At 30.5% G+C, this 122,566-nt stretch overlaps 13 protein-coding genes and 1 long non-coding RNA gene across 23 annotated transcripts; 11 read left to right on the top strand and 3 right to left on the bottom strand.

Moving 5' to 3' along the window:
• The first annotated feature begins 1,467 nt into the window (after window positions 1-1,467).
• Window positions 1,468-3,059, top strand: LOC121172623 (lon protease 2). Its single transcript, XM_041009314.1, has 2 exons — window positions 1,468-2,317; window positions 2,495-3,059. Exons 1-2 carry the CDS (start codon window positions 1,932-1,934, stop codon window positions 2,925-2,927), a joined length of 819 nt encoding a protein of 272 aa, XP_040865248.1. The 5' UTR covers window positions 1,468-1,931; the 3' UTR covers window positions 2,928-3,059.
• Window positions 3,060-4,239: 1,180 nt separating this feature from the next.
• Window positions 4,240-7,497, top strand: LOC100813665 (glucose-induced degradation protein 8 homolog). 3 transcript variants are annotated; one of them, XM_003544233.5, is made up of 7 exons: window positions 4,240-4,561; window positions 5,616-5,757; window positions 6,190-6,337; window positions 6,416-6,494; window positions 6,579-6,690; window positions 6,831-6,913; window positions 7,169-7,497. In XM_003544233.5, the coding sequence occupies exons 1-7, from the start codon at window positions 4,529-4,531 to the stop codon at window positions 7,217-7,219; spliced, it is 648 nt and encodes a 215-aa protein (XP_003544281.1). In that variant the 5' UTR covers window positions 4,240-4,528; the 3' UTR covers window positions 7,220-7,497. The 3 variants fall into 3 exon arrangements, with proteins under 3 accessions (XP_003544281.1, XP_040865266.1, XP_006595917.1); XM_041009332.1 differs by lacking the exon at window positions 6,831-6,913; XM_006595854.4 differs by having other exon boundaries at window positions 6,831-7,497.
• Window positions 7,498-10,546: 3,049 nt separating this feature from the next.
• LOC102664495 (uncharacterized) lies at window positions 10,547-13,835 on the bottom strand. Of its 2 annotated transcripts, none has more exons than XM_014766565.3 (7): window positions 13,578-13,835; window positions 13,419-13,475; window positions 13,108-13,233; window positions 11,973-12,054; window positions 11,485-11,577; window positions 11,249-11,362; window positions 10,547-10,914 (listed from the first exon to the last, which is right to left on the bottom strand). In XM_014766565.3, the coding sequence occupies exons 1-7, from the start codon at window positions 13,718-13,720 to the stop codon at window positions 10,861-10,863; spliced, it is 669 nt and encodes a 222-aa protein (XP_014622051.1). In that variant the 5' UTR covers window positions 13,721-13,835; the 3' UTR covers window positions 10,547-10,860. The 2 variants fall into 2 exon arrangements, with proteins under 2 accessions (XP_014622051.1, XP_014622052.1); XM_014766566.3 differs by having other exon boundaries at window positions 11,973-12,042; window positions 13,578-13,831.
• Window positions 13,836-16,281: 2,446 nt separating this feature from the next.
• On the bottom strand, window positions 16,282-20,501 carry LOC106794102 (uncharacterized). Of its 7 annotated transcripts, XR_005888485.1 has the most exons (11): window positions 20,327-20,501; window positions 20,064-20,218; window positions 19,540-19,635; window positions 19,327-19,422; window positions 18,991-19,069; window positions 18,648-18,763; window positions 18,386-18,578; window positions 18,093-18,145; window positions 16,710-16,778; window positions 16,419-16,619; window positions 16,282-16,328 (listed from the first exon to the last, which is right to left on the bottom strand). It is a non-coding gene; the product is annotated as an uncharacterized lncRNA (long non-coding RNA). The 7 variants fall into 7 exon arrangements; XR_005888484.1 differs by having other exon boundaries at window positions 16,710-18,578; XR_005888483.1 differs by having other exon boundaries at window positions 16,419-18,145.
• Window positions 20,502-21,722: 1,221 nt separating this feature from the next.
• LOC100804045 (probable GTP-binding protein OBGC2) lies at window positions 21,723-26,154 on the top strand. The gene is made up of 9 exons (XM_003544223.4): window positions 21,723-22,326; window positions 22,733-22,824; window positions 23,265-23,348; window positions 23,768-23,845; window positions 24,218-24,418; window positions 24,505-24,612; window positions 25,009-25,083; window positions 25,265-25,443; window positions 25,751-26,154. Exons 1-9 carry the CDS (start codon window positions 21,771-21,773, stop codon window positions 25,848-25,850), a joined length of 1,473 nt encoding a protein of 490 aa, XP_003544271.1. The 5' UTR covers window positions 21,723-21,770; the 3' UTR covers window positions 25,851-26,154.
• Window positions 26,155-27,946: 1,792 nt separating this feature from the next.
• Window positions 27,947-29,063, top strand: LOC100794497 (ethylene-responsive transcription factor ERF043). The gene has a single exon (XM_003545216.4). It carries the CDS (start codon window positions 28,065-28,067, stop codon window positions 28,914-28,916), a length of 852 nt encoding a protein of 283 aa, XP_003545264.1. The 5' UTR covers window positions 27,947-28,064; the 3' UTR covers window positions 28,917-29,063.
• Window positions 29,064-42,634: 13,571 nt separating this feature from the next.
• Window positions 42,635-43,570, top strand: LOC102665063 (uncharacterized). The gene has a single exon (XM_006596556.1). It carries the CDS (start codon window positions 42,635-42,637, stop codon window positions 43,568-43,570), a length of 936 nt encoding a protein of 311 aa, XP_006596619.1.
• A 9,942-nt stretch (window positions 43,571-53,512) lies between these two features.
• On the top strand, window positions 53,513-58,295 carry LOC100798730 (double-stranded RNA-binding protein 4). Its single transcript, XM_003544216.5, has 5 exons — window positions 53,513-53,702; window positions 54,422-54,675; window positions 54,943-55,159; window positions 55,246-55,648; window positions 57,647-58,295. The coding sequence occupies exons 1-5, from the start codon at window positions 53,636-53,638 to the stop codon at window positions 58,083-58,085; spliced, it is 1,380 nt and encodes a 459-aa protein (XP_003544264.2). The 5' UTR covers window positions 53,513-53,635; the 3' UTR covers window positions 58,086-58,295.
• A 9,193-nt stretch (window positions 58,296-67,488) lies between these two features.
• On the top strand, window positions 67,489-69,363 carry LOC106795957 (putative transcription factor bHLH086). Its single transcript, XM_014766892.3, has 5 exons — window positions 67,489-68,124; window positions 68,248-68,355; window positions 68,475-68,540; window positions 68,678-68,743; window positions 68,921-69,363. The coding sequence occupies exons 1-5, from the start codon at window positions 67,585-67,587 to the stop codon at window positions 69,020-69,022; spliced, it is 882 nt and encodes a 293-aa protein (XP_014622378.1). The 5' UTR covers window positions 67,489-67,584; the 3' UTR covers window positions 69,023-69,363.
• An 11,038-nt stretch (window positions 69,364-80,401) lies between these two features.
• LOC100793971 (U-box domain-containing protein 4) lies at window positions 80,402-85,064 on the top strand. Its single transcript, XM_003545215.4, has 2 exons — window positions 80,402-81,042; window positions 83,740-85,064. Exons 1-2 carry the CDS (start codon window positions 80,786-80,788, stop codon window positions 84,596-84,598), a joined length of 1,116 nt encoding a protein of 371 aa, XP_003545263.1. The 5' UTR covers window positions 80,402-80,785; the 3' UTR covers window positions 84,599-85,064.
• Window positions 85,065-87,696: 2,632 nt separating this feature from the next.
• Window positions 87,697-91,115, top strand: NIP4-2 (aquaporin NIP4-2). Its single transcript, XM_003544207.4, is given in 5 exon segments — window positions 87,697-87,831; window positions 88,117-88,338; window positions 89,443-89,640; window positions 89,765-89,826; window positions 90,911-91,115. Coding segments are annotated over 5 exon segments (822 nt in total).
• Window positions 91,116-91,757: 642 nt separating this feature from the next.
• LOC102664788 (glycine-rich protein DOT1-like) lies at window positions 91,758-92,141 on the top strand. Its single transcript, XM_006596555.1, has one exon. It carries the CDS (start codon window positions 91,758-91,760, stop codon window positions 92,139-92,141), a length of 384 nt encoding a protein of 127 aa, XP_006596618.1.
• Window positions 92,142-101,453: 9,312 nt separating this feature from the next.
• Window positions 101,454-102,306, top strand: LOC100306285 (uncharacterized). The gene has a single exon (NM_001249554.3). The coding sequence runs from the start codon at window positions 101,584-101,586 to the stop codon at window positions 101,983-101,985; it is 402 nt and encodes a 133-aa protein (NP_001236483.1). The 5' UTR covers window positions 101,454-101,583; the 3' UTR covers window positions 101,986-102,306.
• A 6,060-nt stretch (window positions 102,307-108,366) lies between these two features.
• LOC100783912 (uncharacterized protein At1g66480) lies at window positions 108,367-111,448 on the bottom strand. The gene is made up of 2 exons (XM_003544197.5): window positions 110,708-111,448; window positions 108,367-108,675 (listed from the first exon to the last, which is right to left on the bottom strand). Exons 1-2 carry the CDS (start codon window positions 111,287-111,289, stop codon window positions 108,613-108,615), a joined length of 645 nt encoding a protein of 214 aa, XP_003544245.1. The 5' UTR covers window positions 111,290-111,448; the 3' UTR covers window positions 108,367-108,612.
• Between the last annotated feature and the right edge of the window lie 11,118 nt (window positions 111,449-122,566).

Raw genomic sequence — 122,566 nt, 5'->3', positions numbered from 1 at the left:
AAAGGGTCTAAAAAGAGCGCCGCACGAGCGGAGATCCTACCCCACTGAGCGGATCCCGTAAGGTAGAGGCTTGGGATAGAATATTTTAGTTAATTTTTAATCTTTTTTATTAGTTAAAAAATTTGTTTGAATGTTCAGTAAATAATTTTTTTAGTAGTTTCTAATTTTTTTTTGAAACGAAATAACATATTTTTTAAATACTAACTTTTAGCTTTTAATTTTTTTTATTTTTATCTTTAATATTTTATCCAATTTTCTAGTTACTATTTTTTAAATAAATCATAATTATATTATTTTTATTTTATATTTTTCAATTGTTTTAATAGTTAATTTTATCATATATTTATAATTTAATAAGTTAATTTTTCTACTTTCAATTAACAACTAATTTTTTCAACTTCCATTTTAGTTGGTTTTAAGAAACATAAAGAATTGCATGTAGCATAGCAGGGTAGGTGTTGCTTCTGCATAACGTTTCCTCAATGGGTTTTTCCGTGCGGAAGTATATAGTTTATTTTATTGAAACAATTCTAAGTAGAGAAGAAGAAGCAACACTTCTCAAGCAAATGACTACTAAAAATTAAAGGAAAAAATTTCAAATCTTCTCAAATGCGTTTTGTAAGCTTCACACTCCAGGCTTCTGCAATAATGCTTCTCATGAACGATGAGGAAGAAGGTGAGCACAAAACATCCTCATGAAGAAGAACATGCTTCTACAACAACTACATTTTTGGTAAAGGAATAACGATCTGTTGGGGGAGAGAAAAAGTCGATGTCGTAGGCAGAGAAGAAGACTCTCCTTCTGGCATATGGCGTATTAGGGATACTCGTGAATTTGAATATTTATATAACTATAATCATAATTAATAAATAACTAGATTATAAGTGTATATTATAATTATAACTAACTAATTATTATTTTTAAAATATAGATATATAACTGATTATAAATGACAGAAACAGGCCATGGATGTAATCGTTAGTCGCCCCTACTAGAAACAGGCCATCATAGACATTGGGCCTTGAAGTGATTGGGGGGCTATTGCTTCTCGGACTTCCCAAATTGCTTTCTGCATTTTTTTTTTTACTTTTTGGATTCATCATTTCAAAAACATAAAAAGAAAACATATTCTGAAATGAAATTTTACATTGGGTTAATTAAGATTTTAGTTTTCAAATTATGGGGTTCTAACTTTTTGGTCCTAAAATTATTTTTTTTAAAAAAATTATACCATTATTAAAAATAATTTTTACCATTAATGTTCTCTATTAAGTAATGAGATGTCACGACACATTAAATGTTAAGTGTATGTCACGTACACATCACGTGTTGTTAATATGCAAAAGAAAAGAAAAAAAGAAGAATTATTGTGGAACCTGCTCCAAACACCCATAAATATATAATAATCATCCATGAGGAGATCTGGAATGTCAAACAGTAATGATGAGGAGATCTGGAATGTCAAACAGTAATTTTTAATAGTGACAACCATTTACGTAAATAATTTAATCCACCCTTAACAGAAATTATAAATAATAAAAACTATTTTTAATAACTATAAATTATTTAAAAATAATTTAAGAACCAAGAATTCAAATTCACATAAGGATTAAAAACTGAATTAATGATTTTACAGAAGCAGAGGAAGTAACCTAACAGCATGATTGGAGAGTCAGGTCTAGCAGTTGCCGAGTCCAACGTGGAATATCCTAAACCACTTAGTACTATATCCATCCACACAGTACCTCAAAACCACCAAAATTTCCACACTCTCTCTATCTAATCCAATTCTCAAACCAACAATAATGACAGGTGAAAGCCAGAGCCAAATGCCTAAGCCAGTCACATTCCCGACTCCAAACATTACCCTGCACCTTCCAAACACACTAGCTACTAATGCGTTTCCTGTCTCACTTATTCTACAAAAACAATGGCATCATTTCCAATCCCACAGCTCCTACCATCTCACACCAACCACTCCTTAACTTGTTTCAGTAGTAACACTAACACTCTGCCGTTGTCATCCTCACTGTTGCGCCGTCGCCGGACTCTCGACTCTCTCCGATGCTCGGCGTCGTCGGAGAAGCAGCCCCACGACGACGCGCTGGAGCTCCCTCTCTTCCCTCTCCCTTTGGTCCTCTTCCCCGGTGCGATCCTCCCCCTCCAGATCTTCGAGTTCCGCTACCGCATCATGATGCACACGCTCCTCCATACCGACCTCCGCTTCGGCGTCATCTACAACGACGCCGTCTCGGGCACCGCCGAGGTCGGCTGCGTGGGCGAGGTCGTCAAACACGAGCGCCTCGTCGACGACAGGTTCTTCTTCTTCTTCTTCTTCTTTTCTTTTTTATTTTTTATCGATCCAATGTTAGTTATTAATTTGTTAATTCACCACTTGTATTTCATTTTTTTATTTAATATAAAGTCAATCTTATAATTTTAATTTTTCTGATTCTTTTCCTCCTTCCCTTATTTCTTATATCTGCGCGACAGGTTCTTCTTAGTGTGCAAGGGGCAGGAGCGGTTCCGCGTGAACGACGTCGTGCGGACGAAGCCGTACCTGGTGGGGCGGGTGACGTGGCTGGAAGACAGGCCGTCCGAGATTAATGTCGGAGGCGATGACGTGGAGGGGCTGGCGCGTGAGGTGGAAGGGTACATGAAGGACGTGATAAGGTTGTCGAATAGGTTGGGAGGGAAGAAGGGGGAGAATAAGGAGATTGGGAACTTGCGACGGAATCTTTTTCCGACGCCGTTTTCGTTCTTTGTCGGAAGCACGTTCGAGGGTGCTCCGAGGGAGCAACAAGCGCTTCTGGAGTTGGAGGACACTGCCACCAGGTTGAAGAGGGAAAAGGACACGTTGAAGAACACGCTTAATTACCTCACTGCTGCTTCTGCTGTTAAAGATGCCTTTCCTTCTTCCTCTTAAGTCAAAACTGGTACGGGGATATACCAATAGTACAATACAAGTTGTAAATTTTGATTCGTAATTTCATCTGCTCGATATTTGTTAATAATTACTACTACTTTAAATCATAGTAAATATAATAATTTTGCTGCACGTAATAATATTTCTATATAACTGGAACATAATTATTATATTCTGTGTATGGTCTCAAGGGAAAAAAAAATGATAAAGGAGAAAACTTAGATACGTCTCTCAAGTGCGGTCTATACTGTCTCCCCTGATTAGAAAACAAGAACTAATACATATGTAGACTAACAAGGTACGTATTCATTGAAAAGGAGCACAAGAATTAGAAAACCATTCAAACAGCACCCAAAAAATCTAACTCTGTAATCCAAATCTGCATTCTTATATGGCTTTGGTCTTTATCTCTAGTTAGTTTACTTTAACTGAAACCTGGTAGTATTGTAGTAACGAGATTTTGGGACTTCTTTTAAGTTTAATTGTGTACTGAAGTATAATAGCGTGTCATTTTGGAGAGGTTGATCTTAAAGTTAAAGGTGGATTTTTTTTATGGAAAATGCTGTAGAGTGCGAATTTGTTTGGTACGAAAGTGTATATAAGGGAACCCACCATGAATGGTGTCAAATATCTTACTTTTTATTTTAAAATTAAAAAAAGAATGAGTATATTTTAGTAAAATCATCCCCCAACAAATATTATTATTTTGAAATACTTATTTTTTTTTAATTTGTAAAAAAAAAACATTAAACATAAGTCATTTTATAACGGAGAAAGTAATTTTTTATTATATGTTTCATCTCACATTTTAATTAGATTCTTTTTCATTCTATGATAAATAATTTAAAATATAATAAAAAGATATGATAAATAATCACACATAGAAACCTTTTAATAATAATAATAATAATAATAATAATGACAAACAAAATGACAGAGAATAAATATGTACAATAAAATTTAAAATTAATAACAATTTCATTATAGAACTTTTTAGTTAATACTTGTAGTTATTATTAACAGTTAGGTGTGTTTGGTAGAGAGAAAGTTTTTACTTTTTTAAAAACCTTAAAGTACAAAATTATAATTCATGATATATAATTAATAAAAAGATTATGAAATAACTATGATTTTGAAAAATTAATTTTAATTTATTTTTCTACAAGAAATTTTCGATAAAAGAGACAAGAAAACGTTCCCAAATAAAACGTTTTAGATATATATTTTATATAAATCTTTAATTTCAAGGGAAATATATAAATATTAATCAAACATACTCATTTCGCCGAAATCTAACCAAACTTATTTTACAAATTATGATTTTTCAGACGTTCACTTTTCCAAGAATTTCTCTCTGCCAAACACCCCCTTTAACAAAATCTTAGTTGAGTACTTGAGGTTGAGGGTGCGCTGCGGCATCTCGAGTTCCATATTTCCATTCCATTGGTACCCTTTCTTTCTGCAGTTGAGCTTAGACTCCTCGACTCCAGAAACATACATATACGCACACGTGACTTGTAGTAATAACAACTAATAACAATACCCTTTCTTCTTCTTCTTTCTCGCTTTCGTGTTTCGTCCCTTTCCTCAGTATCCCTCCCATGGACGTTGATCCTCGCCAATACGAACAAATTGTACGTTTCTTCTTCTTCTTCTCTTACTATCCATCCCCTCCTCAATTTCACTCTACTCTTCTTTCTTCGCTATATTTATGTTTATGTACGAAACATTAATTACTCTCTCACACTCTTATAACAATAGTCCATTTTGTTCTCTTTCAAAGTTTTCATTACTACTTCTGCTAGGATTGTATGCTTCTCAGTCATTTTATTTAGCGTGAGGTACGAACCCTAAAATGCAATTCAATGAAACTGCTTCACCATGACGACACTCATTCGTATTGACATTCACCAAATGGAAAAAATGTGCGATGAAAGTTGCTGCATACGTGTCGAGGTTCAGAGAAGATTGTCACTTTATTTATTTTTTAATAATTTTGGCTACTCATTTTGCAGCAATGTAAGTCTAAAATTATTTTCATCTGAAGCAGTGAGTTGAAAACCAAAACCTATCTATCCTTCCCAATCTTCGACCATGGAAAATGCAGTGCTTATTTTGAATTCTATTCAATCTCTAGTTTCGTGTTAGGAATGCTTAGTTTGTGATGCATTGATCTTGAAATTAAGGGAAATTATGAATTTATGATTTCATATGCACATCCAGTCTGCATTCTTGTCCTGTGTAACCTGTTTATGCGTTTTATATGTTGTGTATATTTTGGGCGTTGCCATGGTATTTTAGACTGAAATCTGATTCATGCTTAAATATCATATTTAAGTTGTCATTGTCAATAAATAAGCTGTTGATGTTTTGAGGATTTTTGAAAACTTGAGTTAGTTCGGATTTGTTGAGGCTTAATTCTTTGTTGTTTATGTGGATCCATTTTTCTACTTACTTCTGTGATGGAAAAGATTTCAACTTAAGCAGTTCCTTCTTAGTTGTGTTTTTTGAACTTGTTTTTCTGAGAGAAAAAGAAAACTGAATTTGAGCTCATGCAGCATTGCTACTTCTAACAGAACTGATGCATAAGGTGTTTTATTGGTTTCTGTGTGTGGACAATTATGAATTCCAGTTTATATACTTGTATTATTTCTCTTGTCATAACTTTTGGTACTAATTTCTGTACAGGCTATAAATGAAAACGATGTCAACAACATCATTCTGTCATACCTTATACATAATTGCTACAAAGAGTCGTCAGAGTCATTCATTTCTTGCACTGGGATGAAGCAGCCTGCAGATCATTTGGAGAACATGGAAAAAAGAAAAAGTAGGTTTATTGTTGTATTTCAGTGTAAAAGGTGGATTGAAGACCTTTGGTTGCTTGTGAATGTCATTTTTATTTGCTTGTGTACTTCAAACCCTGCTTAGTTGTCACTGTTGAGAGATTTGTATCATATAAACATGAACATTGGATTACTGGACCTCAATTTGAAAGTTGATGAATCAATTTTTGCTCTTAATGCCACTTGAAACATCTACTGGTTTTTGACAATGTTGTCTGAGTTTGTCAAATATACTGTTTTCTTGCATTCCTTTGAACTAACATATCTTGTTGCCTTCTCTTGACTTTTTAATATTTCTCCCCTCCTCTCCACTTGCAGAGGATGCTGGGGATTGCTTCTAAAATCTAAGTTGTTTGTAATTGGAGCATATTATAGGTAGTAAGGCCTCCTTGATGGTAAATTTCATTAATCTTTAGGAATCTTTCACCATGCATTGGAGGGAAATGTACTTAAGGCTATTGAGCTCACGGGGCAGCTGGCACAGGATATTCTGGAGAACAATAACGATTTGCTGTTTGATCTTCTAAGCCTTCATTTTGTAGACCTTGTCTGCTCTAAGAAATGGTAAGATGAGATTAATTTTACTTCCAAGAGAGCATGTTGCAAACTTCTTGCTTTCATAGAATCTCATGTTATTGGCAGGACAGAAGCTTTAGAGTTTGCTCAGACCAAGTTGAGTCCTTATAGTGTGAAGGAGCAGAAATATATGGACAAAATAGAAGTATGTTTTCCTTTTGCTAACAATTTATTGATACATGTGTGCGTTTTTAAGGTTGAAGTAAACATATAGCTGCCCTTGATTCAGGGTTTTATGTCCCTTCTTGCTTATGAGAATCCAGTGGAATGCCCAATGTTTCATCTGATCGGCTTAGACTATCGGCAACAAGTTGTGGATAGTTTAAATCAAACTATTCTCGGTTGGTTAACTTCACTATACTCCTTATACTTAATATATATTTTATTGCAAATCTCAATACTTTGTTCTATCCCTGCTAAATATGGTCTATAGTCTTTGGCTTTTTGTTTATTTTTTTCTGTTGATGTTGGTGATTGCCAGCACACTTTAACCTTCCCATCCACACTGCCATGGAGCGGCTTATACAACAGACCTCAGTAGTTAGACAATGCTTAAGCCAGGAGGTTAGGCAATTGATAATTTTCCTGTTTCAGTTTGTTTTCGGTGGCAGCATATGTTGGCTATTTTTCACGGAATAGCTTTTGCAATTTAAGTTTTGACACTAATTCTGTCCAACTGATAATACCATTTGTTTGCTCATCTATTTTTAAGAGCATGTAAGCACCCGTACACAAGTGCAACAAGAGGTGTAACTACTTTATTGTCCACAAATTAATTAGTCAGTGTTTCAAACTGATTCCTTCATTTGCTCATTGCAGGATGGGGGGCCTCCACCATTTTCCTTGAAGGATTTTCTTAAAAGTCGATGAAAGCAGTTAAATATCTATTGGGAAATTGGGGAATGAAGCATGTATACCTTGTTCCTTTTTTGCCACATAAGGGATTGGTGCATGCATGATTTGATCACTAGTGTAAAGTTGTCTTCATATACTCTTGAATAATTTTTTTGGTAGCAGGCTATCTTGATCTTTCTGGTCATACTGCATTCTTTAGGAATTAGTGTTCCATGAAAATGGAGAAAATTGCAATTCTACCGGATTAAGATTATATTTTCTTTCTGGGGAATTTGATATAATTGTGGCTTTAAGATGCTGTCATTCTTCCATAGTTTTCCACATTTTAGATTGTATGCAATCCCTTGTGAGGTTTAGCTGACAAAACCAAATACTTTTTTTTTTTCATGTCTAATTATGTATTTTATGAAGGTTTTGCTTTTACGTATGTGATGAGTAATTAATAGAAAAAATAATTAGAGATGGGTATATTTTTTTACATTGATTTTATGAGCACGTAGACGATAACACTGAATCTGATTTCTCTTTTGTTTTAAGGAGGAACCATGAATATAATTTCCAGCTTAAATGTAACCGAAGCATACCTTTTGAAAAACTTTTAAACCGTAAATTTATAATATCACTCATTTTTTTATTTCTTATAGATTTATAAAATTATTATGTAACTTATATCTATTTATAAAAAATATTTTTAATTAAAGATATTTTTATTAAATATTTGAGTTAAGATGGGTAAATATTATATTATTCGTTATATTTGATATTTTAAATTATTTTTTATTATATATCTTATCTTTTTATTTAGTACTTTTTAAAAAAAAGTTAAAAGTAGGATTAAAATAAAAAATCGATCTAATCCAAACTGCTTTAAATTAGATTGGATTGAATCGGATTGAATTAAAATTTAAATTAAATCAATTGAATGATAAATTGATAAAATCAAAATAATTGAATTGAATGATTTTTCTTTTCAAAATCTATCAAATCTAATATGTGAATACCCCTGTACCCTACCACGGAAAAAAATGAAGAAAAAAAATTATTGATTCTTGTTTCTTAGAATAATTTTGTGTTTCTATGAGGAATTTCAAAGTTTTAGGGGATTTGAAATGTCTAAAATTGAATTGCTTTGATTTTTTTTAAAATGCTTTGTTTGCATAAATAAATTCAAATTTTTTAAATTTGAAATTCTTTGTTTGAACAAGATAATTCAATTTTCTCCGTATGGAAAATTTTTTATATTTGAAATAGGAGCTGGAATAGAGGGGCTATGTTGGCTTTGCATGGTTGGTGTTGGTGATCCATAGAATCTATTGGAAAATGATGCACTCATGTTGTTGTGTTCTAGTGATATATAGTGATGTACAAAACTCTTGAGGATTGAAGCTCAAGACGCGCTGTTGCAATGCTGTGATTACATCACTTCTGTGAGTGATTACAGTAAATAGAATTGTGGGTATGCGTTGATACGACTTATGGAGTGGGTATATTATAAGTTTGTAACTCTTATTCCATGGGGACATGCTTGGCATTATACAAGACAGCCCATTCCTTTTTAAAGTTTTCTTATAATTTTGCTTTTACTTAGAACCACAGTACGTTGAGGATTACTAGATGGTTGTGTAAACCTCTCCTAATAATTACTATTTGGTTCCTAGTTTTTTTGTTCTTTTTAAATGATTCAGTTAAGTTTACTTTGGGTCATTGAGTTATATATATATATATAAAGATAGAGTATTATGTAACATTATCAATTATATTTTCTTGAATTTTTAATTATTCATCCTTATTTCAAAATTATTCTAATTACCTTTTTAATCAGTTTAATAGTTTTTAATCAATTTTAGAAGCTTATCCTGATTTTATAGTTTTTGATCAATTTTAACCAATAATATTAGGAGTTTGTTACACTTCTCGGCCAAGCTGTCTCCCATGGGTTGACCTGTAAATTTACATGAATATGAATTTGAGCTTAAAAAATTATGATCTGTTTAAACGAGTAGAACAGACTCAACCGAGCATTGAGCAACACCCAATGATAGCTCGAATGGCAGTTTGGTAATTAGAATGAAGATAATCGGCAAAGTCTACACAGTTCACTTAAGCACACAATTAAAATGAGACAACTCACAGAATCACATTTAAACAACTTTGTATTTTTTTTTTCCAGGTCTATATAACCCTACAGTTAACATATTAACTAGCAGTGAAATGTTAATTACATATCTAAAAACTTTTAATTACAAAAAATTCTTATTTTTGGGTTGACCTGCAAATCATTTGGGCCACCCCAAGGTAATTGTTTTTAAACTAACTTTTTTTTTAAAAAAAAAAAAAAAAAGAGTTTCATGATGCTGTTACTCCACTGTCTGAAACAGAAGCAGTTGATCTGGTCAAAACTGTTTTTGTATCTGCAACTGAGATAGATATATAGTTATATACACAGTAAGTTTGTGCTACATTACATGCATAATTACCATTTGACTGTAGGATAAACTTGTAACTTACTGTGGATGTTTTTACAGTGAGTGAAGCTTCAAATTGCCATCCTAAAATGCTTTACACAGAAGTTTATTGTTGGAGATACCAGACTTGGATTGAGAATGTATGAAATGCTTCTAGAATTTTAAATGACGTGGTGGGTTTTTCCCGTGAAGCGAAATTAAGCATGGTAATTTCAGTGAAATGGATTTGAACAAGTACTAATCTTTTCACGTTATAACTTGACTCTAATTTCACTTATATTTGTATTGGATATTTGTCGGAGTTTATTTCATAGCTTTAGAGTGCTTCTCTATCCTGTTCTAACCTTTTTTTTTTTTTATTGCATTATCTTTTTTCATGATGCTAAATCTGCTTGCATTTGTTGGACAAGGAAATTTCAATTAAAACTCAACTTCAACCTCATACGTCCAAAATCCACCAAATAAATTCTCAAAATTAAGCCAAACCACTATCTAGAAGCCAACAAAATTCGTCCTTGAGTTGCTAGCTTTGCATTCTTTGCTGTTGGACGAATTTTCTAGTTAGGATCAATGAGATTGAACAATTTCTGAACAACGTATGGAAGTGAATTGAGAAACAGAGTTACCAAAGTCAAAATGCACCCTATACTTAGTCTCCGCAATGCTCCTATTATAACCAGATTCCAAATGCTATATGCACCGACTTTTCTTGTAAAGACATCAAGGATATCAAAAAGCCTCTGAAAACATGACATAGGTACGTACATTTTGATGACAGAAAGGCCTAAAGCATCATCCAAATTGATCGCAAGGATAAGCTTTAATACATGAAGAAGCAAAGTCAAACTTACAACAAAAGTGAATCATGAAGAACACGTTTGAAACAAAACACAAATTAAATTTCTTGAAACAAGATTCATACATTATTAGATTGAACTCGGTGAAGGTGTAAATAAGTGGACCAATTAATGAACTTGAAGAAGATATGGCGCAAGGTCTTCATTTCATTCCTTCCCCGAGAGAGTTTGAAGTACTGTTCTCAATGATTTCTCTACAATTCCAAAAATCTAAGAAAAGTTTGCTTGCAATGATCCTGTGCGATTTGTATCTAATACAAAAGTATACAAGGTCCAAAGTATATGAAATAATATTTGCTTAGATGCTGATGCTAATTCAGCCTGAGTTTATTAATCATATGGTATCTTGAGATGTCCATCCTTTCTTCTCCAACTCTTGTCTCAGTGCCTGTCAGCAACCAAGATTTTTCATCACAAAAATATTTAGTAAGGGATTTGCATCCTCTGGAGTAAATACTCTCTTTATTGTACATAAAAAATATTCTTTATCTCTACCAATTAAAAAATATCAACGTATTTCTCATCATAGTCAACCAAATTTACCTTCCGTTAAAATAAGTGACTAATTTAGAATAAAGTTAAAACATTTGAGACTCAAATTTAGTGAATCTACTTAAGTATAAAATGTTTGACATGACATGAAGGAAGGGGAGTTTTACCCTGGAACCAAGAATTTCTTTATCTAACTATAGAGAAAGCACATATTAATTATGAAATCATACCTTTATTCTTTTTCTGTTCACATCAAAATCAAAGTTTCCCAACCGAGATGCAGATCGATACTCCACAGTAGAACCCTTACCGGGTGGAAACCAGAACTCAACATCATCCACAAACTGTTAGCACATGACAGAAAAAAGGGAGAAGGAAATTAGAGATGGTTCTTGATATCATCTCAAATGTATAAAATGATCATTTTTCTTCAAGATGAGTTTCCTTAGATGTAAGTTACACTTACCCCCAAGATTGAGCTTTGGTACTCCACACGAATATAGTCTTCTTTCCTTTCAACTATCCGTGGTGAAAATTTGTCTGGTGTTGTTGATTCGATCTGTAAAATTATCCGGAACTAGTTTTAACTTTACTTCAATGATTGGAAAAGTGCAAATAACCAGCTATTATTACAAATCAATTATAAATTAGAGAAATGTTCACAATGTATCCTTTTAAATACACTATTAATAATAAGTTTATTAGAAATTATAAAATCACATAGGTCTCACTCTTTATTCAATGAGTTCCACTCATGACTTTCTAATTTCTGATAAATTTTAACCAATAATAAAAAGGGTGGGGTTAAGAATAGTGTGTTACAAAGTGTATATTTACTATCACTCCTTTTATAAATTTTATAAATTATAATCGATGTTGATAAAATGAGGGAAGGAAAAGAAAATTGCAATCTAGTGTTATAACTCAAGATTTCAGTTCAGCTAGATTTATTACCACGTCTATCAGTTCCTCCATTGCTTCCTCTCTGCTCACAGGTTTTTTCCTTCCTTCAGGATTATAGTTCCTGAAAAAGAAACTAAAAATTAAAACAAAGTGACATCATGATTCATCTATGTCCAATAATAAAGTTTGGATTTTGGTGGGACCATGCTCAATACAAGGACCAAAGATAGAGAAAAAAAAAAAGTTGTCAAAAAAAAAAGAAAAAGTTAAGATTGCACTGCTTTCACCGGCCAATGTGTGTGACCAATAGTCCAATTCATGTCAAGTCAACATTGTTCAACAGTCAATAGTCCAATTTCGGCTGCACTACTTTCACGTGGTTTAAAACGTGATAAATTGTTCCAAGTGCACCATTGTCTATTATTGCAACGTGATTCTCACAAATATGGCCATAGGTTCCGTTTGGACTAAATCCAATAAATAAATAAACCCTGATTACTTATCTCCTAAATCTGGTTTACCAGACCCTCCTCAACACGCAATTTTGACACCACAAGTTACTTAACCGAAAATTAAGGCCCGAAGAATCAACATAATGGAAATACTTGAACTTTGAGCGTTTTGAAAAGGCTTAATTAGACTTATCTTATTAGTACTTGTGTAAAGGTCTGTTTGGATACATTTCTCCAAAAGCATTTACAAGAGAAGAAAATGAAATAAATTTATCTTTAAGCTAAATTTAACTTATGCATAAGTTAAAAAAAAAAAAAACTTTTGGAGAAGCTAATATGAAAGAACTACAAATTAGCTTACACATACACTAATTTTAGCTTATAGAAAAATTTATTTTATTTTTCTTTTGTATTTTTTTTTCTCTTGTAAGTGTTTATGAAAAAATTTATCTATATCCCAAGTTTATGATATGTCTATGAGTTGTTTTCAGATCACAGGTAAAAAAGAAAAAGTTGTTCTCAGATTATTTCAATAAGATTTCAAGAATAAATTAAGAAAAAAGCTTGCAACTTGTACATTTTTTTACTATAGAAAAACCTTATACATAAGCACTTACATGATGGGCAGTTAACTAAGTTGTTTATCCAAACACAATTAAAAAATTGCATTCAATTCATATAATCCCATAAATCCAAGGTGAAAATTAAAATAAGAAAAAGAAGGGAACTTTTACCATGGAGGAGCATAATGTGTGCGATCGCTGATATTCTCAGAGGTTGACACGCAGTTCTTAGTTGGCGGACACAGAGCTAATGCTGGTGGGTTTTTCTGCACTCCAAGATAATCAGGTTTTTTCCCACTGCACCACCAAAACACAAAACCCAAACCACCCATTTCCAATACAAAACACAACCCAAACTAAAATCCAAAAGGGTCTCAACACCCACTAACAAAATCAAATCTCGAATTTAATTTACATTCAAAATAAAATGAAAAACTAAAATTTCCAGAAAAAAAAACAGAGCAAAAACAGAGGAGGGGTACCCGAAGTTGAAGATGGCACCAATGGTCGCTATTTCGCTGCTTCTCAATATGAGTTCTCTTCAATACACAAAAGAATTGAAATGTAACGAGATTTCAGAAGATGGTTACGAATAATCAATAGAAAGGAAATAGAAAGTGTGAGTGTGAAGAAGTAAGAACCTTCGGTTGATTTGGTCGGTGGGTGTGTCATCGTGATGCTTCTGACAAAATACAATACGGCGAAGAGAGCTTCTTCTACCATTGTTGGGTTTGGTGATAAACTTGAGGTTGCAGAAGGAGCTTGAAGATGCCATTGAAGCCATTATTGTTGGGAGCTGAAAATGAAGGTTCGAGAAAATTAAGGAACTTATGAACGTGTGTACCTTCACAGAACGAAATTATTTATAATTTAACAAAGTGACCCGAAAATAAGAAATGAGATGTGAATCATGTGATGAATAAAAGAAGGTGGGACTTCGTTTCCGCAACATTTTTATTTTTTTATTTATTTTCCTTTTTATGGATTTAGATATTTAGAAAATAAATAGTATATATTTCGATTGTTTGAGAAAGTGACAATTTTGGATACTAAAAATATCCATAAATGCTTATCTGTACGAAAAGGTTTTTGTCAAATTCGCGCATCAAGAATGTTTTTACTCGGTAAAAATAATAATGCATTTCTACATTTTTTTTAATTTTAGTTAGTATTTATTCAAAAACAGTTATGAGACGTGTGTAATTTTTTAAAATTTAATTGATAGATTTGTGTAAGTCTTTTTTTTTTAAATATGTATAAAAAAATTTAAAATCTCACAAGATGTTATGTAATTTACTCTTAAAAAAATTTGTTTATTCGTGTGTGTGTGTATATATATATATATATATATATATATCTGAGTTTCATTTTTTTTCTTTTAATTCATTTTTTTATGTAACATAAACTTAATTGTCGTTTTTTTTAAAAAAAACATATTGTGAAAGAAAATAAAAATTAAAAAAAGGAAAAATAAAAAACAAACAAGATAGAAAGAAATTATTTTCCTTTCATTTTATTTCAATTAGAAGGTAAATTTTTTTCTAATGGATATCACAAATATAACTTTTCTCCTTCGTGTTTTTCCCCTTCCAAACAATTCATAATTTTTTTTTCTTGGGTCTCATTTCTACTCAAATAAACAATAGATTTATGTCATTCTTAAATTAGGGAGAGGATATGAGTCATAACCGAAGGGAAGAAAACTACTACGTCAAGAAATAAGTGAGGGTTTATACCTATAATTTGTCAATGCAAGATACATACATGCATTTATTTATTTTCTATATGTTGGAATCAAAAAGAACTTGCAATAATTTAGCATATTATTTAACTAGCTAGACCTTTAGTATTTCATGGGGTTATACATTGATGGATTTTGTGCATCGATATTTATTTTTTACAAATCACATGTCATTTTTATTGAACTTAATCATATTCGAATGTTGTTTACTTTAGTTTCTTAAAAGATCATTTTTTTAAAAAAATATTAGTTACTCATCCGTACATATGCACACAAATGGAACCCTCCCTCCAACAAGTCCATGGGATTTCTTTCAAGAATGAAATCTTATTGAAATTGTCTAATTTATCCTTTGAAACCATATTACACTCCGAATACAATCAAATATGATGAATATTGAAACGGTATTTTGTAAGTATATAATTATCTTAAGTAAACTCACTATTTCTTTATTTTTCGATTGCCTAGAAAGAACAAGTTGTTTCGCTTTTCTCTGCAATTTTTTGTCGTTTAGTATAAAAAGTTTTGTGTATTTATAATACAATGTCTAAAATAATTCTTAAATTTTTATTTTGTTGTTGTTTAAGGGATCTGTTAATAATCTAAAATAGTTGAAGCTATATAATTGGATGGACTTTAAATTTATGTTTAAAAGAACTGAAAATAGTTTAAAAATGTAAAATTTATTTTGATCCAATTATAATTTAATTAATGAATAAGATATGTATAAATTATATTATTATTGATTCACAAAAGTATGATAATAAATTAATTATTTTCAGTGATATCTTTTTATAAGTTATTGATTCACAAATACAACATACGACAAAAAACAATTTATATCCCATCACAACTATTTAAGGTAACCAAATAATGCTTTAAATACAATTTGCTTAAGATACATCTTCAAGATCAATTAACAACCACGTTTGATGCATAAGAGTTAATTAAATAATTTACTATATTCTACTTTATTAACAATTAGACAAAGAAATGCTTCTTGAGTAAAATACAGCCAGAGGACCATCTTTTATGAGAAATATTAAATGAGGTTTCTAGCACAAAAACTTTTTTTATTGCATAAAAAGCTGGTACTTCAAACTTGAAAAACTAAGGAATCTCTTTGCATTTTAGTTTTGTACAGTGAATATATTCCTTCTAAAGCTTTCTTATGGTAGTCTAGGTTTTTGAGATGAAAATCAAATAAGATGTCAATGTCAGATCTGAATAATGTCAATTGAAAATAAATAAAGAAAACCCATGATTATATTAAGGGTTATAAAGGCATATGTCAGGAAACTGGACAAATAGTCAAAGTTCATACAATTTTTAGCTAGCTGTTATGAATTCACATGTATAGCAAAAGGAGGAAAAACTAAGATCTGAAAAAACAAATCACAAATGGCTGGAGAGAAAATTCAGGAAACATGTTCTTGACAATGTTGATATAAAAAATATATTAGAATTTTCAAAAGCTTTGAGGGAGGTTTCATCTCATTGTCATGATCTCCCTTATTAACAATTTTAACCAACTTGCCAACCTTTTTTCCAACTTCCACAAAGTCATATTATAATAAGCATGTTAAGGTGAGGACAACTCAAAATCGAGAACAAATTGCTTCTCATGATTTAATCTTGTCAAGCCTGCCACCTGAATGGCATAAATAAATATTAAAATATTTGGATAACTATTTGTGTGCAAATTCTAGAATGCTGTAGGCATAGGAAAATTCCCATTTACCTCTCTAAAAATGCTCAAGATATCATGTCCAATGCTCCTCCTTGATGCAGAGAGAAATCACAACAATCTCATACCCAACCTTCAATGTTCCATTGTACACCTCACTATTTGGTGTTTTCCCATTTGTGTTGCTAAATTATTAACAGAAAACCTCAAGCTCTTGTCTATTATACCTTATCACATCCTTCAACAACTCAAGGTCTGCACATTAATAAAGCCAATTATGTTGAAAGCAACTATAGAAATATTAGATGTAAATAGAAAGTAGGAAAAAAAACAGCATGATTGTACACATATTCAGTAGGTTGGTAATTTTGATTCACCACTGGCTGGCTCTTGGCACTGGCAGGTGAAGATCCACTATGAAATAATAGTTCACTATTAGATACAAATTAAGGAATGAGCAGTTTAAGGTAAACAGTGTTATCCAATATATGTTGGATTTGACAAAATTCTTGTAACATTTGTAAATATTACATAGATCCATTCTCAACACTGGCTTGGGTTTTCAAAAGAGGAATACAAAGTGAATACCAGTAAAAGTCACTGCACAATAAAGTCAAGACTCAACTCATTCCACATGGTTCAAATTTATGAGGCGTGTATGAAGAGACATTTAATTCATACCTTCAATCTTGGATTCTTGAAAGGTAAGGCCAATACATACCACATTGTATAGAAGATATAGAATATGTTTACTAAATATAGTGTAGGAGTATAATGCCAACATATCCACGGATATCAGAAGTGCCTTGAAATATACTTGAAGCATTTGGGTATGCTAGCAGCTAAAAAAACTAAATGAGAAATATGCTACTTTCAACTGAGACAAACAATATAAGTTAGTTACATTCTCCTTTGATAAATACTTCATTGCCAACTTCCTAAACAACATTGTGTAGCACATAAAGTACTTGAATTATGGTTATCTACTACTTACCCTGTTTGTCTAAAATTGGATAATAATATAATAAAATTTTGAAATTTTAATCTGATCTAATAATTGGATTTGAATTGGATCAATTTTTGGCTCTAATCTCACTTTTTTTTTGGAGAATACTAAATAAATAATAAAATATATAATAAAAGATGATTTAAAACATTAAATATTTCATTTATCTATTATTATATAACTTATAATATAAATTTTAAAATATATACATTACTAAAAATAAATTTACACAACTTGACAACTAAATTATGCATCTTAACTCATAGTTATTAAGAACTTATCTTTAAATATATTTTTGATAGATAGGTATAAGTTATGAGATAATTTTACAAATATATAAGAATAATATAAACGTGAGTGACATAAATTTGTGTACAAAAACACACACACACACACACATATATAAACAATTTCGGTTTGGATTGAATCGGACAAATTTTTTAAATCAAATATAATCCAACCAAATTAAAATTTTTGGTCTATTCAGTTTTTTATTTTCAATTTTTTGGATCAATTTTTTCAGTCCTTAATAGATCGAATTAGTTTATGAACACCCCTAACAAAAAGGGTAATTGAACATCACCAATTAAACAATATATATGGCGCCTTTATATACACAGAAGGCAGCAAAATGCAATATTTAAGTGGAAAATTGATTAAGCACTAAGAGTTTGAATTTGTTGAGTTCAGGTCTATCTGCATAGATGACTGATAATACTCACTTCCCATTCCAATTTGTTGACCACTTAATATCATCCCTTGTGTGGCTCCAAACCTGGGCGACAGTGAATGCATGAGATATTGACAAAATTCATTTCATATTGGCAAAATGCCAAGCAATTCAACAAACAATTATAAATGTAAAAATTTATAATGGAGCAATTTCTCCTCTAAAACGTTGAACATCATAGCTTCAGTCAATGAATCATCTCCTTGTTGAAGTCTTGACAATTAATAGGAATCCCTATGTCAAACAAAGGATGCTGAATTAAATTAGAATGAAGTTGAAACATACCATTGCGATGAATACATGGAAGGTACAACTTCTTGAGGAACATATAGATGATATAAAGATGACACAACATGCGATTGCATCATGACAGTGGCATGGCCCATATTCACCAAGGAAGAATTGGAATCAGGCTGAGGATTTTGGGCATTCTGATGTATGTGTTGGGGATCTGGCAATTATTGAGCATAACCACTGCCTGTATTTGCCATGGTGGAATAAGCATCAGGTTGCAAGTTTAGGATATTCGGGTGTGTATAGTGAGTACCTCATGACAACTGGGGTTGACTGCTGCCTGCATTTGCCACTGGGGTATAAAACTCGTGTAATGGGTTTGGGATACTTTGATGTGGATATTGAGGACCTTACACTGATTGAGTATGACTGCTACCCATAGCCATCAATGAAGAATGAAATTTAGATTGGGGATGTATGATGTTATGATGTGCATCTTGAGACTCTTGCAATTGCTGAGCATGAATTAAAGAACAATACTAAAAGCATATGCGAAACAACACCAAAGCTTTGTCCCAAAAATTAAAAAGAGAACACAAACACACTATTAAGATCATTAGGAGCAAAGTGAGGAAGGAGATTAAGAACCAACTTACAAATGTTTCTCCTTTATCACATAATCCTTCTTCAAAAAGTAATCATAAGCTCTATAAATCTCTTGCATCTACATTGCATCTACACATCGAACCAAAATTTTGTATCATTATCTTAAACCTCATAAATCAAAACATGTTTCATGTTATGTATATTAAATTGACAAATAAAAATATAAAAATTTAGAGAGAACAAAATGAAAATAATCATGAAAGAAAATCTAGACACAAGCTGCAGAAATCAAGAAGTGAATGAAATAACCCATAATAATGAACACAATGTGAGGATAACAAATAAAGGACCATATAAGAAACAACAGCCTGGGTATAGGAGATCACCTATGAACCAATAAGAAGGTTCTCTGGTTTAATATCCCTATGTATTACATGTTTTCCATGGCAGTATATAAGGGCTCGGGCCAATGGTGAAATATACTGCCTCAATCACAAAATAAACATTAATTTGTCAGTTAGTATGGAATTTTGTAATCCACAAACAACAACATATGGGGAGAGGAAAAGAAGGATTGTTGCTATATGATATATACTTACAATAGTTACACGCCTTTAACTGAAATATTTGCATTTTTGCAATTCCTTGTAAAGATCACCTTTGGGTGCATACTCTAAAATCAAATAAACTCGTTTCTGCAATAGATAATTCAGAAATCATAAATAGGGAGATATCCCAAAATCAGCACACACATGGATTTTTAAGATTAAAAAATAAAACTTCATTTAGGCATTTCACCAAACACATAACTTATAACCCATTTCACCAACAATGTAACTGCATGACAGTTAACACTTCCTAAAAGAAAAATGATTTTCTTTGTTATCACCACCTACACAGGAAGCCAAATTTAGCGGCGAATGATCAAATTACAACATAAGCAATAAGGTGTAACTATGTAAGTAAGACCATATGAAAACCCCAAATGGATATTCTTTTGTAAGAAAACCAAAACTCATGCTAGTAATTAGCTATCGAAGCACATTCTCAATGTTGAGTAAACATCTAAAAAATTCTAAACGGACAACAATAACAACAGCAGGCAAACGGAGATAAGTTTTACCCTCGATGTTGGAGCGCTTTAACTGGGAACAAACAAAACCAACAAAATAATCAAGAGAAGAACATTGAATGGCAAAAGAATATCGCATTATAGGCCAAAACCAAGCTCGTTAACAAACTAAAGCCGTGGTTGCTAGATTCTTCTTCGTTGTTGACCTTGCAAAGAAGGAAATTAAAATGGGTATTGTGGAGATCCAAAACTAAAGAAGCAACAATTAAATCGTGAAGCCCTAACACAAGAGAAGAATGGGGTTTTCTTCTTACCTCAGAGAAATAGGGGCAAACTTTTCTTTTTGGTCCTAGTCTGCATCTTTGAAAGGACAACTCGATGGAGACCAGAGGGAGCAAGCGGCACCAGACATGCTCCACAGTGCAAGCGTCGCCATGCCGTTCTCTCCCTGCCACTGCTACTGCATGAGGCTGAAACGTTCACTCTGAAATGACAGGACGAAACTGGACGTGAGGACGGGTGGTCTTGACTAAGAGAAGAAAATGGAGTTAAAAATGGAGGGGCGAAAAGACCATAAAACCAACAAATGTGCCATGCGTCAACAAATTAAGCAAGGGCAAAAAAAGATTTTCCATGGACTACTCTTTTATTATAATTATATTAGATCATATTCTTTACCATAAAAGATATATATAATTTGTATCAAAATTATATAAGTTTCCTCTAAAAAATAATATGATTTTATTTAATATAAATGTATTAATGTTTTTTTTTTATAAATCATGTGTATCTTCTGTCACTTATTTTAATCTCTAGAAAAAAAAGATTATTTTTATCTATCTAAAGTTTGAAATTATTGTTATTGTCTCTACAAAATGAGAAAATTCTTATTTAAGTCATTGTAAAATATTTTTCTTTAATTTTCATCCTCCAAAATAAAAAAATTACTATTTTTTCTACTCTAATATTGAGTTTAAGATAGATAAAACCTTCCATTTTTTTATATATTGTAAGCTCTTGAGCTCTTCATATGTATTTATATTTAACTATTACTTAATTTTTATAAATTTTAAAAATGTCATTTAAAGAAAAAACTTACGGATAGACTCCTTAATACACGCTTCAATATTCTTTTTTAAATTTTTTGGATAAAATCCATTATCAACAATAAAAGTATGATGAAGAAAGAGAACAATAGTGTGTTATAAGCAATTAAAAGATAAACAAGACAGTGGAGTTACAATGTTAATGGATTCGCTAACTAATGGAAATTAAGGATAGAGTGAAGATCAGCCTGCCGAACCTCAGCATGATTTTTTTTCATATGCAAAATCTTATTTTTATATTTTAAATAGATAAATTTTATAAAAAATAAAAAGTATCTAATTTTATAGATATATTATGGATTGACTAAAATGTGTAAAATATTACAAATTTATTTTGAAATGATAAAAATTTAAATGTTTATTCTGAAAAATAAAAAAAAAATATGACAAATTTATTGATATGTTAATTTCCATTGATAAAATGAAAGAGTTTACAACAGACATGAGACAAATTTGTCACACATTTAAATTTTTTAAAGGATGAGATCATTTCAGAAGTATTTTTTGTATTTTTTATTTATTTAAAGAAATACTAAAATGTATTTTATTTTTAGGACAAAAATGATTATTAAAAATTGTATTTTAACTTGTACAATTAGTTTGGTTACACTCCGTTTGGCTTGTCTTGATCCTTTCTACTGAAATTGGGATAATGGTGTCTCTAACTTCATCTTTCAACATTCAATTGCTGCACGAGACTCGCTTCTTCTCCCCTTTCTTCCTCCCACCAAGGCATAGGAGCGTCCAATTCCACCACACACGACGCAACTTCGTTAACTACAAACGGAAAACGGCACGGTGCGGCGTCACCAGCGCCGACGCGTCTACTCCGCTGTCAACGTCGTTGGCGAAGGAACCTCACAAATACTTCGACCACGTCATCATCACCGTTCGTTCCGGCGACGGAGGCCACGGCGCGGTGCTGAATCAGCAGCAGCAGGAGCAGGAGCAGCAAGGAAAAACGAAGTTGAAGAAAGGGAAAGGCTCCTTGAAGAGGGATTTCGACGGGTCCCTCATTCTCCCCATGGGTGGCCACGGTGGTGACGTGTTGCTCTACGCTGACGAGTCCAAAGACACGTTGCTCGAGTTTCACAACAAAAGCCGCTACCACGCTAAGCGCGGTGGCAACGTTGACGCCATGGGCGTTTTGACTTCGATGCTTCGCGATGGACTTGCTGCACCGACTCTGCGCATTCCTGTTCCTGTAGGTTTGTATGTTCAGGTTTTGTGTTTTAATCTATTTCGTCGATACGAAAGGGGTGACAATGAACTGAACTAACTAGAAAATAGTTCTATAATCAGCTTGTTCAATTTGGTTCATAAACCAAATGAGCTGAACTTGAACTAAAAATTGAAAAATTGATCTCGTTAAATAAATGAGCCTGAACTCGAGCTGCTGTTTATAGTTCAGCTCCACTCATTTCTTGCCCTACAAAGTATAAACAAACTTGTTAGATAGATTTTTTTTTTTCTGGGAACCTCTATGATTAGCTTTGTCACATTAGAAAAAATGGAAATGTTTCACATTTTGGTTCTTGTTTTTATTGCAAAGGAGGATGGTGAAATTAAGCCTCTGAAGAATTAAAAATCTGATTGTGTTTATAAATGTGACAGGTACAGTTGTGAAAAGCAAACGAGGGAAGATGTTGGCTGATCTAGCACAACCTTGGGATGAAGTTCTTGTTGCGAGGGGAGGACAAGGAGGGGTAGTATACATATTTTAAAAAAATTCTTTTAAAATCTGTTGTTTTTTGTAATTGAGTTATGAATCAGGCTCATTTAATCCATTAAAGACATTGCTGGATTGTTTACTGGTTAGAGATAAGTTGTACTGGCTCGGATTGGTGATAAAATGAAATAATTAGAACCTTGGAGTTCACATATACATATAATCAATTTTGACACAACAGTAAAGTTGCTGCCTTATGACCTGAAAGTAAGTCATGGGTTTAAATCCTGGAAATGGCCTCTTTGGTTGTGGGGGTAAGGATCATACATCTACCCTCCATAAATCCCGTTAGGTTGGAAAATTGTGCACTGGGCTGCCCTTTTTATTCATTTATGCATGGCATGTACCTATCTCCAGTTTGTTGTTGTACTTTACGCCTGAATGGCTGAATCTGAATTTTCTTTGTTGCCTGCCCAGATTAGCTTGTTAGAAATTCCACAGCATAAAAGGAAAAAGATGATGGCTCTTACAACTAATGTGATGAGAGATGAATCAGACAAGGTAAAGCTTATTGAGAATTTGTGTGCAATAGAATTTTTCTCGTAGTGTCATCCTTGGATAGATATCTTTAGTAACCTTTTGTAGTTACAAATCTCTGTGCAAATTGGATACCTTATACAAGGATATAATCAACAGGGTTCTTCCCTTGCTATCTCTGTTTAATCAAAGTTTATCTGAATTTTGCAATACATGAGTGACCAGTTGTTTTGTCCAAGATGCATGCTTATTTGTCACTATTTTTGCTGTGGGTCTAGGTATGTGATTTAAACTATCAATTCTAATATTGGGCATTGTCAGGAAATGAAAAATTGTCTTGAATCTGGAAACAGTAGACCAGTAGGATTTGGAATTTCCTCATTAGCAAGTTGTGTTCCTATCTCACAGTAAGATATAACATTATCATTTTAAAACTTTTACAGGTTTTAATTCACGGTCAACCTGGGGAGGAAGTTAAGTTGGAGTTGATCCTACGAGTTGTTGCTGACATTGGTCTGATTGTAAGTTTTGCATCTATACATAATGCCCTATTTATTTATTAATAGGCTGTCTCACTTTTATCTTCATAAGAACTATATATTGAATCTTGATGTTGATGAATGATTTCAGTGTCTAATCTCTATATCGAGGAAGATAATTTTGTCATTGCTGGGAAACTAAAATATTGGTTTTACCATGGTCTGAAGTTTGTGAAAGATGACATGGAGATGTGTAGTAAAGCTTCAGTGGGTTTTTTTTCCCCTTTGTTGTATGAAATCATTTGTTTGTTTGGTGAACAAAGGCCACCTTTATATTGGTTTTTTCTTACTTTTTGCCCTCTAGATGTTTTTTGTTCATTCATTTGCTCAAACACCAAGTTAATCTTATTGTAGGGACTTCCAAATGCTGGGAAATCAACACTTCTGGCAGCCATTACACTTGCAAAACCCGACATTGCTGATTATCCTTTTACAACATTAATGCCAAATCTTGGACGGCTTGGTGGTGATCCCAGCTTGGGGGCAGGAATGTATTCATCTGAAGCTACATTGGCAGATTTGCCTGGTCTTATAGAAGGTGCTCACTTAGGAAAGGTATCAAATATTTTTGTTCTTGTCAAATGTCCCCATTTAAAACCATTGAGAAGCTAAATATGAAGGCTTTTGTCTTTCGCGTTCAGGGTCTTGGTCGCAATTTTTTGAGGCACCTCAGGAGGACCCGGCTATTGGTCCATGTTGTGGATGCTGCCACTGAGAATCCTATAAATGACTACAGAACTGTCAGAGAAGTATGTATTTTATGCTTTATGATTGAATATATTTTTTTATCCATTCAGACTCAGGTTTTTTATTGGTTCAACAGCTTTATTTGAAGTTGTGGGTTATTCATTTTATAACCAATTAGAAGGGAGTTTACTTAGAAAATTGATCTTATTATCTCTGATTAATTTCGTCTTAAAAACAATCTATTTGTAAGTAAGATGTTTTGTTGTTGATGATCACAACTCTGTTGTTTGTCTTTTGGTATTTTGAGTTAGCTAGGCAAAGTATGCAAATAAATCTATCTGATTTAACGTGCAGAAAATAATGTGGTCAGACTTGCTTTTCTTGTTGCAATGAGTTTCCCTTTCTTATCTGTCTAATCCTGCTCATGCTCTCACCATGGCAATTCTTCTGTTTTGCAGGAGTTACGCATGTATAATCCTGAGTACCTTGAACGACCATACGTTATAATTTTGAATAAGATTGACCTACCAGAGGTATGTGGTGGTGGAACCTCTATGTGGGTTACATGTTATCTTTTAATTTCCTTTTAATTTAAAAAGGGAAGGCCAGTGCATCCTCTGGTCGGTCATTGCGTGATTTGCTAGGGTCATGTATGTTCAAGAAAAAGGCAAAATTATGCACGTAACAAACATTTTCACCTAATTTTAATTTTAGGCAAAGGACAAACTTCAATCATTGACTCAAGAAATTATGAGAATTGGCAACAATGGTGCTGCTTCCGAACCAAAACCATGCTCTGAAGTTCTAGATCCATTGTCTGATGAAACTGACAGGAAGGAAAAAAGACTTGAGGACTATCCACGACCTCTCTCTGTTGTTGGAGTTAGTGTTCTGTAAGTGCTTGCCAGTTTGTTTTATATTTTATTTTTTTAAGTGTTTTTCTTCTTCAGACATGTGTATTAATTGTGTAGACAATTTTTTATGAGTTTAATATCACATATGGTATAAAATAATTTTATTTTAAGATAATTATTTTAAAAGTCAATAAATTTATTGTGAGTTGTAATTGGATGATTTTGTAAAACTTTTTACAATATATAATCCTTTTTCTCATATTATATTATACTTTATTTATTATATTACATTATACTTTTAATAGTACCCTCATTGGCTTTGGTAAAAAATTCTTGTTGCTTGCAGAAAGGGTATCAGAATTAATGAGATGTTAAAGGAGATAAGGTCGGCTTTAAGGAAGTGCTCAGATTCCAAAGAAGCATTGGCTTTCGGTGTGCCACCTTGAGAATCGCGTGCTATATGCTTTCTTAGGGGGGGGAAAATGTTACAGTTCAACGAGGCTTTTTTTTGGCAACGACTACACGTAAATTGGTTCTGGTATTAATTTGGCTCTACCAGAGAACAGAGATTAAGAGAATTATTACCGGGTCGTTTTAGAGAAATACTCGTGTGAGTCTGATAGTCCAAGTTCCTCAAACTTATTGTAACTTCTAAGCATCAATTTGGCAATTTGACATGACAAGTTACATCATTTGTAGTAAAAATGTAAAAGATTTATGCAATATTTATGCCATATATCACTGCAAGAATCTACTAGTCCTATGGTGGCATGGTAAATATTACAAGAGACGATGTCGTGCATATCTTCTAGATAAATTGTTAGTACAAGCAAAACAAGCTACGCTGTGGTATTGAACTGTGTACAAGTTAAAGCCGTTTTTTACTTGTCTTCATTATTGGGACTTCCATGACACGGTAGCAACGCCAATTCATGGATCTCTACGAGGTGTTTATTCATGTGAATTGATAATGTGAACATGCACGGTATTTCCCTGCGCCTATGCAACGTGTTAATTGTTTTCATATAACTGGCAAATGGTAGTTTTGCCAGCTAGAAGCAAAAATAGTGCTTATCAGCCTTACTTTTGAGTAGAAAGCTTGGAATATAGTGTAACTGCACATTTGGACAGACATGAAAAACAAACAAATGTAAAGTTAGGCGATAAACTTAATACCCTGAGAGTCATGGTTTTGGAAACCTCAAAATTGGACAAAAGAGGAATGTGTTGTACTTGTAACTGCTCCTTGCTGATACCCTCTACCGTACACTACACAGAGTGATACCCAAAGCGTGTAGTGCACTCTTCCCATATAAATCAGAATGGCCTGCGTGTATACAAGTATTAAATAAGTACAAATTAATATATATATATATATATATATATATATATATATATATATATATATATATATACACTAATTAATAGCCAATTTTTTTTATGTCAAAGAATCTAATTTAATTGGTTGAATAAGACATGCCAATTATTGTAAACTCTGATAGTATCTTTGATTTTCACCATTAAAAAAAAATCCAATTTCTCCATCCACCAATGTTACCTCTATGGTTAAAGTTTTGTGAAAGAGGTCCCTACTGTCATGATAACAAGCCAGTTGAGGTTTTTTTTTTTCTTTTTTTGTATTTTCGTTTTTATGTGAATTTGAAGGATGTTATGCACAGTTCTTTTATATTTAGGCTTCCCAAGGATATTCCTTAGCGGTGCTTAGAGGAACCACTTCTTTTTTATTTTGCAAACAAAAGAAATTAAAAGATACTAACTATTGTGGATGCAAAATGCACATCAATAAAATAGTAACACACAACATAAAATGCATATCAACTTTGGTAAACTGACACGTGGTGCAAGTGGCACTTGTGGTGTCTCAGTCCATTAGATCTGGTTTTGTTTCTTTTAAGGTATACTAGTACTGGTGACTGTTTCCAATTCCACGCTCTGAAACAACAACTAGGATATATTATCAGTCTCTCTTTTTTTGTTATTGTCAGTCATTTCATGTCATTAATTTTTATTTCCCGGTCATAGTTATCTTGAACCGTTTCTTCCAAAAGTCACCGCACCCATCCTGTAGTAAATTGCTAAATATCCAAGTCCAAATTAATTCCAAAGAAAAAACAAAAAGCATTTAACAGATAAACACCCATTATTCAAAAGAAACCGCTTTCTCTCTCCCCTAGCTTTTAATTTCCATCCCTTATCTTTCATTATTTTTATTCTGCATTCAAGGCCTCATTTATTTCACATAATAAATATTATAAAGAAAAAGAAAAGAAATAAAGGAAATCAAGTAAGATTTTTTTTCTCTCGGTTGTTCGCCACCTGAGTTTGTATGCAAAACAAAGGCACGAGCCAAGTGTGTAGAAGAGAAACCAACAGTGAGGCTCATAGTTGACACGATTAGCCTGGTTCATCATGCCAAGTAGCTACTTAACTCCACTAAGGGCCACGTTTCAAACACTTGGGGTTTACTATTTTACTCTTCCCACATTTCTCATCTCAAAATAATATAAATAGCTCCCATCACCCTCATTCCCATCTATCTCTCACAACAAAAACAAAACCCTTCTCTCTCTCTCTCTCTCATTTTGTAACTCCCCTAGTTTGTTACAAATATTTGTCCATAGTGTGTGCTGAAACAAGGCATGGGAATTCAGGAGAGAAAGAAGGTGAAGAAACCTGCACAAGCCAGTTCCAGAAAGGGGTGTATGAGAGGCAAAGGTGGCCCTGAGAATGCTAAATGCACCTACAAAGGTGTGAGGCAAAGAACCTGGGGAAAATGGGTTGCTGAAATCCGTGAACCAAATCGTGGTGCAAGGCTCTGGCTTGGAACCTTTGACACCGCTCGTGAGGCTGCTTTGGCCTATGATGCTGCAGCCAGAAAGCTTTATGGACCTGATGCAAAACTCAACCTCGCAGAACTCTCTGTGCCTGCTCCTGCTCTTGCTGCAGTGAATCCTTCTCACATGCAACAACAACCTCAGGTTGTTCCCGAAATGCTGATACAACAGCAGCAGCCTCTTGTTCACCCTACCTTTGACCTTGTCAATGTCACTTCTCATCCTTCCGGTTTCAACAACATCCTCAACAACAACCCTGTGGTGGTCTCTTCCATGGCTTCTTCTTTTCTTGCAGATGCAGCAGTGCCAGTGTACACCAGCTGCGACTCTATTCTCTCTCTTCCGTCTGCAACAACCAACTACACCAACACCAACACCGTTCCAATGGAAATGGAAAATTACTCCTCCTCCATCCCTACTGTGGAGAGCAACGGGGACAACATGTTTCGTTCCTTCTGGGGGCCAACAATGGACGACACCATGCCTGTGTTTGATCAATCGATTTGGACCGAAGCTGCTATGTCTCTTGATCTTCCTATTATTGCAGATAATGGATTTTATGGAAGAGGAGTCGGCGGAAACAAAGGAGGCGGAAACTTCTTCCTTGACGAAGTTGCTGCTTGGGACTCCCTCCATACTCCTTCTTGCTGCATGTAAATCTCCATCAGATGAAACTATGGAGACAGACAGTATAGCAATAAAGTCTTATGTCTCCGTAATAATGAATACCTTACATCATCTGATTATCTCCTTCCATCATATCCTGGACAGTCTTTGAATATATACTTAAAAATTGTATGTGTATAAGTATGTACAAACCATGGGGATTGGGGGTGTTAAGTATATAGATTTATGATCACAGGTATATATTACCTGGATGATAATATATATCTATCTATTATAGTTAAAAACTTTGTCGGGGTTAGTCGTGGATGTGAATTAGCGCATGGCGCGGATCATCTGATGTATTGTCAAAATATTATTATAAAAATATATTATTAGTAGTATATATTAATTTCTTGATGTTATATCTTTATCTTAAACTTTGCCTTAAAAGTTGCCTAAAAAGTGTACCACAGTTCATATAATATAACTCTTATATATCACTGTGTAAGTGACACAGTTCATATTTTCCGGCTCTTATATCAGTATGATCGGAATAAAGAGCAATATGAATCATCGATCAGTTCATATAATATAACTCTTATATATCACTGTGTAAGTGACACAGTTTATATTATCTATCTCTTATATCAGTATGAAAGATAAATAATTCCTTAAGTTAAACAATTCCTAAATAAGGAGTCATATTATAAAACTCTTGTATCAATGCAAAAAATATAATATTATAACTAAATATTATATTCTTATGAATAAAGAATGGTGATGAAGAGTAATAGTGTTAAAGAAATGGGTGGAATAATAGTAATTATAACCATGGTTTGGATGATTAAAAAAATGTAAGAGTTAGTAACTATGGCTTGAATGATTATAATGTTATTATACGCAAAAAATTAACCTAATATGGTATAGGAAATGTAACGTGATATATAATAGGGTTTGAAATGTAATGTGATATATAATAGGGATTTGGCTTTGATCAGTTACAAGTTTGCACTTGCATGTCTCATGTATATACATGTACATGAAGAGCGATGAACATTTGTCAATGCCCAACCAAAAAGACAAAACCAAGAAAACAAAACCAAGACCGAGTGAGAGAGCACCAGACTGAGAGACAAGTAACAGTGAGTTCGACTGAATTCAGTTTCATAAGTAACCATCCGAATCCTAAAACCAACCCTCTCCTGCACCACCTTTCAAAAATCCCCTCCACCTGCAGAACATCCGAAAATGTATATGAATAATCTTAAATTATCGTGCAAGTAAAAGAAGACTTCGTACCTGAAACCAACCCTCTGCTGCACCACCTTCCAAAAATCCCCTCCACCTGCAGAACATCCGAAAATGTATATGAATAGTCTTAAATTATCGTACAAGAATAGTCTTAAATTATCGTACAAGTAAAAGAAGACTTTTCGTACGTAAACGATGCTTCATTTGAAATAATAATAGATTTTAGTTTTTAACTATTTTTTTCTTCTTATCATGTATTTTTTTGTTACACAAAGGATTGAGTTTTACGTTCTTTCTCTATATTAACTTCTATATAGTATTGATTATTGAGTATATGTATATGAATATTAGTGCCCACTTCTATATAGTATTGATTATTGAGTATATGTATATGAATATTAGTGCCCTAGAGCAGAAGCAAATTTTTAAATTGTTTTAACTTCAATAAATTTAAGATTTTACTTTTCAAGTATAAAGGTAGTACAAAGTAAATACTTCATAAAGTTTAGATTCAAGAAGCTTCTTCAATTAAATAAATATCTAGATATTTACATGATCTTAAAAATGATATTGTGATGTTAAATTTGTTTAAATGTATATTTACAAGTTTTTTTTCCAGACTTGTTTTCTTTTCTTTTAAAATATCCACATATCTATATGATGTATAAAACATGTTTATCCAGGACATATGAAAAAAGTTCTTTAGAAATTTGATGATTGTTATATTTGTATAACTTGAGTTCTGGAATCTTCTAACAAGTTAGATCCAAAACAGTCTAGAAATACAATTAGGTTTACATTCTATTTCAGTGTTTCAGCCAAAAACTCTAGCATCTTTTTTTATAAGCCAATTGATATATTATTAAGTTAAAACCAAGCTGAGCACAAGATGTGTGCCAAATTTGAGCAAAAATGTTACAAAACATAATGATGTGTGTATAGTTACTGCACCATCCCCATATAATCACTAAAAGAACCACCCAGTGCAAAACCTTCAAGAAATATACTCTCTACCAACCTTTGTCACATGCACTGACTTCACAATAAGCACACACTCCTACAAGAATCAAGACCAACCATTTCACTTTGTTGCTGACGTACCAGTTATATGGCTCTTGACTATATATAAATGTGTAAAAATATCACCATATAACATGTTTATAAAAAAATGAGGGGAATTATATTTAAAATATGCATGTCATTGCTTCAATTACAAACGTTGAACAAGTGCTTGAAATTATGAGCTTTCATTGCTTGTTTACAATGTATACGGAATTAAAGTAATATAATATATTAAATTTTTCAATTTTATTCTATTATATGTTTCATTTAACATTTTTTTGCAGAAAAAAATATAAGAATGATAAAATTATGTCTCATGTTTATCGTGTATGTAATTTTTTACTTATAATATTTATATTTTTTATTCATTTATAGTATTTATTATATAAATTTAACCAAAAACAATTTAGTTCATAAAAATTACAATTGGGCATAACAATTGGACCTAGATTTATAAGATATTTATGAAAGTTATATATATATATATATATATATATATATAATCACTCTTATTACTTTTAAAAATATTAAACCAATACAATTTCAACTGATTATAAAAATTTATTATTTTATATCATTAGAAATTACAAAAAAATTACATTTGATCCTCTTTAATTAAATTTACAGTGAAAAGTACATTTATCAATTACTTATATACATTAATGACTATCGATTTTCATCAAATTCATTTCATTTGGACAATTATAAGACCTGTCAAAATTATCTTTTCAATTTCATCACAATTAAATTTCTTTAAAATATACACAAACTTTGTTTCATGTTAGTTAGCTCTGTCAACTTATATTAACATTAAACAACATTTTCCTACCAAGTAAATTATCAAACTTTTAGAGATTTTCACTGAAGTTTTCATCTTGTGCAAATATAAGAATGACAGTGCATATTCTATTTTCTCAAAAATTGATTTATGATATCTTAGAAACATGATCAACATCAAGCAACATATGTGCAATATCTTTATAAACCACTTGCTAGTACTTAACCATAAACAAAGAATAATGGGAATATTTTGGTTCTAATGAAAATATATGAATAGCACCACCCATTGAAAGCACAATATTATGTATTGTTTAATAGCAAGGTAAAACTTTCTTTGTCGTCAAAATTAATTACCTTAATCATAGCACTGAGCACAATCTTTAAGGTCTGACTTTCCTTATTAAGAACTCCAAGTGCATACATGTCTTGATGTCCAAGTGTGTAACCTTGCTAGAATAATTGGCTATGAAAAAGTTCACATCATTGTTGCCTTTCTTCTGCATATGATGATTTATGAAGATATATAGTGTGTGAGAAGTAAATTAGATAACAACCTACTCTAAGTAACAACTATTTGAAATATAAATTAAAAATAGCATCTAGTAGATATCAATTATTTAAAATGCAAATTAAAGATAACATCAAGTAACAATTAAAAGATAAATTCAAACTAAGAGATAACTCCAAATGTCCATATGATCAACTCCTTGTAATAAAGTGGTAGAGTAAAACTTGATAACTTGTAACTACTTGAGATGTTCCCACTTGAGTTATCTAACTAAACCAAACCTAATATTAAATTTGCATAATTTAAACTTCAAATAAGGTGAGGCAGGAAAACAATATGTACACTTACCACATTTATTTAATGGAGCTTGATCATAATAATCTATTATAACAGATCACATACTACCTCTGAATCAAGGTGTAGTGGGTACGATTATGGAATTGTAATGCGATTGAACTTTACTCAATTTGGTTATGATTTGCTTGCTAAAACATCATTTCGTACCTTTTGTAAGTGTAGAAGCAAAACAAAAGTTAGTATAATCAAATTTAAAGTAGCAAAAAAAAATAATTGAAACAAAAACAAACAAAATATGCATGTGAATAAATTGACACAAAGTTGTTCTAATTTAACTAATAGTCTCAAATTTGATTGTGGGTATGTAATTATGTTTAATACTGAGATTTTTGTCTCCCATAATAGTCCTAATCAACTGGAGCAACAAGATTATAATTCATGGAGGATACATGTTTTGCACCTCTAAAATTTATTGTATTTTCATGGCAATTACTACTTTACAAAATTCCTACAAGAGTGAAGCTATTCAAAAGAAAGGTAATAACTAGAAATGATAGTGTTAAATATGTACTATGTGATCAATTTGATGAGGAGGCTGCTACTACTACTACCTGATTATTCTAATTTTATTTTCTAAAAAACATATATGACAATTTTCTTTCCTATTTTGTCTTTCATTTATTACCCTCAAGTAGTCTTAAATCAGTTGGAGCAACAGGATTACCTATTGGATCGAGTTACCACTAGGCCAAAAGTTATAACTGATAGTCAAGACACATTATTTATACTTAAGAGCATAAGGGGAATCAAACTCGGGACCTTAACTCTGATACTAATTGTTGGATCAAACACTTACTACTAGGCCAAAAATTATAGCTGAGAGTCAGGGCATAACTCTTTACTTGAGACTGTAACAGTCAAAGCATCACGAGTTGACTGTGACTTGATCCAATTGGGCCTCCACCACGGGACAATTGATGTCACAACCCAGCAAACATTACCTCCATGGAGGATACATGTTTTGCACCACTAGACCAAAAGTTATAACTGATAGTCAAGACACACTATTTATACTTAAGAGCATAAGGGGAATCAAATTCAGGACCTTGACTCTGATACCAATTTTTGGATCAAACGTTTACCACTAGGCCAAAAATTATAGCTGACAGTCAGGGCATAACTCTTTTTACTTGAGACTTTAACAGCCAAAGCATCACAAGTTGACTGTGACTTGACCCAATTGGGCCTCCACCACGAGACAATTCATGTCACAACCCAGCAAACATTACCTCCATGGAGGATACATGTTTTGCACCTCTAAAAGTTATTAATTGCTTTTTGATGGCAATTACTACTTAACAAAATTCTCACAAGAGTGAACCTATTCCAAAGAAAGGTAATAACTAGAAATGATGGAGTTAAAATATGTATTGTGTGATCAATTCGATGAAGAGGCTACTACTAGTACTAATACTACCTGATTATTTTAGCTTTATTTTCTATAAAAAAAACATATGACAATGCTCTTCCCTATTATGTCTTTCACTTATTACCCTCAAGGTTATCAACTAAACCCTATGGATGGTAAACATTGTCGATGTTATTTGGAGAAAAACAGTCAAAGTAGATATTAAAGGTATGTTTTTGAAAAAGAGGAAGTGATACTACTGGCCCCAAAACATTCATACAAAAAATATGTATAAATTTGATTCATTTTAACTATTCTAATTATGTAGGGTACCTAATTCCTAAGGACTAGAATGATGTGGTATCTCTTCAAATTTGAACATATTGATTTGAGTCCATTTTCCAAGAAAAAAACATTAAAACCTAACCCAAATAACCCATTTGTAAACTATTTGGGTTGGGTTCGATCAACGGGTCAAAGCATTTAAATTTATTTCTTATTTTTTAAAAAGTAATATTTTTTATAAGTTAATTTTTTTATTAAATGAAATACTAAATACATTACTTATAATTGCTACATGTAGTCAAATAACAGAAGAAAAATTTCAATGGAGGAATCACATTGTTGTCATCATCATCATCACATAGGCTAGCATACTATCTTAAACATGGTTTAAAAATTGAAATATAATAAACAAGTTCAAGCACCACACCCACAAAGCCTAAAAACCCAAAAACTAAAACTATTACAACATAGTTTGAAAATTTCAATGTTCTCAAATAGTCAAATGAGTAGTGCTGAAACTTTAACTAAATCAAGAATAGTTTAATACAAATTAAAAGGTAAAATAGATTATCTACAACTAGTTAGGAGTTGAAATCCTAATTCTGTAAGTGCCCGAGTGAAATTGTGAGAACAAAGAAAAGAAAAGACAATTTCACTCTTAACTACTAAGTCTGGTTATAATTGTAGTTGATTTTTCAAATTAAAAAATATATATTATATATAAAAAATAAATAAAATAATATTAATAAAAGTTAATAAAAATTAATAGGTCAATAAATCCAAAATATTAAAACCTGTGACCCGAACTAAAACTTAATAAGTTTGAATGGGTTGGATCGAGTTTGACCCAAATACCAAAAAATATTCAACCCAAACTATTTGGGTCAATTCACGTTCACGGGTGACCCGAACCCATAAATACCCCTACCTCTATTCATTTGGATGACATGAATTGTGAAAACCCCTTGGAGTTCGATCCATGGAGATGGAAGATAAGCAAAAATTGGGCATCAAAACTTGTCTGATATAATAGCTATATAAGGGAATCATATTCACCAGGTTATTTATGAATGTATAAAATCAAATTTAGGGCTAATGACAATTGTTTTACACTATTCATTGGTGGGTAGAGACTATACCCTAGCATAAAAACTATTAAGACTAGACCTTTCTATTTTTCTTCCATCTTGTTACAACAGTTAACTAGTAACTAATTACATGTATAGAAAATATAGAAACTACTTTATGATTTCATATTCTAAATGGTTTTATATTATGCAGATGGGTTGTCAGGAGGGGATCTAATTATCTTTACTTCAAATAGTTAAAATGAAGAAGAAGCCTCCCAAATAGTGTAACAATCATTAGCAACTAATTGGATTGAAGAATCAAAGAATTATTATACAATAGTATTCCAGATAGATGTAAATATATATTTACTTTGGTTTAGGGAGGAAAATTTGAGTAAACAAAACGATAAGGTGACCTTACCAACAAAAAAATGGCAATGTATTCTTGTGTTTGATTTAGTGTCACGTTGATTATCACAAGAGAAGTATACCTCTTATCCTTCTTACGATATTCAGAAAGATGTATGGTTGACACATAGTTGGCAAGTAACCTTCTTCAAGTTTAGAAGACAAAAAAGTTAGTACAATCAAATTTAAAGCAATCTAGAAACAAAATAATTGAAGCAAAAACAAATGATGCATGCATTTGAATAAATTGATACAAAGTTGTTTGAACTAACCGATAGTCTCAAGTTTTATTGTGGTATATAATTATGTTTAATACTTAAAAATGAGAGTTTTGTCTCCCATGATAGTCCTACTCGGCTAGAGCAACAAGATTACCTCCCATAGAAGATACATGTTTTTCACCTCTAAAAGTTATCGCATTTTCATGCCAATTACTACCTAACAAAATTCCCACAAGAATTAACCTATTCTAAAGATGAGGGGATATAAGACGTGCAGGTGACATCACATCTTTTGGCATATAACAAGCTGATGTATATAGAATATGAGAAACAAAGTGGTCTTTAAGGATGTTGTTTTGGATCCTATTGAGATTTTAGCTGGCATTAAGTCTATCTCATGGCAATGGCTATTATATAATGGTGTAGTCAAACTGAGGATTTTTTTTACTCTTTATGGTGTTTGGACCCTATGCAGGTTTTTTGGGTTACAACATTCATGTAACTAATGTGATTTTTTAGCAGGGGTGGATTGATTTTTGGGATATATGACTAGGTGGTTGGGTTTTTTCTAGGATGTATATGACATTGTACATCTTGTATAGAGTTCTTCTTACTATTTAGCATATTAATACTTTTGACTTAAAAAATAATTAGAAATGATGGATTTAAATATGTACTGTGACCAATTTGATGAGAAGGCTATTCATCTTTTTTGTTAGTGTTTGTTTTCTAATAGGACATGGAAGGCAATATCCAAATGATTGGAGGAGGATTTTGCTATTCCATATAGCTAGTTTATTTGAATTGTTTTCTCATTTTGTGTTGGATTTTGGTAGGTTTGGAAATAATATACACAATTTAGGGGATGATTTTGAATGTTGTGATTTGGGCTATTTGGGAGCATAAAAGTGGTATCATTTTTTCTAGTGTGGTTGTTGATCCTCTCTTGGTGTTAGATAGGATTGAATTTTCATCTTGGAAGTGATTTCTAGTGAGATCTAATTATAAGTTTTGTTTGTTTTCTGATTGGTGTATTAATCAAAGAGGTTGTATTGCTAATTAAGGCAAAAATTTATGCTTACATGTGACTACAACTATGTTGTGTATGGGTTAGAGTACCTTTGTACTTTGCTTAATTTGTTTGCATTTTAAAAACAAATAAAACAAATGAAACAAGAAAAAACAAAAAAGTGAAAAAAATAGAAGCCTCCCAAATGAATAAAATGTGAAGGAAAAGAAGAAAAAGATGAGAAATTACCTTATAAATGCATCTCAATTTGAATCTTCAATGAAACAAAAGGAGATTGGACCATGATGAAATGACAATTAGTTATTGAAAAATTGAAATAATATGTATATTTTCTATTTTCAATAATGAAGAAACAACTTAGTAAGAGATAAACAAATAGCATCAAAAGATAAATCAACAAATAACAAATAATTTGTATATTTTCTCACCTTAACAAAGACCTGGAGAAATCATTGAGTGCATTCAACTTGACATTGGTAGTTCAACCCCTGTGTATGCATTTAAGTCAAAAGATAAATCAACTAATAACAAATAATTTGTATATTTTCTCACCTTAACAAATACTTGGAGATATAATTGAATGCATGGATAAATTGGCATATGATTGTTCCAATTTAACCATTGGTATCTGTTTCACCCCTTATGTATGCATTTGAGTTAAATACTTGAAGGAGAACTTTGATACTTAGATACTAGTCTTAACTTAAGTAGAATTGTCTCTGGCAAAGGATTCCTATGGTTTCTTACATAAAAGAGAGATTCGACATATAGACAAACATAACTAAAGGAATCAATGAAATATAGGTGATTTTTAGGTCATGAAACCCCCTTTCCCCAAAAAAAAATATATCGAGATTATAGAAATCAAAGAAGAGATTGAACACAAAATCGAATCCATGAGAGGAAATAAATCAAATACAATAAATGGGAAAATATTGATATCCTCAAATTGTAAACTCACTATAGAGTTGAAGAATGAAAGGCGGCAAATTAATCCAATTAGATGATCCTTTTGTGCTAGTAACCCGAAAAAATGAAAGAAAAAAATAATGAGATTGCATAATCCAAAAAAGAAAAAGGGGCATAGATTAGAATGAGGCGCATACAAGAGAAACAAACTCATGTATGAAGGGAAAATGTTTTTCCATCCGCAACATTGTAGAACTGAGAGAAAACTTACGAGTTAAAGATACTTGTAGATATGTGTGAAGAAGATAAGTATGAGACAAGAGACGTTTTTTAACAAATTTTAACCAATGTGCATTGAGGGGTCCGGAAACCTATTAAAAGGAGGGGGGTAAAAAAAAAATCTTCCTTTGTAATTATTTAAATGTCTAACTTTTAATAAATAATAATTTTTGAAAAAAATATTTACTAATTTTACACATAAAATTGAAACTATTTTTTATTTTAAATGATAATAACATTAAGTGTTGTCATAAAAACAACAAACACACAATTAATTTTATACAAATTTATTCTAGTTATCTCCTTAACCATTATAATAATAATAACAAAAAAAATAATTTTACAAAATTTTAAACTAACTAACCTTAATCATATCATTATTATAATTATTAAAATAACATAACTAATTGATTTTAATTAACTAACTTTTATATATATATATATATATATATATATATATATATATTTGTACATGTGTGTATATTTCTAACAATATTAATATTAATAATATTACTAGAATTAATTAATCATCAATACTATTAATAATAATCATAATTTATATATAAATTTGCTCATTTGTAAAATAAATGAAAAATATATGCGCAGTTTTTGTTGTAATTTAAGGTATATAAATTACAACTCTCATCATTCACGAAAAAAATTTACTATTTTCTAATTGAAGCCTATATAAAAAGAATATTCTTCAAAATTGTGGGGGACTAAAAAAATTAATTTTAATTTGAGTGAATAAAAATAAAATTACTTTAAAGAATTAAAAATATATTTTAGTCTTAATATTTTGATAATTTATTATCTTATTTGTACATGCTACATCATCACACCACATCATTAACACATAAAACTCTACAAAATGTTAATAGAGGAATCAAAATCACACAATTATAACACTTGAAAGATTCAATTCACAAAATTAAAACTCAGAAAATCATAGTCACATAATTGTAATAATTGGAGAAAAACAAACATTTAAACTTATGCTAAAAGGTTTCACATCCTCAACTTATGGGATGCAACTTATCTATATGTTGAATATTTTTATTTAATTTCAATTGATTTTAAGATAAATTTTAATGTGATATCAAAGCCTATAACACATTTTGATAAATCTCGTTTATTCTAAAACGTTCTTTTGTTCTAGCAGGCATTTATGGAAGAGGTGTTAGGAAATTCCACATTTTGAAGTTAAAGTTGAATTATTTGGGTAATATTAGAATTTGATCTTTGCCAAAATTAATTTTTAGAGGGTTAAGACCACAAAAAATATTATTTAACTTTTTTTACTGTTTTATATTAACTTAAAAATTATATAATTATTTTTAATTACTTGCCAATATAATTTTTTTTGCACTAACCATGTATTCAAATATTACTATAAAAGGAAAATTTGAATTGATGTAATTACTTTGTTTAAGCAAAATGGGAGAAAGAAAAGTTAAGTAAAGGAAAAAAATAATATAAAGTTTACATAATTTTTTTCTTCTTAAATGAAGAAAAAATAAATTTAATAAAATCAAATATATTTATTTATTTATTTATCCCTTACGTTCACTGCAAACTCTAATTAACTATGTTGGTTTTATTTAAAATAAAACATATTATATTACTTATTTCTTTTTTTATCCGACATAATAAGGAACAAAAAATAATTTTTTTAATAATTTTCTCAATTTAAATAATTTAAAAATCACCAATTTTTATTATTTTAGCCTTACAATGTACACAATATATATTTATTTTACATAATTAAATTAATAATAAATAAATACTTTTGAATATATAAAGTATATTATAATTAAAATTCATAACAAATAAATAGTTTTAAACATATAAATTATACTTTAGATTATGAAAACAATATATATTGCGATATCACATTATTTTTAACTATTGATAAAAAAATATGAAAATTTAATTTAGAAACAATAATAAAAAAATATAAATTGAAAGAAATAAGAGATTAAGAAAAATCTTAAAAAGTATCTTCATTGATTTTTTTAAATAAAAATAGTTTCATCAAAATAACTCTTGAATTACTCTAATTAAAATAGGCATTTTAGTTTATATATTCGGAAATTTTTGTGTGGTAGGTGGTTTATATATTTTCAGAAGATGTTAACCAGTATTTGAAGTTTGAAAATCGGATCATGAATAAAAATAAAATGAACACTTTCCAGTTTCCACTTGCCTTGTCATTCATAGACATTAGACAGCACAGAGAAGTCGTGATTCTCCACGCAATGTTGGCAATTTCTCTTATATATAATGGAAACATTGTTAATGCGCCCCAAAAATGTCAAAAAATTAATTTCACTTTGGAGAAAGTGTTATGAGCCTGCATCAGTATTTTACTCGTTGGTGTTTTGCTCATGGTCTTATCCAATCAATCATGTGCCTATTCTCATGACTAGTCAAATAGGATCGCATAAAAAAGAAAATGAGTTAAAAATTCTAATTAACACCAAAGGATCATATAAATAAGGAGTGAAAACAATCGGATTTTCTTGTTGGTTTGTTTGGGGGGTCGCATGAACTATGCATGCTATTGCACATTTACCTGGGAAGATCTCAATTTATGATTTGTATTGGGTAGCTGTGGGAGGAGCACTTCTTGTGCTCTATATCCTTGGTCAATTTTCATAAAAATAAAATAAAATTAATACACATTAATTTTACCTTTATAAAAAGTCAGAGCAAAAAGAAAAACGCCTCCTCTTCCAATTTCAACTTGACTTAAAATATTATCTTCTTTAATTTTCCATTGATTTTTCTTTTTTTTATAAGCATTAATTTCTCAATTTGAGCACTCACCGACTTTTCCATTAAATATGTCTCACACATTTTAGGTTATCGTATATTATGTTTATCCATTGTGAAGTCTTAATTTATTTTAAATTACGTATTTTCTAAAATTAAAAAATATTAATTGGTTTTAAAAATTTTAAATTTTCACTACATAAAATAAAATAACACTACTAAAATGATTAAATAATATAGTTAAATAAAAAATTGATATTTTATATTTTAAAATATTTATAATTTTAATTCTTTAGATTTTATTAACATTTTTTTTAAAATAATGTGTAGTTATAATTCTTAATTACAAAAATATATTTATTAAAGAATTATTGAATTATTTTCAAAACTTATTGGGATTATTGAATTTTGTACAAATAAAAATAATTGACTACTGATATATAAATTTTTAAATACTTTAACTGTTTTAATTAATACTTACATTTATTTAATTAATATTACCAAACAACTTCCATTTTAGTTTTAAAACTCATATTTTTTTATCTTTAACTTTAAAGTAGATTTTTAATTAAAAAACATAGACCAATCATAACCGAATCCGACGTACATTCCTAGACTCCTAGTAAGTTGTAATCCTTAAATTAAGGTGTTTTTTATAGACCAAATTGGTCATTCCAATGAATTTGTGCTGGCGGTATCAATTCTAGGCTTCTAGCTCTCGTGACGAAAGCGTGTGTATGTGAGGTGATATTTCTCACTGTTTATTAGCAAGTTGATCAAATTTGTGGATTTTAATCCATACCACTTCTTTTAGTATATTAATTAAGGCTTAATACTGGCTCTTCAAGTTTTATTAAAATATTTAATTGAGTCTTCTTATTTTTTAAAAAATTTCAAATCTTAAAGAATGCTTCAAATGCTACTTTTTCTTTCGATTTAAACAAACACCTTCAAAAAAAGGTTTTTGATTTCTGTCTTTTCTCTTTTAAATTGACAACAAGAAATTCATTTTAAGAAATTTAAAGCTTAAATATATTTTTTTATTTGAAGCTTATTTTTTCTAATTTTAATTCTTATGGATTTTTGTATTTTTTAAAAATTTTGGATCCTATAAAATATTTTATTCATTTTTTAATTTCCTAAATTTTGTATTCATTTGTTTAGTTCCATAAATTTATATTTTTTAATTTTAATTTATGTAAGTAGGAATTTTTAGGGATTATAAATGAAAAAAAAAATCTTATGCAAACTAGGATTAGAACAACTTAAACCAAAGTTAACTTAGCGAGGCAAAAATATATTTAATCTAAAATTTAATGATGTAAGCGATGGTTTAAAAAATATGATAAACCCAATTGAAGACTTTAATGGACCAAGTTGAGTATATTTTTTGGCTCAGTCGTTCGTGAGCATTAGCAGTCACATGTGGAGGTAGGAACAGAACTAGAGGGACAAATCTGAAAAGTGAAGAAACCCAAAACATAAGATGTTGGAAGCGTTATTATGGAGTTTTTTCATTTCCCCACTGAAGATTGTGTGGGAATCTCTGAGAATTCTAGAGAGCAACAAGCTAGTATTTACTTCCATCCTCTGTTTCACAACGCTCCCTCTCTCCTTCCTAACCTTCACCCTCGCAATCTCCACCTTCCCCCTCCAATCCCGCGTCCTCCACCTCGAGTCCGTCGCGCGCGTCGCCGGCACGCGCGTCGAGGCGCGCCACGTCTGGCACGAGTCCCGCGACGACGCCATCTCGCTCCTGCGCACGCGCGCCCTCTTCGCCCTCCTCTGCTTCCCCCTCTCCCTCGCCGCCGCCGTCTCCGCCGTCCACGCCACCGCCTCCGCCGCCCAGGGCAAGCCCGCCGCCCTCCGTGGCAGCAACTGGAAGCGCCCCGCGGTCACTGTCGTCTTCGTCTACGTCGTCCTCATGGCCTTCGCCCCGGTGCCACGTGTCCTCGCCGCCGCAGCTTTCACCTCGCCGCCGTGGATTCGGATCCTCGTTCGGGCAATCGGATCGGGCCTAGAGGTGTATCTCATGACGGTGCTGAGTCTTTCCCTCGTCGTTTCCGTAATCGAAGATCGGGTCGGGTGGGAAGCTATTAGGGTCGGGTCGGGATTGATCCGAGGAAGAAGGGCATGCGGGTGGATTCTTTCGGGTTCGTTCGTTTTGGTTTCGGGTTTGATGAATAGGAAGGTGGAAGTGTTGTTGTTGGAGAATGAGAATTCGGAGATTGGCGTTTTCGATAAAAGCGTTTTGGTGTGTTCGTATGCGTTGGTGGTGCTGGTTAGTTACGTGGTTACCACTGTGTTTTATTGTGATAGCCGAAGACGACACCACGACAATGGAGGCGGGATCAAGGAACCCCAACCTCAAGACGATCATGAAATTGAAGACTCTGTTGTTGTTGATTCGTCCCAACTGTAACCTTTTTTTTTTTAGCTGTTTTCTTTTTTCGAATTTAGCTGAAATATATTGAGTAAAGTTTTGAGCAAATTATAACAATATCGCCCCAAGTTTTGAGTAAAGTTTCGGATATTAGTGTAAGATTTGTGAAATATTATTAGTGTGATGTTTTCAAAATATAAACGAGTGTTAGTTTAATATTTTAAAACTTAAATGGAGAATTAGTATAAGAAAATAAAAAAGGTCGAAGTTATGTATAATGCGATAAAAGTTTAAGGATGTAATTTTGTTCTAATATTTTGTGTGTTTTTTTTTTACTATAATATGTTTATCCTCTCTATAAATATGAAATTTATTTTTGTAAATTTTTTAATATATTTTTAATTTTCATAAAATTAAAATGTGTTATTTTTTATGATATTAGTTTGAGTAAATGTAAGATGATGAATTTTTATATTAATTATATAGATAAGATTGGAATGTGATATTATTATATTAGTTGTATATATAATTGATGTAAAAGAAAAATTATACAGATAGATCTAAATGTTTGAGTCTTATTGTAAAAAAAAAAATTACATGTTTCATGAGAACAAAAAATATATTGAAATTTTGTTATATATGAATTTGAAATATTTTCATATTTATAAGAATATATATATATATATATATATATATATTAAATGTAATAAGATTTCAATTTTAAAATGAAAATGATGGATAATAACTTAGTAAGGGTGTGTACAAAAAACAAGTCAAATAAAGGCGATGGTTTTTGCATTTCTATTAGATATAAATATCTTAATAATATTTTTCATTTTTTATTTCTCTTTCCTTTTTATGATGTTACCGATTATATTAATTATTTATTTTTCTCTTGTTTTTAAGTCTCGATATAGTCACACAAAGGGTGTGCAACAGTGCAAGAATCATTTTCAGTTCAGAAAAGAAAAAAACTATGTGCGCGGGATCATACATCATTGATTTTGATTTTCAACTAGGCTAGGCCCTATATGCAACTCCAAAATAAAATAGAAGGATTTGTGCTGTTGTGCATAACAGGACACCTCAGATTTTAAAATTGGATTTGTATAAGGTAATCAATTTGGCTCTTCATAAAACTTTGTCTTCTTAAGGGATTTGTTTGATTTTGGGGAGAAAAAAAAAAGAGAAAATGAAAGAAAATAGGTGAGAAATAAGGATGAATAGAATAAAAATATTAAAATTAAATTTATTTTAATTAATAAAAAAATAAAAGAAATTGATTCATTGAATAAGTCATCATTTTTTAAAGGTTTATTTATAATATAACTTTTTTAGGAAAGATAGACATGGGATGAATGAATTCTTCTCTCTCCTCCTGCACCAATTGCTTTTGTGTGGGCCTAGTCCCTCAGGCCACAAGTTCCTCCGTGCGAGTAGAGGGTATGATAGAAGAAACATTTATACAGTGAAAAGTTCTTCTCAAATCTGCTCAACTGAGAGAGGGAATAAAAATGTGTGGGCTCCACAGATTTTTAAAAGAATTTCTCCTCACCTCTTCGCAACCACACCAGCATACCGCACACTTCTTCGCTCTTTTGCATCTCTCCTCTCTCTTCTTATATATTTGATCAGTCAAACCTAAGCTAAGAGTAAAAATCATATAATACCTTTCATCATATTTAAGTTATTAGACTGCTTAATTTAGAGTATTTTTAATAATAGTGTTTTTCTAACATAAATGTTTCAAGAGTTTTTTAAACTTTTATATATTTCTTTTAATCTAGTCTTTTATATTTGTTTTTAAATTAAATTTCAATATTTTAAAAATAATTATGAATAATTAAAAATTATTTTATATCACTATAAATTGTTTAACATCATCTAAAACTTATTTTACATCGTTAAAAATATGTATTTATTACAATTTCTAATTATAATATAATTGATCAATTTAAAAGTATTTATCAATTATAAATTTTAGTTATATGAAATAAATACTTATCATATGTAATGTATATGCTAAAATGCTAATTCCATATGGATAGATAAACCAAAGGAATAAAAATTCTATTTTTTTAACTTCTGATTTTGGTTAAATGGTTTCAAAATGAATATATGACTATTAGTGCTTACGAGAGCATAAGCAAATGGTCAAACCCTCACTTTTTCCCTTTCAATTAAATAATTATTTCACTTCTCAAGTGTAAAGATAGTAGTAAATATATAATAAGATTTAGGTTTGAGAAACTTTTTCAATTGCTAATTATCTAGATATTTACATGATTTTAAAAATGTTATTTATGTTATATTTGTTTAAATATATTTTTATGTTTTTTTTCACTGTAATATCGACGTAGAGTATTTACCAATTATTTTTAGTAAGATTTCTTCTTACAATTATGTTTATTTTTTCATCCACAATACTTAAATCCAAAATCTTATTTAAAGAAACTGAGTCCAAACTCGATTCCACTTAAATCAATGACAATTTGGGACACAAGATTTTTTTTATAAGAAAAAACTTGTTTACTTTTTACTTTTAAAATATATGGATATTTATACGATGCATATAAAAGAAGTAGTTATAACATATATATGGAAAAAAAAATTCTAGAAATTTGATGTTATTTTTTTTATGATTAAAAGTTTAGTTAAGTTGGGTTTTAAGTGCTTACTAGGGTAAGACAAACCTTAAAACTCACTGAACGCTTACAGAAATACTTACATATTACCCACCAACAAGATCCTCACATTGGCAATGTTAATCAAACCCATGTTCTTCTCAAATATGAGTTTGTTCCTTACCAATTGAATCAACTTTTGTTGGCTAATGTTAATTATTATAATGTCTTATTAACTTGAGTTATGGAATCTTCTAACAAGTTATACATCCAAGTGTCTAAAGAAAATAATTTTTTTATTCTTTATATTCTGGTAGCTACAAAGTCTCATATCGTGTAGGAGTCAAGGTCACAGGTCGTTTATAAACACTTTTTCCTCTCAACCCATCGATGCACCTTTTACAAGGACAAAACCATGACGGTCATCAAGTACCTAAGCGGACAATACCTCAGATATAGGGACCTTAACTATGCTTATTTCAATAGCCACAAAGTCCTACATTGCTTAGAGGTCGTTTATAAACACTGTCTTCTTTCCCTTTTACAAGGACAAAACCATAATGGTCATCGAACACCTAAGTGGACAATATCTCGAATATGGGCAACCTCAATGATGTATGTGGATTTGAGGTCGAAACACTTTCTTTTTTCATTCTTTTGTTTAAAATTTTCCAAAAGGACAAATTCTACCTTGACCAAAAACAAATCACCAAATAAGATATGTTTGTGAACAAAAGGAGGGAAATTATATTTATAATACATGGAGATACCTTAATTTGAATATCAACTTATCTTTCCATGAATGGTGGCATGGACTTCCCTCAACAATCTGAGGGATATCGAACTGGACCCAAGAGAAGAAGAAGGAAGAGTAGAGCCAACAAAAGAGGTCAAGTCTTTTCAACTCGGAAGAGAAACCCCCCAGTGCATCAAACTTGGGTGTCAAATGACTCAGGAACTCATAGTCCAAGGTTTTGTAAGGGACGAAGTCCGATAAAAAGGAAACCTAGGAACCACCTGCCGAGTAAAGTAAATGGGCAAGGATTCGGGACCAGGACGTACTCCAAAAAAAAAAAAACCCTTAAAGTGTTTATAAGAGGTGGTATTATGTCCAATGACCGCCTTACTATGAATACTAGTGAGGAGATCCAACCACCCTTCTTATTTTCCTTCACAGTATAATGATGAAGGAAATTAGGAGCAGGCAGGATAATAGAAAACACATTGCACAACACCCTAAAGGCACACATGGCCGCCCAGGCATTCAGATGCAATTGGGTAAGAGAGATGTTTAATTCTCTTAACACATTGACCTTAAACTTGTCAAAAGGGGCAATGAGATGAAGTATGGAGAAAAAAGACGAATACATATACATAAAATGGGTCTCACACGAAAAAAAATGCATAAATACACACTCACTTTCATAGCAAGACTCAACAAACATGACATATGAGCGATCAACATGACTAAATTCAACCAACTCAAGGAACTCGACAACAGACTTATAAGATAGAAATAGGGGTAGGGCCTTATTCCAGCGACTGTGCCACTCAAAGAGACGACGACATCAACATCAGAAGGGATCGTGACACCCTCAACGATGACATCACCGATGTGAACGTCAGAAACATGGTCGTTAGCAGCGTCAGAACCACCATGAAGGTGGGTGGGATTGTTGTTGAAACTCTCCCCTATAGGACAAAAGGACATTGTAGAGGTTTAACGACAACATACCTGGGAGAAGAAATAGATGAAAGGGACGTCAGAGAAAAGAAAGTTGATCGAAACAAAGCGATCAGAGGAAGGGAAGATGGCCAGAAAGAGAACAATGAAAATGTGGAGAAATTTTTCATCCTTTTATAGTTTTCTAGAAGCTTCTAGTAAACAAAGAGACGCACCCATCTGGACGATAGATCTCTTCCCAAAATCCCAAATCAATGGTTGGGAGGAGATGCAACCTTTGGCTGTCCCATCCAATGTTTCTAAATTCAAAAGTATTTTCTGAAAATGCACAAAAATATTAAATGTGTCTGAAACGACTGTAATACTTGACAAAATGACATTTCGAGTACTTTGGTACTCGAACTCGACACCATGTATATCCACAACAAAAGATTTAAAGCTCTTACAACATGCTTCAAAGTTTGGGGAGCTTATGTCATGCTTAGACTCGTTGTTGAGTTCTAACTCGGACTTGAATGTGTATTATATCCGACATTTCAGTTGAGTCCCTCCGAGTCTAACAAGGTTATACATAAGTAAAGAGAAAAATCATATCTATTAGTTAAAAGATAACATATCATCTCTAAATTTAGGAGATATATGTTATCATTATCATCCATGAAAAGATAAGATAAATATAATATCTTTATCTTTATCATCAAGATCTGTATATCTGATTCTTCCTGTATAAAAGGAAGAGGATCAAAGCTAGGAAATAATCCTCACCCTAACCCATACACTTATCTATCTGGTTTACCTTTGTGTGTTTTCTAACTTGAGAGTACGAGGAGCTCCCATAGGATCCCCACCACAAGAAGATTCTCTCAACAAACCATTATATTAAAACTATTAAACTTTAACCAATGAATGACTCACATATCAAATTATATAGATTTGTCATTACTTGTTGTTACAAAAATTTTAACAAGTACTTGGCACAGTTAAAATTTCATTCCTTACCAACTATATAAAATCAACCTTCAATCAATACAAAATTCCTTCACCAAACATATAGAGAAAACAACAAGACAGGATTAAGTTTTGTTTTTGTAGATACAATGAAAACTATCCCTCTATTCATTTGTATTGACAATCTTACTTCCCATTTTTCTATTAACAGAGCTAAAAGCTCCATGAGATGAGTGCTTGGACATCTTTTCAGCAAACTGGTGTATAATATTAATCCCAGAGAGCGTGCACCATGCATTTAGATTGTTATTTGTATTATATGTAAATATAATATTACCCTAGCACGTAAATTAAGTGTCAAGGAAGTGTGATTTAGGAAACGTGAAGGAGTAATAAGGCTTGTGATTTGATTCTTATAATGATTTTTTAGAGGATGATTTAAATAATTTTAGATACTCTCATATGTATAAGAAAAATAAGAATATTTACTGTGAACAATTTCCGAGATCTAATCCCTCTTGGTTTATAACTAATTTTTTTTTTTATCATTTTTGTTGTTACAACAAGAGATTTTATCTCAAACACGGTAACTCTCTAACAATATTTTTTTTACTTTCAATGTTTTAATTAAACACTAAGACTTATGTTGTTAAGATATGTTTTAATTAACTTTAGGATGAAGAGTAATTCTTTATTCCCACTGTTCATTAAATATAATGATGGTAGTGAATAATTAATGTTAATAATTAGATTTCAAGAGAATAAATAATTAGAATGAAAAGTTACTCTCTAAATAATTAAGTTAATTTCCCATATATATATATATATATATATATATATAAATAAATAAAGAGTTACTAGAATGATTAAACTGTGTGCTTTTCTCAAACTTTATTGGATCTCCATAGATAACTTGATTTTCACTTTTTAACTATATACTAACTTTTTTTAGATGTGCATATGACTATTGCTCTAAATGCTCTAAAGAGCATGAGAAAATTTTTAAATTCTTATTTTTTTCTTCAATAAAATAATGATCTCATTTTTCAAGTGTGAAGGTAGTAGTAAATACATGGTATGAATAAAAAAATACACAGTAAAGTTTAGGTTTGGCAAACTTTCTCAATTACATTATTTATATAACTTTAAAATGATATTTGTATGATGTTAAAAATGATATTTACATGATGTTAAAAATGATATTTACATGATGTTAAATTTATTTAAAGATATTTTAAAGTTATTTCTTAAAGACTCGTTTGCTTCTTTGATTTTAAAATATCAGGATATTTATAAGATGTATAAAACATGTTTAACAAGGACATAAAAAGATTCTTTAGAAATTTGATCTCAATTAGTGGAATATCTTTATAACTTATGGGATATTTTTCTATCAAGTTATAGATGCAAGTGCCTACAAAATTTAAATTTTTACATTCTTTTTTTTCTTTTAGTATTTTAAAGTGTTTCAACGATCATTTCCAGCTTGATAAAAAAACAAAACTATATAAATGTGTAAAATTGTCACCACATAGCTTATGTTTAACAAAAATGAGGAGAATTATCTTTGAAATACATAGATAGAACTAAAAAAATTTATTAAGTGGCTAGCACATGAAGTTCTATAAATTTCCAATTACTTATAATTATTTTGAAAATGATTTTCTAAATTTTATATTTATGTGAATATTTAATTTAAATTGATTATCTTTAATAAAGTAAAACATGTTTTATTTTCTTGTTTAGTTAGAAAAATATTATTCCTTAATTGATTTTTATGGTATATATATATATATATATATATATATATATATATATATATATATATAATACAACTTTTATTTTATTTTAAAAAGATAACCAAGCCAATACAATTTCAATTGGTTATATAAAAATATTTCTTTATATATGATATAAGAAGTACGTCCGCTAAATTGATACACGGTGAAAAATACATTTTTCATTTATTTATATATATGACTGCATTATGTTCAAATAAGATAAAACAAAACATTTGAGATATCATTAATCACATGTAAATGCAACTTTAACCTAAAACAAAAATAACTAATGATATTCAAATGAAAAGATTAAATAGGAAAATATTGATTGAAATATAGAAAAAGAATGTGTGGAACTAACCGAGCAATAATAGAAAAACATTACTAATTTTACACTCACTCAATGATAACGAATGATATATGGTATTTTGATTATCCAGAATATGGATTAAGTTTGTAAGCATGCTAAGAAAATTGTAATCTCAATCCAAGAATCGTGGTTCTTCCAACATTTCAAATCTTGTCATCCAAATGTGGTTGTAGGATTACAAACAACAAATTCAACTTAATTACTAAAAGAGAAGGACCCACAAATGTATTTCTAACATATGTTGTGGTTAAGCCAAGAAAATCCATATCTTAATTAACAATTTTACTCCCAAGTACAATTTTTGCTTCCATATATTTTATGTGAAGCAAAAGTGAATACATTGCAAGTGGGATAAAAAATAGGTTTCTCATCATATAATCATGACAATATAGACATGAATGAAATTAAATTCAACATCTTACTTCCAAGAAATTGAAAGATCTAAATCTAAGAATTGTGATTCTTCCTACACTTTTAATCTTATCATCCAAAGGGGAGCTCAAGATCACAAACAACAAAGTCAATTAACTAAAAGAAAAAGACAATTGCAATTCTAACATATGCAAGTCAGGATAATCCTAACCTATACTTAACAATTATACTCTAGGGTGCATTTCTTACTTCCACGTCATCCAAAACAAAAGAAAAACGTCATCCAAAACAAAAGAAAATAATTACCGTTATGAATTGATCCAGAGACTCAGAGTAAAAGAATAAATAGAAAATTAAAGCTTATAAATAAAAGCAAAGGATGTTTTCCTTTGATGTCTCTGAACCATGATCAACAACATATTAATAGGATCAAAGTTTCATGCCAAATCACCTTTATTATTTTTGTTTTATTTTTCTGGACATTGGATTGAGATTTAAGAGTCGATGTGGGATGCCAAATGGGCTCTTAATCTATAAAAAAAGCTGGAAGTTGCTATTGGTCCCAATAGTTTTTGTTATTTGCGCAATAGAATTGTGATTCTGTTATGCAAAAAATTTGCACCCCTTTTATGCAATAGAAAAATGATTCCATTACTTTTTTCTGAGAAAAAAATACACAACATGATAAAATTACGAAAGTGTGATTCCTTTGTATAATGTGTTCAACGAAATCACAATTCTGTTTAGATTTTGTTCTTGGAAAAAAGAAATGTACAATGGAATCACACTATTGTTTAGTATTTTTTTAGAAAAAAAATACAATGAAAGTGTGAAATTTCGTACGATGAAATCACTATTCTATTGTACGACAGGTTGTTGCATAACGAAATCGTAATTCTATTGTGCATCAACAATACTGAAAATAATAAAATTGTGATTTTGTTGTGTAAAATTTCATAATGGAATCATGTTTCTGTTTGACCACGAAAATGAAAAAAAAAATGGCAGCATGCAGGGTAGGGTGGGGAATAGTGGGGTTGGCAAAGGTAATTTAGTAATTGCTCTTGGCTAGTATTGGCCCAGAACAATTCTCTTCGGGCCAATAGTAACACCCACTATAATCACTGGCAAAATCCATACAAAAAAAAAAAGTTGTCCTTCCTCACTTTGTTTGCCTTGTGGACCTTTCAATGTGCCGTGCTAATTCTTTCTTTTGCGTTTACTTTTGGGCTTTATGTCCTTTAGGCCCATTTTAAATAAGGGACGCCCATTTTAAACACAATATTTGATAGAAATTCATTTTTGAATATTTTTTTCTTCTTTTTTTAAAGTGGTTTTCTAACAATATCTTATTTAGAGACTTGGAAATCTAATAACTTATCATGAGAAAGATGTTGAAATATGACAGCGAAATTGGTTTGTTGTAAGTTGACGGAATCTAAGTACATACATAACAAAAACCAAAGCAATAAATTCAGAAAGCTAATATATAATAAATTTTGTGAAAATTAATTTTTATAGAATAATTAATTTGTTTATATATATACATATACATATATAAATTATAAATAAAAATTATAGATTTATTAACATAAATCTACTAATGTATTTTTTAATTTTATTATAATTAATTTTAATATAATAATATATTATTTTACGTATATAAATTTTAAATAAAAATTTTAAATTTCATAAAAATTCCCATATATAAATATATTAATTATTATATCAAAATTAATTATTATAAAATTTATTATCTAAGCATCAATTTACGAAAAGATAAAGAGAGAATCACCCAATATACCGACAATTGCGTTGGTGCGCGTAGCAACAGCCATAGATTTTACACGGCTAATAGTATCATTTTTCCTTATTACAAGTAACTAATGACGTACGCTCTTATCAGTGTTATGTAATAAGGATTTATTCCCTCTATTTCAAAATGTCTAATATTTAACACAGATTAGGAGTAACAATAAACAAATTATTTATTGAAACAATTTTACTAAAAATATGTTTACTTTTAAAAAAATAATAAACTTAGTAGTAAAAAAAAATCACAAAATCCATATAATTTATATAGGATAAAATTAGAAAAAAAGTTTATAATATTTTGAATAGTCAATAAAAAACACAATTCAACCATGTTTTAATGATATTCTAAGTATAAATTTCCAGCATTTAAATGAAATTACCAGTGAGTGGAACCTCTTCATTGACCACTGAATCTATAAAAGGGGAACAGCACAATTCTTACCCTTTCATTTTCCTCTCCCAACACTAGCCAGTGAGAAACTCCTCATTCTCCTTCTTCTTCTGCTACCCATGGCTTTGTCTTCTTCTGAGCCTCCTCCACCTTCAGTTCCTGCTCCCGTTCAATCTAACCCTCCTCGTAAGTCCTTCATTTTTTCAACGTAATAATATCGAAACCAACCGTATTATTGTTATTCTTCTTAGTTCTACTGTCTTTGGGGCGAATTGAGGTTTCCTAAAATTGATTTTGAATTTTTTTATAGTTTTGACTCAAAATGAGTTTGGCCTAAAACTCTTTAGATGTTTTATATATCTGACACGTTACATTGATTTATTTTGCGAAAATGATTGTTTATGGCATGACTTCCATTAATTTGAAACTCTGTCAGAATCAGAATCAGCAACAGCAGTGGTATTTTGTATGTGGAGTCCCATAGGTTTTCGATACTCGAATATGTTCTGTTGTTTATCGTGGGTTTTAATTTTGCTCATGGCTTTGTGCTTCATTAGGAAGTGGTGAACGTTTGAGTTCATAGCCTTTGCTTTTGAGTTTTGGTGAGACTTTGTTGAGGATATGGCTGCCAAGTTTTTACGGAGGCTTCCTTTTGTAATCTTTCTAATATAGTGGTTCTCCTTGTGCTTTTGTATTAGTTGGTCTTAATAAAATTTCTTTTGCCATTCAATTTTTTTTTTAAAACAAGGTTTAAAATTGTATCTTGCACACACGTGTTTATGTTTACTTGTTCATTTGTTTGCTATCATCACACATTTTTATTTTTATTCGGAGTCTTTTAGCATGTGTCTATGTATAATGCATAAAGAGATCTCTAATAACCTGAATTGCTCTCATGGTTCCAGCACACTTGATGTACAAAAATCGTTTACAAGAGTTTACTTCAAAGTCAGGCATTAACTTTCCTGTGTATCAGACCATTAATGAGGGACAGGATCATAGTCCAAAATTTAGGTCGACTGTGTGGGTCGCTGATATGGGTTACACTTCCCAATCCACATTTTCCCATAAAAAAGCTGCTGAGCATGAGGCAGCTAGACTTGCTTTGGAAAGTATCCTTAAGAGGACCAGAGATGAAGGACTCTCTCTTGTCAATCAGGTGTGAACAATTTTTCGTTAATAATAATTTTATGCTTAGAATAATCTTGTCTATTCGAATAGATTTTCTATAATAAATTAAGTGTGCTTCTGCATGTTATATTTTTATTGGATAAAAATAAATAGCTGGTGAAATAGCTTTAATACTTAATTATGCATTTATGCTTTAATTAAGATTTGTCATTGCTTCATTTTGGTTTGGTTTGGTATTATCATTCAATATTATCTTTATATAAAATGTTGATTCTTTGTTGTCATTGTCTTCCAGATTTCTCCATTTTCCAAGTCTATCATGAATGAGTACGCTGACAAACTGCATGTAGAACAACCTACATACAACACTGATCAGCAACAGCTAGGAGGGGTGCTTCCTATCTTTATAACTTCTTTAGTTTTCAATGGTACAAGTTACACTGGTGATCCAGCTAGAACAAAAAAGGAAGCTGAGCAGTCAGCCGCAAAGGCTGCAATTCTTTCAATTATGGGTATTCTTCTGTGTATGCTTTATTACATATTTCCATTAGATTTTAGGTAGCAATGTGCATACCTACTAAATGACCATTTAATGCAGGTGATTCTAGCTCGGGAACTGTGCTTGTTGAGATTATTAAGTCAAAGTCTATATTTTATGATGCAATCAAAGGAAAGGGACGATCTCTGTCACAGCCTAGTGCAGTGTTATCCACAACAAATGCAGGACAGATCTCTATTACACTGGATCATAAAGATACAGAAGTTGCAGCTTGTGTGGCTGATAATAATAATAATGAGACTAAAGTTGAATTTCCTGAGTTTCCTAAGATGCTTTCCACATGTCAAGAACTCCAAATGATACATCAAGAATCTTCCCTTGAAGCCAATAATGTCTCTTTGCAGCCGGGTTCAGAACATTCCATTGATAATGATTCAACTTCAAAAAAGCGGAAAAAGAACAAGAAGAAGTCTAATAAGAAGTTACGGTCACAGACTCCGCTGTAAGTTTCTATAATCTCATATATGTTATTTTATTTGGTGTTTCTTTTGCCTCCTTTGCTATTTATTTTCTTGAGTCTTTTCTCCCCTCATGTATGCCACTGAGTAACTGTCCATGCAAACAAAAGAATTATTTAGCATTTAGTCTACATGGGAGCTGCAGTCTTTTCTCCCCTCATGTTTCCCTTGTCTATCCATAATTTCTGCTTTGTTTTAATCAATTTCCAGTGAGGTGAACTTGCAATGACGATTAATAATATATACGGTAAGGTTGTTGCTGGTTTTAGATTGTGATCTTGGAAGGTGTGAGAGGAGGATTAGAGGAACCTGGTGTGCTTACGTGTTGAGGATTTTTATGCAGTTTTGTGGTTCGGGTTTGGATGTATGTTGGGTATTTTTATGTGTGGATATATGCAGTTTTGTAGAAGTGATATCAGGTTTTGAGTGGTATTAGTGCACGTGAGGAAGAGATTTGGTGTTTTATGCTTTTTGAGCTTTCCAAATTGTGTCCCTGAATTTTGTTAGTATGAAGCTTGTTAGTACTTAGATGTGATATTCTTTTTGTGAAGCTTGTTAGTGTTCACGAGAGTAATTCTTATTTTATTGTAAACTATTCTCAATTTGAGAGTCCAAGTTTATAATTACCACGCATTTCTATAATATGATTAGATGTTGGAAATATGTTTGAGTGGAAGTAGAGAATGGAAGCAATCAAGCTTTTTCATTAATTACTATGTTTCCATCACACAAGATGTATGAGAGTAAAATCGAAGTTGTACAAACTAGTTACTTCACAGAATGGAATAAAACTTCTTCTGTCAGTTAGCACATAGTAAACTACCACTTTACAAATCCAATTCCTCGCTCCTCACACAATGCCACTCCCCCTAGCTACAGAAAATATATATAGGCCCCCAAACATTTTCCTCGCATGGTCATATACAAAAACCAGTAGCATAGCTGCAACTGCCAAAATAGACTCAAAGATAGTTCTGAATACTGCACAAAACTCCTCTACATAAATTTATCCCTTTGGCATTTTGATACTTGTCCTCCACTCTGAGATTCTGTTATAATTACTTCAAATTAACACAGAACAGAACCAGTTAAAAGATGTTGACCCACATTTTGAATTCCTCAAGATTCTTACACAACTTAGCACTCTATCCTCTGATATTTGAGTGGCTTCACAGGTTTACATCTTTCTTCCTAGCAGACCTTCCAACATAGATCGTAGTGACATAAATATACTCTATTTTTGTAAACCTCAGATGATTCGTCCAGTCATAAAGAGAAGAAGAAAATTTGCTTCTCTTTGCTTTGAGAAATTTCAAACTGTGAACTTCTATCTTCTTGGTAGCAATTCTCATTAATTCTACAATTCTAATACTCTTTGTTGCACCAGAATCAAACAAAAATTTGAAGATCATAAAACATAAAACGAACCAAAATTGGATTTCATATAAAAAAAAATGGCATTTGATAGTCTCTCTCCCTTGTCCACACACTACCCCTCCAATCCTCCAATGCTATTGTGCTCTACCTCGCAGCTATCTGTTCAGCAATGAAAGTTTGATTTTGCAATAGAGTTGAATCCAAAAGCTTCGATCCTCGATTGCTAAGAAACAAAGCCCAAGGATAATTATTTCTAGGATTTGTTTATCTCTGGTTTTGGGACTGGACGTTTGGATTTTTTGGGAATGGGAGATCAAGGAAAGGACGATTAAAGAATAGTGTTTCATCTTACAATCTGTTGAGATCATCCTTGTTTCATTGGTGAAATGCCTAAGCTTGTACCTGACTAAAAGAAGTGTGTTTGTATTATGTAGCAAGGGACAATATTTATAATACTTGTTTTGGTGGGATTTATGATGTGACATGATTTAAGCTTGATAGATATGTACATGTATTTGCTTGTCTAGAGACAAAGCTAGTTTTTTTTGCTCCTGTTTTGGATGTGTCTTGTGATTAATTGAATGTTCTGTTGTGAAAATTTGCAGGTCACCGATTACTGGGGTTCCCTTGAACCAAGTCCCTCCACGTACTGGAGTTCTCATGAACCAAGTTACTCCTTGTTCTACATTTCTCATGAACCAAGTTCCTCCTTGTACTGCTGTTCCCATGAACCAAGTTCCTCCTTGTACTGCAGTTCCCATGAGCCAACTTTATGCTCGTACTTCTCCCATGGACCAAGTCCCTCCTCGTACAGCTCCCATGAACCAAGTTATGCCGTGTACTGCAGCTCCCATGGACCAAGGCCCTCCTCGTACTGCAGCTCCCATGAACCAAGTTCCACCGTGTAGTGCATTTCCCATGATTCAAGTCGCTCCTTGTACTTCAGCTACTGCAGCTCCGATGAACCAAGTTCCCCCTGCAGCTCCGATGAACCAAGTTCCCCCTTGCACTGCAGCTTCCATGAACAAAGTCCCTCTTTTATAGGTGGCACAGTAAAAATGTAAAGTGTGATGAAATTCTTGTGTATGTTGCAAACTCTCAGACTAGAGTTCATGGAGAGAAAACCGCAGATCCTTGTTAAAATTTAGGAATTGTTGTTAAAATCCTTCTTTAGTGGCCGTTTTTGTTTATTAAGCCCGTGTCTTTCATGTTTTGGGCTTCAAACTTTATATCATGTTAAAATTGATCTTCAAATGTTATATCATGTTACAATTGATATTGTATGTTTACCTAATGGTGTCATACATTATTGGTTGGATTTGAACTTAAATAAATGTACTTGTTAAAATCTTGAATGGGGCAAAAGTTAAGATAAATTTATCTCAATTAGGAGTGTGCATGATTTGTGTTTTTAAAATCAAATTGAATTTAGTCATCAATTTTTAGTGCAAACTGTTTTGAATTAGACAAAGTGGTCTGATACTTACCGAACGGATTCTAAGTTGGTTTTAAAATTGAACTAGTTTTAAATCAAGTTTTAAAGCCAAATTAGTTTTCCACCGGCTTCAAACTCATTTTTTTTATATAAAAAAAACTGGTTTCTTTTATCCAGTTCAAAACATTTTTTTTAAAATCAGATTTTTATGTGTTAAGCCTATTATTTTGGTTCTAATTAATGATACTAACAAATAGAGTTGTGCATTGTTTGGTAAACCTAAACATTGAACAATTTTATGGTTTGGTTTTTGATTTATTTGACAAAAGAGTTTGGTTTTTGATGAACTGGTTTTAAATCAATTCTAAATCAGTTTAGTTTAGAACTGAATTTAAACCTGTTTTGAGAGCAAAACTAGTTTTTCTGTATTGTTGAACCATTTTTAGGCTAGTTTATAAGTTGATTTATAACAAATTAAAGTATAATAGTTAAATTCAAAATAATAGTGCTAAAAATTAGACAAATTATTAAATTAAATTCAATATAAGGAAGTTATCATCGTGTCATTCTTGAAATTAAAATAAGTTTTTGATAATTAGTAATCTTGTTCCGTGTGACTTATCTCTTAATTTTAATATATTATGTATTTGGTTTAAATTAACACTTATTAGATAGTAAAATAAGTATATTAGTAGCATTTTCTTATAACAAAACTAGATAAACAATATTTTAAAAAAACAATTTTTCTTAAAAAGTATTTTTATTTATTTTTAAATCTTCCCATTCTCACCAAAAAGAGAAGCAAGAAAAACATGAAGACACTCACACGGCAGTGATCAGACAACAATGTTCACATCTTTTTCCTTTCCATCCCTCTTGTCCTTGTTTCTCAGTACCACAAAACTCTTGTGAGAAACTTCTCCTTCTACATTGTCTTCTCACCCACTCACCCATGCATGGCTTCATCTTCTCCTCCATCATCTCTTTTTTCTCCCTTTTCTACGTATTTGTTGAAACTTTTGCTAACATAACAACCATAATTTTCTTGATCAACGTGTATCAGTGTTGTTGTTAACATAGATTTGATGCATGGATGTGGGTTCTAAGAGTGTGAATGATTGAGCTGACTTTTACAAAATTGATTTGGATTAAAAACCTTGTTTGGATAAGCTTTTCCAAAAATACTTATAAAAAAGTACAAAAAAAAATTATTTCATAAATCAATATTACCTTATTCATAAGTTAAAATCAGTTTTTGTAGACAATGAGAGAAGCTTCTTCAAAAGCTGATTTCATGTATTAGCTAATTTTAACTTAGGGAAGTTTATTTTATTTTTCTTTTATCTATTCTGTTTTTTCTAGAGTGTTTACTGAGAAAAACATAACCTTAGTTTAAAGTGGAGTGATTGATGCTTGAAAACTTGTATCTTGAGCGTTTGGAGTAGCTTATTTTTGAAATATTTGTTATTTGTTTTGGAGTAAGTGAATTTGCAAATAATAAATCATATTTCTCACATTAAGTGAAACCCCTGGTTGAGCTTTTAAGTTAATGGTTAGTTTCCAAAGCATGATTCTTTTAAACTTATTCTTATAATTTCACTTTTTTTTTAGATACTCTTATCATTTTACTTAGTAGCATTATATTTGGCAATTTGCATTACACTTGTTGTGTTTTGATTCTAAGTGATAATTGATATTTATGCTTTGCCTTTGCTCATGTTTACTATCGTCAACACAATTTTTATTGGGAGATTTTTGGCGGCATGCATCAATGTGGAACATATAAAGTGATCTATAAGACTCTAACATCATGGACCTCGTTGACCTAAATTTCGGAGCATGTTGTTGTCCCTCGTTGATAGTTTCATACACGGGAAGTGCGATGTTTGACTTTTGAGCAAACTCTTGTAAACTATTGTTGTGCATCGACTGTTCTGATAAAAAAACCTAGTGTGAGTTAATGGGGTGTGTTGCACTTCCCAATCCTATTTTTCCAACCTAAAAACTGCTGAACAGGATGCTGCTAGACATGAAGCACCATCTCTTGTTTATGAGGTGTGTTGTAGCAAAATAGTTGGTGTTGATTTCAGTAGGTGTATAGCTTCAGTTGAGTCAAAATATAGACCGTTTAGTAATTTTGAGCCAATATTTGTTAATATGTTGCAAAATTCGGTGCAATCATAGTGCATTAGATGTTAGTTTTTCTTGTTTCTTCCTAATAAAATTTCTGTCTATCGGAAAAAAAGTAGTGTTTGATGATCTGAGAAGTTTTTCTTAACCTATTCCTCCTAGCTTGTGTATGTATATTTGCCTAGATAACCTTTTTCTGTAAGAAATTACGATGCATTTTTGCAAGTTATATTGTTATTCGATATATCATACACCTCTCTCTCTCTTATGATGCAATGCTAAAGAGTCTTACTTGAAAATTATCGTACAACCTATCAAAGAGGCTTTTAATTTCCAGGAAGATATTAGTATCAGAAAATTTCACACATTCTTTTTAATACAAGCATTTAACTCATACAAGTTTGATAAAGAAGCAGTACCATTATTATTACAAATAAATTTTGTTGCCCATGGAAACTGAGTTTTGATGCTTCCTTTTCATATTCTGTACAGGTTTGAAACTAATCTAGTATAGCTTGAACTAATCATGGAGATCTATGTTCTGGAAAATTGTTTTCATATAAGTGCTAACTGCTTGTGAAATAATTTGCAGACTTTGTGAAAAAATAAAAAGCTGGTAAAATAGCATTAAGCTTAATGATGCTTTAATTCGGATGTTATTGTTTTATTTTGGCTTCATCTTGTGTTATCATTGCATATATCTTAGTTTAAAACATCAACTACTTGTTGTCTTTGTCTTCCAGATTTCTACATTTTACAAGTCTATCTTGAATGAATATGCTACTAAACTGAATTTAGAAGGACCTTCAGCGAGAAGGGTTGGTTCCTGTTTTTATATCTTCTGTAGTTTTTCAATGGTACAAGTTACACCAGTGATGCAGCTAGAAACAGAAAGGATGCTCAGCAGTTAGCTGCTCTGCTGCTATTCTTTCAATTTTGGTTATTCTTCTGTGTATGCTTTATTACATATTTTTCAATAGATTTTAGGTGACAATGTGCTTGCTTACTAATTAAGTATTTAATGCATGTAATTCTGACTCAGAATCAATTCTCGTTGAGATGATTAATTCAAAATCTAAACTTTTAAATGAAATCAAAGGAAAGGGCTTGCAAGGTATTCTTCCTAGTGCTGTGACACCGACAGCAAAGACAGGACATACCTCTCTGTTGGATTGGGTCACAAGGAGGAATTTGCAGGTTCCGTGGCTGATAATAATGATGAAACTGAAGTTGAATTTCTTAAGTCTTCTAGGAAGGTTTCCAGGTGTAAAGAATTTCAGATATCAAAAGATTCAAAACAAGAATTTTCGCCTACCAAGTTTTCGGATGCGTGTCTACAATATTGTTCTGCTGGTCCTCCTCCTCTTGATGGTGGTTCAAGTTTGAAAAGGCAGAGAAAGAAATAGAAAAAAGGCTAATAAGAAGTCATAGCTAGAATCATTATGTTTCTGGAATATCTCATTTATGATGTGTTATGCAGTGGTTCTTTTGCCTCCTTTACTATATTTTTCTTCATATATTTTTTATGGTGTAACCCCGTATGTTCAACTTTTGTCCTGAATACAAAAGAAATTATTTACCATTTAGTCTACATGCTTCCCTTGTCTGTCCAGAACTTTTGGATTCACATTGTCCATGAGAATAGATATGTAGTTAATTTATTCCTAATGCTTTTTGTCTTTAGCCGATTCCTTGCCACTGTGAGATCAACATGCAATAGTGTTAAGTAGATGAGTAGATACGTGGTTAATTTATTCCTACATACTTCTCACCCTAAAGAGAAGTCATCCATCTTCTGTTTGGGATCATCCTTGTTTCATTAGAGTAATTGGAGTATTGGCATGCTGAAGCTTGTCTCTGGTATAAGAATTTTGTATTTATAAAATGTTTGTGAGGGATGAAATGTAGTGCTTGTTTTAATAGAGCTATATGGGATGTGATTTAAGCCACCATGTTTGTATTATTTGTTTGGGAGGCAAAGCTTAGTGTCTTTTTTAACGAGTGATTGTGATTTGTGAAAGTGTCTTATGATTAATTGGATGTTCTGTTGTGAGAATTTGCAGCTTATCAATTGTTGTGTTTCCTGTGAACCAAGTCCCTTTTTCAGTGGCACAGTAAAAACAACGTAGAAGTGTGATGAAATTCTTGTATATGTTGTAAAGTCTGGAGACTAATCCTAGTTCATGGATAAAAAGTCTAAGTTCCTTTTTTAAATTAAAGAAGTGTTATTAAAATCCATTTTCAGTGGCTATTAACCTTTTCTTGTTTCCCTTAAAAAAAACCTTTTCTTGTTAAGCTTATGCTTTCTATTCAAGTTTCTGTTGAGAATGCACAAATTTACTCAAGAAGTAGTATTCTACTATGTGCTCTACTTCTGTTTTAATCATTGTTGAAGTGTTGTGGTGGTGAGGGTGGCTATTTTCTGCTAAAATGATTATTTGTAAATTTTCTTCTTTGATAGGATGATCATAGTTTGAGTTGGATTGTGTTTGAAAAATATAAATAAATTAAACCTAATTAGTGTTTATATTATTTTCTTTGTTGATAGGTTTAATTAAGTTGGGTTAAATTGAGTTTGTCCAAAATTTTTAATTAACTAGACCTAAATGAATTTGATCAAACTCAGGTTCAATAAAGACACACCAAGGTTGAATTGAGTTTATCAAGAATTTTTAACTAGCCCAACTCATGGGGCCAACTCAAGGAATCTAATCCCTTACTTTAAGCTTATAAATATTATTAATTATTAATATTCTCTAAATAAATAATTTGAAAGAAAGTTACTAATTAATCAAACGATAATGTTATGGGTAAAAATTAATATATATTTTTAAAAATATCCAAGCTTTAGTCTCTAAAACTAACATTTTTTCCCTAAAAAAACTAACATTTTTCTACTTATATAGGGACCAACGAGAGTATTTAAAACAATATAAATAAAAGTCAGGAGAAATAAAACAGAAATTTAGAAAATTTTGAAGACTAAAAATAACATCAACCCAAGATAATAAAATTGTAACGTTAATGGTGTGGGTAATACGGTCACTCATAAAATATGCACCTTTTGCAGATTATTGGATTGGAAAAAGCCCATCCAAACTAATTAAGTCATGGTGCATGCATCATTATTATGTTTTAGATGATTATGAACTTCAGAAGATCATGATGCATTTCAAACTAAATTAATATAATAGCTATATCCTTGCTCACTTTGGTTACAATGCAAATTCACTTTAATTGACTAAGGAAAGAGTTGTAATTACCTTTAAGTATCCGATCGAGTTCGACTCCTCTTTTTGAAAGAAAAGAGGGTTCACTTTAATTACAGGAGTAATGAATTACTTTTACATGAGAATATTTTGACACACTATGAAAGTTCTAATACCACGGAGGCCATTTTTTTCGTGGAAAAATATAGCAAATGGCATTGCCATCTGCAAAATACCAATGTAGATTACAGCTCAGAAACCCTCACTACTATATATGAAGCATATAATTAAACACCATACTGTTACTCATTTGAGAGGTGGTCTGAGACCTAGAGATTCTAGCACATTCCATCTTAGTCGTCACAGCAATTAGTATGTGCATATATATGAATGTACATTGATATGATATGCACTAGAAGCATTTCATTATTAAGTGTTAACCTATAATTAAGTGTATATTATCTAAAATTTAAATATGCCAGTGTATTCAATAAACAATGGAAGAGCTAATGACAGCACTAATTGGCTAGTTTCAAAGATGTTTACATAATGTTTAAGAGGATTTGGAAGATATGGAAAATTCTGATCTTCTCCCTGATTAAGAGTTTCCAAGTTCATTACAAGAAGGACACAATTAGACACTCTCCATGAGACAAGGAAAAAGAATTGCTAACTTAATATTTTCAATTCCAGCTCTAGTTTTTCCCCCCTTTGCCCCAAAATTTGTTTGTGTAGTAACCAAACATGTGGATGATCTTCTTTGTGTCTACAAAAGATATACTTAACTGTATTTCATGAGCAGCCAGAAATAGTCATGCACTGTATGAAAAAGATAACCCTTAAAAAATGTACATGATTAAACTGAGTTGACCACAGGAATTCCTTTTAGTATAAAAAAATTCAGTATGATGGAATCTGTTCGAGAGAATGTTGACTTTCTTTTTTCTTTGGCAACAGCTAATTAATGGTGAGTGAATTCTTTAAACTTAGAAAAGCCAGCTTTTAGGTGTTAAAGGCAGAGATCCCTGACAGTGGTGAATGGTGTTTAAGAGAGTTAAGTAATGTTTATAGAAATAAATAAAAGATTAGGACATTAATATATAATTTTATTTCCTTTATTTTAATGTTTATAGAAATAAGTAAAAGATAAGGATCGACATAAATAATATATGTTAACCTGTCATTTTATTTCATTTATTTTAAAATTGACATACATTAGATAATATTTATTAGATATAAAAAAAATTATCCTCTTTTATCCTCCTTTAAAACTAATCTCCCAAACATATTTGTTTAGTTTCAAGGAAAAGTATACTTTGTTTTGATTTTTATAAGAGGGGGAGAGAAGAAAAATATGGAAAATGTATTACATTCTTATAAATCATAATAGAGGATAGATAAAATAAAATTTCAAATCAAATTAATGTCTAGTTATAGTTCAAAAATATTGTAAAATTATTTTTCCTTTTTTTAAAAATATCTCAACACTAGGGTTGTACTTGATTTAAAAGAAAGAAATAAAATAAATAAAAATAGAGAAGAGATAATTTAAAAAAGGAAAAAAAGTAGAAATGAAGTAATATGTTTTAATATTTGTTTGGTTTAAGAGAAATATGTGAAAAATAAAGTAAAAATAATATTGTAAAGTTATTTAGTATAAATGAGATAAGGAGGATATAGAATTAAATAGAGACAAAAAAATCAATCTTTTTACCTAAAAATATCATTTTTTTGTCCTAAATATAACCTGATAACTAAAGAAAATCATTTCCCCCCTAAAAAATCGATTTCACTACAACTGGAAAGAGAAAAAAATTATGCTACAACCCCCCCCCCCCCCCCCCCCAACTAGTATCTTTACTCACTCCAAAATCATCTCTACCAAACTCACTCACTCCCTTTTCGTCTTTGGTATGTTTATTCCGTCGTTAGAACCGAGCAGAGCCTATGGGAGAGACAAACATTAAAGGGAGGCGATATTAACCTCTTTATTTTCCTCATTTCTTCCAAAATTTTGAATTAAAAAAAGTAAAATTAAAAAGCTCTTTATTTTTCTGGTGATTAGGTCAAAATCATATAATATAGTTAGTCTTTATTGTCTTTTTTATATAGTTTTTGTCCCTTTTTAATTTTTCGGCATAATTAGTTTTTATCGTTAATTTTTTATCAACTTATGTTTTGTACTCCTTACGAAGTTGGCTTTTCCTTTGATCATGGTCGTATCTTTTGGTGCTTTGACGTTCCATAGAACGATCGATGGTGCATGCTAGAAGTTACTATGGTGTGGAAGCAAGGAAAGAACGAAACAAATCAATCTTTAATGGCCTTTATTAGCTGAATATGGTGGTTAATTTCTTTGTTTGTGTAAGTTATATAAACTTATAAACGATTGAACAAGTAGGAAATAATAGATTTCAATTAGTAGGTAGTAATTGAAGCTAGCAAAGGCTAATAATGTAACCAAAGGGTCATTTTGGTTGAGTGAAAAAGAATGAAATGAGATGAAAAAAAATATTTAAATTAAAGTGGTGTGATGAAGATGTAGAACCCACTCATATTTTTTGAAAACTTTCCTTCTATTCTTTCCTATTTTCTTCCCAGCCAAAAGGGGATTAACAAAGAAGTGCAAAAAAGAGATAATACATTTCCACTAAGAAGTACCGGATAACGCATGATACATTATGAAAGACTTGAGATTAATTTGGATTTTCAAAGTAGTATTTCATTGATTCTTTTCCTCTCTTTTTTTTCTTTTTCAATTTTTAGGAATAAAAAAGTGTAGACTTTGAGCTTAAGATATGAAAAATGATATTAAATTTGTTTTTAAGAAAGTATGTTGGATTAGTTTGTACGTGAATACTTAACTTCATATTTATGATGTTTTCATCTAAAATGTTCCGGTTGCATGCACTCAAACCAGTTGAACGTGACCTTAAGTAAACTATTATGAATTCATACGAGACTTTTAGGTCGTAAGCCATGAAGTCTATTTATTTATAGTTTGTGTACAAGAAACCTTCATGTTAAGGTTCAAAATGTTCCACGTTACTTTCCCCTGCACATTTTTCAATCTTAAAAAGAAAAAAAAGGAATTCGGAGAGAAAATAAATGGAATCTTGCATATACAAAACCCACCATGCTTAATGTTCATAATATACAGTCCATGCCAATCAGTGCTATATCTTAGCCAGTTCAATAGCTAGTGCAGCCAGCTACACAGAATGTTAACATACATTATATAATATATTATATGGTACATAAATTGAATAGAGTATGAGTCCATGCACGTGCTTAAGTTATAAAAAGGAAGCATGTGAGAAGCTGCAACCCCAAGAGTAGCTCCAGCTTCTTCATCAAAGTGAGACTAACCAAAAATGGGGAATCAAAGAGAGACGTGGGTTTGGCGAAGGATCCGGCGATCCTTGTGCTATACTTAATTTGCTCTTCTTTTATATTCTCAATTGCATTCTCTTTTTGCCAGCTAATTAACAATCCCAACATGAAGATGAATTAATTAATAAACTAACATTTTTTAAATTCGTAAAGACAGATACATCAGTATTTTAGTATTATATTTTGATTTCTTGTTCCCCCATAATAGTTAAGATTTCAGTTGACTACTATTACTCCAATCTCAATCAACACAAAATGGTAGTTGGTTTTTGAAGGCTATATATAAAGAGGCCCCATTCACTAGTTTTCATGCTCATCATTGACCTTAACAAAAAACCACAGTTGCTTTTGCTTTTGTGTTTCCTTTACCTCCTTAATGGCACTCTCTTTGACATCTAATGGGGTCAATGAGTACCAAAAATGTGTGGTTGAAGAGGAAGATGGCTCACAAAGTACTAATGGGCTCAGCAATGATTCAGCTTCAGCCATAACCAATTCTCCTCCTCTATGTGGCAATGAGTATGTTCATAAGAGCACACATTACCAACTTGAAGAAGCAGAATCCCTGATTAATTTCAAAGCCAATGATCAATACAACAACCTCATGCAAGGTAGTGAATCTTTTCTTAGCTTTCAGCAGAGTTGGATGTTCTCCAAAGAGAGTAATTTGCATGAAGGTTATAACCAGTGGAACCATGTTATTAGTCCTAAAAGCCCCACAGATATGCGCCTAGTGCAAAATTTCAGTTGCTTTGAAACAGCCACTGGCTATAGCTCCATATTCAATGGTGCAAAAGACAAGCAACATGGTGAAAGTTCATCATCTGGGTGGCTATACTCTGAACCAAATGTCCCTAGTGATAGCTTGCATGAGTCAGCAGCACAAGAATTGGTCTTGAAAAAGCGCTCTTTTATGGTATTTTATTGTCTCCTCAATCATACCTTAACTTTTTCTTTTTGTTTTTTAATGCTTGGAACTAGTCCATAGAGAACTCTATGAAATTAGAATGGAACATTGAGGCCAGATTTGTGTTTATAGGGAGAGAACATGCAAGTTACCAATGCCAAGAAGCCATGCACAAGTGCAAGTAAAGCAGCAAAACCAAAGTCAAACCCATCCCAGGATCCTCAAAGTGTTGCTGCCAAGGTTTGCTTTAAACCTAAGTTAAATTGTGTTTGATATGTACCTTGTTTTGATTGAAAATTAAGAAAACTTAAAAATATGAGATTCAATGCTGATAGAATGTTTGTATGAGTGTATCTCAGAATAGAAGAGAGAGAATAAGTGAGCGGCTTAAGATACTACAAGAACTGGTCCCCAACGGTTCCAAGGTAGATTTTTCAAACGAGTACTGAGAAGTTTCTTTCTTTTGCACTTTCATATATGTTGCAGAGTTGAAGCTTCAACTCAACCAAACTCTATGAAATTTTACTTGCCAGAATTATTATTTGATTGGTGAATTTTGCAGGTTGATTTGGTCACAATGTTGGAGAAAGCAATTAGTTATGTTAAGTTTCTTCAGTTGCAAGTGAAGGTGGAACTTGCACAGAGTGCACTACTTTTCTTCTTCTTTTGATAAGCAATTTTTTGGTCCTATTTACAATTCTTTATGCACGTTCAAATCTTCAGTTTCTTCAAACTAAGCTCATGGCTTAATCTGAATTGGAATCTCACATGTGACATCTTTGTTCTCTACTTGTTCATTGTGAAGGTGTTGGCAGCTGATGAATTTTGGCCAGTCCAAGGTGGAAAAGCCCCTGACATTTCTCAAGTGAGACAAGCCATTGATGCCATTCTTTCATCTCAAAGATGAATCCCAAAAAGATCATGAATCCAAGAAATCATACTTCACAATTCAAACACAACTTTGCTGAACGAGAAAAACTTTGTTCTGGAAGTTGGTCGTTCTGAAGGGCGTTTTAGTATTTCAGAATGCTTGACCTTTTCTAATTTGTTAATACTAAATCAAGATCTAGCAGAAAATTTGAGCATCTTGTGTTAGTTGTTTGTGTATATGCTGGGGCTGGAAATTAAACCGTGTCCCAGGATTTCATTCACAAAATATCTACGTGTCTACGTTGTACTTTAATTTTCTCTGTACTACTAGTGGCGATGGAAGTGTTTCTAATAAATATCTGACTACTCAGCCAACAATTACATGTATATGGGTTTATATTCAGTTTATTGTTAACTAATTTTATTAAATTGGCTAATTTAATAAAAACAAACATACTTCACATTTATAAAAAGAATTAACTAATTTTATTAAATTATGTCATCTTTAATTAAAAAATAAACATTTAGGATATTAATTAATAAATTAAAAAAAGAAATTATTTATCGTGGAAATTATAGAATAACGTAAGAACGTCATGAAGAGTGTAATTTTATTTATAAAAATATTTTTTTTTAATTTTTTAATCAATGTTCCAAGGACACTAATTAATATTTGTTTTTCTTATATTATTTTTTATTGGAATTTAATATCAGATATAATTTTTTTTTTGCCTAATGAAGAGTATTTTTTATAAAGAATCTCATTAAATAAAACATAACTAATTGAGATTTGTTTATATTTGAGATAAAAAAAATTAAGAGACTTTTGTTACTTATAGTTGAAACCGGAGGGAGTATATCTATTCCAATGAATACATTTTCCAATGAATAATGCTCTAGGAGTTAAATAAGTCTTTGTGAAATTTAAAATGAATGAGTAATTAATTGGTTAATTTTTTATTCCTCTCATCATATATAATTGCTTCCTTGTAGGATGACAATGTCAATTAGAATGCATATGAATGAGTTGTTGTATATGTAATTGTGATGACAATGATATTGAGGGTGATGAAATGATAGTAATAATTATAAGGTAATAGTTATGGTGAAATGATGGTGGTGAAGGTGACAACTATAGTGTAATGACAACCAGGTGACATGACAGAGGTGGTAGTGGTGATGATGGTTAGAATATATTTTTTTAAATTAAAAATCAAATTTATAAAATATTTTTTCTTGATTTTGATAATGAATGTAAAATTATTTTGAAATTGAATTAAAAGCTAATTAAACTCCATTTTTTTTTATTGAACATGTTTTATTTTAAAAATTGCATTTAAAAATTAAAAATCAGAAACTCACAATCAACCCAAATGGAACCTTAGGTATTCAACTAATGGATGTAAATTTATATAAAAGGACATGCTCATGTGGGATTTTATATTTTTCATTTTTTTATAAAAGTATATTTTTAGATAAATTCAATTTTAAGTTTTTTATTTAATTTTAATCTCTTTTTTTTAAAGGATCAAATATTAAAATGAATAGCAGTTTGTTTTTCTCCTTATGACTATCACATTCATAAGAAAATAAGATGATTATATTCAATCATGCATAAAAATAAAAAAAATTAACGTTGATCATGAGATGCATCTTCATAATTTTGACTACAAAATAGAACCGTACACTGCTTATTAGCAAGTTTCATCTTAATTCTTAAAGCCTGATTAATGTTTTCTAATAACTGTATAAGTCAAGAACTTTAGTTTAGCATCAACAGCGTACAGTGAATAATCCTTTTGCTAACATTCCCTATAATTAAAGCACATAATTAGTAATAGTATAACCCTAATATCTTTTTGTTTTTGAGAAGATAACCGTAATATCCTAATAAACTCAGATTTGAAATCCTTCCATATCTAGTCCAAAGCGAATGAATTTGGATCTTCATAAATTTGAGTTGATTATGAAATATGATATATGACAGTATAGTAGATCCATACTTATAAGATGCACACCAGATTTGGATGTTGCATGTAGTTAATTACATGCATCTAGTTCCATTGGTTGTAGCCTTAAACACGTTTGATATACTTTTTGATTCCATGATTTCTTCAACCCCTCTCGTGCCTTTGAGAACCTAATTGGTAACGATTGTGTTATCTTGATGAGCTATGCATGCACATCAGTATCCGTACAGTTGTTTTATGCTTTACTTTGTCAAAACAAATAATATTATATATCTTGTACATGTAGAGATTCACTCAGTCTAAGTTGCATTTCAATAATTTTATTTTTCCTACTATAGCTTCTGTTATATATTTTGTTTGGAATGAAGTGGGGGACCATGCATTAAGCACGTGTAACTTTTAATAAGGATCACATGGGCAAGGGTAATCACATGCCCAAGCCCACAAAAATCGGTGCCACTATACTATACATTCCAATGAATAATGCTCTAGGAGTTAAAAAAGTCGTTGTGAAATTTAGAATGAACGAATAATTAATTGGTTAATTTATTATTCCTACCATCATATATAATTTCTTCCCTTACTTGGACATAATCATTTCCCATATCCACTAGGACATTCTTATATATAGAGCAATTTGCATTTTCAATGATTGGCTTCATTTAAATTATTTTTGGGGTACAATACAATGATATTAATTTTGTCACAATTAAAAATTTTATGTATTCATTAGAGAAGTTAGGGAAAAAAGAGAAGATTGATGCTTTGTTTTAGTTAGTCAGAAATAACGAAGATTCATAAAAAAAAAAAAAGTCAGAAATAACGAAGTTATATGCGACATTAATTGTCCAACCAGTAGCTATCTCTTTTCTTTACTAATTCTGGATCTTTGAATTCATAATATGCTACCCGCATATAATTGCGTTCCTTCAATGGAAATAATATTTCAGTCAAGATTTAATAATTTGTTAAAAAAAGATTAACAAAACCCATATTATAGGAATTAGGACATGTAGGCAACGTGTTATCATAGCGGCAAATTAGATATGGAAATAACTTCAGGTGATCGGTCTATGGCCAAACCTGTATATCTGCATGTTTAAATTAGATCAAATTGTTTGTTAAATAAATCTTGTTAAGAGTTAAGACTTTTTGAAATTAAAAAAAATAATCTATATATTTAGTTAAAAGAGTTAGGGTTTGAACCGTTTAATTTAGTTAAAGGAGTTATACATACCGTTTAATGAAAAAAATATATTTTAAGTTTAAGAAGTCAGTTTGTTTAAATAAATACAAATATAATAGTAATTAATGGGTTGAACTTTTATGATAATATTTTGAAATTATTTACTTGTTAATTTTTTTTTACAGAACTTGTTAATTTTTTTTACTGCTTGTTAATTTATTTAAAAACTTAAACTTATTGACTTATAAATGCACGCTATTAGTCTATTTAGATATATTTATAATTTGATTTAATAGACTTTATTATGAAATGATTTTTTAAAAATTAAATAGATTTCAAAACCAATGTTGTGTTAGCTCAAATGAAATTGAGTTTAAATATATTTTAAGGAAGGTTTTAGATTCAAATATTCTGGATGAATTGAACAAAAAAAATAAAATAGTTGAGACTTAAAGAGAAGAAATTTCATTAAAGATGGATGATTAATTTTTTTTTTGTAAAAAATAATTTACGAACTCAGTAAATATTTTACATCTATAATGTATAATATAATATAAATAAAAAGATTTTAGAAGAGATTAAACTAAGCCTTCAATTCCAATAAAGCTTAAGTAAACTACTTTCTTTCTGTTGGGCCTAGACCCCTTTGTTTAAAAACAAATCAAGCCTTATATTTTTTATTTTTTTTACAAAACAAATCAAGAATAGTGCAATTTGCCTCATTTCCCCCGCCCCCAGGAGTGTTTATTACTCGTCGCATTCCATTAACTTGACTTTGCCCAGAGTTAATCTTGATATATAATAACTTTTAGTTTTAGAATGACCCAATTAATACTTATATATATATATATTTCGGTTTGTCTCAATTAAGTCTGTTGTCTTAATTATATCTTTTAAAAGTATAATTTTTAAAATAATTATTTATTAATAAAGCTCTTATATTTAATGGATAATATTTATATAACATGATAATATTGATATTATTTATCTTGAAATAAATATCATAAAATATACTTCAATGATAGTTTATACTTCTTTAACTTTATGATTTTATATATAATGTTTAGATTGATATTTTTTTGTGTGAATCAGGTATCTTTCGATCCAAAGTTAATAATTAATCTCACGAGAACGGATTGATTTCCTTCGGCAGATGTTTAGATTGATATATTACATCAACAAATTAATTATCCTCAGAATAAAACAATTCAATTATCCAACTTAACTCAATCTTATCTCACGTTATTGAATTTTAATTTAATCGATTCAAATTTAACTAAATGTCCAATCAAAATTTCAAATTAGGTTAAAAAAAGTGTCCTAACCCGGACACCAATACCCATAGTTGAACAATAAACTAGTCGAGCAAAGTACCAAAGCCTGGGTCTGCACTCTGCACCATGGAAATAGACTGATAAAAAATCCGTGGAATTAACACTTAAAACACCTGAACAAGAAATTTAAAAAAAAATCTGATTGTTCTTTTTTTAATCTTTATTGCATGTTCTGTAGCAGTTGCACCAGGTGGAGATTTTCGTTGCATGACAAAAGATTACAAATTCTATATTTCGTTGTATGGTCCATCCTAATCTATAACTATATTGTAAAGGAAATTGGATATTTTAGTTTACACATTTTTATATTTATTTTTTCCTTATAATTATATTTATAAGTTATTATTTTATTCCTATAATTATTTTCACAAATTATTCATTAACTTCTATTATATTTTATATTTAAAAAAAACATGAAAGAATAATTAGGCAGGAAATACCTATTTTTCTCTAGAATAATAATAAAAAAAACTACTGGAATAAAGAACTTGCCGTTAATATTCACCAAAAAAGTTACGAAATATCTAAATCAACTTAACCTTAGGATCTTAAAAAAAACACTTAACCTTAAGCATTCACATTTGGAACTTAAATTAAATTGAAATTGAAATTAAATTTAAATAATAATATTTAAAAGAAATAAAATATAACTATGTACAAAATATAAGGCAAGACATACAATATAATTAATAAAAAAATAATTCCTAAAAATATTTTTATTAAAAAATAAAGACTCTAATTTATAATACAGAAATAAAAAAGATAAAATATTAAAAAAACTTTTGACTTGTATCCAAACAAGTCTACATGTAAAAATAAATATGTCTCGCGTATCACTGCAACTTTCGGGATGAGCTGAACCACATGAATTATGTGTTGCCAAAAAAGAAAAGAAAAGAACCACATGAACTATGACTTGTCAATCCATAAATTCATACTTAAAATGATCATTGCACAAGCCAATTTAGCTGGGTTTTGATGGCTATATATAGTGATGCATATGTTTACATCTCTTATAAAATTGACTCCTTAGGCTAGGATATGGGTTCAAACTTCAAACTTAAGGAAAAATGACCCTATTCCTATTTTGTTCTATGCATGATTAAGGGGACCGCTTTAAAAAAAATGTGGTCACACGAACGTGAAACAATGGAAGGGTATTGATCCAATATTTATTTGTCGATATAAGCAATCACACAATCGCCAATGGGGGCTGATATTTTTTGGCTTATGAATATGGACCCTCCGTGTAATTTAATATCTCCAGAGAGAAAGAAATAAAAATAAAAATACAAGAGAAATAAAGAAAAGTACAAAGAATCAATCAAATTAGTGTTTGCAATATACATATATAGATGTTGATATCATTCCTCACGAGTAACGTAGAGCACTTATCAACGTGCAAAGTAGAACGCTGCCACTTGGCAAAGAGTAATTAATTGCCTTGTGTAAGGTTGCTTGAACAAAAATTCCACATCTTTTGGCGTTTTATTTAGAAAATATAGTACTCTTGAATAATCCTAGAACCATACATACAAACGGGATATGTCGTAGATCATGACTACTTTTCAAAATTAGCTCAACTATCAACTATGTGAATAAATATTTAATTTTTTCACATATCTACTCTTTTATAATTTTTTTAAATAGGTAACTTTTGTGTTTGCACTTTTTCCTCGTGTACTCACTTTAATTACTAATTTTTTAATCAATATAAACACAGTTATATATTTTTCAAACCATTATTTAAATAATATTTGCAAAATATACGAAATTCTTGCTAGTTTTCAATAAATTTTATTAGAATGAATAAACACACACATGTAACCAAAAAAAAAAAAAAGAATAAACACACAGACATAAGATAAAATGTTACCACACTGTGTGACTTCCCCTTAGGCTGATGATGAACCTGTTTAATTTTTTTAATATATTTTTTACCAAAAAAAAGAAAGGAATTCCAATGAACCTGTTTAGTTAAATCTGCACCAGGTTAAAAGGCTTATAAAGATTAGGAATTTCTGTTCTTCACTTGAGGAGGTAGGAGATTAATTAGGACTCGGAAGGGTCAATTTTTTTCTTGGGACTTATTTTTATTATGAAATGTCCTATAACCTATATTTTCCTTGCATTTAGCCGTAGATATGTGTTGAAAATGTTATAATTGTAGGGGGGAAAATTAACTAAACCAAATTCAATTTAAATATAAAAATCACAAATTACGTGGAGCTTGCAATCCCAAGCAAGGGTCCGTCCTGGGTTTTCTTATTTTGGATTTATGTGTTGAAATTTGTTTGATTTGGAAAACGTTTCGCATTACAAAAATAATAGTGCTTCTTTGTATGAACGGAGGTGTCAGTCAATTCCGGGTATAAATGGCGATGTGGGGCTTGAAGTTTGAGGCTCAAAACTGGGCCCCCAGCCTATTTCACATTTTTTATAGGAATGAAAAATTGGTATTGATACAACAAAAAGAAAAAAATGAAAAACAAAATACAGAAATATATGTTTGGATAAACCTTGATCATTTTCTTCGTCTTTAGCCTGATCATTTTCTTTTAATTATATAGAAATATATGTTTGGATAAACCTTTTTATAGATACACCAAAAAAATATAGAAAAAAATAGGATGATAAAATACAGAGAACTTTTTTTTATAAGTTAAAACAAACTTATGTATTTTAATTTTTATAAAAACTATCTCATCTAACATTTTCAAAAAAAGAGGTGATAAGTTGATTTTAATTTATAGAAGAAACATAATTTCTTTTATTTTCTTCTTTGTTATTTTTTAAGTACTTATAAAAGAAGTTTATTCAAGTAAATTTTAAATATTTTATTTCAATTAATATATAAAAATATATTTTTTGAATTTTTTAAATTAAAAATTAAACCTAATATTAATAGTTTCATTTTTGTATATTATCAGTATAATTTTTTACATAACCCAAGAGCTAAGGACACGTATTAGAAAAAGAGAATATGCTCGAAAGAAAAAGTGAAAGACTCTTTAGAAAAATCACTTAAAGCTCAAGGAAGGAATTTATTTATATATTATTACATGAGTTAATTTTATAAACTACCCCCTTAATTTGCCTTTTTCTTCCCCGTACAATAGCTACCATTAATACTGCAACTATTTATCTTGTTTAAATTATGCATACAAAACGTGTACTCTACGAAAGCTTAAAAAAAATACTTGTACTTTACGAACAAATATATGTCATGTGGCAAAAGTACACAGTAATGTGCCAACAAACGATTCCACATCTAAAACAAAATTCCAACAAACAGTTTTAATTTTATATATTCTCCTCCAACCAGGTAGCTCATCCGTAACTTTTAAGCACATTTTTTTAGATGATAATTGGTGATTTCCCTATTGAACTATGCAACAAAAGGCTATAGTCATCACACCATTAATTAATTCATAGATGCTTCAATTCAAAATTGAGTTAATTAGAAGGTAGTTATTAGTTAAATAATTTAAGACGATGCATATATGACAGTGGGGCTTATGGGGAAGAGTCTTGACAGTGTCAGATTTGGCAACAACCCCATTCGAAAGTTGTTGATTGATTCTGCAGAGATCTCATTTCTTACAATTTTCATTTCTCATGCTCTTGCAAAAAGAAATGGTCACAAAACATTGTATGTTTTGATTAATTTTGTGATACCTATGAGTCTAAAAGCAACCTTAACTCTTTTTTTACAAAGGAAAAAAGAAAGATAAAGGAGATATAAAAATAAAGTTCAAAGCAAAAGAGCTTTTTTTGGCATAGCTTATTGGAAGTTACTTTGAGATAATGCACTTACACGGGCATGAAGTGGAATAATATAAAGTTGTAATACGCTAATATTACGTAGTAGGTAGGGGGAAATGTTATCTATTTCATTAGAGTTTTTTTTCATATTAAAAATTACCGTTCACTTTTAATGAGAATAAAGCCATAAAAACAAAGTGATGAGTAAGGATATGCATTTTTTATTTATCCCAGTGGAATACCAATTACAGTAACTTATTTCAACAAGTCTATTTCAGTTTGTGTTAATTAACTTATCGATAAATGATCACATGATAATTGAAATTTAGCAGATATCAATTAGCTTTATACTTCTTTCGTTTCTAGATATATGACTTTTTTCAAAATTTTGTTTGTTCATTTTTATAAAATTATTTTTTAATTTTTAGATATATTAATTATTTTTTTCTACATATTTTTATTTAATTATTTTCTTTAAATATTAATAAAAAATAATTAAATAAATAGATAAGAAAAAGATAATTTTAGAATGATAATATAATAATTAATATATTTAATATGATTAACTAAATTAATTATTTTTTAAGAAATATGAATTAGTTAAAAATATTTTATAATTAACAACGGAATGAGTAAAAAGAAAACTACATTAACCGAACCATAAAAATTAATCTTTGCCATTTATTTTTACAGCTACAACTAATCATCCACAAATTCCAAATAGTACATAATTGTGGAGTAAAATTAACAGCATCTAACTGAATCAAAGAGAAAATTATTGCAATGACTAACACTTAGATGTAATTATAGCTGAAGCTATAGTCAATTGTACCTAACTGGCAATTAAATCGTCTACCTAGCAATTCTAATCCAACACTCACATCAATAGAAACATTTCTTAATTTCACCCACATTTTATGACCTTAACGGCCTAAAAATACGACATTCAAGTTCACACATGTGGGGGGTATATTGGCCATTAAAAAAATTTCAAAAACTGAAAGTTGGACTCAAAAGGTCTAACAAATTAGCTAATGTAGACTATATGCATTACCATCACGGTGCCAAACATGCAACGACAAAATACAATAAAGAAACAACAACTCCTACAGTTTCTACCGAAACTAACGACTTCAACACATTATTATTAGGACGTATTCATATTATGCATTTTTTAAAATCTAGTGAAAAATTACTTTTAAGGTAAAAATACTTTTGTCAAACCAAGATTTTGACTTTTATTTTTATTCAATGAATCTGTATTGAATCTTGTAATAATTTTAACGGCAAATCAAACGTATTACTAAACGAACTTAACTTGTTACTTTTATTAAAGTCTTCCATTTTAACTAGATTTTTTCTATTTACAAAATTTAAGCCTAAAAACTTTATTTTAGAGCTCAATTCTACTTTCACCAATATTACGTTGAAAACGACTATACATTCTTATGCATATATATAACTATATATACCAGTAATAACTCGCTTTGAACAGTGGCACCGTTCATTAACATGTGCGACGATTAATTATGCGAATCATCGTTATTTGTTGCTATTAGTGTTGAGTCATCAACGTGAAATACAATACCTGACCTAACATGCCTAACTTTTCTTTTAAGACTCAAATAAATACAAGTTTAGGAGAAAAGAATGTTCTTTATTTCAATGACTAATAATTATTAATGGTATTAACTAATAAGATAAAATAACTTACAAAATCTATTAAATTTAATTCTTACTGGTAATACACCAGACGATCTGAAACGATAAGCTTCCTTTTTTTAAACTAAAGAAGAACGACAGGTGTTAAAGCAGAAATTTAAGAATATATTTTTGGTAAAAGCTTAAAGTGTTTTGCACGTTATTGAACAAAAGCAATTTTTGCTTAAACGTTTTTTATACATACATCCATTTGAAGAATGAATTTAATTTAATTAGAATATATTCAAAATACAAGAGTATTTTATACTATCATTTTGAAAAGTGAATATAATTGTCATGTGTAATACAACGGCTAATAAAGCAAAAGGAGAGCGTGACTTAATGGGATCATAATCACTTTCAATTTTTTTTTTTGTTAAATTTATTTGAATTTGTATACAAACAATTTCGTACGCCTTAAAATATATATAAAAATACTTTATCCATCTAATCAATATTTTTATATTCAACACAGTTATGTATTTTTATTAATTATATATTAAATTTATTGTATAAGCTATGTAGAGAAAAAAATTAATTTTTCTTTATTCAGTCATTTTTTTTTAGTAAATTACACCAACCCACATCATACGATTTTTAGAGATATAGCACAAAGCTCTCCTATTTTTCTTTTAAACATTTAGAACAATATCCCTTAAAGTGATACATGATATAATGTTTTTCAAATAATTAAGATTGCGACCTTCTTGGACGAACAAAACCTCCTCATTGTATAACTAGTGTGTTGTTCATGGTGGGAGGTATTGCAATCGTTACAGAAGGTGATGATGGTGTTATTTTGGTGGGGGAAGTGTTTCAAGCACGATCACCGCAGGGTCTGTCGCAATGCCAACAAGGCTCTCGACTCGTTGATGAAAGTCCTTGAGCGTGACTCTACAATAACCGTGGTGGACGTCGACCTCATTTATTAGGAGAAGGGTCTAGAAGGAAATTCAAAAAACTTCATTTTTGATAGTTTTGCACCTCATGTTTCACTTTTGTATGAGAATCAACAACGAAAACCAGAAGGTTAAAAAATTGCAACACAGATTAAAATGACATGTTTTAATCTAGACGTGTTAAAAGAGAAAGTTATTTCAACAATAAGGGCCAAAATGACAATTATACCTACTTTTGGTTATTCACTAGTTAAATTATGTTTTTAATCTCTCAAAATTGGAGGGTTTTTTTTTTTTTCTAGTTCTCTAACTTAAAATTTACATTTTGTTAATCCATCAAACTCGTGAAATATATTTTTAGTTTTTCTTGATTTTTTACGATTTAAATGCATGATTTGTAATAGTTTTTCTTTTACCACAAGAGGGATTAAAGGAAACATTTAGTGAATTTAAGATACTAAAAAATATAACTTTTAATTTGAAAGACTAAAAAGCACAAACTTTGAAAGACTAAAAAAACATATTGAAACCTGCATATCATAAGTGAGTTTCAATTTTTATGCAATAAATTTTAATTCATAATTTTATTATTTCTAACCAACAATAAAAGAATATATTAACGTACATAAAATCAAAAAGTAAATCCAAATCAACACATGTAACTTATTATCGCACTAAACTGTCTATAAGCTTTTATTGTCAAATCTTACTTGAACGCTAACTAAGAGTGTTTGACTGGTTTGGCAGGGAATTTTGAATCAGAAAATGTTAGTTTAAAGTTCGGCAATTGAAACGAACGAAAGAAACTGTCTCAACCAACAACTACCCTTTCTCTTTCTCTCTCTAAATATCTCTATATATAAACACTGTGTTGTGAGTTATAACTACTGTTGCTTGCTTAAACCAATTTCTCTCTCTCTCTCTGTTTGTGTGATTAATTAACTTATGGACGGTTTTCCACCGGAGGCGGAGGCAACGGCGGTGGCCGTACGGCGGGCGTTGGAGCTTCTGCAGCTGAACGACCCCGTTTTGAGGGTCCAAGCGGCGAGGGACATCCGGCGCCTCACCAAGACCTCGCAGCGGTGCCGCCGCCAGCTCCGGCAAGCCGTGGCGCCACTCGTGTCCATGCTCCGAGTCGACTCGCCCGAGTTCCACGAACCTGCGCTTCTCGCTCTGCTTAACCTCGCCGTACAAGACGAAACGTACGTACCTCTTCTATTCTTCCATCTTAATCTTAATTACTGGAATCAACACCTTTTTCTCAAATTGTAATTTTGGAACCAAAAAGAAAAAAATATTTATTTTGTCTCAGAATATATAAATATTAAATGGTTATACCGTAATAGTAATTGTTGCTGTACTATTTTATTTAATTTGGTGAAGAGTGTTTGTTATAATAATTTGTGACTCCGTGAATACTATTTACGGTATCAGAGTCCTGAGATATTCCTCCGAGGAATCCTCCTCTGAGTTTGTGCGAATAATTTTGGTTTCTTTATTATATTATTTTTCTTGCAATTACTCAATCTGTGTGGATGGTGTGAAACATATGGGATTCACGGAATTGTCAACTTGGGAATAGAATAAGAGGTATGCCATAAATATTTTCAATTTGGAGAACAAACAAATACATGGTACACCAATGAGGACTATTTTATTCCTAGATATTTAGAAGAGATTATGAAAGTTTGAAAAAATAGTTCATTTCATAAGTTTTTCTTAATTTTTTTGGTTTAACTTATTAAAACAAACTAGATTTAGATTATTCAATAAGTTCTGAAATTAAATTTATGATATAAACCTTGATAGTAAAATGTTATTAAATAATTGATTGATTAAGTTGTTTATTGAAACACATTTTTAGTCTTTCATTTTTCTATTTACATCCCATTTATAAGAAAACAAAAAAATTTAGGCGGAATTTTTTTAGTCATAGTAAGATATACCATATATTTTTTAGGATTTAGGGAAGAAAGATGGGGTTGAATGAATTTTTCACGATTGGTATTCCCATTTAGGTAGGTCAGAAAGAAAGAATAAAAAAAACAATTTTTCATGGTTTAGAAGTGGAATGCAAAAGTTGGTTGGTTGAATTGATGAAAAATTCCGAAGAAGAAAAGAGAAAATTCCTGGCGAAGATTGACTATTTGCATGTCATATTTTTCAATTTTAATGTTTTTCACTTTTTTATACTGTGCCACATGTAATGATTGGATATCGATTTATATCATGGTTTCTTATAGATACAATGCGTGCATAAACAGGTTAACAAGAAATAATTGGATGCTTTAACAGTAGAATCTTATCCAATTGGAGGGTGGTTTTTGTTTGGTACATATGGTGGCTCTTTACCGTTTTAACGTTTTAGGCTTGTCTTCTTTAAATGAAGTTAACCTGATATCATTTGTTGGCGAAATACTATTAGCTAGATAAAAGGTGGAGCCTGCAAGAAGTGCCCTGGTTTTAAATCAGTATAAATTTGTCAACGGGAAATAGTAAACAGACTTCAAAAAAATGAGCCATAATTTAGATGTGGTTTATTATTTCTTAGTTTTAAAACAAATTTTCTATAAAATTATTAAATGATAAAGTAAAAACATTTTTTATAATTATAGAAAGAAACATATTAACTAAAAATTGAAAAACTAGCTAACTATCAACCTAAACACTTAAAACCAATAAATGGAAGAATTCTGGCTATTGTTTTCCTATTTAACTTTCCTTTTACGCTTGATTATATATAAGTAAATTGTGTCATCTTGTTTTAATATTTATTGTTGGAGATGGTTTATGTCCCTTCATTCAATGCGGTATTCAATCACCGAATGGCTTTTTTTCAACTTTCGTACTCTTCGCATTAAGGCTATGCTTGTGGTTGTAGGTGGAATGGAAAATAAAGATGAAAAAATGGATATAAAAAGATAAAATAAAATGTTTTGATTTTACTTATTATTGCCTAGTGAAATCATTTTCATGTCTCACTTTCAAGATGTACGAGTGGCCAACATTTTATGGCGGGTGTAAAAATCATTTAAGCTCCACCTTTATTTTTTTTCTTCCCTACCATTTTTGTTCTATCATTAACTTTGAAGTGATTTTCAATTTAAAATTTCCACTTCTCGATTTTCCATGTAGTGAAAAAGCATAAAAATTTCTAGTTTTTGGTTGTGTTTTGATTCCTAATTACCTTTTATATTAAATGCTTTTGAGAAGAGAAGACCACACTTTAATATGTCTTCTACATTCAAATTTCCCTTCTCTCTCTTTTTTGGGTCCCTGGGGTGGGTAGCATATTTTGAGTGTTATATTTTATCTAATAACTGATAGATTGTCGGGTCCATAAATGAGCTATAATCATAGAAAATTTCTGCTATATTCGACTTCAGGAAGAAATAAATTTATCACAAACCCACTAATTCGGCCTAATGGTTCAGTCTTAGCTTTAAACATCATTATCCTCATTGTACACACACACAAATTATAACATACTCTAGCCATCATCATTAGTGTGTAAATCAGGGGATCTAATGTTAATCTGGTTTAAATATCTGGTCTGGGAATTGTTTCCCCTTTGTAGCTTGGCATTAATCTTGCATCTGGGGCCTGTTTGAGTATGTCAGCTTAGGATTGAAGATCACCAGATAGTGTCTTTTATTAGAAAATGTAATCTAATGAAAAAGAATCAATTCAGGATTATGATTGTTTTTCTCGGTCTTTCTGGCAGTTAAGCATGCATTAAATATTGGCCTGCCTGATATATTTTGTATCCTGTTCTCTTTATAACAAGTACCAGTCACTTAGTCTTCCTTTATCAAATGGTTCATATTCAATGATGTTTAACTTTCTGCTATGTAATTTCTATGGCTTGAACGTAATTCATTCTTGTTGTTATCAAGCAGGAATAAAATTAGCATTGTGGAAGCTGGTGCATTAGAGCCAATAATTAGTTTCCTCAAGTCACAAAATCCAAATATGCAGGAGTATGCAACTGCATCTTTGCTCACTCTATCTGCCTCTCCAACCAACAAGCCAATCATTAGTGCTTGTGGCACCATTCCTCTTCTTGTGAATATTCTAAGAGATGGAAGCCCTCAAGCTAAAGTTGATGCTGTGACGGCTCTGTCCAATTTATCAACAACACAACCTGAAAACCTCAGCATCATTCTCCAAACAAATGCAATGCCTTTAATTGTTAGCCTTCTCAAAACCTGTAGAAAATCCTCAAAAATAGCTGAAAAATGTTCTGCTTTGATAGAATCCTTGGTAGGTTATGAGGAGGGGAGAACTTCCTTAACATCTGAAGAAGGTGGAGTTCTTGCAGTTGTGGAAGTTCTTGAAAATGGTACTCCCCAAAGTAGGGAACATGCTGTTGGAGCACTGCTGACAATGTGCCAAAGTGATAGATGTAAATATAGGGAACCAATTCTTAGAGAAGGTGTTATTCCGGGACTTCTTGAGCTTACAGTTCAAGGAACCCCCAAGTCTCAGCCAAAGGCACGTACCCTTTTGCAGTTACTAAGAGAGTCTCCATATTCAAGACCTGAAGCTGAACCTGACACTCTTGAGAACATAGTGTGTGACATCATATCACAGATTGATGGGGATGATCAATCTGGTAAAGCAAAGAAGATGCTAGCTGAGATGGTCCAAGTCAGCATGGAGCAGAGTTTGAGACATTTACAGCAAAGGGCTCTTGTATGTACCCCTAGTGAAATGCCTATTGCAAGTTGTGCTTCTGAAGTTTCTTCAAAATATTAGTTGGGGCTCTTCTTAATTTGTATCTTTTCACCCTTTTTCTCTCTACTCTTTTTCTTTCCAGTTGGAACTAGCAACATAAATTTTCTGTAACATATAAAGAGAAAAGAAAACTGAAAAAGAAAATAACAGTAAAAAAATGCCAGTCCAGGCCATCGTGAAGGTATCGAGTGACTGGTAATTGTCAATAAAAATGATGTTGTGTGATGATAAGAGCATGGTTTTTCTAGTTGATTTGTAAAGGAACTGTTGTATAAAATAATTTGCAGAAGTAGTTAAGCATCTTATCAAATCTTCTTCCTCCTCTGTGCAATTGCGTAGTAAGAAAGAACTTCTACATGGTAGATCCTGATAGGACTCTTTTCTTTATTAAGTTTGGTATTGTAGACATCAGAGGACTCTTCAATGCTACTTTTTAATTATCTGTGCAAGAATTTTCTATTTTCGTGACAAATAATGCGGTACCTTTTTTGAAACAAATTTAATGTTGATGTTGATGGAGTGAGGTTTGGGTGTTTGACTATTCAATCGAATCATTTACAATAATTTTTGGAAAGGCTTAAATTTTTTGACGATGGATAACAATTCAATCATTACACATATCAACATACAAATGATATAACATTATTGCGATTGCTTAGGTAATTTTTAATAGTAATTTTTGAAATGAGATTTTAACTTCAAGATTTTCTTTAAGATTTATTATTAGAGTTGATAGTGAGATCTTCACGTAAAAAAATGATTCTTTCATAAAAATTATCAAGATCCGTATTTTGTATTGTTTTTCAAAAAAAAAAATATCTCTCTACCTTGCATAGACACCTGGATAGCAATTCCAATAGAAACTCTTTAAATTAATACTCAGTAAATTAATAAATTTTTTAAATAATAAATTTGTTTGGTCCTGACTTGGGTCAATATAAAAAATTGAAAAACTCGATAAAATAATAAGATAATAATTTTTCGTGTGATCCCTTTATAATTTTCGATCCCAAGAAAATCATAAATTAATAATTCATAGAAACTAAAAAAATATATTACACTCTGTTAAAATATGATTAGTTGTCTGTTTTCCTTTAAAGTTGAAGTCTTGTAAGATATGGTTTGAATACTCTAACACATTTATGTGCCAAACTTGCTTAAGAATACATTGAATACATTTCTCTTATTTACATTTACTGTACTTCAAAAGTCATTATTGATTTTCAATGCATATGAACACAATAGTTACTAATTTACCTTGAGTCCCAAGGTTCGCTGGAACGTAATTCTAAGAGGTATAGACTAATTTGCTTTTTTGTTTAATATGTATTTAAATTAATAATTATTAATTTATCAATAAATTAATAACTCTCTAAATTAATAAATTTCTTCGATCCTGACATTATTAATTTATAGAGTTTTAACTGTATCATGAAAGAAAAAAAAATCAAAAGAAAGAGGGGAGGAAATGAACACAACCAATAAAAATAAATTTTTTTTTTAAGAAAAAAAGACATATTTAGGTTGATGAGCACCAAATATGTCTTCGCCAAGGGTGGGATTCCTAACCGATGGAGGTGAGGGTAGGGATTCCTATAATATCATAATAGAAAAATGTTTTTCCCTCACACAAAAGTAAATTATGAATTCTATTAAAAACTTTATTGAAGTGAAATTTTGTTAGAATTCTTTAATTTAATATGATATTATAGGATCCGCAAAAATAAGCGAAGAATCCATTCAAGAGCCTTAGCATTGGTGATGCACTAATTATCGAAGAGAAACCACGTAGACTGAACGCTACATATTTCGTTATAGTGCTTACTATAGAAATTGAGTTTTTCTTTCATAGAATCCGTTAGTATTTTAAGGGAATAGAAAGATGTTAGACGTGGGTTTAGTTAGAAAAGGTAGTAAATGATTTATGAAGAGAAACAGTATAATGACCGTGTAGCAAATTGTTAGTGGAATATAGATACAGAGGAGTAGCAGAGGAGTTTTTGAACAATAGTAATACAATTGTATTGCTTTCACTAGCATAAGACAATGTGGTACTCTTTACATATTTATAGAGTTTCTGCACCGCCTATAGTGGGACAATTTACAAATATTTAATATTTAGTTCAATCTAGAACTATCCAATAAGGCAATAACTGAATTCTCATCATGAATGAGGGGTGGCATTTTGAAGAGAAACGAAGAATAATAAGCGTAACCATTATTTGACACTCGTGCACTCCAACAATAGCTAGGGACAATTTAGTGCATGAATGTTTGGTTTTTCAATTGAGATCCAAATTTAGTGTAAAATTACATCAAAGACAACGCAAAATCATTTACTAGTTCATGATCATTAGTGCGTGTTTGTTTACACGTCTTTGATCTACGTTCGCTCTTAAATTTGCGTAAAAAATTGGGAGAAATCACATAATCTTCGTGAGGATACTCTTAGACATCTAAGGAAAAAAATATAGAAGATCCACTTAAAATTCACACCGAGTTTGCCTTGATAAGCTGAGTGATATGATAGCGAAGGTTTGGAAAGTGATCAACTTAGTTCAATTTGAAAATTTATTAATTGTAAAATTTCGTGTTAGCAGCACTGCGTTTTAAATTCCAAAATTGATATTTATCCTAGTTTATCTCAAGTAGGACTTTTTTTTTTATGTCAAGGAAGGTTTGTTTTCAACATAAATAAATTTAATTGTAATATTAATTTTTATTGAAATATTTACTTGCATTAAAAACTGAAAAAATGGTTTTCTAATCCTATAACAAACAAGAACTAAAGTTTTGGCTATATCAATTTAGATGTATCGTTTTCATTGTGTATCCGAAACAAATTCCCTAGTGGTTATTATCTTTAAAGTAGAATGTATCTATAAATCTATTTTCAGTTATAGTATTACGAATTTGCCAGAATTTTGTTGGTTATTTAAAACTTAAAACAATAAAAAAAAATAAAGTTGATAATATATAATTTGTCAAAAATCACAGAATGACCTTTGTATATATAACTTGGCTCAATCATTCTTTTGGTAACAAACAGCAGTTCAAAATCTCCAAGTGAGATAGTGTTTATCTCATAAACTGCACGCCAGTCTGACACATTAACAGCAATGGCCGCCAAATCTGAAGGCATCCAAGAAGAAATGCCAAGTATGGAAGAGGGTGTTTCTTCCCCTAGCCCTTCCAGAACCTGTAACGTATCACATAACTGTTGTTCAAACCATGTTGTAGCCCTCGCACAGAAGGTCAGTGACCATGATCACTTGCATGTTTTGATCACTTGCATGTTTGGTTTTCAGGTAAAAAAATATTTTTGAGGTAATTTTGTCAAAGGATTAGAATTTTTTTTATTTGTGTCTTCATTTTACTTTTATTATTATATTTACGTTAAAATACATCCACAATATTTCTAACTTCGATGGATACACTAATTAATTAACAATTGCACATACACAAGTAAACAATACTTTTATAGGAGTGAAATAAAATGAGGGTGCAATATTTTCTTTCTCTCTTTGGATTGTGACTAGGTTTTCGCAGAAGTTATTGGTACATATTTTGTGGTATTTGCCGGTTGTGGCTCTGTGGCAGTGAATAAGATCTATGGCTCAGTCACATTTCCAGGGGTTTGTGTCACATGGGGGCTGATTGTAATGGTCATGATTTACTCTCTTCGTCATATCTCTGGAGCTCACTTCAATCCTGCAGTCACCATTACTTTGGCCATCTTTCGCCGCTTCTCATATAAACAGGTAACTTTCTTTTGTTAATCGTTTTGGATTTTGGGAAAGACCATACTTAGACACAATTCTTTGTGTGCTTTTTAGTCATGTTCTTTTAACTAAAATAAGAGTTCTCCCTCTTTATACTTTATAGTAAAGGTCAACATTTAAACCCTACATCGAGTAATCCTGAATAGTGTCCAACAGTATCCAACAAATTTCAAACATTGAGAGAGTGTTTAATGGGGTGTGTTAACTCTAGCATTTTTCTTGTCCTGAATAGTGGACATAAAAATTACTTAAATAATTGTACCTAAATTATTAACAAGATGTTGGTTCGAATAGAACTGCATCTGAATTCTTTAAGAGTATAAGTTTTATGGATAAGATAAAAAATATCTGGAGAGGATATCTCATTAAATAACATACACAATTATATAGGTAGGTTCTTCTGCAGAAATTAATTGTCCACAAAATCGATAAATTCTTTTGATGCCAATAACATAAACATGTATGTTTTAAATAGAATTGCCTAAAAAAAAAAAGATACGTGTAGGAAACCAAATAAATAAACCACGAATGCTCCCTTGAGTGCGCACTATTAAGGAGCATCTCATATTACTCATGTCCTGGTGACTACACTCTACAACATTTAAGACTACACTCATCTTTTCTGGTCAGTCTCTCCTTATGTAGCACTTACGGAGATATTGACAAGTAACTCTAATACCAATTGATAAACGCTTAAAAACTTGGGGAACAAAGAATTAAACCACTTAAATACTCCATCGAACATCTTGTACTACTTCCCTGTTCCTATTAGTCTTCACCTATTTTGTTACAAATTACTAAGAAAGAACAAGTAAAAACTCAACTGCTTATAAAAAAACCAAGAGTCATAGATGAAAACCAGGAAAGGAAATTAAACCGGGGTGTTTATAGATGTGAGTCTGCACGGCCGGTTTAAATTTCTGATGGAGCTGTAAATTTCAAAGAAAAAAAAAGGATTAATCTTGATATGCTTTAATTTTTAGAATCATATGCAAGCAATAAGTTATAATGATTAAATTTGATGGTCCTTTGGCTTTGAGATTGGGTCTTAGTGTGTTGCTATGATGAGTTTTGTGCATGTAGGTGCCACTCTACATTTTTGCTCAGTTGCTGGGGTCGATCCTTGCTAGTGGCACATTAGCCCTAATGTTGGATGTAACGCCTAAAGCTTATTTTGGAACGGTACCAGTTGGATCCAATGGCCAGTCTTTAGTTGCTGAAGTCATCATCACTTTTCTTTTGATGTTTGTTATATCTGCTGTTTCTACAGATGACAAAGCGGTTTGCACTTGTATCTATGATATATATAAGTCTTTAACAAATGGTTTTCACTTTCTGTAATGATTTCTTGTGAGTCCAAGATTCTAATATTAAGCATTCTATGCTTGGCTTGATAAATTCACAGGTGGGTGACTTTGCAGGAGTTGCAGTTGGGATGACTATAATGTTGAATGTCTTCATTGCCGGGTAATTAGTTATTGGTTGACAGGTTTTTAATATTGATTTTAGGCATGACTAATAAAGATAAAACTTAGTTTTTAAGTGTCTTGTTCTTCTTGTTGTCTCTAATAAGAATTGGAGTTTTATTTCCATAATATAAAGGTGCTTATAATTATTTTTTTATAAAAAAAGCTATACAACATTTAAAATAATTTGTTAGTGTCATCTAATATCACAAATTATTGTGTATAAAAATTTTATTATCTTTTACAATAATTATTCTAAGAGTGATATCAATAATGTTCTTTCATTAGTTCACAAAATTTTACATAACTATTAAATTCAAAGGATTAACATAGTAAAATATTGCAGGTCAAGACTATGGTGGTGGACAAACTTTTTAAGTGGTTCATGATGAACCAATTTTATCAACGGTTAGATTCATCCGATTTATATGGTTGCAATTTACACTACTCACCCTAGATGTACTTGTCCTCCCTCCCAGCAACCTTCCGGCCACCGTTTGCCCTCGTCGGAGGCAATTTCTCACGGCTGGCATTTTTTTTCTTTCCTTACCACCATTGTTTCTTCCTTTCCCCAACAATCCCTCGCTGTTGATCGCCATCTCTTTCACAAAATACACTGACGAGATCCAATAGCCGCTGGAGAGGGTTTCGATCTCGCCGAGGAAGTTGATGGTGGAGACATCCTTGCCGTAAATGGTGGTTGCGAAAACAAGGCCGTTTGAGGTGGTGCTAATGAGAATAGCGAGTGGGAGAAGGAGAGAGTAAACGGTGCCGGTGGAGGATTGAGAGAGAAAGGAATGGGAAGAAAGATCCAGTGTGGAGGGTGTAGAGTGCAACTGTAAAAGTCAGATGAATCCTACGGTTAATAAAATTCGTTCACTATGAGTCACTTACGAAGCTTGTCCACCGTAGCCTTTGCCAATATTGCATTATAAATTATTGAGGTGAAACTTTAATTATGATGGAACAACAATGCTAAAAATACTTAAGTTTAAGTAACTGCACATAAGGTTTGTCCTTCTAAGAATAGTTGGAGAGTCTGATATTCTTATTAAAATTGAAATTGGTTTTGCAATTGCATGCAGGCCTGTATCAGGGGCTTCCATGAACCCTGCAAGAAGTATTGGTCCGGCACTTATCAAACATGTTTACCAAGGGTTATGGATATACGTAGTTGGTCCAATTGTTGGATCCATAGCTGGAGCACTTGCCTATAATTTTCTTAGATCCCCATACAAGCCACCATCAGAATAAACCACATGGCTGGCTTTCTTGAAGAGCAGTGAATAAACCACATGCTGTCTAATAATGTACCCAGTGCCAAAAAACTCCTCGCTATATGAAGATATAAATGAAGGTCATTGTTCGCAAATTTATCCTTACATATGCAAAGGTTCAATTTATTATAATGATAGCCAAATTTATCAACCTCGTGAAAAAGGGTTTATGCTTCTCAAAATGTGATTAAAAACTAAACTTATACAGCGACTACTTTACCATCATGTGATGGCCTTATCTGAACTAAACTATTATAAGACTGAAAAGCAATGAGCATCACATAATAAGAACTAAATTTTTTTACATCAAATGTTAATATTGAATTGTTCAGCATTGCACATTGGAATCAGTTCACCAACAAGTTTACCAGGAAAGACAAAAAGCAATGGAAATTAAAATAAAATGAAGATGATGTACCTAAAAATAAAATAATTGAAGATGAATAAATAGACAAAGTTTGAACAAGAGAAATCAAACAATGAAACTGCTTTTTGGTGGAGGGCAGGCTAAACACTTAATTCATGAAGTCATCACCCAAATAACATCGTGACTGACAGTGCTCCCAAACCAGCAAAAACCAGCAACCCCACAACTCTGTTTTGAGCAGCAGAGTAATAGTATGCATATCCATCCCCCGGCACACCGGTTACATATATGAACCTTGGTGGCGGTGGTGTTGGAGGTGGCCGTGATGGTGGTGGTGGTGGTGGCCGTGATGGAGGTGGTGGTGGCGGTAGTGGCGATGAATCATCACAACTCTCTGGTGGGGTTGGAGAGGAAATCTCTGGAAGGAATAGTGGTGGCGGGGAAGCTGGAGGCGGAGGAGGAGGCGATAGAAGTTGCTCATCACAGGGGTTTCCACAAGGACATGATCCACATTTGATTTCAGTGTGTGTTGGCTGTGAAACCAGTGATTGGTCTAATTTGCTAGAAAATGTGTTGGCCTCAACCGGTGATGAAATTGTAATGCAGAAAAGAAGCAGCACTATTGTGAGTTTTTGTGTAGTCCAACTCTTTGTTGTAGACACCATTGTGTGAGTTGTAGGTACTTGGAATTTGATTCCTTCTGAGGCAAGGTATATAAATAAGAGCTTGTATGTGAAGTAGGGTGTGATGCTCTTGGCTTGTTTACGTTTATTGCACGTATAGTATGCCAAAGCAAAGGTCACCTATTAGGTTAACATTGGCATTTTAAAAAAAAAAGTAAATGGAAAGTATATCTAATTAGTTCACTTGGGAGATGTTTGTGTATTTTTTTTAATAGTAACTTGTAAGTGGCTGTAACTCATAACTGTGTGAGCAATAAGAATGTAAATTTTGTTTGAGTTTGTTTGTGGTGACTGGTGAGTTTAGTGAGAAACCTGAGGTTCTAAAGAAGGGTTAATTCTGCGGAATTTGCTACAATGGTCCCATGATTGTGTGATCACGGATGATCTTAAAAAAGCGAAAGAAATTGGATAAATATAATTTCTTGTAAGCATATTCTTACCTTTTGCATGAAGTATATGGTGACGAGACATTAATTACAAGACAAAGTTCTCTCCCTCATTCTCTGCCCCCACCAACTTATGTTATTTAACTTCCATGACTATTGCAAGGTGTTCACAAGTCTAAGTGTTCAGTTTCTTGCCCATTGGACAATCTATTAAAGGAAAATAATGAGGCAATATATAACTATATTAGTAATTAGTTATTGTTTGTACCAGTCAATAATCAGTTCTCCTTAATGTAGCAGAGAAAGTAAACACAATTAGATTGCAAAGCTTAATTGTTACACAAAATTCTTTATTAGTTGGCTTTGCATCAGTAAACAATAGAAGAGAATGGCTACTTCACTTTGCATAAAGTGTAAAGCTGGCATTATTCCTCCCCATACGTGAACAAATTATTGGCATCTTCATTTTATGTAGCTTGCACCTAACATATAAGTATCTCACTATTCTGTTTTTTTTTTTTTCTTTTAGTATGAACCTTGTAAATATTCTGCGGAGATAGAATTACACTAGCCTTTAGCAAATTTTGAATAATTTATCTAAAGACTAAATTGATTTTCTATTCAATCGTGTAACATTTAAGTTGTACCTTCTTTAAAAGCCAACATTTGACGCGTCGTAGTAAAAGATTGTAATGGCATAAGAAATTAAGAAAGGAATCAGATGTTGTGGAAGGGGATTAAGAAAGTGCACTTCCAACCTGACGCCAGAACCATTGCCTTTTGTCTCTTGAAAATTCTTGCCCACCTCGTAGTTGTATGTGAACCCTTTTAAGTAAACTCTACATTTACATCAGATGCATCCAGAGACAAATTTAAAAAGGAACATGAACAGGAAAGAAGTTTTTGAATAATGTTACTTTTATATGATTTTTTCTTTCTTTCTTTTTTATCTCTTTTTGCTGTAAAAATTAATATAAAATAGCCTTGCTAAAAAAAATTAAAAATCATAGACAGCAAAGGTGCCATGGGAAATATGAAAATAGAAAAGGAGTAGTTACGTGTAATATTTTTTTTATTGAATGTATAAAACTTGGTGTTTGGTTCTAAAATATTGTAAGTTTCCAATGTTTCATTTTTTTTCTTGATTAAATTAATTTGTAGGCACTTAAGATTTCAGAGATAAGAAAACTAATACCCTCCATTGCTACATTAAATAGGAAAATAGACAACTAATCTCTCTGTCTTAGACCTATTTCCATAATAAAATATTACACTTAAGGAAATGTCAGATAAATTGAACAAACATATGCCTTACATTTGAAAAAAGTAGATCACTTTAAGATAATTCCTAAAATAGCTTAACCAATTTCCTCCTCCAGTAGTGGCATGGATTGCTAGAGTATGCCACGAGGCTTCCAAAATTTGGTGTTATTGTTGTGCTTGGCTTTGTATAGCTTGGGATTAGGTGGCAATCTAATTAGGGGTGTGTGGTCTACATAAGAAATGATGTTCAAGAATGTATATTTTCTCTCAAAAATTATGATTAAATTGAAATCTAATTAAACAATGGAGGCTGTTATAGAAAATTAAAATTGGTAATATTATTTGCTACAATATTATACGACAATGATTTTATTTTATTATTTTCTATCAATAGGGCATTAATGCTATGGGCACCTCTAGGTAAATCGTCAAAAATATATTTTGTTATAATTTCTTAAATTGTATGCAATTAAATGTAAGTTAATAAATATATTAACATTTAATATGTATAGAAATATTGGATTATAAATTTTATGAAAATCAAAATTAAAACTAATGATGTTGATCTTTTTATTATAAATCAAAGACACTATTCTTGAACAAAAATATTTTTAGAAGATATATTTATTTTGTATCAAGTCGTGTGATTTCTTCATTAATTGTCTCATTTTATTATTATCTACATTTTTTTTACTTTTTCAAACAGTATCAATTACATTTAGCTAATCTCAACTTAAATTTGAATTAAACTTTAAATATCAGTAACTTATAAGAAGTGACACAAGTAATTAATAGCTTAGACTCTTTATCATATGACAAGATTTAACTTTTAAATCCTCTGTGTGAATACAACATTTTTTGGGAGGGAGTTATCCCTTTACGGATACTCTACTTCGTGAGGAATTAGTCTCGTAACATAGTGAAAATCTTACAGAAAGGTTGGCTTGGTAAGTGTTAGTGGATCGCATGGCCCACTGCAGTCAACAGAGAAGGATGTATTGAGCTTTGCTAGACCCGAAAGAGGAAAAAAGCCACAAATCGACTTGACTAGAGGACTTTTATTAATTGGGCTATTACTTACGTGCCACTTTAAAGGACAAAATTATATATATTGACTAATTTGTTTTTCTTAAAAGTGAGAATATGTTTTAAAAAATAAAATATATTTATAATAATTAATTATAAAATAATATAATATTATCCTGTTTAATTGTTCTTAATTACTTAAGAAAATAGATTTTGTTTTATGATATAATATATTAGAAAAAATTAAGAAAATGTTGAATACAATTATGATGATGATTTTAAATGAATCAATCCATTATCAACAAGTAGTTGGTTCAAATAATTTTGGATTCGGTTCTCAAGTAAGGCCTCGAGTTAATTGAAAGGAGAATCTCACTAAAAGTAACCCATCAGATTTTCTGACGCAAATTAATTATTAACAAAGCTGATAAATATTCTGCACTAATGTTATGGTGAGAAAAAATAATCAATCCAGCATTATAAAAAAGTTGTATCTTCCTTATTGTTTAGGACTTACACTATACTTTACCTATAAAGAGTTTTTTTTTTTTAAAGGAACTAAAAAGAGAGTTGAATAGGATGAAACCATTTTTTTGTCAAAAAAAAAAAGATGAAACCACTTAATGACATTAATCTCTTTAACATTATTTTTCATTTATGAAACTAAAATATCTTGTTTAAGAGAAAATAAGATCTTTTCAATAAAAAATTTTATTGATCATAATATTGATATAAAATAATCATCACTGGAATTAATAATTAGTTTCCGTATCAGGAATGATCACTTGATTAAGGGACATAAGATATCATCACTTATGTCGATCGTTATTATTGGTATAAGATATTTTTTATATGAATCATCCAGTAGACATAAATACATTTTTTTAAGTAAATATTTTATTAAAAACCTTAGTGAGTTTATTTATTAAATATAATTGGGTCAAAGAAAATGTTTTATTAATTAAATGAAATCTAATTATGTATGCATAAAACATTATTTTATCAAATGAATCCAAAAAAAAAGACATATAAAACTTATATTAATCATAAAATTATTAATATATTTGTAAATTAATTAATTAATTAATTAAAACATCATTACATTAAAGAGACATGAATTTCAAATATGATAAATATATTTTTAATTAGTTTTTATATATACCACAAAATTTATTTTTGATCCTGCCTTTTTTTTTTTGTAACTTTTGATCTTTAGTAATGTGAGTGGGATGGTGGTGTATAGCATGATGATCTAAATGTATGCTATGTATATTAAGTAGTGATAGAGTTCATTTTAAAAGAAATTTAAACTCAACTTTCAAAAGATAAATTGTATAAAGACATAGTACAGGTAGAGATCAAACAAAAAGTAAATAATTTAACACTTTCAGAAATTAAATTGTGAATTAACTGGAATATTTAATTAGTTATCAGTACAACAAACAAATATTTTTTAGAAAAATGTTAGTAACCAATATTTTTAGTGTCTTACGAGAATGGGTTAAAGAATCAATAGTGGAATTTTTTTTTTTATTGGGAAGTGTAGCAGTAGACTCTCTTTCCATTACACTCTCTAAATAAAAACTTTCTATTAATTGATTTCTTAACTAGTGTTTAAGGGCACATGTTAGCAAGATTTTATTATTATTATTATTATTATTATTTCTTAGCTTTATGCAATTAGAGATATACATGGAGCAAATAAAGCGATGACTGAATCAATAAAATATAGCGATGGATCCCCACTGGTCACGTCCATGAATGTGACAAATGAATGGCAATTTGAGGAGTTCATGGCCATAAATTGACACCTTGACTGTAACGGCCACTACTAATCTTTCTTCCCTCAAACCCAAAATAATTATTGGAGCCATTAATTAAAAATCTTAGCTGTTCTACTTATTTATAACAAATTACTTTTTTTTCTTTTAAAGTATGCAGTAACCCAATAGATTTGGCTACAAGACCATTTAGTAAAACTCCTTCAGTGGTCCCTTCTCCTATCAATTAAATAGGTAAGAGCCTCTTTTTTAAATGGAATTTTGGTGGAAGTGATTTTGTTTTTAGAAAACATAATATTTTTGTGTTTTTCAATTGAAATTAAAATTTAAATTCTTTAATCTATATTGTTATTTAATACAAAAAAATTAATATTATATCTTCTAATTAATTCTCCTACAAATCTTCTTGTTATCTTATAAAGAAAATATTAAATAAAAATAAAGTATCTGATATCTTAAAAATATAAAACACATTTAAAATAAGAGCATTAGTTTGAGGAAGTTATAAGAATATTTAAAATTATTATTCATACAAACAATACCTAAAATACTACATCTAATTTTTTTCCCCTTTTATCATATAGGAGGATCTAAGTTTTATTTTATCAACAAAATGACTCAAACCAACATCATCATCTAGTACATAACAGCTCCTGCAAATACAGAATTGCAAAATTTAGTAGCCACCAGCACCATCTCTACCTCTTCACGTCCATAAAAGGGAAATGGTCACCTCGTGCATAAATTGGCCAACTCTGAACCTCTGCAATTAATCAAGCACGGTGGTTCAAGCACAATATAAATACTAGCCAAGACAATTGTTCCAAAGGTGCTAGTAACTAACAATCATAATTAATTAATTAGCCAGAGATGAAATAATGAAAAACCTTCTACCATCTACTACTATTTTAAAATTTCGTACATGATATTGGGTAGGTCCTGTGACTTTTTTTTTTTACTTTTGATATAAAATATTTATCAAATTTTATCAATAATTAATTTTTATCAAACAACTTAATTAACCATTTTTTATGAAATTTTTTCCTCTCATCCATATTTTTTGTCGGTACCACTTGAACCACTTGAGAAATTATCTTTGCTCAGAAGCTTCTCCACTTTTCCTCCTTCTCAATTAAAGCAACATTAGGCAATTAGAGCATAGATTAAAGAAATAAAGTATTAAATGAACTACGTTAGCAGTTACTAATATGAATTTTGTAAATAAAAAAAACAGTTAATATGGAGAGAAAAAAACCCAAAACCCCCTTAAAAGCGAAAAAAAAAAGTGTATGACCAGTAGAGATTTTCTTACGTTAATATACCTTTTTCATTTTTTATTTTCCTAACTATCTCCCTTTCCCAATTATATACAAAAGTAATCCCTTTTACTGTTCATGTTTGAATTCGATTTCTGAGGACCCTAATTCTTAGCTGTGATTTATTTTTCTTAGTTTCAAAATCAGTTGGAAATGCGGCCGTTGAGGACCCGATTTCTCAACATGGATTTTTTATTTTTTTTCCTGTTTTATATTTTATTTTAATTTTATAGTAATTTAAAATAATGCATAATTTAGATAATTAGTGTAAAAATTAATAAGTTCAAATACAATTTTGATCTTATATTTTATTCAATATGTAATTTTGATTTAATTTTTAATAGAAAAACTCAAAACGTAAATAGTAAAGGAGGTTACTATTGTATATAATTGGAAAAGGAGGATAGTTGGGAAAATAAAAAATAAAAATGTTTATTAACGTAAAAAAATCGACTAGAGGACATTTAACAAATGGAAACCTAATACTGACAAAAACGATGACCGAAGTCTACCAGTCTTTTAGTCAAGTAAACCCTTTAGACAAGCAATGCCCATTTCCCTGCCCCTGCCACTCAGTATGGTGCCAAATCTCTACCCATTTGTATTTACATACCCTCCTAAGGAATTTTGGTATTTGGTCATTAATAATTATCTATTTTTTAATCGGCCAAAAAATAATTATCCATTATCTTTTACACTTTATTATTATTATTATTATAGAATAAAAGTATATTTGAATGAGTATTTTTATTTTTATTATAAAATTTAGTATAAGAATTCTATAATGAATAACGTAGTAATAATTTATTGTAAATTAGCGTTTGGAATTAGACACTGTTTAATAAGAAAAGTATTTATAGAATTTATTTATAAAAAAAAGTTGTGCAACTTATGTGAGGCATGTATATGATCTGACTTGTTCAAAAAAGAAAAAGACAGAAAAAACGGCTAAGATGGGTACACCCGCATGGGGGTGGGGGGCTAAGTAAGAAAAATTCCTTAGACATAAGATGATATATTTTTTTTAATAAATATATTTTATTTTGTTATAGAAATATCACCCTTTATAATTTTGAATAAATAAACATAGTGACTCAAAATGAAAAAAAAAAAACATAACAAGCCAAAATACCAGTTCGTTTGTATTTTGTAATAAGCGAAATTGCTATATTTTATTAGTACACGGCTATTCCAAAGTAAGTTTTTTTATTAGGTTAAATAGTCACTTTGTGTCTCAATGTATAATTCGGTGATAAATAAGTTATTGAAAGATAAAAATATAAAATTTAGTTCATTGAAAATGTAAAAAGTGCGACAAATATATTCAAACATTAACTTTCGTCCGTCAGTGTTAATAAAATAACTTACGTAGCACGGAGGAACAAATTTGTCACTAAAATAATTGCCAACCTGAATTGTCAGCATATGGACATATTTGTCATAATATTTTTTTGACTTTTCGTCTTCTCACACTCTGCTGATAAATATGTCCCTAAAAGATGAAAAATGTAAAATTTAATCCCGAAAGTATTATTTTAATTTCCTTGTCAAACCTAAATCTTTGTTGTTAAAAAAAAATCTTATATCCTATAATTTTATCAAATTTCTATTAAATTTATCACTTTTAATCTTTAAAATTATTTCATATCTCAATTTCAACTTAAGTATCTTTATATTTAGATTGAAAATAATATGCCAGGAGTTTTGAGTAGAAAAAATACAATCGATCGAGGGACCAAATTTATTTATTTATTTATTTAAAAATAATAATTTAATCAACTATTTTTTTTTAAAAAAAAGTCTCACAAAATTTAAACTAGATAAAGCTAAAGTGAAATTATAAGTCTTTTTCTTTAATCAATAAAATGTATATATATACCTCAAATATGAAAGAATCTTTTGGATAAATCTTATGTGTTTCTACTCTAGACAATACTTATTATACATTATATGAATGAAATGAAAACAATTACTAACAAATAAAGAACCCAAATAAATTTAAATAAAAAATATAATAATGCCCAAACTAATACAAAGGTTAACTTCAAAATAAAATAAAAAAATTAATACAGAGGTTTATTCTTTGCTTTTGAGACATAGAGTTCTATTTCTCGTTGATTTAAGGGTTGCAGCGACCTTGTATTCCATTTGACATATCGTGATAGAGTACTTAATAAAGATTAATAATTAATTGAAAAAATAAAAAATTTCAAGAAATAAAAGGCTTTTATTTTTTTAAATGGTAACTCAATTTTTTTATATCATAAAACTAAAAAAATTTATTTTATTTTGGAAAATAAGTAATTATATTGATTAATTAAAAAACTAATTAACAATTTGATAGATGAATAAATAGATAGATAATCAAAGTATAAGAGTTCAAATCTTAAGCTATATTTTATTGTTTTTCTTAATACCTTTTTTCGTAGTTTCTCTTTTACCCAATTCATTATTAACGTCCACATATATTTATTGTACTTTTTATACTTTCGGGGACTAAGGGTGTGTTTGGTTTGCATTTTCATTTTCTGTTTTCATTTTTTGAAAACTGTTTTCATTTTTAAAAGATTAGAATTCTAAAAACATGTTTGGTTTGACTTCTTGTTTTTTGTTTTCAATAAATAAAAACATTGAAAATGCGTTTTCAAAAGGAAATATATTTTTAGATTTGCTTAAAATTGCATTCATTGCCACCGCGTTTTCAATTGAAAATATTGAAAACAAGATTTTATTGTTTCCAGTTTTTGATTCGTTTGGAAAAATATTTTCACTGAAAATGAAAACAGAAATCCAACCAAACACATCTACTTCACCATTTTTTATTTCCAGTGAAAACGAACACAGAAAACAATCAAACCAAACATCTCCTAAATTTTGCATTTTCATCTTTTAAGGACGCATTTGTCAGCGGAGTGAGAAGATGAAAAGTCAAAAAAATATTATAACAAATATGCCCAATGCTGGCAATCCACGTTGACAATTATTTTAATGACAAATTTGTCTCTCTTCATGTCACGTAGGCTATTTTATTAACGGTGACGGACAGAAGTTAATGACCGGATATATTTGTTACACTTTAAGGGACTAAATTTTGTATTTTCATCTTTTAAGAACACATTTATCAGGGAATTACACATTGAGAAACAAAAGTGACTATTTATCCTTTTTATAATGTAAAAAAGGTAAAGATATATTTGCTTTTCAAATTTCTATGTTCTCTAGAAAAAAAATAAGAATACTGTATAAATATATATGTTATGATGGATGGTGCAAGTATGGTTTTAAACTAAAATTGCAATGAGTTATAAAACTTTTATATTATGAAAAAATATAATTAATGCGATTATCATTACTATTACAATGCAATTATTGTGAATCAAAATACTTTGAAGTTGAGGTTGCAACTGTTATTGCAATAATGTAGAGTTACACACTTATTTCATAGCTTGGTAATGGAGGGAGTGGAAGATTTCCATTCCACCACATGAACCTGTCAATCTTAATCATAGGCAAATAAGAGTTGGCATTTAGAGCGTGTGAGATACTCTTAAACCAAATAGTACACACTACACACCAACGTTTTGCACTGTCTCTCTTTTTATTGCAGCACCATCCAACCCTTCTCTTCTAAGTGACCAACTTCATTTCATTTCTCACACATGGCGAGGCCTCTTCTCAGTAATCTTCTACTCTCCTCCATGCCCATCTCCACACTTTTCTTAGCTATACTCTCAGTCTTGTGTGTATTTTCCATCATCACTTTTCTCTGTGGTTCTGACAAACTGAAGAACCTCCACAAAGAAGCAGAGAAAGCAACAACAAGATCATCGAATTCGAAGGAGCACAAACTGATTTCGAAGCTGAACAGCAATATTAATAACAGGGCACTCTCCATGGTGAAGATGATTTCTTGGAGGAAAGTGCGGGAGGGAGAAGTGGAGGGAGATTACAGTGACCAAGATGAAGAAGCCCTTTGGAGGAAGAACATCTTGATGGGAGAAAAGTGTCGTCCTCTTAACTTTTCTGGGAAGTTTGAGAATGATTCTGAAGAGAAAAGTTAACACTTCTTGATTTGTGTTTCGGAGATGAGTATGGCTAGAAATTGTATTTGTGTGGCTTCAATTAGAACTTGCTAACTAATTGCTCAGATTTTGCACGGTATCTAGAGTTTGCTACTATATTGTAACATAGGAAATAAACTTAGCAACTTTTTCTGGTGTGGAAGTATGGGCTTTGCAGGATTAGACACAGAATTTAGAAACTTTTCCTTGACGTATAATGGGAATGATTTCTTCTTGGTCTTATTCTTCTTTAAATTTCTTTTTAATTATGTTCTTGGGTTTTTATAATTTATAGAAGGAAATGGTAGAAATAAAAGTATCTAGCTGACACTTTTCATTGTTGATTGAGTTTGTTGCCATATAATTCGAAATGAATTGATCAAATTAATTGCCCAGCTCTCAAGTTGCCATGATAAATCTCTTGTCTATCAAGAATGAATGAATGCAAATGGAATGAAAAAAAGAAAAAATTGAATATTATTTTAGATAATGCTTAAATGAGCAAAACTCACCTTTACATGAATACAATTGTATCTTATATAACTAATACTAATAAGTTGTTACATAATTGGTTACAAGAATAACTAACTTGTAACTAATTAAATTAATAACTAACTTGTAACTAGCTAAACTAATAACTAACTAATGCTAGTCATCTATATCTTTAATACCCCGCAAGTGGGAAGGTGTTTACACTTCGAGCTTGGAGAAGATAATACATCTACATCATAGAAAATGAAAATAAAGTCTGAAAAAATTGAAATATAACTAAACATGTCGAAAATACATCAATCAAAATAGAAATCTAGAAACAAATCAAAGTATAGGTTCGGCAATGGTGCATAGCTCCTAGAAGTCTTCGATCAACATTTGCTTTTTCAATCTTCTTCCAAGAGTTCAAAGCAAGCATCAAAGCAAGCAAAGGCAACAACAAGACCATTTGGCATAAGCTCAAAACATCAAAGCTTAACCATCAAGAGCAAAAGCTAAAATCAATGCTTAACCCCTCAAGGGAGAAGCAAAACAACAATTCAATGCTTAATCATCCATAACAAAAACTCAAACAATGCTTAATCACCATGGACAAAAGCTTACATCAACATAAAGCATAAAAAAAATAGAAGAACACAAAATTTGTATTCATGTCATAACATGACAGAAACACATGACATAAACTAAAATAATCAAAACAAGCCTAAAAGGTTGAAAACAATAAGTCAAAACAGGTCAAATATCAATGAAACAATGAAAGATGAATCACTAGACAATTGGTGTGCAACTTTCTGAAATAGTGCAGGACTTCAAATAATAGTCAATATCTTCCAAATCTTTAGAAGCATTTAATCAAACACCTTGTAGGCAAAAACTGGGCAGTGCTTTTGTTGGCCCCACACGCCAAAATCCACATCTGCCTCGGGGTACAACAGTATAATCTTCATAACATTAATGCTACCATAAGTTGCAGCAACCATCAAATAGGTTTTGTGCTCAAGAACAAATTGCTTCGATCCGTTTTGTTGGCCATACCAGAGCCCAACCTCATTGATCGAAGAAAAATCCTTCTCTGAAAGCCCCTTGAAGCCTTCAATGTCATTGTTAGCAAACTGGAAAAAGAATCTTCAGTATTAATAGTTAGGGATTTCATTTCTTTATCGTTAGCTGTGATTTTTACTCCTAAAGGGAAGACGAAGTTGAAGGAGATTTTGATTTCTCTGGACCACCTCACATGCCTTCAATTAACGATTACAGGTGGAGGCAGTGGCGATCATTAAGTTTAAAAATTGAAAGAATCCCTTCTCTGAAGCCAATTGAACCAAAAAGGAACTTGCAGTGAAGAGCCATGAGTTGGAGATCGGGAAAAAGAATTGAAATAGAAAAAAAAAAGACCAACAAATTTATGTTTTGATTTTCTTGGGAGCGAGAAAGAAAAAAATGGAAAGTAGATAATAAAATAAAGATGAACAAAGCAGTCGAAAAATTATGGGTGGAAAGTGGTATTGCTCTGAATCTCATGTTTACTAATGAATGCAAATGGAAGAGAGAGAGAATGGAAAGAAGGAAATATCTCAAATGAGCAAAATTTACTATTACATAAATATATATTGTGCCTTATATAACTAATGCTAGTGAGTTATTAATGCTAGTGAGTTATTACATAATTGATTTCAAGAGTAATTAATTTGTAACTAACTAAATTAATAACTAATTTGTAATTAATTAAAACTAATTAATGCTAGTAATATATATCTCTAACATTACATAGACACACTTAACTGAAGCGGGATTGTTTTGTGTGAACGGTGAAAAAAACTTTCATTTTCTCACTCTCTACACCGTTGACTTGTGCAAGTCTTTCTATCATGTAATTGTTGCTTAATGTATTAGGATTAAGGGTTTTTTTTCCATTTTTGACGATTAAACATTTAGAATCTGTTATGTGTACCTTTGCAGCTTTGATTTTCTTTTAGTAGTGACCATATGCTTGTAGTTTGATTTGGTGGTTGTAGAATGTGGCCATTGTTCTGGACATTTCATTCATTGTAAGCTTTTAAAATATTTATATCACAAAATTGATAAAAACAATCTCAAAGTTTGTTTCTGAAGATGAGTTTTAGATTACAGAGAATTTTTTTAGAGAGAGAATTGAAGAAGAATCAATGCCTAACTTAAAAAGTAGCTGAGCTATTATAGTGATTTTTACAAATGAACAATACACAATTTTAATAGTTTGTTACAATTGTTTTAACTACCAGCTTAAAAAATAGAAAGACTTAGAAAATAGAGGTTTTAGTTATGTGAACGAACTAATCAACAAACATGTTAATAAATAGGTTAAAATGACTTTAGATGACAGTTTTGCATGAAGAAAAAAAGTAAAATTAATAGATTCCACTTTTTTCTTTATTTTTATTTTGAGTGTTTTTTTCCATTTAAAAAACTTAGAGATTTCCACACATTGAATGATCCCCGCCCCATGAGTCTCTCCATTGTTTTAATTGGATGGTACAAGTAACTCTCAATGTTATATTAAGAACTCTCTACTCTAAACATTTTTTATGGGAGATTAACCTAATTGACTCATAGGATTATTATGATAATAAAACTCTTTCATTATTTAACAAAATTGTATACTTAACATTCAAACTAAAATTATTAATTAAAATAAAATAATACCATATCATATAATAGTTTATTGATATACTTATTTTTTTTCTTTACCATATCATATTATTTATTATATTTATATTTTCTCTATGAAGAATGCCTACCAATCATTTTTATTTTAAAAAATGTGATTCTTTGGTGTTGTGTAGTAGTGAAAATTGTTAAGTGCTATCATTTTAATTTCTACAAATGAATGAGGAGAATATTTTTATATTTATAATTATATACATTAAAATAACTTTATCATATTTTTTCAACAAATCAAATTATTTCAAAAATATAAAAATAACATTTAATTTGATTTAAATTTAAATTTAAAGATGATAGTATAATTATAATAATATTTTGAAAACAATAAAATTTCTGAGAAATTAAAATGAATGTAATTTATTTTGATTTTTTTACTTAAATTTATTTTGAATTTAGAGATAATAACATGGTTATAACAATAATTAACACAATTTATTTGAATTTAAAATAATATTATTTATAATTTATCAATAAATAAAATTTATTTAAATTTTAATAATAGTAATAATAATAATTTTAAAAAATATAAAATCTTAAAAATCATTCTCACAAGTTGTATAGGAAAACTACTGTGTAAGGGACTAAGGGTTTTAGTGGGCCTATCATTTTTCGTCTACTCGGTCCACTACACGCCCACGTAAAGCCTGACCCAATTCGCCCTCTCCCGGCCGCTCGAAACATATCAGACTAAGCTCTGTCCAAGTGAGGGGCTATTGGCAATCCAAAATTTCTTTGAATGATACAAAACTTTCTTTCAATTTTTTTTCTTGTGTTAATATACTCATTTCATTTTTTAAAGATTCAATTTAATATTTATTTTATTTATTAGGTTTGATGTGGTCATTTTATTTTAAAAATTTTCAATTAAGTTTTTTTTATAATGGTATCAATTTGGAATTATTTAAAACCAAAACTAATCCTATTTTTCTAGATGTTAGGAGCTGAAGAAAAATAGGACCAAATTAAACCTAAAAATAAACTAGAGGATTAAAATAATAATTAAACTTAATATAATATAAAAAAAATGGTCATGTATTTGCAGAAAGAAGTTTAAACTAAAAAAATTTAACTTTTACATGCAAAAAATATTAATAAATTCTATGAAAATGAAAATAGAAAATGTTGAATTAAAATATAAGTAAATTTTACTACTAAAATAAATAAATGAAGCATTTACAATTTGAATGTTTAATAATTGATGTAAGAGCTCGGTGCATAATGCGCAACAGTGTGGTTAATCGTCATGATGCAACGGACATGTTGCACACTGTTCACTCACATGCATCGATAATCGCATTAATACGATTCTCAATAATCCGTGTGGGCTTGATGAATGATGCATAACAGTGCGATAAACCATTATCATGCAACAGACATATTGTCGTCTATAATGTATGCAATTGTTGCACATTGTTCACTCACATGCATCGAGAATCTCATAGTACAAGTAGATGGTACATGGCTTTACGAAAAGTATATTGACACATTATTGATAACTACAGCACACGACAATGCTAACCATATATTCCCAATTGCCTACGCCATTGTAGAAGGAGAGACAACTTCCTGTTGGGGTTTTTGCTAAAGAAGTTGAGAAGGCATTCCGCAAAGTAACATTTCTCTCATTTCAGATAGGCAACCCTTGATTTTAAGTGCCTACAACAATCCAAGTAACTTACACGTCCAGGACACATCCTATTTTGTCTGTGCCACATTGCAAAAAATTTCCTTCACGCTGACTTAAATTGCACATTTGAAGAAACCACTTATGCAGGCTGGTGAGAATCTATAATATTTTATTTCTTCGTTGAACTTTACTTTGAATCAAATTTCATAAGGTATTAAATTGATTGAATATTTACCGGATACGCATACACAGAAAAGATGCACTAGCAACATCTTTAAGCCAAATGCAACTGAATGGTTTGATAGGTCACCCAATAAATGTTGGGTACAAATGTACAATGTTTCGATGAGCGGAAAAGTTGGGGACATATGACTACAAATTTGTTTGAGTAGGTCAATTCCATATTCAAAAGCACAAGACATTTGTCGATGTCATCTTTGGTTGGTTGAGGAGATGTATTTCAAGACTATAAAACTCTTTGCTATTAGAAGTCAACAAACCCACACAATGATCAACTCTGGCTCATAGTATTCCGAAGCTCCGAGGCAATGAATAATGATTAGCAAGAATCATGACATACTTAATGAATTTGACATACACAACCACACATTTATTGTAACAGAGACCTAAGTCACACTTCAAACATCAGATCACTTGGAATGTGGGTCATGTTACAATCCCAAAATTATAATGTGGTGAATATCAGGTTAAACATTTATCATGTTCTCACGTCATGGTTACATATATTTGTCAATGTTGATCCCATGAATTAATGTGGTGAATATCAGGTTAAACATTTATCATGTTCTCACGTCATGGCTACATGTATCTGTCAATGTTGATCCCATGAATTATGTGCCGTCGCTATTCACTTCACAAAACATTTTGGCAAGACTATGAAGGAGATTAGCGGGGTTTTAATCGAAGGAAAAGGAGCATCCGATTTCACTTTCATGCTGAGACGAGCGAAGACGAAAATCAATGGAAAACTAGAAGAGAAAAACGTAACGTAAAATCTGAACAAGAGCATAACAGAAACAATTGTCTCAACATACCTTCATCTTTAGCTTTTCCTCGGATAAATATTATTGTTTATGTATTTTATTTATGATATAATATTTCTCTATAAATAAATTGTTAAACAAAAAATATTATTATTTTTTAAAAAAAATTGAATGACAAACAAAAAATTATATTTAATAAAATAATAATATTAAAAGTTTTATTTTTTTATTAATGCAAAAATAATATTTAAAAAAAGTCAACAATTTTTTTTAAAAATTAAAATGTTAACTAAAAAATTTTTATTTTTTAAAAAATAAAAAAATAACCCCTTGAAAAGTGGGGTTGCCAAATCCTGATTTCTGACTGTCCCATCAAAGTGGTACAATTGTCCCAACAAACGCGTGTATATTGAGATTTAATAAAAGAGAGGGTGTATAGTTTAATAAAAATTCTACCATTTTTTTGTTAAATGGCAATAGGAGACGTGATGACATCATACCAAGATTTTGCGGTGAGAAAAAAAATTCTAAACAACCAAGGCAATGAGGATAAAATTCGAAGCAATAATCTTCTAACCATATCACTACAAATAAATGCATGTATATACATATCTAAGCTCTCATAGTGAAGTAGGCTACACATTACAGAACAAAATTAACATACTTCAGAAGCACCAGAACGAAACTATGAGGGTGTTATTGCTCTGCCTTGCCTCTTGCTTCTGAGTTCTTCCCTTGGTCACGATTTTGCTTCTACTTAAATAATTACAAGGAAGAAAGTACCCTTATTGACTATAGTAACTATTGAGCAGCTCCTACTACATGAATTTCTTCATTTTCCATTGGGCTAAAACTCACTCGTTTCTGCAAAACCATAACATTCAAAAAATAACACATTAGCACAATCCCCTGAAGAATCGCATATTACTCAGAAAATTAAATGTATTGCTAGGAAACTACATGCATTTGAAATGTTTCTTTCTTTCTTTCTTTTTTACTCTTATTTTAATACACCAACTCTCACCAAGTCTACGTCTCCGATAATTATTTTTGTGGATTTATATGGCCACAACCAGTAAACGACGAGTACTATAATTGAGCGCACATGTAATACTAACAAAAATGTGAATTATTTTTTAGTGGCGTGTTTGATTTTACATAAACTTCCAAAATCATGTTTGTTTCCCTCAACGCGACTTCATTTTCCATTGTGCCGCTATTATGTTTGGTATTGTTTTGTTTCAGACCAAGTTTAATTTGAAGTCTTATTTCTAATTCTTTATTCTAAAACCAACATTTCGCTATTTTTGCTACAAATAGATAAATGTATTCAAAAAAATAATTTTCATTTAATATTATATTGTTATTTTAGTCATATTTAATATTTAAATTGGGGAAAAATAGAAGTATAAACCAAAAAAATATTTTTTTATTAAATACTATCAAAACTACATATACTATATTAAAATCACTTTCAAATAAATAAATGATTTTAAACATAGATTAATTTTCTCAAATTTTCCTTTAACTGAGATTAATTTATCGAAGCAAGTCCATCACATTCAAGCAAATAGTAAAACGTTAATGTACACTGAAATACTCTCTACACTTTAGATATCAGAAAGTAGAAAATTGTTGTCCTCATTTAAAAAAGCATTCGCAATTAATTAAAAAGCCAAAACATATTAGACTTATGGAGTGTTTGGACACGCGTTTTCAACACTCATTTTCCCCGTGTTTTCACATCAAATGAAAAAAAAAATGCAGAAACTACTATTTGTGATTTCTAACTTGATGCAAATCTTTCCGGATACAGTGAATGTTTGGTAAGACGACAAGGATCCACATTCAGTACAAAATCACATCAAAATCAACTTTAACGACTTCAAGAATTCACGTTCAGTGCAAAACGTATTAGACTTATGTATATGTTACCAAACACATTAGTAGAACTAAACAAGCATTTAATACGAATTTGAGTTACGGTGCTTATTTGAACTTATAAGTCAACTTATTAAAACAAAGTATGGCTTGTATTAAAATAGTTTGATTCTATTTCCTCAGACATTATAAAAAGAACATATATATAATAAGTAGGTACTTAATCAGAGATTATTTAAAAAAACAACTTTGTAAGAAGATTTTTTGAAGAAAAAGCAACTATAAAGGTAATGAAAAGTTCAACTTGTGAAGTATAAACGCTTAAAATAGTAAACTATGATCCCATGAAATCCGGTACAGGAAAACGACCCTGTCTAAGCAACCACATGCCATTTCGCGTACGTCGACATCAGCATGAATCGACGCCTTAATTAGCGCCCGTGAACGCAAACGGCCAAACTAATACGAAAGTTCAACCCATTTTCAAAGATTCAAGAATAATATGTTTTATATTTATAATATCTTAAATAATAGTAATAATTTAAAAAAAGAAAACAATATGTTTTTGTAGCTGTACTTAACGTTAAACTTAGTTTTAGTCTACTTTCAAATTGGTAGATGAAATCAATTCTCTTTTGTTTTTTATTCATAAAAATTGAAAATAGATATAAGAAATTTTACGGTCATTCACGTATTCAGCTCAACGAATTAACTAGATCCTCGGTATCTGATGTTGAATCCTACCGATAAAGCGTATGGTTTTTGTTCCTTTCTACCAATTATGAAGGTATCAGAATTAGTTATTAAAAAGACAAAAATTATAAGACTGAGTTCATTAATAAAGTAAGGGATTAAAACAAAATTTGACAACTAACCATAGTTAATGTGAATGAAATTAGACTCAATTCAATTTTGTTAACGAAAGTCTTGAGTTCCAGCTACGGGATGAAAAAAAATATTTTTTCGTAAAATAAAATAATAAATAAACCAAGATAATAGCAAAAGAAACACATACCCCACGTGGTTTGTGATTGTACACCGTCTTTGCGCCACCTTCCTCCGCCACCGCCGCAACGCCACCACCCTCGCCGGCATTGGTTCCCACATACAAACTCATGATTTTCTCCGCCACCTCGGACCCGTCGGTGCTCTCCTCCATCAACTTGTCCAAATGGGCCTTGGGGAGCCTCATCTTGACCCTCATGGGCCCATCGGAGCCCATCTTCGGGCCCTGCCTGGCGAGAGGGAGGTCCGAAACGGAGCGTTTGGAGAGCATGAGAAGCTCGAGCCTATCCGAGGCGTTCATGCCGCGTATCCCACTGGATCGCACCCTCCTCGGTAGCGCCGTTTTTTCCTCTTCGGGCTGAATCTTCGGTAACTCAACGAGAAAGTAAATCTTTTTGGGCTTCAATTCCTGGTATGGCTCCAAGGGTTTGGCCCGAAGCCCGAAATGTTTCACCGCTTCGGAGTCCAGCAAAACGTGACCGGGGTAGTCCTTTACGACGTCGTTTGCTCTCGCTGGAGTCTTCAGCTTGAACGTTTCTCCATCCACCTTCATCACCTTGGTCTTTTTACTCCTTCCCATGGTGTTCCCCATAGCTTCAAGCTTTCTCTTCTGTTCCTTTTACTCTTTGGATTTTTTCTCTGTCTTTGGTTGATTTTGCGAAATTAAGGTACGTGTTCTTTTCTTCTTTTTTTTTTTTTCCTCACCGAGTTTTGTGGGGTGTATTTATATTGGGATTATGGGAGGGATGCTTTGGTAGCAAGGGGTTGACAATTTCAAAATAATTATAAATTATGGGATTGCATGCCTGAATTGGTGGAATATTCTTATTTCCTACGTTCTCCTATACAAGAAAAAAAAAATCACACTAATTAAAAAATAAATTAATCATATTTAATTACGTCAATTTTATTTAAAAAATAAGTTTTTAAATTTATTTTGATTAAAATTTAATATTAACAACAAAACATAATCATTAAATCTAAATTTTTAATTAAATTAAAGATAATTTAAAGATAATAACATTAAATAAAAAAATTATGTTTAAAATCAAGAAAATACATATTTTTCTTATATTTAAAATCAAAAGAAATATGTGTAAAATAAAATAAAAAACGGTTAATTTAGTGATATGAAAAGGTAAATAGTAGTGGAAAAACTGTGGTTGTTAGGGGATAAGCACTAGTTTGGTTGGGTTATAACAAAAGTTGTGGGTTAGGCCAAACCAAGCTTAAATCTTAATCAATGTCATTGTAGTATTGTACTACCCATTTGAGAAAAAGAAGTGGGGTACCCTCATATTCTTTTCATATGTGGTTTATCTACCTGTCAAGGGAAGTTGCGTTTAAAAGATAGATGATGACGTTGGATATTGTCAAAAAAGAGAAACACTTAATGCTTTATTCAATTTCGGAAGCCACGAGATAAATCATAAATTGTTCATGATGCATATAATTGAAATTTTTAATTGCAAAAATTATATTGTAATTAAGATTTATAATAAAAATATTTTAAATCTAAAATTTATATTTTAAATTTATAATAAATAGTTTAATTTGTGATAAAAAAATTGTACAATTATAGACATTTTTTCTAAAAGAAAAGCAATTGAAATTTCACTTAAAAATAGAGATAAAATATTATAGATTTAAGAGGGATAAGAACGTGAGAAGAGAAGATCATGTATACATATACAAGTAGGAGGATTACAGTTAAGAATATATAAAATAATGAATTAATATTTGAAATATAAATTAAAAAATAGAAAACAAATAATATGTGCAATATAACTTTAAAAAATATTTAAAATATCTATTTTAAAAGGTAAAAAAAAAAAGAGTAAAATTCTTAACTTTATATACACAATTTAGAAAGTCACACCTTCTAGTATTTCAAGTCATAATTTAAGACTAATACAAATAGACGCAAAAGAATGAATTAAATTCGACGAAGGGGGAACAAATCCTTATTTTCTTTAGGGCAAAATGAACTTAATTTGATCAGTGGTAAAATATCTTAAGCTGTATGAAATACTGCACTAGTGTGGATTCAAGCCGAACATGATTATGAAAAGACCTTGAGGCAGAAAGTGGCTCGATCACGGCCCACGGGCTGCACCACCATACTCATTACACATTTACACGTATTTAACATGCTTCACGCCTTTTATGGAAAAAAAGGAAAATGGTGGAAATGGTTCCTCCATCGTTAACATAGCCCTACACTGTATCATTATTGTTAAGACTTTAGGGAGTTTTGGGACACCTTAAAGGTATAAACATTTTTATTGATACTTTATTTTTTCTATTTATTACTTTATTAGTATTTTTATCATCTCACATCATTAATATATTAACTATTCAGATGTAGAAACTCCTTCGAGTGTTCAAAGATCTCTTTCCAATTGGCAATCTCTTTTGGGTTTTTACTTTATTATAGTGTGCCCATGCTGCTGCAGTCTCTAGTCTCAAGTTGGTAGTAGGCATTCCCATTAGACAATTTTTCTTAATGGATAAGAACATCGACTTCGAGGGTACCTTTTTTTTTTACTTTATAAAAGTATAAAACTAAAATTGCTCTGCTTTTCGTAACAATGGGTGACGGGCTGTTGGCGTTGGAGAGGTGCTGTTCACACTCACACCATACGTAAGATGCTTCTGTCTAACGTTGACCACATGAACTTCCAAATTTGTGTTCATTTTTCATTTATATCAATATTTGTATTGGTTTATGCTGTTTTTTTGTCCTATTTAGATTTAAATAATCCGACGCCTACATGTATATTATATTATTTTATAACTTTTTATGATGACGACATCATATTTTTATTATTATTTAACATCTTATTAATATACTTATACTTTTAGTTAATTATTTATACAAAAATGAAAGTTGTATAACTAATATATATATATATATATATATATATATATATATATATATTATTTTCTCTAATTCTTTATGTCTTTTCTTTCTACTTTGTAGGTAAATATTAAAGAGCAACAATATGAAACTGTTCCGGAACAAAATGAAAATAATTATTAACACATCATTTATACAGATATAGTTTAATCTTCATTATTAATAGTATATTTTGATGAGTTAGAGATCTACTAACTCTACGCGTAGATGTTGTCAAACTTATTTGACTTGATAATATTTTATGAACATTGGATGGCAAACTTCTATCCAAAAAATCATGTTTATGACATTTTATATAATTTAAATATTAGTTGGTATTTTATTAATCAAAATTATTTTAACATTACAAACTCCCTTTGTAGATGAAGGTTACCTTAAAAGGAATTGTTATTGTTTCAATAGTATAACAACTAACAAGGTCGAGTGTTCAACTTGATATTTTACTAGCCGACTTGTTCATCTTATAAAATAAATACACATAAACTTCCTTTGTAATTGAAGTTACCCTACCACTTTTAGGTTTGATAGTTCTAGATGTATATTAAGGTTGTGCCCTCAACTTAATTTTTCACCTATTGACTCATTTTGTCTCTCATGTATCAACCAAAGTATGTGACCTACTTTGAATAATCGTCGCCTAATTATCATTCATTATTAATGACACAATTATCGTTATCGGCCTTGCAAGCCTTATGATTCCACACATATATGGTTCTTAATTATTGTTGCGCCATGCGATTTAATCTCAAACCTTGACATTACAAGAAATTGTGAACAAAAATGCAGTTGATGCAATCACAATTAGAATTGTGGTGAGTTAAAAATAAAAATAAAAACCTTTACATAATTATGATTGCAAACCATAGTTTAAAATCATGATTTCAATACGAAAGATACCTACCACATTGCATAGCAGATCTTCTAAGAGATGCGATAGAGCCTCACGATGAAAGAGCCACCAAATACGGAGGCATCATGATGTCTATAAAATATTCTATGACAATCTCAATCATGTATACACTATTCGTATACTCATATAGATTCTTTGTCAAATTTTGATTTAAATGTTAGTCTCTATGAATATGTTCCTCCTATTCTGATGTGGGGAGCTCATGAGTTCCCGATAACACCTGAGAAAGAAGTTGTAGAGAATGAATATGTACCGATTAATTTCATTTTAATTATCACGAAATATGTACTGATTAATAAGCTAATAACACACTATTAACAACTACTCCTATTCTGATGTTAGTCTCTATTACTTTAACAACGCTCGTTAACATTTTCTTAATTTTGAATAATATGTACCGATTAATAAGCTAACAACACACTATTAAGAATTTAAAGGAAGTGTTGTTGTACCAAAAGTTTTTTGAATTTTCCTTCCAATAATTTTCATGAAGTAGTTTTCAGTTAGGAAAGACATTGACTTCTTTCAAGACTTTAAGATCTATATTTCTCCAAACTTTATCTACCAATTAGCAAAAGTGGCCGGGAATATTATAGCTTTGAGCAATTACCAAATTTAGATTCCTTTCTTTCTTTGAATGCTTTTTTTTCCTCCTCTTCCTTTCAATCCTTTCAGATTTTGGTTATTGAAGATGAAGAGTGAATAGTTAAGAATGATATGTTGATAACTAGGTTGGAACGAGTTTGATTATTTTCATTCTGACTACTATTAAAGGCGAAATGAGTTTAGAGAAAAAAATCAAATATAATCTTATTTATGTTGGGATGGGAGAAATCTATGGAGCATCCCCTCACCTTTCTTTAAAAAATTAATTTTCTTGCATATAATTTAAAATAAGTCATATAGTAAGTCATTAATTTCATTTTAATTATCTCAATATATAAAATTTTAAAAATAAAATGAATTATAAAAATAAGAAATGTAAAAATAAATTATTTATTAATAAATTGTGTATTTTTATTTTATTATTTGAATATTATTATTTAAAATATTTAATTATTATGATAATCATTTGATTAATTTTCAATAAGCATTTATAAGATAACAAATAAGAAAATAAAATGAATCAAATTTTTTGCATAAATTAAAACTAAGTTAACTCCTACTAATTTTGGACAAATTAAATTATGGAACTTTAGAAAAAGATGTGGAAAGTAAGTTAATTTTAACTTAATAAAAAAATAACTTTGTTTTTTCTCCCACAAATTTAAACATTTTGAATATCTATATGACTTCATAGCTTTTATTTATTAGTGGTTTGTATTTATTATTTCATAAGTACTAAAAACATTATGGAAAGACAGAGAGATAAAATGTCCTGTATAACACTACTATTAGGCCTAATCAAAGCGAGGGAGAGATCCTGATATAAAACGTGTTTAGAGTAGTAAAATTGAAGAAGGAAAAGACAACACTACTCTTTTGTTTGGATTAATGGAAAACTGATGGAAATCAATAAAGCCTAAAGAAGGGGAAAAAACACAAAAAAAAACTTTTTCACCATTTGATTGATTCCCTTTCACTTGTGATGAAATGGTGCTGAATTGTCATTCTAATCTAAGAAAGCATATAATGAATTTTCACTTGTGATTTTTTTTTTTAACCCTTGCACTTTATCCTTTCTGCATTCTCCTTTGTCGTCAAGTTATCACTAAGGTATTAGAAGTTGGATTCAAGGACAAAGCGTTCTTGATTCTCCAATTCTTGCACAGACATGCTTGACCTATTATTATTATTAAAAAAAATGACCAAATTGAATTGGCATCACATATATGGATGTCAATTAATCTAATCAGCAATCAGTTTCCTAAATTGTAGTTCGTTTGAATTGTTGGTTAGAACTTTGAATATGTTAATCAGTCAATGGACTTTCATCAGCTTAGTGAGACTACCATTAATAGTTTGTGTCAATTGACATTTGACTGTGGTAATAAAAAGTTCATATGATGATTTATTTAAAACACGCTGACTGGGATAGCAGAATTCAGAAGTTTGTTTTGGTCCAATTCCAATTGTTATAGTATTAATAATTAATAAAGACTACGCTTCTTCTTATCCTCTAGTAATTCAATGCATCTAAAGTTTTATACTAATTCAATTCAACTCATCATGTTATAAGCTTCTTCATCTCCATGTAATAAAATCAATCAGGTACAAGAAATTTCTCTATTTTCACAACATTCATAGCATGCTTAATTGCTATTATGCCACTTTAGATGCAGTCACAATTACACAAACAAAAACCGGTTTAAAGCATTGAGAAGGAACTACTGCATAGCCTCTCTTTTTTCTTTTACTTTTTTCGAAAAGCAAAACTATTGCATAGCCTTAGCTTAAAATCATCACGAATTATCTGAACTCGAAAATCTAGCTGTTATTATGTCAAAAGCTTCATCACTGAAGTGCAACGAAGTAAAACAGTTACAAATATATATATATAAAGGATTTTGTTTCCTTCAAAATTGTCTGTTAAATATTCGATTAAACTTGCAATCTTAACCTTTATTATTTTTCTGAAACAAAATTAGAAAAAAAAACAAAAATTGCATACAGTACCTATAGTTAATACTCGGATAATTTTTAATTTAAAATTTTCATATTTAAACAAAATTCTCGACTTTAGTAGGATATATTGTAAAAAAATTGACAGGTGAAATTAGATTAATTAATGTATCAATGTAATTCTTTTTTTTAACCAGTGTCTATATAATTCTATAACTATCAGAAAAGAGAAAATAATTTTCTACCATAAATTGTACAAAAGTTTATACAATCACGTGGAAAATAGGGGGGAAAACTAACAGAGAAATGTAAGATTAGTGGTGAAATGAAAAGAAACAGAAGACATGATATTATTAAACAAAATTCTAAGAATGGCCACGTTATTCGGGTTTAGTGAGAACCCAATTCCAAACGAAGGTGGCCCAATGCAAGAAATTTGAAAGCCTTTCAATTGGGACCTGTATAACAATTTTGTGGATTTCGGACTACATTATTCAAGTGTTGACTGTTGATAAAATTTGAAGATTTGATTCCCATTCAATAATTCATATGGTGATTAATTTAGCAAAATAATATAAAAAGGTTATCAAAGAAGGGATTAAACAATCATACGATTCCAAATTGATGAATAATTAATAACGAGTTTGAATAATAATTTTTTTTACGGGTAGAAATCGAAGATACAGCCAATTGAATTTAGATTTCCTTATGTTTGAATAATAGTTTAGGCATACTTCTCGAATGATCTCATATAATCTAAATTAATAAGTTTTAGTTAATTTTGTTTAAATATAATTTGTTTTATCTAAGTTGAAATAAAAAGAATTAAATTATTATTTGCAAAGTATTATCCACATAGGACTACGTAAAATCAATGAAAGCATCTAGATCAACTTTAAGAAAAAAATTGTTGGTCAAAAGCTGAAATATCACGAAATTAAACCGCGTACGTTATAAAATACGTAGACTAACTCGTGCTTTGTAAACGCAATGCCAGTTAACCACAAACAAGCACATGCAAGTATCCTTCTAAACACGGAGTTCTTGATTCCAAAGTCAAAATATTATCATGCACACATAATGGGCCTAGAATAAATGTTATTATTCTTTTGACAATTTATTCCCATGACATCTTTTATAAAGAGAGATTAAAATATATGATGAATTTTTAAGTGAAAATATTATTTTATAAAATTAAAAAATATAAGAGATATTTTAACAAGTTCTTATTGAATTTGGCCTAAAACTATGGATCTCTAAGAGATCATATATATATATATATATATATATATATATATCATAGCTAGTCCTGTCCAAAGTGGTAACTAAATGGCAACTCATATTTGAAAAAAAAAAGATTCTACGAAAAATATTATATTTTAATATTTAACTTATCAAGAGTATATATAATATGCGACTTAATGCAAAATAATTTTTTTCTATTATTTTTAATCAAAAAAGTTATATTTCATAAATATGATATAATTACATAAACCTTATTCGATAATCATAACATGAAACTTATGTAATTTTTTTAGAAAACTTATAGAAGATGACTTACTTTTTTATTTTAATTTTTAGAAAGGGAACTCTTATTTTACAATTACCACACAATTATTTTTTGATATAAAACCTAAATAATTTATATTTAAGAAATAATATTTATTCTTTTATTTAAAAGGTTTAAGTCATATTTAAGAAAATATAATTTTATATAAATAGTGTTAAAAAATAGTTCGGATTCACTACATAATACTAACTTAAATTTAAAGCGAATTACGTATGAAATAACAATATATTTTCTTCAATTGATTAGAGAGAAATTGAAAGCAGAGAGAGAATTTCTCTTTCAATATACTTTTCCCTCAATTCAATTTTTTTTTTAATTTCTTCTGACCAAACAAAGTCTTACATTATGTTTGATGCAAGTGATTTTTAAGAAGTGAGGAAAGACCAAAAGTATCTTATTGGTAAAGGTTATTTTGTGTAAAAAAAAGTTACATATGTGTGGGTCTCACTCACAATGACTTTTGATGTGATCATACATGAATGAATTTTTTATCCTTCTATTTTTTCGAGTAAAATAATTGATTGTTGAATAAATAAGGATATGATAGTATTTTACAAATCTCATTATTTTATTTTTATTCTATCTGTCACATATTTTTCTTAAACTAAACAATCTAACATTTAACTTTATTTTTATTATATTTCTCTATCATCTAATTAATAATATTATTAGTGATATGAATTATAACAATTAAAATTGATAACAACAAATTGATTTATGATATTTGTGCGATTTGTATTTAAAATGATTCTAATTATACTCGTTATAATTGACGTTGTAATGTCATTATCCATTCTCCAACTATTGTATGTGACAAGCAATTCCGACCATTTTTTTTTTCTTTCTGAAATGAAATATTTGTATAAAGAACAAAAATATTTTCAAAAGAATTTGAGACCATTGCGTGTGAACTACCACATCGTGACATATATATCTGAATGGTAGATGGTGAACTTATGAAGGGATAACTATGAAAGATATTTGCACTATTGTTGTACGTTGTTGAAAAATCATTTCCACCAAATTGTTAGATATATCAATTTGACACCTTAAAATTGCTCATTCATTTTAAAGTGATAATTTCATTATGAGATGACGCTAAGAAAAGCTCGTTCAAACTGCATTCCAAATTTTACAAACCTTAGACACTTGAAGTTTGATTCATGACCAAGAGGTTTGGTGTAATTTTACTTCTGATTAAGGCTATTATATATTTTTGTCAATAATAATTTGTGTTGAAATTTTATTTATATTTTTCTTCAAATAAATATTAAATAAGTCTCATTTATTTTTTATTGGAAAAGAAATAAACATAAATTTAAATATGATCATATTAATTGTCAAAATTAATTTGGCACAAGCTAGATAATTCATTTCCATCATCTATAAGCAAGTTTGTTTAAACTTATTTGTTGAAATAAATACTTATTTTAATAAATAAATAGTTTTTGGCCTTTTTAATATATTTGTCTAAATCATCTATCCATAAAAAAATAATTTTCTACTTATTTTAAGAAATAAATTTTATATGCTTCTTAAGAAAAAATACATTTAAAAAAAAATAAGTTTAAGCTAATTCATCCTATAGCTAGTAGTATGTAGCGGCACTTCTGTTGGATTTGAATCCCTAGAGTACATCTAAAGGGTGCAATTTGGATCTCTTGGCAGCTACAAATGCAAATTCAAAATCAATTATTTTCTAGAGGCTAAATTGAAATACGTTATGTGCGGTATATGGAAAATAATGCCGAAACTTTGATATAAACCTCATGTACTCTCTTTTAAGAAAGCAATCATCCTCTGGTAAACTAATATTAAAATTATTAATGACAAAATTTTCTTTCTAAGTATTAAACACAATAATAAATTCAAGTTTAAACGTGAGATTATCATAACAATCTCATATTAGCTGATTCACATGTTTGGTGATGAAACACTTATTTTTTAGTTTTTCTTTTTTGATACGAACAAAAATAAATGAAGAGATTATGGATAAACAAGAATATATGATCCACAAAACTTCAACCAAGATTTACTAGCTGTCAGGATAATATATCTGAAGGGTCTTAAAGATTGTATGGTATCATAAGCGAACTGATTGTTGCTCTCAATATAAATCTATAGATTAGTTAGATTTAAATTCAACTTATTTGAAAATTATATTATTATATGTATGCAAGAAATAATTTTAGAAACGTTAATACAAACAAGGTCTTGCCCCATCAAGAGAAGATTTCGAAGCCAAGTCAGTTGGCATGTATATGATTATGCGTTGTGCTTGAAGTCTTGTGCTTTGAACTTCTGCATAATGGAGAAGAAACCAAAAAAAGGTACGTACACGAACAAAAACTTTTAGCACAATAAATTACTTTAAGAGGTTCTGGATGCTCATCCCGATGGTGGTTGTTTGGTCTGCTTGGTCGCATAAAAATGGAATTGTCTCTACGGAAAAAAAAAACAAGTAGATTTATCAAAAGTTGTGGATTACATAAAGGTTGAACTTAGTTGACTTCACAATTGGAGAGTTCTCTTTTTGTTTATGTTATATTAATCCCTTATAATTCCCGAGTTTTTTTTAGTGGGCATTATAATAGGTCTTGCCAACATCTTTTGAACAATTCTGGTTGTAATGTGGGCTTAAATATCTCTCATATTTTTCATAAATATTTCTTTGATAAAAATTACTGTTTTTAAAGTTATTAAATTAATACTACTTAAATTTGAATTTTTGATATAGTTAAGATTGGGAATAGGGGAGGCATCTTCAACATGCATGTACTCTTTACAAATCTAATATTTTTTTTAGAAAAAAATCATGAATGTATTATAGAAGTGTGAAAAGCTGGAAAAGTGTTTTTAGAAACTATATAAATTACTTGTATCTCTTTTGATTAAAAGAGAAAAGTCACATATATATATATATATATATATATATATATATATATATATATATATATATATATATTTATGGCATGATCACGTCAAATTGACTTTAAAGTATTTAATAGATGTAACTCAATTGATAATATATGTTAAATTTGTAAGAAAATATTTGTATTTAATCCATACAAAATATACTCTTAAAAAATATTTTTTTTTAAATGTAATTAAGTTTTTATTTCTCACCAATAATTAATCTGATAATTGACTTAAAGGACCCAAATATATAAAAATACCTTAAGATGTGATACTAATTAGTATGGTTATAAAAAAAAAAAAAAAACTCTAGAGTTCGTTACTTTTCTTTTTTTCAAATGTTATTCTAAAAATAATCATACCTAGAAGCTTGGCCCATTTTGTAGAATATCTAGCTAGTACTACTGTCAGACAGGTTTTGCATGGGTCTCCTGGTAGCTGCAACCACCACTCTTAAAATAGGATTCATCATCACTTGGAAACTGAATGGAAATTGCACCCACTACTCAACTCCGAACTTAATGGAAATCATGCATTCATTGAGAGTGCTTCACTGATTCTTTGCTTTAATGCTTTTGGCTCTGTATATGAATACGTGTCCGAAAATTCCAATCAACAATAAAACTCAATAATGACTTTTGCATCACTTTTCGCCGCATTAGTAATAGAAATACTTATAAGTTATAATCAAGGTCTAGCTTGCAGGAACATGCACATGAACCGAATTTAGGTCATCATTATATGTACACAGAAATTAAGCACTTGCCATGAAGATACGTGATACCACACAGGTAAGACACGACATGGATACGAGAATGCAACATTTTAAAAAAAAATTTAAAAATACAATACGTCCTGAATATGTTAATAAAAGTTTATAAAAAAATATCATATATGAATATGCAAATAAAAGACAATAGTGTTGATGTTAAAACGCAATTATGCAAATGATCTTGTGTGTTGTTAAAACACTCCAATATGCAGATTCCGT

Source organism: Glycine max, chromosome 14, assembly GCF_000004515.6.
Source record: "Glycine max cultivar Williams 82 chromosome 14, Glycine_max_v4.0, whole genome shotgun sequence".
Classification (NCBI taxonomy): Eukaryota; Viridiplantae; Streptophyta; class Magnoliopsida; order Fabales; family Fabaceae; genus Glycine; species Glycine max.
The sequence above is the reverse complement of the archived record's forward strand: the minus strand, read 5'-3'. Positions and strand labels throughout refer to the sequence as shown.

What these genes read in the sequence shown, in the direction of transcription:
- LOC121172623 (XM_041009314.1), top strand. Translation starts at nt 1,932, where the DNA reads ATGGCATCATTTCCAATCCCACAGCTCCTACCATCTCACACCAACCAC. An exon ending in GAGCGCCTCGTCGACGACAG is followed by an intron (nt 2,318 to 2,494) that starts GTTCTTCTTCTT and finishes TCTGCGCGACAG; the next exon opens with GTTCTTCTTAGTGTGCAAGG.
- LOC100813665 (XM_006595854.4), top strand. Translation starts at nt 4,529, where the DNA reads ATGGACGTTGATCCTCGCCAATACGAACAAATT. An exon ending in CTCGCCAATACGAACAAATT is followed by an intron (nt 4,562 to 5,615) that starts GTACGTTTCTTC and finishes ATTTCTGTACAG; the next exon opens with GCTATAAATGAAAACGATGT. An exon ending in GAACATGGAAAAAAGAAAAA is followed by an intron (nt 5,758 to 6,189) that starts GTAGGTTTATTG and finishes ATTAATCTTTAG; the next exon opens with GAATCTTTCACCATGCATTG.
- LOC102664495 (XM_014766565.3), bottom strand. Translation starts at nt 13,720, where the DNA reads ATGGCTTCAATGGCATCTTCAAGCTCCTTCTGCAACCTCAAGTTTATC. An exon ending in ACCGACCAAATCAACCGAAG is followed by an intron (nt 13,476 to 13,577) that starts GTTCTTACTTCT and finishes TGTGTATTGAAG; the next exon opens with AGAACTCATATTGAGAAGCA. An exon ending in TGGAGGAACTGATAGACGTG is followed by an intron (nt 11,578 to 11,972) that starts GTAATAAATCTA and finishes ATAATTTTACAG; the next exon opens with ATCGAATCAACAACACCAGA.
- LOC100804045 (XM_003544223.4), top strand. Translation starts at nt 21,771, where the DNA reads ATGGTGTCTCTAACTTCATCTTTCAACATTCAATTGCTGCACGAGACT. An exon ending in TGAGAGATGAATCAGACAAG is followed by an intron (nt 23,349 to 23,767) that starts GTAAAGCTTATT and finishes AAACTTTTACAG; the next exon opens with GTTTTAATTCACGGTCAACC. An exon ending in ACTACAGAACTGTCAGAGAA is followed by an intron (nt 24,613 to 25,008) that starts GTATGTATTTTA and finishes TCTGTTTTGCAG; the next exon opens with GAGTTACGCATGTATAATCC.
- LOC100794497 (XM_003545216.4), top strand. Translation starts at nt 28,065, where the DNA reads ATGGGAATTCAGGAGAGAAAGAAGGTGAAGAAACCTGCACAAGCCAGT.
- LOC102665063 (XM_006596556.1), top strand. Translation starts at nt 42,635, where the DNA reads ATGTTGGAAGCGTTATTATGGAGTTTTTTCATTTCCCCACTGAAGATT.
- LOC100798730 (XM_003544216.5), top strand. Translation starts at nt 53,636, where the DNA reads ATGGCTTTGTCTTCTTCTGAGCCTCCTCCACCTTCAGTTCCTGCTCCC. An exon ending in CGTTCAATCTAACCCTCCTC is followed by an intron (nt 53,703 to 54,421) that starts GTAAGTCCTTCA and finishes TCATGGTTCCAG; the next exon opens with CACACTTGATGTACAAAAAT. An exon ending in GACTCTCTCTTGTCAATCAG is followed by an intron (nt 54,676 to 54,942) that starts GTGTGAACAATT and finishes ATTGTCTTCCAG; the next exon opens with ATTTCTCCATTTTCCAAGTC.
- LOC106795957 (XM_014766892.3), top strand. Translation starts at nt 67,585, where the DNA reads ATGGCACTCTCTTTGACATCTAATGGGGTCAATGAGTACCAAAAATGT. An exon ending in TGAAAAAGCGCTCTTTTATG is followed by an intron (nt 68,125 to 68,247) that starts GTATTTTATTGT and finishes TTGTGTTTATAG; the next exon opens with GGAGAGAACATGCAAGTTAC. An exon ending in TGGTCCCCAACGGTTCCAAG is followed by an intron (nt 68,541 to 68,677) that starts GTAGATTTTTCA and finishes TGAATTTTGCAG; the next exon opens with GTTGATTTGGTCACAATGTT.
- LOC100793971 (XM_003545215.4), top strand. Translation starts at nt 80,786, where the DNA reads ATGGACGGTTTTCCACCGGAGGCGGAGGCAACGGCGGTGGCCGTACGG. An exon ending in CTCGCCGTACAAGACGAAAC is followed by an intron (nt 81,043 to 83,739) that starts GTACGTACCTCT and finishes GTTATCAAGCAG; the next exon opens with GAATAAAATTAGCATTGTGG.
- LOC102664788 (XM_006596555.1), top strand. Translation starts at nt 91,758, where the DNA reads ATGAACCTTGGTGGCGGTGGTGTTGGAGGTGGCCGTGATGGTGGTGGT.
- LOC100306285 (NM_001249554.3), top strand. Translation starts at nt 101,584, where the DNA reads ATGGCGAGGCCTCTTCTCAGTAATCTTCTACTCTCCTCCATGCCCATC.
- LOC100783912 (XM_003544197.5), bottom strand. Translation starts at nt 111,289, where the DNA reads ATGGGGAACACCATGGGAAGGAGTAAAAAGACCAAGGTGATGAAGGTG. An exon ending in ACAATCACAAACCACGTGGG is followed by an intron (nt 108,676 to 110,707) that starts GTATGTGTTTCT and finishes ATGGTTTTGCAG; the next exon opens with AAACGAGTGAGTTTTAGCCC.